The following is a 139,016-nucleotide window of genomic DNA, read 5'->3' as shown; positions in this document are numbered from 1 at the left end:
CATTTAACATCTGTACGTGGCATTAGAAAGTTAGGACACCCCACCCACATCTTTAGTGGGTAATTAGGTGGGTGAACTTTTTACTTTTCAGCAAGCAGGAAACAAATTCCTAAAAAAAGATCCTCCTGACAGCTCATTAATGTTTCTGAATCTCTGAAACAACTGTAAATGCAGAAAGACAATGCTGCATTTGGAATTGATAAGATTCACTGATAAGACGGAGGAACAAGAGAAGTTATACGTCTTTGCTGAGTCCTAAAACATCAGTGACATGAGGAACCTATCATGTTGTCACTCACTAACTGTCAGCAGTCTTTATTGCACTTGCAGCTCGAGGAACATCGTCGGTGATGTGACAGGGGAACAATCTCAATTAAACTTTCTACAATCCAAACAAAACTGTGGGAATTTGAAAGCAACAGTCGAGTACAGGGTGAGAATGTAGAGCAGTGAAAAGTGATTATTGTCGCAGTGTTTTCCTCGTTGTGTCGGCAACAAACAGCAGATGGAGAGAGCGCACACAACAGGGAATAATGCATATGCATGAGTTGTGTTTGTGTTGTCTTCTTACATTGCTCTTACTTTGCTGAAATAGACAAAGCAATACAATAATGTTTGCTCACTAATGTTGTGTTTTTGTAAAGCGCCTATCAAAATACTTGTGTTCCTACAGGAGCAGTTGAGGTTATTTATAAAGAGCCAGACTCATGTGTATTTTTGGGGGCTGATGCTGATAATGATATTAGGCTGTAAAGAATTATTATATTGACATATATATATATATATATATATGGTCGAATTCTGGTTATATATAATAATATAGTGGTATTCTCTACCACTACATTTTTAGACGCTCAAAGACACTTTACATAGAATAAAGAAAAAACAGAAAGCAGATAAAAGCACATAACTATAAATGCACTTCATATTCACACACTGAAATATATATTGTACACTACCAATAGTATCACAGACCAAAGGAAATGCTTTGTCGGCCGTACCTCTGACCTTCCACCATAACCTCCCCATCCTCTCGTTCTCAGTAAGGTGAAGCCTTTACAGTCTGGGTGTGGAAAAGACTATAAATAAAACTGCTTTAAAACCGAAACACACAACCAAAAGAACAACTAAAAACATTTTCCCTGTGCCAACACAATATTCCAGCGAGCTGCAGTGCAGACTGTTAACATGGATCCATGACTTCTCACCTGCAGGTTGCTGCTTCTTAAAACTGGAGTAATGCGTTTTATACATCGGCTTTAAAAGACACGCTTCAGATCCTGTGAAGTTTGCAGATTTCTTTAGGAAGCCCGAGAACACATCACAATAAAAATCTGCTCGAATTTAAAGCATGTAAAAGTTTTGGGGTTTCTTCCTTCAGGTAGGTTTGAATGAGGACAATAATTCTGGGGAGGTAAAATACTTTCTAAATGGTATTTTTTACTACACTATACTTGAAGGGAGGTTAAGGAGACTAGGACTTGGGTTAAGGAGGCAGCTGACGGTGGAGAGGAGTGTGTGGGTTGTTCCTGTGATCAGTAATCAATGTAGAGAAGTGCAGCTCTCATTGTTAAGTTTGTCTAATTGTTCTCTGAGAATGGCTCGATGCTATTCTGATTTTCTCCAGCCTCTCCCTACAGGCTCGTTTTCAGCTGACAGATCTCTGCCTCTTTTCCAAAGAGCTTTTTACTTTGAAGGGATCTATATGATTTAAGTGGTATGAAAAGGTCTAATGAGTCCCTTGATGTAATGTTAGAGTCGGTCATCAGGTCCTGGAGGTCGAAATAGGACTAATAGAAAATGTAGTTACATTCGTCTCAAATTTAATAGAGACTTAAACGTTGAGATACAGGACAGAGGAGAATCCAGAAATGGTCTGAGAAATTGTAATATCTGCAAATGGGGTTTTAGCATCGTCTAGTGCATGTGTGAAGATAAGGTCCGGTATATTACCACGGTTATGAGTTGGTGCCTGGACAAGCTGAGTAAAGTCCAGTGTATTAAAGCTGGTCAAGAATTCCGTTGCATTAGAGTCAGCAGCGTCATCAATGTGGAGGTTAGTCTCCAGGTTGGGATCATGGTTAAAGTTGACCATTGAAAACAGTTTAGAGATCCAGAGGTCCGTAGATAATAATGATCAGGATAAGGAAATAAATAAAGATCCATTTAAACTTTAATTAACAGCAAAAATCCAACTATTTCCAAAACGCATTGTTCGCTCTTAGCAAAGGTCACAGTCAAATCATTGGAGTCGGTTCATTTGTCTGCAGTTCAGGTCTTGAATTACAAAAGAGATTAAAATACATTGGAAAATAGTTCAGCCTATTTTTTTATACCTGGCCTGTGTTAGTGGAATTTCAATGAAATTTGCAAAAAATCTTTTTTATCTAAAATTCAGTTTTCATTTGTCATTAAGGGGAAGTGTAGAATGATGAGGGAGAAATAATTTAAACTGTTTTAGCGTCAAGTTGTAACATAACAAAATGTGAATGTTTTTTTAATGCATAATTCTTTGAAGCGTTTCGGTATAAGTTCCCTGAGCAGTGTTACTCTGAAGAGATTCAATGAACAAAACATGAACCTTATTAACTCTTTTACATGTAAAGATGTGGAGGCCGGTCAACAGGGAATAAGATACGTGATTTATCAGAGGAAAAAGATGAAAAAGAGCATTATGAATACTGAATGATGCAGAGTGAGTATAGATTGTGAGAGTGGCTGTGTTGTTGTGTTCGGTTTTGTTAATGATCTATTTTCTTCTAGATTCCAGTTGGATACCTTTAGCTTTAATCGATATATATGAATGAATTTTAAATACTTGTCATAAATAATTCACAGCCCCAAAACACACACAAATTTTAATTAACGGCACAATAGTGATGGTATAACGCGTTAAATCATTTGTACACATTTTAAATGTTCATTTTATTCAATTTTCTCTCCGGTTTTTACTTAACAGACACAGACTGTAACTCAATATTTTGAATTTTTCTTTCTGTTTCTATAGATTCCTTTGGGGCCCTTTACAGACTGATAGCACTTTTATCGATGCAGCTCTCGGACGTAGCCGATGTCTGTGGGATTCCAGTTCCTCCAGCTTCTACATTGTCTCTCTGCCTCTGTTATTTCTCCTGCTTCTAACACTCAATCCCGGTCAGTGCTCGTCCATCTGATTGGATGTGGAGGAACTATTGGCCAGTTTCAGCCTCTAATGTTTTGCACTGCTGATTACATTTTAACCTATTAAAATCAAGTTTCCTTTGGTGCTGCTCAAGTAAATTACTATCTCCAGTTTCTGTGGAAAATTAACAGAACATAAGGTTTATATTTAATGCATATGTTTTCCACAGCATCAAAGTTATTCAATGACAGTTCATCCATTGTTATATGACTAATTCTGCACACATATAATGATGCCAAGTACTAAGTACAACAACATGACTCAAGTACTTCAGAGAATGAATTCATCTGCAGTTGTTCACATCATTGTAAAATGTCGCTATAGTCTAATTTAATTTTCTTTCATGTACAGATGAAAATGAAGGTCGATGGGAATCATCTTATTGTTCGGTAGCAGATGTCTTAACGTCGCATCAAATGAAGACGTACTATGCAATTCATCATTTATCATTATTTAACTACGGTGAAAATTGAACGAGGAAACAGAGAGAAGGAAACAGAGATCATTCGCCGTGAAATGAAAAATGAGTTTTGGTGAAGTGATTAAAGCTGCAGGCAGCAGGATGGAATATCGCGTTTCTGTTGTCTGTATCACAAGATTGTGGATGTTTTGGGCTCAGTTTAAGAATTATTATTTATACTATATACAAATTTGCTGTAGGGCTGCTACACACCAGAGGATTTTCAACTCTTTACCACATACATAAGTTTTGTAAAAACGCACAAACTAGATGATTTGGCCAGAACGCCAGACCACACACTTTCCATTTGTAGGAAATTATTTCACAGTGGTGATTCCAGAGTCTTGAAATCTCACAGAAACTCTTATTTTTCTCTCGCTATTTTCTGTCCGAGCCGATTATCGGAAATATCCAACATGTTTACGAGATCAGGGAGGCTCCGAATAAATCGGTAGCATTAAGATTATTTTGTAAACTCCTCACACTTCAGGATTATTTGGGCAGACAATCGGCACAGAGTGACCTCCAGTCCGGGATTGTCGGAAGGGGTGAATCAGGTCTAAAATCAGCCCGATTATCCTCTAGCGTGCAGCAGCCTTTATGCCCCTAAAGAGTTTGAGGAATTTCCTGTTTCAACATGACAGGTCCCCTGTAAATAAAGCCAAATCCATCCTTTAGAAGAGCTTGCCTGCACAGAGGCCTTATACTCAAACACCTGGGAGGAAGTGAAACGCATCCCTCATGCTCTCGTGGCTTACTGGGAACAAATCCCCACAGCCAGGTCCAAAGATCCTCAGAAAAGTGCAGACTGTTGTGGCTCCATATTCATGCGCATGTTTTTGGAACAAGGTGTTCCAGCAACCAGGTGTCCACATACTTTAGGCCAGGTTGTGCATAATAATCTCACTTTCTTCTCAAGCTGTGGCTCAACGTCTCACAAGGTTCCCTCTCGTCATTGTCATTCATTTATTGTTCCCCTGTTGATACGAAAGGGTTCGGCTCACACTTGGTGCAGATGTTCCCGTCCTACCAAATTGCGTGTGTTCGGTGAACGCTGCTCCACCCAATGCACAGAAGTGTTATTCCTTGTGTGCTGCATAGAGCTGAATAATGCAGAGATACCAGTTCAAAGTCTGTACACCAGCCTGAGAGAGGCGGTCAGGGACTTGGGCAATGCACCATCCAAACCGAAACAATTTGCAGTTTGAGGACATCGTAAGTTTGCGTATATCATTTCAGATAAAAGAACATAAACGCCGTCTACATATCCAAAGGTAGATTATGCATCGATATTTGTGGCCGAGTGGATTTAATTCAGCTGAGATTTCGTTTCCATTCTGCCAAGATCTGATAAACATATTCATCGGTGAATGAATACGAATAGTATGGCCCCGTTGGAAGGTCTGCCCTTAACGCCTTCGACAAGGCCTCTGGATAAGTTCACAAAAGATCACAGTGGATTTTAACCACGACTTGACTTTTGTGTGAGTGTTTCAACTCTGCAGACTTTGCTCAAAAGAATAACTAACAAAGCAAAGAGTTGTGACAACAGCACACAACATAGTAAGGCTGCAACTAATGATGTTTTTCTTTCTCTAATTAATTGTTTTGTCTATAAAATACCAAACAGGAAAATCGTCCATTCGTAAGCTGAACCAGACATTTATCATTTGAGGGTTGCAGGAGGCAGGAGGTATTTTCAGCAGACAAGCGGCCGGGCCCACGAGTCTATCACAGGGCTGACATACAGTACAGAGGTAAACAGCAATTCAAACCGCACCAATTTTGAGTTGCAGACTAAACTAAAGTGCATTTGGCCTGGCTGTGAGGAAACCAGAGTACCAGAGAAGAAACCCACGCACTATTGCACCAGAACCCAAAGATATTACATTTATGATAGTGATTGATAAAGAAAACCATGAAATCACATCTGAGGAGGTTTAGACACCAAATGCTTTATTTGATTGCAAAGAAAATGTCAGTTTTGCTTCTTTGGTTGTCAAAGTTGCCAATTTTTTTTGTCTGTAAACTACATTGAATTATCAACTCGTACTTACAGCTCGAAAAACACAAAACACACACGACATCTGCAAAACACTGTACTTTGAAGTATAAAGCTTAGTTTAGTGTGTCAGCATTATAACATTTTCAAAGTAGCAAACAACAGAGGCAATGGGAAGGTCATTCATTTTGCAGTTATTTGATAATATAGCAAAGTACTCTGCAAAATCTGCACACACACACACACACACACACATTGACCTTGTCATGCCACCAACCATGACCTTTCCCTTTCAATGCCTCCAGTTGCATAGAGAGAAAGATGGTTCAGTATAATCTCCAATCACCTCATTGTATGGAGCCACATATCATCCAGCTGCAGGTTACAGCTTTCAATAAGAATTAATGAAGCTGATCAAGCAATCGTGAAAACATCTCGAGTAAGGACTATGGTGTTGGTGCCGGTCAGGGAATGTGTGACGACTACATCTTTTAATACCGATAATACTGTAACATGTATTGATCAAAGTTATGTGTTTCTAATGTTTGACTTGAGGGGTCTGGAGGCTGATTTCATGTGTTGGGTTGGGAGTCACCATCATGTCCCTGATCACGTTCACAGAGTTTTTCATTTGACTGTTTGCCTGCTAGTTTCTGTCGACATGTCACTTTATATTAGAAATTCGAGCATTCATTCGTCAGAAGTGGTTCACCTCGTGATCCAGCAGAGGGCACCTATCCCACCCTAATCCTTTCCGACAAAAAACAGGAAGCTAGCAAGCAAAGCCCTTCCGAGCAGAGAATGTTTACACCAATGCATCCGAGAAGAGCCGTGTTCTAAATCCTAGTCGAACAAAGGTGAGGCTGTTTGTCGACTTTGTACCGTGCGGCTGTCGCACTCTTTTTGGGAAAAGTGACAGGTAAGTGTAAACTCTTCGTCAAGTAAGGACTAGTAAAGCTTTTATTTTTTTCAACACTGTGAACACCAGAAGTTCAGCCATCAAATATTAGTTTTTTCTTCATCAGTGCCAAAGTCCTTGCACATTTCTCTTTTGGTTCACATTAACTTTCACCAAGTGTCAATGTATTAGAACAGGTTTCTTGGGATAAACATGGTCTGAAGAGATATAAGATATGACTCGTTGTTCTCGACTCTTTTAAACTGGCAGTAAACTGGGTAAACTGGTGCAGCTTTAGCTTGATTCCAGTCCCCCGGTTGCCAGGAAGCATTTTCATCGTGTAGATGTTAAACGATCGTGATGGGGCAGCACAAATACAACTAACAGCCATTATGTGTATTCAAGGTGATTACATTTACCATTTCAAATTTCATTAAATGCACCATGGCATATCATTAGGTTTTCATTTACGTTGGCTATGATGACTTAACTTTGGATTAGCTTCTGCCGTGAACCATGTCAAATGTTAATGAGGTAATATATATGTTACACACATCATGTCCAATGGCTTCTGCTTCTTCCTGCCAATAATTTCAGATAATTGTTATGATGACCCAACAGGCAGTGTTGTAGTTTAATATAACGTTAAACTCAATGACACCGTGGAAAAATAATTTCATGCAAACTGAATACATGTTCCTAATAATTTGATCATTTTATTTTTATTATTGATTCATGTCTAATTTATATTTTCAATTATTTGTTTCAGCTCTAATGCGATCTATGTTGGCAACCAATGACTTTTCCCTTCCCCATCACTATTTTCAAAAGTATTTTCTCTAAATATTTTGGCTAAAAAGTCCAAATGTTTGACTTGCTTATTATTAAAATAAAAGTATTTAATACAATTATTTATTTATTCAAAATTCCAGGAATTATAAAAAAAATTATATAATTAATTATTAATTATAATATAATTAATAGTCCAAAACTTGTTGGAGATAACTCAATACATTCAATTTACAATCAAATATTTTAAAAGACTAAATCTGTGGGACAGTTTAGTGATTGTGCTTGAAAAGTTGCTTAAGTTATTCTAAAAAATATTTGCCAATTTCCTTTTCTGTAGATCAAGAAATAAAGAAATCTCTGAGTAATCAATCAACTGTTTGTTTGAGTACATTTAGTTTTCTGTCAGTTTGCATCTGGATGACATTTGCAGATGAAGACATTTTTCACAACTGTGAGTTTTATTTCTACCGCTGCATCTAATCTGGTGCCAGAGGTAATTTAAGGCCTGTATGGATACATTATTCTGAGCTTCGCCATAGTAACAGATAAGAAAACTTTTGTCCCTTATTTGACAGCACTCTCCGATACGCACAAGCCGGGCGGCTGTGGCATTAATGATGAAAATGAATGAAAAATGGAGGAGAGTGGACGGCTAATCAGGGGAATGGATAGGCTGTCTGCAGCATTCTGCTCTGCTGCTCGCCAGTTAACTCAATCAGCTTTTAAAAAGAGAAAAAAGAAAAGCACACACAACCTTTACAGAGAAACTAGGAAATTCCACATGATTTTTAACGTGTGGACACATGTCACCACAATGTGGAAAATCATGGTAGAACATGTGGAACCATGTAGGGCACATGGGTTTCACATATATACAGGTGCTTTAACCATTTTACCCCCAAAACCACGTTTCCTTATGTTATTGCTCATATGAAGTTTGTGTGTTTTTTCGTTAAGGGAAGCTCTGTGTTGAGTACAAATCATCGCCATGGCAACACTCAGTCTTCTTCCCCACATTTTCTCTTTATTTCTCTTCATCTTTCAATTTTCATATTTCATAATCAAAAATGATTCTGGTGAACAATCTCATTAACATGGTTTCGTAATCATTGTCTAATTGCAGCTTCAAATAAGTCCCCTGGTTTCCTGATTCGTTGTCTTCTCTGTGCTTTTATTTGTTTTTATTCCATTAAATCAAACCCACAGTAACTCCAGCAGAGCCGAGTACATCACGGTCGATAAAACCCTCCTAGTTAAAGTTTTTTAAAAAGGTTTGCAGACTCAAAACCACAAAGAAAAGCTGACAAGAACTATGTAGGGAAGATGATGTGTATATACCTGAAATAAACAAGATCCTTAGTTACAAATTTGAGGTAGATAGTGGAAAATATTAATACATAAAGGATTTTAAATGAAGGTCATATCCGGCTTTAAGGGTTATTTCTCACATTGGAATATAATGGATAGGATACATGTGAGGACACAGAGCAGCAGAATATAGAAAGTATTATTTTCTCACTCAGGAGTCTCATAAGCCGTAAAGATTGCTTACGGGTTTTGATGATTAAAAGCTGTGTTGTTCTTTTAGTTTTTTAATGCGGCTGACTGATGAGTGCAGGAAGTCAGATCCGAAAGAGCCGAGACAAAATGTTCTTTCGAGAATAGACACAAACAAAGAGTTTAGTTTCGACAATTGACAGAGCATGAGAGGAAAAAGATAGCGGCGGCTGGTGATAGCACGGTATAATGCATCCCTCAAGTTTCTCATTATCACCTAATAGATAGGGTTTACTCAGGAATCGAGCTTCATTTGTCTGTATAATGAACTAGAAGCAATACTGCTGAATTAACACATACTTTCTATTGATTAGCGATGCACATTAGGCCCCGAACACGGAAACAAATGTCCCGAATTGCATTTGTTACAACGTCAAAGATATTGAAAATTTCACAGCGGTATTAAAAGTCACGTTGGTGAGTGAAGCGCTTACGCCTCAGGTGAACATCCACCATCTCAGGTCGGTGCAGATGCTCCAAAAAAAGACATAATTTTGGTCAGCTGCATATATATAGTTATGTGGAAATGTTTGGGTAAATTTGATATTTTATCAATTTTTGAAAGTGAAAGGAAGTAAAGGCTCATTTACTTCTCCTTCTCCTGCCTGATGAACCCTCGCCTGAACGCTCCAGAGACTCATGTGTTGTTTCGAACGCATCTGACCTGACAATCTCCTGTTCTGTTGTTCACGTGCAAAAGGGAAACTTTGGAGAAAGTTCGGACTCAATCGCGTGGACGTTCTCCGGAGTTCATGTCGTCCGTTTGCTTCTTGGATTCAACTTCAATGTAATTTGCTCAGGTGTGAATGAACCTTTGACGTACTGAATTTATCAAGACGACACATGAACATGTTTAGTTTGCACCGACAGCAAGTTAGATTGGATAAGAATCAATTAATCTGTTACATAAAACAAGATCAGGTAAAGGAAGTGAGGTGAATAATCTGAGGATCTATGGTGGAGTCTTGTGTCTGTAAAGGACATGATGTGCTTTGGACTAATATTAAAACGCCGGTTGAAAATAGCTTTTGAAAATTGCCCATCTAAAAGCTTTAATGGCTGATGAAAGAGCTGATGGATTAGATACCTGAGCCGTTGTTTGAGGCGTCAGGTTCACAGTCTTTCCTCTGGACAAACATACTGTACACAGGCGTCTCTGAAGCCTTTCCAGGTAACACTCAGCTGCACTGCACCTCCCCGGCCTCGGAAATGGCAGCAGATTAAAGAAACCTGTTTGTCCGGCGGTTTACAAGTTCCACCTCGGATGTGCAGTATATATATATATATATATATATACTGCACATCCGAATATCTATATATATATAAAGTAGCTGCAGCATTAAACCAATGTTTTCTATGCAATACCAGTGAAGTCTTCCACCAATTCGCATTTAGAGAAGCGTCAGGCAGTGAGTGCCCAGAGGGGATGTGTCCTATTTGCGGCAGATTCAATTAGATGAGCACATAGTGACGTCTCTTTAGAATGAAGGGTTGGATTGCACACAGCACTGTCAGTAAGATAAAGGACTGGCTCATGTACATGTTTAGGATTTCTGATCGTCACGGCCCTATAGGGGAATGGATATTCTCTGCCGCTGCAAAAAAGCAAAAGGACCCTCTATACCCACTATAGACATGAAGCGCACTCTCTGTGACATGCAGCAGGAATACAAGTGGTGGTGAGTGGAGGCAGGCAAATAGAAGGAAATTACAGGGTTTATTCATCAGCATCTATCACACCGGTGCCTGGAATATTACATACACAGGGTTCAGTGATGTGACAGTAGTTATTTAGTCTTTAATGAGGCAAAACTTGCACAAATTACTGACATTTTCTGATATGTAGCAATTATCTAAAGAAAAGAGGTTTATTGGTTTGTGTGTCTGGATTAAACTAAGTGGAACCGCATATGTCAGTTTAAAATATTATTCAACATGATTCACATCAAGATTGAGGCAGAATATGAAGTAGTTGTTGTTCAGACATCACTTTGCAATGAGAGTGTCACGTAAAACAATATCATGCTTTAGGATTTACTTTAACACTAATGAATATGCAAGAGATGAATAATTGTCATGAATACTTCATCTAAAAGTCTTAAGTATTTCACGCGTTATAAAGCAGTAAAGACGCCTCCTTGGTTCCATTATTCACATGGATATCAAATGAAACAACTGGCACAGATAATGAAAGATAAATCTGAGGAGACGATCAGCTCTGGTACGACCTTGTGCAATTAAGAAATAAAACATGGTACCATGTCAGAGTTTGGAAAACCAGTTCTTTTCATTTGTTGCCGAGTCACTTGAAAAGGTACAGCCCCGTCACATCTACATGTATATTTCCATTTGAATGTAGCTGACATGATTATTTTAAGGCCTTGTTCCCGCTAATGCAGATATTGTTTTGAAAATAATTTTTCCTTCCATTTTTCTAAAAATCTGTTCACACAACCTTTATGTTACAAGGTTTCTCCATCCAAACGAGTACACACTCAAACAAGCATGCCGGGCCAGTGGGTGGCGATAAAGTCTGTATCAACAACCCGTCAAATGCCAGAGAAGAACGCTGTGGTCCAACTAATATTGGGTGGGGGGGGGGGGCAGATGCCTGTGGATGCCGGTAACATGGTGCAGCAATGCTAACTTTAGCTGAAAACTTGTGATTTGAGCACCGAGGCCCAAAAGCTTAGCTGATGACCTTTTAATTATGAAGACTTCTCTGCCTGAGCCTGTGCTTTGACCCCTTTTAGCCAGTGAATGATATTAATGGACTTTGTATTATATCCTCTCAATTCAAATTCTAATGGTGTTCACTCCTGCTGGACATAATTTAGTTTTTAGCTCAGTTCGCTTCACCGACCTGCATTTGGATTATGTGTCTTTAAGTGATTTTCATGAACGGATAAACAAATGAATGTTACTGCGTTTAATAAACCTCTTGCAGGCCGAGTCTCTGGCTCCCAGGAGCTTAGTGGTGGAGCTGGCAACACTCCAGTAAGGCTGGGCGATTAATTGTATTTCAATTATGATTTGGCTTCCAACGATTATGAAAACAAAGTTATCGATTTAAAACGATTTTCATCCCGTGTTTCATTTTGCAATGAGTCAAGTTTTGTCTTATGCCGGCCGGTGCACACTGCCTGCGTGAGTGGTGCGTTCCTGCGCCGCAATTCAGCTGCGTGAGGTTTCTGGTATGATGACTGTATGAACTCAACTAAATGCCAGGACACTACTGTGGCCCATCGCTGCAAAATGATTTCTTCAGGATTGAGTCAGACACACATTATAGGCCCGGTATCCTTGTACCGTATCACCCTGCCGCATGTCCTTCCTCCTCAATCCCCCGCTGATCTGCGTTCACTTTACACTTTAACAATTAACACCAACACTAATCAGAAGTTATTAGGACCTGAACAGTACTGAAGTTTACTTTGTGTTTGTTTGATTTGCTCTAGAGCTTTATTAGACATGTATTTAAACACAAAAAAAATGTGATCGTCAGTTTGTGTGTGAGGAGCGAGCAGACACACACACACACACACACACACACTCCTACAGACAGGAGAGAAGTTCTTCCCTGCTCACTCAGGCAGTGTAGACACTCAAATCTGTTGACAAGGCGCCGTATTGATTTATTTTTCTTTAAAGTTCAATAAATGCGTGATGTTTCCAAAGTCAATGAGTAACTGTGTTAAATAATTATGATTATGATTTTTGCCAAAATCAAGCAGCCCTACTCTGCAGCCTCTTCACTCAACGATGAAGACAATAATGCAGAAATGTGGACTGGAGAACTGGGTCTGTCCTCAGCTCTGTGCCTGCAGTCCCCTGGCTGCAGTCCGTGGGCCTGAGTCAGAACAAGTGAATGTTTGTGCCGAATGCAATGCAATTCCCCCCAGACATCCCTGATATATTGCCTTCACAAGACAGACCTTAACCTTTGACTTTTGACCGATAGAATCCAATCACTTCATCCTGGAGTTCAGGTCAATATTTCTATCAAATTTAAAGAAAGTCCCTCAAGGCATTACCAAGATATTGCATTCACGAGAGTGGGACGGACGGACAGACGTACGGACACCGAGACAACATGGTACCTCCGGCTGTGGTTGTCGCAAGAAGAAGAGGCACATAGTGGAATTAAACAGTTATTATTCATGCCACATTTGTAATGTTTGTGCCGCTATGATGTAACATTTATGTTGTTTAAAAATTGGTAAGGTAATGTGAGAACAGTCAGTGTTAGTTCATTAAAAACATAAAACTCCTGCAGGCTTCGTAGAGAACCTCAACTTTTCTGCATGAACCTTTGATTATGGAACAGGGAGCACATGGGACAACTAAATATCGTGACTCTTTTAGTTTTGAGCTCCAGAAAATGTCCGGAAAATTTGGTTTGGACATTTGACGACTGTGGACATCATGTGTTTTCGTTTACAGTTCGTTGACACCCGTATCGTGAAATGCTTTTGAATTTCATTGTCTTTCCAAGTTGACATTGTCTTCAGCGCCCTCTACAGGTACGGCTGCTGTTTTATCACTGCAAATCGATGTGATGTTTCCGATAATTCTTTTTTGTCTATAAAAGTTATAAATAAAGGAGCATAATTGTGAAGCCTCAATCAATTAGTGTCCACATCATCTCATGTCTATTAAAAAACGTTGGTTCTATTTGTGTGATTCTATAAACATTACTGTTAATGGGAATTGTGTTGCATTTTGCACCATGGCAACTGAAATCTTGGCAAGCAAGCAGTTTGCTCAGTGTAAGTCGATAGCCAAGATGGGTGTTCTCAGAAAAGTCTCAGCGTAAAAACTTTTAAAGTCCATCACCCAACACTAACCCGTAAATACCACAAGTCACTTCATTCTCTTACAGTTCACTGCTGTTTAGCCGTATTGCCTCAGAATTGCATCCTCTCCACTTTACCTGACCTGACTGAAACTTTTTTACTGGTCTGTGTGTGTGTGTGTTCCTGTGCTTACAGAGTGAGGACATTTTGGCCGGTCCTCACTTTTTTAATGGGCTGTTTGAGGGTTAAGACTTGGTTTTAGTGTTAGGGTTAGAATTAGGTTTAGGTTAGGTTAAGGGTTAGGCATTTAGTTTGGATGGTTAAGGTTCGGGTAAAGGGCTCAGGAATGTATTATTTCAGTGTCCTCACTAAGATAGAAGTACAAACGTGTGTTTGTGATCTGTCCACTTTTTCAGGTTCGCTACAGAGGAGATTTTTCTTCACATAAAGAATATTTGCCCTCTTTCATTTAACAATCTTGTCCTGAATTCTTCCACATTGTAACTTCATCATTGTTATTTCTGTCCTCTCTGTAAAATCCACTGCTTGTTTCCTCCTCATGTTATTTGGGATTTTAGGGGAATTAAAACTGAATAATAATATTAACAATAATAACAATAACAATATGTCTATGAAAGGCTCATATTGATTTTATTGGCCAAACAATACATCGGTCTAACTCCACACTAACCTAAATTCCGTCTTAATAATGGCTGATAATGTGAAAAATAAAAAAATAAGTGGCTGAATTCTATTTGACAGTGACAGATATTTACCTCCAACGAGGAAGTCATGTTTGTCTTTTAGCAGGACTACGCAAAAAACTACACAAACACTTTTATTGAGACTTGGTGGAGGAGTGGGATATGGGCCAAAGAAGAGTCCACTAACTTTTGGAGTGGAACAATTAAGTGAGCGGAATCAGGATATTTTTTTCCCCTACTTCAGTCTACATTGCAAGAAAGAGCATTAGCCTTAGAGCTAACAGACTATAGGAGGAAGTTCACTTAAGGATAGTTTTGAGCATCACCCAGAAGAAGTCCTGTGTAAAAAAAAAAAAACTGCTGAAAGATGTTTAAAAACTCCAAACTCCCAGAACAGCCGCAGGAAATGCGGTTTCTCCTCAGCGACTGTGCAACCACACTCTCAACACGGATACCTGCATTCCTTCAGGTCAAAGAAACACTCTGACTTGGCCGACCAAGAAGGCAGACGCTGTCTTCTTACCAGCAAGTGGTAGAAACCAGAAGCTCTCACAGAGCAGCTCCTGCCTTTCAGAGCGCAAACAAAACACATCTAAAAAAACACAATAGTCATAAGCCTGTGTTTTCCATGGTTCTGTTTTTTTCACCTCACAAGCCTCCTGTCAGATTTCTGTGGGGATGTGTCAGGGGTCACGCCAGCTTCTGAACACAGAACAGGATTTCTCTCCTCTCACAGCCGCAGCACGTTTCCTTCCTCCAACCGAGGCAGTGAAAAACGCATGCTAATAAAGACGTATCCGAAAAGTGCCGAGCAGTAACCTGATTGTAAGCACCTCAATGAGACAATCTAAGAATCAGACAGACCGATACACAGCCACTATTTAAATGTCAGTAGCATTAACAGAAATTACTGAGCAGAAGAGCTGAATACGTCCCTAATAATTATTTCATATTGAATAAATGAACTCTGCATACAAATTGCTGTCTGGGGACGTTTAACAGTCAGTAAAGTTCAGGTTTGCAAACTTTGATCCACGTTTGTGAGCCAATGAAAAGTGACACCTGAGGAGCAGGGAAAACACGCCCCGCAGTTCCCGCACCACACAGAACATATGTCATTTACAAAGGATTAAAAGATTATTAGTAATATCTAGAAACAATCGGTCGCTGGTTTCAAGGACAGAAGCAAAAAATAGCAGCTTATTTCCAGATGTTGATTTTGTCGTCTAAAATGATCGCTCTGCTAGATTTAATCAGCTGTAGCCAACCAGGTTATTAATATTTACAGCTGAAGTCTTTTAAAGACGTATGTTGTGAATAGCTACATACATGATATTGTGCAAAAAGACAGATCATTAACTCCTAACTCTTTAACTCTGACTGTATATAAAAAAATGGATGACATGACAGCTCCTCAAAAGTGAAGCCTAATCATCGTGATGGCCCCCTGGTGGCTGGCTCATTAATCCCTTCTCCTCCATGTAAGTGGATGCGACAAGGACCAAAAAAAAAAGGAAAAAGGAATTACACAGTAAATACTGTATAGTAAAGTGCGTAGCAGGTTCAGCAACATCATAAAAGTGTAGTATAAATACAGAACATGTACAACTGTATGGGCGGGATCACCACTGTGGTGACTGTGGCTTCAAATGACGACAAAAGCACAAGATGGCGGTACCCGTGTCCAGGATATTTTTGCTATATTTTTGTACAACAGGAGGACATAGAGACTAAACATCCATCAGTCTATGATCTGCACACAGAGGGTGAATTAAGAATTTACGTACCTGAGGCAGGGAGCGCGTGTTTCACTTACAACAGGGAGAAAATAATCAACCAAAAAGAGAAAAATCAGCAACATTTAATCTTTCGCAATGCTCGTTTTTACAGCCAGCAGGATACAGGACTTCTGGGATTTAACACTATTGCTAATTCTTAACTTATCTCTTACAACCATTTGGAAACCACAGTGCGTGAAGCTCTGCACTGAAGCTATACCAGCTCGAATTTTGCAAGTCCCACACATTTCACTTGGCATTCACAGAATCACTTTGACGGCCAAAGCACTTTTTCCCTACAACCATCTCATTACCTCGCTGGTAATTTAAAAGCAATAGTTCCGTTATAATTATCCAGCACTGTTGCAAGGCACATTATCTGAGCCAGGAGTCGCCGCCTGGCCCCAAGTTAAACTCCCAAGGTTGAGCGATGTTGCAACAACAGCACATTATTTCCGGGGTTATGCAGCAAAACTGTCTGTTCTTCATATCAATAATTTGTCAGGAAGCTGGGTTCTATTTTACAGTGACTCCCCAATTATTCTTTTGAAGAGGATGGCGAAGCTGTTGCTTTTCTGTCTCCTCTGACACTGCACCCCTCTCCGTCTCCAACTTTGAATCACAGCTCATGAGCGCTCTGCCCCATATCTGTCCCTCTGCTTAAGTTTGCATTCCCCCGCAGATGAAGCTGAGCTGCAGCAAGTCCAGCAAAAGGGGGTAAAATTACCAATGTTATTTTACCTCCTTTTCTGCAGTTTGGAGCCAGAGTCGATAAAAACCTGTGACTTTTGCAGTCGTTTGACCCTTTCAGAATGAAATCCAGAGGAAGATGTTGGTGAGTTTGTTTGTCCAGTGAGAACAAGGTTTTATCATATTATATTAAATAGTATTATATGTATTTGATTGGAACCTTTTCCCATAATTTATCCACTTGTTTACAACTTTATGTTATGACACAGCTGCATTTATTCCATAGACTGAAATATGTTAACATGAGTTACAAGTGAGCTGTAAACACTCTTTATGTTCCCTATTCATAATCTAAATCCATTTGGCAAGTATTATAGGCATGTTTTATTATTCTACATATGAGTGATTTAATTATAATGTATTGTAAGAGTAATAAGTTGCTTTGAACTTTAGTCAACATCACGCCAACGCCAAATAGTGTGTTTCTGCATTTCATGAATTTTTTTTCCCACCATTTATAGTCAAAACAGTTAATTGAGAAAGTCATCAGATAAAATCAAATAAATTCATTACTGAAATCGTCATAGTTGCAGCCAAAGTAGATTAACAGGAAAATGACTCTTTGACGATGATCAGTTAATCATTTCATATATTTTTCCAGCCAAATTTTCTCTGATTCTGGCTCCAAAGAAATTAAGAGTTTTCTACTTTTCCTTGAGTCTGAAAATCAAAATGAATATCTCACAACTGTTGGTTGGAAGGAACAAGGGAATGATTGAAATGACCTCTGATGTGATTAACTGCCTTAAAATAACCATAACCATTCTTCATCTGAAACTTCAAGAGAAGGAGAGAATCAGTTTTCTAGTCTGGATGTGGATGCAGACGTCTGGTAGTTAGGAGCATGAAGCACAAATGTATTGTGTATTGTACAATATGCAGCATATTTGGACTCATTCAGCGCAGTTAGAGGAAAACCAACTCTGAATTGCTTCTTCGTGAGACAGATGCTCCGCAGAGGTGAGAGGAGACGGTTTGTGCAGAGTTCGACCAATCAGAGCCTTTTACTTCAAATGAAGCACATTATTTGCTCACATTACCGTTGAGCTGTTCCGCCGCCGAAGTTAAGCGGAGCTGATACGCTCCTCTCACCGAACATTTAAACGCGCCATCTCTCGTTTTAGTAGCACTTTCTCTGTCCAGACAAATAAGAGAAAAAACCTTCAAGACAACAGAGCGAGGAGTCGCTGGATCGGAAGACATCATTTAATGCACATGCGGCCGCTACATTGCCCCTTTGCCCTTTGCGGGAGAGGATGAGTGTGAAAGTTTGGGAGATGTCGTTCCCAGGCCTGCGCTGATAAATATTTCAGGGAGTGAACTTCGCCTCGTCTCTCTGCATCAGTTCACAGTTGCCCCTGTTCCCCTCACACACTCGCCCAGAACAGAACAGACATAAGCAGGCAAACACTATCATGAGGACAAGCTGTATTAAAGAGCTGCGGTCGACAGGTAACCTTTCACTGCTGCCCACCGCTGTTACAACAGCTGCAGCAACTTCTCGCTGCTGCACCCGAGCCAGAGTTAGAGTCAGAGGACAGATGGTGGAAAAGGAAAAGTGGAAACACAATGAATTCATCAAAACTTTTAATGAGGAGACTATGAGATGCAGTTAAAGTCTCAGTAAGGGAAGAGAAAATAGAATTGACCCTGATAAAAACAGCGACAAGTAGAGTTCATAGCTAAAAACTTTTTTAGGCTAATTCTTATGAAAAAGATTTCTACAAATAACAAATATTGTTATTGTCAATCAATTTCATTATTTGTATCAATTGCTAATCTATAAAATAGCAAAACATAGGATGCTTTGTTGAGCAAACAGCCTAAGATCTTATGATACTCAAACTACAAGGGCAATAACTAAGGGTTAGGGTTAATTTATTGATTTATTGACTTATTGATCTGCTGTTATTTTCTCCTTTCAGCAACCGTTTTGGTTCAAAATATGAAAAAATATCAGTGAAAACACACAATGTCTTTGTGTAACTATACTTACTTCACAGATTCCAGCTTCACAACTATGAATATTTTGTGGCTTTCTTAGTAATTGGTTAAAATAAAAATTACTGATAAAAAAAAAAGGGATTTCTCTAAATGTTGTCAAAACATCTCTACAAATTACAATGATATCAAAACAGAGCAGCGCAGCAAATTTATACAATGAAGAAGCCGCAGCACTTCTCGCATGTTTTCGGAGTAAAGACAGTTAGAAATTATGAAATTTGTTGACGATCATGATTCTATCTTGGTCCCATCAGTCAATCCTGTTCATAAAGTTTCTAAATTACATTCAATGATGCATGAAATAATAATTAAAAGCAACACAAACAATAATTTGCCCTGCAACCCTTTAATTTTTCTGCTATGCTATCAAATTAATTAGAAAATGAGACACTGAGGTAAACAGTCTGCATGCACAGGCTTTAATAAAACCACCTCACAAACAAGAAAGTAAAATTAAACACTAATATACACAAGCACCAAAACAAAACCACCAGAATGAGGACAGTAGTCAAATGTGCGGTTAATATCATTTACAACAATTAACCAGATTTATTGCCTTCATGATCATGAACATTTAGCCCGTAGACATGAATAGATACAAAGTTATGTCCACTTCCTCCCTTTGTACAAAAATGAAGCCAAAATATCCCAGACATCTTGTGCTTTTAACGTAATTAGAACCAGAATCTGCACAGTCGTGATCGTGGTGTGGAGCCGTGGTATCGAGGTGCAGGATACACCTGCTATACTGCAAGCTACTAGCCACAAGTCAATCAATGTTGTTATGGAATTCAATGTTAACACAATCAGTTACAGTTCTACTGGTTATATGCCGACATGTTCGAGGGGCACCAGCTTAGTGTTAAGTGTCACAGTAGTATTCTGAAAAACCTGGTTATTAGCAAAGAAAGTGAGAGTCCGCATTGAGCTTAATGCTAACACATTTTATATAAGGGTGTTAGCATGCTAACAATTGCCCATATACAATAAGCATGTAAAACAGCAAAGGCAGCAAGTCTTCATATTGAATATAGAAACACAATAGGTAGAATAAAGGGGAGCAAGGAAAAATGAATTGATTCTAAAATTAGATAATCTACTGATCGAGTAACTGATTTTTCTAATAATCATTTCAATTCAGCAGACAGAGAGAGAGAGAGAGAGAGAGAGAGACAGGTGCTGAGTCATTTTGACTTGTACAGCAGAGGTCGTCTCAACAAGTCACTGTGAGCCGAGTCCTCTGTCGCTCCACATGCAGACGAGGAGGAAGTTGAGATCTCTTGAACGGACCTGAAAGGGATTTCCTCCGCTGCCTGATGGAGTTGACACCCTTCTACCCGTGTGTCATTTCTGTGAGGACACTGAACGTCAAGCGTCGGTCTACATCAGCGGATCCCGCTTTTTGCCAGAAAGGGCCCCACCTCAACCTTTCCAATGTGTCCCACACCATTGCTGGGTAACTGACAAAAATATGGTGGGTCAAGGCCAACGAGCAAACTATGACAGTTTGCCTCAAACTCTAAGAAGGTTGTCTGAGGTGATAATGAGAGCAGAGACGACTGAATATTATAAATTACAGCTATTTTCCCTTGGAACAAGTTTCATCTTTTTGGACCCTGAGATGAATTCAGAATTTCGCTTTGATTGAAAATTCCAATACTTCATGGACTCTTATTCAGAGACTACATGTTTCTGTCTGGACATCTCGCTGTCCTCATGAGCGCAGCCTTCAAACCAAGAGCCAGAGTTCAGGATAATCGATATCTGGATGTGATGTATGAATTTTCCTTCTAATCCACGAGAAAAGGCTCTTCCACTGGAGTACAAAGCAGGAAGAAATATGTCACCACCTCCCGCCTTGGGCCGTGGCGGCTCGGGAGAACTGTCATTTGTATCCTGTAACCCAGAAAACAAGATTGTTGTTGTTGCTGCCTTCAATTGAAAGTTAACATCAGAAAAAAACCTTAATTCAAAGTATCTCTGTCTGTCTGGCCTGAAAAGCTTCAAAGCATGTAATTCACAATCTTCACAAACAGCCTTTCATTGATTTCAGTACGGGATGTTTAACTCAATGAATATAATTCCTTCAGAATGCCGGTCTAAGCTTTGCAGAAGCATTAAGTCTCCTAATGCGAGGCTCATTGCCACGCTGTTATGCAATTGCTACGAATATAAATGAGCAGTAGGAGACTGTTAAAGCACTCATCTCTGTGGACAAAGGCCAGTCAAGGTTCCTCCTCCTTTAAAAAAGACAGTTTCATACACACTCTGCCTGCCTGAGGACGGGCATTCAAAAAGTTTGTGTTCAAGGATGTGCAAACTCTTAGAATCGCAGTGCTCCACTTATTTGGACAGTTGAAGCGAGAGTTATTTTCTCTGCTGGAGTCATTTTTCTCCCTTTCCTTCTCCCAGTGTTATGTGTGTTATGGCCTCCAGGGAAGCAAAATTTCATTACAGCCAAAGCCCAGTTTAGCATGTTTGGAATGACTCCCATCGATCGGCTTGGCCCTGCTGGATCGCTGTCCGATCCTTGATCCTCGCTGGAGTTGGGAGCCAAGCGCTTGCACCTGCCAGGTAATGAGCGCAGCTTTGACGAAGCTTAACCTCTTCATTTTTCAGCAGCGCTTTGAGGCAAAACCTTCTGATCTCAGAACCTTTTCATTTTGGGCTGTTTTTTGCAATTCGTCTCGCAGCGTCTCCTCCCACATGTCTGCAAACTCATTCTACAAGAGAGTTCTTATGTCTCAGATGTAAACATATACACACTTAAAGCCAGAGGTGGCAAAAGTACACGCGTTCTTTACTCAAGTAGAAGTACAGATACTAGTTCAACTTCTTTATTCAAGTGTAAAAGTACAGCCTCTGAAATGTAATCCAAGTATTATAGTAAAAACATAATAAAACCACTCTTACTTCAAATAAAATAAAAATGTATATCAATCAGTGATATGCACTGATTGATATACAAGAAGGAATCATCTTTTCTGTGTTATTGTCCATTTAGGGTGGAATCTGTCACTCAAAAGCATGAAAAGCAAAGCAACGAACCTGTTTTGAAAACATAAGGAGTAGAAATTACAGATATTAGTGTTTAAATGTAGCAAGTAAAAATACTCATATGTACAAAGTAAGTACATTGACAAAGTATTTGTACTCCGTTACCTCCCAATCTCTGCTTGGAATGATCATGAAAGTATCTATGAGGTATTTAGAGCATCAGATACTTGATGTCAATAAAACCGAACCATAATAGAGTTTCCCAGTAAAGCTGTTCTTCAAACCAATACCCTGAGAATCTGTATCACGTCTCCTGTCAAACAGCGAACTGATGCACCAGAGAAACGAGAAGGTGCTCGACAGATGTGTACGGGCAAGAAAACTGTCTGTAATTGTGTCTGTCCATCACACGACACCTTGTTTCCTGGTCTCACTCCGGAGAATATGGGAGAGCTGTCGGCGTTGAAGTGTTTTAGTGTGTGACAGGACTTTGTCTCTAAATATAGGACAAGTCAATGTGTTCTGAGACAGAAGTGGACCGTGCCATGATATTTATTGCCCGGCAGACAGGGAGGGGAGGGGGTACAACACACTTTGTGCATGAAACACATAGAAAAGGTCCCAATTTCTAGACCTCTGTTTCATTCAGCTCCATTTTGAGCAGATCCTCCTGAGGTCGGAGGTAAAGCACCGTCACTCACCGCTCATTGTGGAAACTGTTGGTTTTCCCTATAAATTTGAGGTCTTGACCTTATTATGTTATGATTTGGCTCTTAAAATTGAACTGAATTGAATACCTTTTATTATAATTCATTCTTATTTTTGCCCTGGATTTTTTTGTGAAGCACTTTGTTTCCTTGTTTAGATAAGTGCTATAGAAATAAAGTTATTATGATTAGTATTATTAAGCTACAAGCCAAAGTCTCCGCAGAGCTTCAAGTGCAGAGCTGCAACGAGGGTCCCACAGGCAGCTGACGTGTTTCCAGACCCCACTTAGCCAGACACATGGAGCTGATCAATGCAGGGGAGGAGAGGCACCAGCCGAGGTGATGGAGATACCTGCCACCGCCGCAGCTCCTGCTGATCTGTTACTGACAAATACTCTTCCAGGGACATGGATCTTCTCCCGTTCCCTCCAACTGAGCCGGGGCAGACGAAAGAGAGAAAGGCAGAGGGGGGGCATGCAAAAAAAAGAAAAAGTGTTTGAAGACATGTCTGCATCCAAAGTTTCAAGGTCGGCTTCATTTTAAAAATGTAATGTGGAAGAAAAGACTCCAGGGCCCGATAAACTCTAATAAAAAGCTTTTCTCCTGTGAGAGGCGCATTAACGACTCGTTACATGAGCGCAACTCACAAACTCGACGTGAACGAGCTGCTCTCTTCTCATTTACTGACAGATACAACACACAGGATGTGGCCACACGTGGTTGTCGTTCTCCTCTTTTGAATCACAAGACGCGTTCAAGGACATTTTGAAACGCAGCCGCAATATAATCCTCCGGTTTGTTTGTATCATTCTGTTTGGATAAGATGTTTCTTTGAATCAGACCGGCTCTTTCATGTGGTTTGAAAATGGTTGATTTTTTTTTAATGCTCTCTCCTATTGTCTTGTTTGCTGATCGTCCTCGTGTCGTTTTCAGTTGAGTGGATGACTTGCTGTATACTTTTGCGAAGTTTGAAGAGGTCTAACTTTTTGTTGTGTTTTTGCTCAACACCGAAAAGCCAAAGATTCCAAGTAATGCAAGACCCTGCGTGTGCCAAACACTGACCATTGGCATAAATACAGAAGACACGACAGTCCCTTACAAGTGAAACTGAAGTACCTTGTTCGCCCCCTGGTGGCTGGTTACAGTAAAGGTCATTAACCCCACCTCTTCCATGTTAGTGAATGGGACATGAGTGGTTGTAGTAGTAGTTAAAAAAGTAGTTATTGACGGCTGAAACTGACAAAGACTCTGGCTCCAAATAGCCAAGTAGCATTAGCATCCAGGATAATTTGGCTTCATTTACGGACCACGGACTGTATTTAAAGAAGGACGACATGATTGCTCCCCAGAAGTGAATCCAAAGCAGCTCAATTTTTTAGTTAGCTTAGTTTAATTAGTTACTTGATGCTCTAAAACAAGGTGAAACGTCCTTATTGACAGCAGAGACATTGGTCGAGTTCGTATATCGACGTTACCTCGTCGTCTGTCCCCTGATTGAGTCTCTGATCAAGATTAATTGTCATTTTTGACCAATGAGACAGCGAGCTGAATTTTTTTTTTCTTTCCCCATCCCAGCTATTATTGCAAGAGTGGCGGCCTTTACTGTTTCCACAGCTGAGGGACTGGCCTGTGACCCCTTCATGGACATACATAATGCATCCTTCACCTCGTTCCACAGGGGTTAAATGTATCTGCCAGCCTGTATCAGCAGTGTGGGAAGACTAACAACAGAAAAATAGACTTGACTGCTCCTGAAGGTGAGGATATATATATATACGTTATTGTTTTTCAGCTCGTTACTAGCCAATAATTTCCCACATGCTCTGCCACTGGTGACATGTGCTTCCTGTGAATAATCAGACTGGATGGGGCCACGTCAAATTAGAAGCCAAAGCAAAAATGGCTCCTGCGTGAGGAGGGAATGTTCCTTTGAGTTAAAGCTGAATGAATCAATCCAGCAAAGTGCAGGATTTTAAATCCACTTCTCAGGGAGGATGTACTTTTTTTCAAAAGGTGCCAACAGATAGAGGAGGAATACTCTTTACCTTTGACAGCGACACCTAATCTCTGTCAGTGATGCAGCAGGCGGCTGACATCCCCCATCAAGGTTGACGTATGGTATATTGAGAAAAATCGATAGTGGAGGCTTCCCAACTGTAGATCTGTTTTTATCTCACGTTACTGATGGTCACGGGTTTCATCCAAAATGTTACTTTGATCGCAAATAAATGAATTAAAGAGAACTCGCTGCAAATTCCTCCTCCTCACCTGCTGGACAGTGAAATGTGCTCAGTGACAGTTTTAAAATGCAATGAATGATTCAAATGCCTCAAGTTTTAATAATGTCGCGGGCAAATAACTTCACAGTTTATTCCTCTAACAATTAGTCATTTAATCAATTAGTTGGTTGACAGTCGAGACAGACGATCGTTGAGGTGACTCCAGAGGGTCGAAGCTCGAACGGTCATGGCTTCCAGCTGCTGTTGAGGTTTTTTCAGCATTTAGCATTTTTCTATTTTCTTTAACAGATTACTTTTGGGTTTTTGGCCGTCGATTGGGAAAAAGTCACCTCAGGCTCTGGAAGCTTCGTAAAGGGGGATTTTTTTCAAACATAAGCAACATTCGATAGACTAAATAATGAATCAAAAATAATTGGTAGAGGAACTAGTTGGATTAATCAATAATGGAAATGTCTAGTCGCTGCCATAACTGACATCTTTTCTACATATTTTAAACTGAGACAGTATTCAGACTACAAAATGAAAAACAGACATTTCTTTAGGGTCGACATTAGAGCTCGACTGATATGGATTTTTGGAATTCAAAGCTGATACTGTTTTTAGCGAGTAAAACTTTTGTGATACTTATATATCCACAGATCCATATAATAATTGCGGCTTGATGTTTTTACAGTTTAACCATTACCTTTATTATCAATATCTATAAATATAAAGAAAACATATGCACCCAAATATATAGAACTAGAAAATATAGGAAAATCTTCTTTACATTAAATGGAAAGATCTTTTCGGCATTGTTTTAAATAAAAGCTCGGCTAACTTTGATCGGCCGACCGATAGATCTGCTGGACTCTAGTCTACATTTCACAGGAAGTAACTTGTCTAGTTTGTGATTGACAACAAGACTCTAGGACGACAACAGAATGAACGCACCAATAAATCTAACAATCTACAAACGTCACGGTAATGCAGGGCATCGTTTGATTAATCAAATACATGCATCAATAAATCGACAGCATAAATTGCAGCCTTACATCATGGGTGACTCTAAAAGGAATGGGCTCTTTCAAGCCAATACATTTTAAAAAAAGAGAAATGCACTCTCTCCTTTTTTTTTTTTTCTCAATTATTCACAGCTCCAGGCATTTACGATGAGAAAGCGGCTCGACGGCACGCTGCATTGAAACTAGACTGAAGATCTGTGTTGCTCTGAATATCCAAAATGAATTTATGTCATTCAGACAAACAATGTTATGCTGCATTAATGTATGCAATGGACCAATGACTCATTTAATTACTTTTTTCCCCTCAGTGCATTAATACGCTCAAGTCTGGTACAGTGGTGTGTTCACGTCAGCTGGTTCTTTGGAGTATTTCTGCTCACCAAGCCTTTAGCTAGAGGCTTTTTCAGATGTACTTTACATATACACGTATACTGTGTGTGTTTTCTCTGCATGTCTGTAATCTGAGCCTGTGTGGGAGAGTTTATATTATCCTCATAATAAAGAAGATGAGATTTAGGTTCATTAAAGCAAGCTTAAAATTAGTATGCAACACAATTAGAGGCAAGAATTGAAACAACAAATTGAAGACATGGTCACTTTCCATACAGGAAACAAATAGAGGAGATCATTTCAACCAATAATTACTTTAAATTGATAAATAGTTTTAATCATTTCAATCAAGCAATATCGCCAAATATTCCCTGGTTTCAGTTTCTCAAAAAATAAGCTTTACTTAATCCTTTGTAACATTAAACTGGATATTTTGGGATTAGAGGCTGTCACACAACACGAGCAAAGAAAATCAAGCAGCAACAGATTTGATAATTAACATAATCTTAATGTGCCAGAAAACGTCAAACATTTCCATGTTGCTCTTTGTTGATTGAGGAAGATTTTCTCTGTTTCCCAACAATGGGAATTGATTATTTGGGATTTTGTCGCCATCAACCAGTTAATCAAGAATTAAATAATTATGATTGCTGATTAAATGCCCTCATTTGTTTGCAATCATCTAACCAACCATAGGCCTATTCATTAATCACTTTCATTTAACGTCCAGTAAATCTAAAGCTCAAGGTAACCTGAAGAGGAGCCGTCACACTTCCAATTGTCACTAATCAGCGATAATTAATAATAATGAATCCCTTGTAATGAAAATCATTTAATGCGGTAACTGTATATTTAACCGGTCTTGTGTGTACATGCGGTGGAAGCTGCTGAGGAAAGAGATGAATGTCTGTCAGAGGTCGATGATAGATGAGCAATAAACACGTCCACGGAGACGATCCGTCTGATGTGATTGAAACCAGTGCACCTGCAGAGGAGGAGATCTGTGTTGTGACGTGGAGGCTCCCTCACTCTGCTCTGGAGAAATGCAAGAACAAAGTGGCGTCTTCGGGAAGGTGTCGTGGTGTTTTAACCTCCGACGTCAACATTCATCTCAGATCCACTCACACTCACTATGTGTTTGTTTATTGCTGCTTCCCCTTCTTTACAACTTAAAGCAGCAGCGTCTGGGATATGATTCAGCAGCTCTCTGTGTTTTCTTACTCGTATCCTCTCTCTCTCTTTCTGTTCTTTTTCTTTACCTGCTGGTTTTTTTCAGTCTAATGCTGTAATTGTGTTTAATTGACTTTTAAAAAAGCACTTTATTTATGCACAGATGATCAAGTGTCTGCATAAAGCAATGCAACCAACTGTCTTTGAGGACGTCATCTCACGGTGTTGACAGGTCATGGAGGTCAATTTGTTTCGTAATGTCGAATTTCCCTGAAGACTGTAGCACTCTCCTTAAACCCGAGCAGAGATAAAGCCTCTGATAAGCTCTTTGTAGCCACAGCGTCTGGAGCTCCAGGTTAAAAACAGGTGAGCTCAGTAGTTTCATGGACGATCTATTCATTTGTCTAAATGGTCCATAAAGTGCTTCACACAAACACACACTGATGGCACAACATCTGGAGCAGCTCGGGGTTCAGTGTTTCGCTCAAGGACACGCGCTCGCTCCCCGGAGAAAGTGAATCGAACCTCTGACCACAAGAGGTCTGCTCTGCAGCCTGAGCCACGTTCAGCCCAGTTCTCTCTCATGACGTATGTAAAATAGAAATTTGAATAATATTAGGAGCAGTGCTGATACGCATGAGCTGTGTGTGAGATCCATTTTCCACGGTCACATCAAAGAAAAGTACTTTCAATGTTAAAGCAGCCACAATCGTCATTTTCAAAATAGCAGATCTCAGGAAAACTCTTGTGTTAAAGCAGCACTATGTAACTTGGGGCAACAGCGCCCTCTGCAGCCACACACGGTGATTAATTCTGTTCTTGCTTTAAGGTCACATGGTTGTGCCGAGTCAATGGGGAGTTATCACTCAACTTCTCTCAGCTCTATGGAGCATCAGTGTCTTTCAGCTCATTGTTTCGGTTCTCCCGTCCTGCAGGAAGACACAAGCTGTCCAGCAGGAAAGAGGAAGAAAGGTAACGACTTCCTGGTGAACATATAGAGGAGTATTAAGAAACTTGAGCAACACACACACACACACACACACACACACACAGGATGGTAGACAACAGAGAGGAGAGTGAATATTGGACTTATTTCCTCTCGTTACTTCAGCCTTCGACTAGATGTTGCACTTGCCCGCTCTCCTGTGCTTTTATAATTTGTATCACTTTCTTTCTTTTCTGTATTCATCCATTTTTATTAAATTTATATTTTCTTCTATTTCTGTCGAATGTCGAATGGGTTCGGAAACTATTTGCTAACAAGCAGGTGAAATAAAATTGAAGGTTGTGATGTCATTGTCTTGCCAATGGCCCACAATCCATTGTTATCACAGGTTTACTGTGAGTTCACCAATCACACATTCAAACTTGTTCACTAACATGAGTTTGAAGGTCAATTAGCAGCGTTTGTCACCTACTCAATAAAAGAGCAAGTTCTCAAGATGGCAGGAGACAATTAACAGAGCTCAGCAGAGGCTGAATCATCTGAGGCCTCTTACAGAAGCATCAGACGAGAGCAATTAACAAAATAATTATTTTTTTTAAATCACACACACTCACACACAGACACACAAAAAACAACCTGCACCGATAAGAGGAGAGCAGACTCAAGGTACATTAACAGCTTCCCTCCTGAAAAATCAACCATTTGAATCAGCCCTCCGTCGACTACAATTCTTCCACACACACATTTTTTTATTATGTATATTCATTTTCGTCACTTACTGTTTATCTCAGGAGACATTTCCTCAGTCCACTAACTGGGGCTGTCCCGTCAGCTTGGTGAGGATGTCTGGTGACGTGCTCAGGCAGCTGCAGACCCCGAACCCAGAGTGAGTGACGAGCTGCAGCTCACAACGTCACATTATGATCGGCTCCCTCTGCTTGGAAGTGGTGAATTTACAGCTCACGACTTCTTGTTAGCGTAGCTGAGATATGCTCATTTATTGTACTGTACTGCAGTGCCTGCTCTGAGTCATCGAAAACGAAACCACGCAAGTAAAGTTGATGTTCTTCGTTAGATCCCACCTCTGCTAAAATGTCTGGTAGAATTATCGATCTTTGTATTTGTTGGTGATTTTCATTCCTACATTAGATAATATGTTGATGCATATACTGCATGTCCATCTCCACTGGTCAGTAAATGCATTGTAGTTTCAGGTCTTACTTCAGAAACAGGGACAGATTTAAGGTGATATGACTCAGCTAAATATTCTATGCACACATGGACACTATTCTTTCCCACGTTTTTTATTTATCTGCCATCGTGCACAGCCGACCGTCGCCCCTGACAGCAGGCGCTCTGCCCCGGTAGATGGATGGTGTGTGGGGTCATTAAAGGTAATCACTACTGTACAGCTCCAACTGATCAGGACGGATATAATGAGCATCTGTGTGTGAATAAAGGCACGAGAGTGAGAGGGTCCCGTCCTCGAGAAGTCAAACAGCTGCCAGGGGACGAGTTTTTCTTCCATCCCACAGTGCACACTCACATGCTGTAAGCCCACCCCCCCACCCCCCATGAAAAAATAAATATAAAACCTACATCTACATTCACGCTGAGGCGTCTTGCCTGCAGCATTTGTTAATATTTAAAAGTATCGCCGTAGGAGGGGAACCAGGCCCGGCGTTTCTCCTTTCAAGAGATGTACCTCGAGAGCCTGCATGGAAACATAACAAAAGTCGAGTACAGAGAAGTCCCGTCTGCGGCTCTGTCACTTCCAAACTGTTAACCACCCCCCCCCTGCACCTCCTCGCAGCAGGTCCCGGGTTTAAGTGACAGTGACAGAGAGGTGGGTGAAGTGAAACTACAAACAAGTTCTTAATTAAAAGATCAGCTGGGACGCACATCTGGTGAATTTGATCCGTCTCTTTAGGACAAAGCACATTAATCAACAGTGACGACTCGGTGAAGTCGATTTCAAAAACTCCAGTCTCAAATGTCATGGGATTTTTTACTACTACGTGTTCAGAGAAGATAGAGGCAGGTCTGAAAATAAAGAGTTAATGTGAATATATGGAATATAGTGCAGAGCATACTAAAAGCTGCAGTGCGTCCCACACACCGATGATCACAGCGATCCAACAAGGAGAGTTAATGAGGAGCACAGGAGCCCTTGACATAGACAGACAATGTGTTATATTACTGCAGTACCCCTGTAAAAACTGACTGAGATGCAAAGCACCAGCTGTCAGCTCTGGCCTCAGCACAGACACTCTGCAAACACAATGAAACGAGCCCCTGCATTAACCCTGCTACAACACACCAGGGATTAAAGTCAGATACTGTACAATTACCATGCACAGTGTCCTGTTTACCTTTTATGCTCCACTCGCCCCCCCTTGGCAAACTCTGCACGGTCACACGAACAAAGGCCCGAAAGCGTTTGATGCAACCACTTCAAAATACAGTCGACAGTCAAGTTTCTCCTGCAGAGTCAAAGTCAGTTTATCGACAGGTGCAAATTTCACTCATCCAAATGCTATCTGCGTAATGAATGTGGCTGATCGTGTGACAATTTGCATCGGGCAGACCCAATCTGAATATTTAAGATATCATTTGAATGATTTGACAGGATTCCACAAATTAGCAGCAACTTTCAATAACTTAAATTCAAACTACGTATTTACATGTAAAGTTAAGTGCATTTAAAATTACATAATTTGGAACCAAGGCCCAACAGCCCGGTAAAAATATATCAAGCTGCACAAAACACCCATAGATATAAATATTAAAAAAAATCAAGAGCCATGAATTATTCCCTTGGAAATCAGTTAAAAGCTAAAAAAAACACCCTATTTTACAATGTTTCTTCCTTCACCCATTCCTCATCCTTCCACCAGGTTGTGTGGTTTATGTGTAATCCTGCTTCTTTATTTTATCATCAAACTAAACTGAACGTGAGAAAAGGTGCTTCAGGATCTAAGAGGCTTTAAGATGAAGAATGTTAGTGTTTTGACAAGATTCCTCAAGTTTAGCAACTACTCTTAAATATTTAAACACAAATTAAAAAACATGTAGTAGCTAGAGATTTACGCACTGGACGATCAAGAGATATGTTTAAAAGTATTTCTACTCAAGAGCGTTTGATTTCAGTAGGAAAATAGGGGACGATTTGTTTTTCCACTCAAAAAGAACTGTTCACATAAAATGTGTTGAATATGGGAGAAAATGACTAGTCCATGTCTTTATAAGCTCCCTGTGGCCTTTGTGAGCAGGTCAGTTCGGTTATGTTGGGTTGAGTTAGTGCCCGTCATTTTTTAGCTCTTTTCTAGTTTCTTATGTTACACAGAATGTATTTACTTTTGTAACTTGATAACAATTTTTGAACACCTTGTCCTTGTGCCTTTTTGAATGGTCCCTCCAACAGAAGAAGTGTTATTATGACATAAAGAACAGCAGAGAAAAGGAAGCTCAGTCATTTCAGTAGAAATATGTTGTGTGGATAAAATATTTATGTGCCCACTCATCTTACGCATGACAAAAGCCACGTTTAGTTAAGTTTGCCACGAGGCCAATAAAACAGGGAAATAATCCTGTCAGTGAGCTTTGTGCAGGAAAAACAACAATATTTACTATATCTCCGCAGCCAATTTACATAATTATCTTCCACCAACGTTTGCAGCGAGCCAGTGGGAGATTTCCCCCCCGAAACACAAACAAGAGAAATCCAAGCGAGGGGGCAAATATGCCTTCAAACCATTTCAGCCCGCGTAACACACTTAATACTCAAATCACAAGTAAGCATTTCCCCACTTAGTGAATTAACAACATGAAAGCATTAAAAACACACACACTTGCTGGAACAAGCCTGAAGAAAAACGCAGCGGGCAGAAGAAGTTAATTCACAAGTCAGAGCAGCACAAGCACTGCATATGAAGTGAATCCAGCAGGAGAGAGGCAGCAAGAGATCATCAACGAGCTGAGCAGCGTGCGCGCGCACACACACACACACACACACACACACACACACACACACACACACACACACACACACACACACACACACACACACACACACACACACACACACACACACACACACACACACACACACACACACACACACACACACACACACACACACACACACACACACAGAGCTCTGCTGCCGGCCCACGCTGCCATGATCCGACTCTGATCAGCTAACTTCTCAATTTCAGCACTTTTCTGAAACAGGCTGGTGGTCGAGCTCCTTTCCATCCACGTAAAAATCCACGTAAAGGTAAAGAAGAGTAACTTATCAAACCAGGAGCAAGTAAACAAGGTGAGAAGAGAAGTTTAATGTTAGAAAAACATCCTCCCACCTTATTGGTTAATTGATTAATCACTTTAATGGTGCGTTCATGTGCTGCTGGGAATGTCCCATTTCCCTAGTTGCGAATAAGAAGATACGTACAGATCGTACAGTGACAAACTGCCCAGGATTAAGGAAAAGTTTAATTTGACTGCACTTTTGTTGCATGTATATGTTTAAACCATACTTTGACACTTCTTTGCAATATTTACAGAATAAGGAGGAGCAAAGAAAATGTGTCAAGAGTGACAAGCACATAAATCATTTAAAATATACTTGTTTAATCATAAAAACATCTGTATTGGCTTAAAAGTCTGACATTAGACACGTGTGAGAGATGGACATGCAGTTTTATTGTGTATAAGTTAATAATTAGAGCTGACTGTATTTAAAATAAACATATACAGAGAAATCAGGTATAACGTTGACAGCACATGTAAAACATAGTAAGTGTAACATGGAGCAGTGACATACAGAACAGTAATGTATTTTTAACGATTGTAAAATGATTTGAATTGGTTTATAAGTGATGACATCAGCAGCTCAGCAACTCCTGTACCAAACTTTGTCCCGAGAAGTCAGGAAATCAATTTTGCGAATATTCTGATACCATTCGAACGCACAATAATTAACTTTTTTCCCCAGATCTCATTTATATTTTTAATCTAGAAATTGTTGATATTGAGTTATTTTATTTTCTCTCTGATCTCCGGTCCCCCAGGACCCTTGAAGGATAAACTGTGTAGCTAATAGATGTGCGGTTGGATGGATGATTGTAAAATCTTTAAAAAAGGAGCACCAGTTGTACAATTATATTAAAAAAAAATTGTCATTTCACACAAGCATGGGCCCAATCCTCAGTATCATCCATAAAATGACTCTCCTGAACCCGTTTCCTCTGAGGAGCATCACTTTAAAATTACAACAGTGGAAATTTTCAACACATATTTGACGCTTTATGATAAAAGAGCTTGGCTTCCTTTCAAGAGAAAACCTTTCGCACTCCATCTCCCCCGTTACCAAATTAATGACGGTGTCATGCTAATCCTGGCGCTTGGCAGGCTGTTACCCACCCATCATCTCAGAACGTGTAACCTCATTAGATAGCGGACTATATACAAGGCGTACAGAGGCTGTATGCTTTGTAATGAAAAGAGATAAGTGATGCCACTCAGTTTAATTTATTTGACAAGAAGTGAAATGCCTCTGCTTCCTGTCAACGATGATACAATAAAGTCATATGTGAGTCCGAGTCTGTCCACCACTCATATTTTTCAAACTTCAGAGTCTGTCGTTCCTCAAAATCAAAGTTTCCATGTTCATCGTAGACACATCCAACCTCCAGATTACTATTACGTCAAATTAGCTTCTGATGGGCTTGAAGAGGGATTTCACTTGTGTCCTCACGTGTGTTATAGCCGATATATGTTGGTATTATTTATTTAACTGGTCTTATTTTCTTAACGCATCGTATGTCAGCTATTTCAGAGGAATCTTAAGCATCGCCACAATCTTCAGACCCAAAGTCACAACTTTTCATTAAAGAAACTCTGTAATTCAGTCCAATATAAAGCGTTGCAGTAACAAAGTGAACACTGGGCTTTTAATTTGTAGACAAACTGCTAAAGAGGAAGTGATTCTATGAATGTTGCGGCCATGATGAGGATCAGTGCCTACAACACCCGTTAAAGGTTCAGTGTGTAGAATTTAGTGACACCTAGTGGTGAAGTTGCATGTTGCAGCTGAATACCCCTCATCTCACCCTCCCCTATCCAAACAGGAAAGACAACCTACAGTTGACATAACAACTCAAAAGGAGTTTAGTTTGTCCAGTCTGGGCTACTGTAAAAAACATGGTGGCCTCTGTAGAGAGGAACCCCCCTGATGTAAATATAAACTATTTAAATATAAAGGGCCCATTCTACAGTAAACAAAACAACAATTCGTACAATTTAGATGAAACACACTCGTGAAAAATTCTACATAAAAAAAGATACAAATTCATCCTGAAAATAAAAAAATAAACATCAGACAAATTTGTGTTAGTTTCACAATCATACTTTATTTCAACAGAAATACGGCCACAGTGAAAACCAGGAAAACAAACAGAGAACGATGTCCCTGTCTCGTGTTAGACTGAGATCAGCAGCTTTATGTTTGTGTTTAAGTGTCTGTGACCCGTGAGCAGCACTGAGAACTGTGAAAGTTGTACCTGTCACTGCAGCAGCGTCCTAATCTCTGACGTTTGACGTGTCCACTCTGACCCACAGTGAAACATGTGGGGCGACACAAGCCTGGAGGTCATTGGTCAAACGTACAAACATGATGGAAACAACCTGTTAAAGAAAGACAGTGAAAGGTTCCCTCTTCCTGCAGAGCTGTGATTTCCACTGCAGAGACACGAGAACCAGTAAGAGAAATCAAAGCAGGTGACTGTAAAACCAAATAAAGTATAAGTAGTTTCTAAATCGAGAATCAAATATATTTTGCCTTCATAACTAATATCATTTAAAGTGCTTCAGATGTGAAGATTTTGAAAAAAGCTTTATTTGCTTTTTTTCATTTGCATATTAGGTCACTAAAATATAGAGTAGTGCTCCCTCGTCTTTTTGCTTCAAACAATATTGCACATTATTGTGGAGACAGTGGATAACATCTGGAAACAGCTGATACTGGAGATGATGTAGTGATAAATAGATGAAGATATGAACAGCTTCACTTAAATATGAGCTTCATCTGCAAACACTTTAAACGTCACGGTGGAATTTCAGCCGCGATGACAATGTGAAGTGATGCAGCTGGACGATAAATAGGCAGAACAACAAGTACAAGAGAAGAGTTAGTCCAGAAATGAACAGAGGCAAATCTGCAGTTTCAAGCGTTTACTTTGAAATGTAACCATCATCAGGAGCAGGGGGAGGCAGCTCAGAAACAACATGCTGCCGCTGATGCTGATGCTGCTATGCTTTTAAAGATCAGCTTACGAAGTTGATATTCAGTCATGTTAGAAACAGGAGCTAACATCAGTTAAAGGGCAGAAAAAAATGCTGATTCATTGTTTGTACGTCTCTGTTTCAACTACTTTACGCAAAAACTACTGTCTGTAAACTTGGTTAAAGGGTGAGGACAGATATTTATATATTTTCACTTTCTTTAACATTTTTCTAACCGTTTTTTCCACATTTTGTAAACTTATAATCCAGAATCAGGTATATCTAGAGAACTGATATCTATGAGTATGCACAATTTGGTGCAGCTTGATTGAATTTCAATGAACTGTTGGGTCTTGGCAAAAGTGAGAAATCCCTTCATAGCACTTCTGTCTTGCGCCTTAAACCAAATCACTTGAATGTAAACAGTAAGAGAACATGTAGCTTTAAGCTCTAGAAGTGTTTCTCATTCTCTGATCAAACTATTTTACATTTACTTATTCAACCAAAGAAAATACAGAAGCATCCTCCGCTCCCACTCATCTGGTCCTGAATCCAAAAGGAGGCTCAGGGAGAAATTAGGGAAATGAGTCGAGTGCTCATATCAGTGAACAGGTGCAGTTCTGTGTGGATTTGGATGATGATGCACATGTATCTGGTCTCAATACATGTACATGCAACATGATGATGAAGTGGCCAATCAGCCTTGGCGGAAGGTATGTGCTCTCCCAATGTTGTTCTAGTTCTATCAGTGGGTTTTTCATTTCAAGCCACAAACAGTCTTTTGATTCAGTGTTAGCCTGAAAATTGCAAATAGCAGCTGAACATTTTTAAACCAAAGGCTCAAAACTGCAAACATGCAACTGTGTTTTACCTTTATTCTGCAGTAACTCTTATATTTGTTCTACTTATCGCTGCATTTCCTTCTCTCAATTCAAGTACTGTATCGTTGCATTGCAAGAAAAACGTCTTCTTGTATAGAAAATGTTTCGGAAGTGTCGGAACGCAGCTCTGCGCCATTCAGGAGTAACATGGAACAACATGGGCCCTTTTGGTTGCATGTTTTTCCTGATGTGTGATGCAGCTGAATAATCAGTGAGTCTCAATGGGAATCAGAGACCAGTGTTCGAATTGATCCGAGTTGGTTGGGAGAGTTTTCAGCTCAGTTGCGGTTGTTTTGTTACAGCGTCAGCACGACTGATTGTCTCGACTGCTAAACTGAGCAGGGACATTGATTTGGAGACGGGGCGGGGGGGGGGATACAGCGCTGGGGTAGAAAGATGGCACTGCACCGCTTTCCCTGGCATGGGCCTGCCTTTGGCCTGTGGGCATCCACATCTCTCTCTCTCTCGCTCTCTCACACACACACATCCAAGAATTAAACACTGGCAGCCAGAGGTGTCTGGAGACGCACATACAGACACACACATGCACACACACACAGACAGATAAACACACACAGCAGGCAACATTGATTTCCTGTTTGGCATTACTAAGCAGTGAGTGACACAGCTGAGGCGATTGGGCTGCTCTCTGGACAACAGTGCACACAAACAAACTATGCTATGTATTCCACCGACCCCCCCCTCTCTTATACACACATTCACAAGATTTTATAGACAAACAGTCACAACTATTGCCAGAACCTGTTTATCTTGATCATAGCCGCCCTCACCACTTTATCACGGCATCTCTTAATCTCGTCTCTCTCCTGCCGCTCTGTCTTATTGTCTCTCGCTGTGCATCTTCTTCCTCATCCTCTGAACGTATCTTTCTGTCTCCGTATCCGTTTCATTAAAATAAATTAAGGGGGTTGTGTTTTTTTTTAATTCTTTCTATTGGCTTCCCGGAGCCGTGCAGACTGCCTGAATGCTTTGGCACAATGTTGAGCCACACAAACAGGTAAACATGTTTTTTATCAGCCGCATGGATCCACAGTCGGAAACAAACAAGCACATTCAACAAACACTCTCACACAAAAGCCTCTACCTATTTCCAGGGTAATCTAGAGACAGACTTTTTTTTGGGGGGGGGGCACAGCAGAGAAATGGATCAATGTGGACTCGCAAAAAGCTCATTTTGTGAGAGCTACCAAAACAACACTTACACACTTTCATGCCCTTTGGTGCAGCATTCAAAGTGTGTGTGTGTGTGTGTGTGTGTGTGTGTGTGTGTGGGAAGTGTGACCTGATGTGTGTGCTCGCACCGAGTTTGTGTCTCTTTGAGTTTTGCCAGACTTCCTGTACGTGTGCGTGTCCGGATGCGTGTGTGTCCCTCTCTCTCTCCCTCTCTCTCTCTCTCTGTCTCTCTCTGTCTATGTAGGGTGCATTATCGGACGCAGTAGACCGGACAGTGCCAGAGGCGTACACCAAGCGGTCACGCGGCGTGACAGAGAAGAGAGCAGAGTTGCTGTCAGAAGGCCTTTTTAACACACTGCTGCTCTCCGATAGGGGACATCTCGGGAGCGTTTGACTGCGAAAAGGGCTCCGCGAAGGAGAGATAAACTCGATTCTACAAAACTCCCAGAGAAACACCTGTAAAGCCCCGAAGGCTCCCTACCTAAAAATAACCCACTAATACGTTTGATGTTCCCAAAGAGATGTGCAGGAGAGCGAGAGGAGGAGAGAGACAGGGGGAGGGGGGGGAAACGACATCAGCTCACACACACACACACACACACACATATGCACACACCAGGCAGCAGCTTCACACATCTAATGAATTCCCGTTAGCCGATGTTTCCGTGTGTAAGTCATTAAAGGAGATAGTTCAAAGATCAGTTATTTAATTGACTCAAAAATGACTTTTCTCGTAAAACATCAATTAGGTCGACTTTTCTAAATTTTGTTCCATCAAATCGTGACGTCCTAAAACGAGGAAGCGGATGTAACCAACTTTAAAAGTTCTCTGCACTTTCAGAAGAAATTTATTTTGACTGGAAACAAGTGGAAGTTTCCTCACATCGCAGGCAGATTTGTTTTCCTGTTGCGATTGTCCACTAAAGCACTTAAACACCCGGGAAGATATACAAGCTTGTTTGCACGCTGCCTGCTCTTTCATCAAGCTTCCTGCTACTCCTCACTGTGTTCCATCTAAAAATGCACAAAGTAAAATAACACGCGCTTTGGAGTGTGAGCACATCGTGTGTGAGTGAGTGAGCCTATTTGTACCTGAGCTCACTGTAAGTGTGTGAGTGTTTCATTACCTGCTCTTTTCTGCATTATGAAAGCCAGCTCCTCACTTGTGTACTGTCGGTCCTAAATATATCTCGGCCACCAGTGTGATATAGATTTTTACCAGGACCATGTTTCCCTCTGAGTTGCATTTACACAGAAGGTTCTTCAACCCCTTTGCTCATATGTGGAGGTGAAGTTCAGCTGAATAGAAAAATACATGCACCTGCAGTGTGGATCCTCTCTCCACTTTGTGCCCCCTCCTCTCTTTCTCATCTCTCACACACATATTCGCACAAACACATTTCCATTTTTGTAGTGCCGGCTTGAGGGAGCTTTGACAAATTTTCTTTTCAGTCTCTGGCACCTTATTTCACTTCCACTGTTATTGTACTTTTGTCCTTTCTCTTCTTTCTTTCTTTCTCGCTTCTTGTTTTTTTCGCCTCCATCTTCCCCTGGGCCTTCCATTACACGGCAAAGGTCACGTCCATGTCACCTCGGTGCTTGGAAACCGAACGCTCCTGTGTGTCAGAGGCCACAGCTGTGTGTGGACAAGTGAACTTAGACTTTAAAATGTGGTAATAGCCAGCAGGGTTTTACAAAACAAAACAAAACAAAAAAAAAGGCTGACTCCCTCTGAATGATAATACTCTTTTTTCTTTTTTGCATAAGCAGCATTCATGAGCATGTGCAAAACTAGTAAACTGGACATTTCTTCTTCCTGAAAACTGCCATTTAGGACTGAGGATTGTCGTGGAGATACAATCCTGCCTACAAACTGCATTTCTATCGATCAGGCTGGAGATGTGAAAGCTCATTTAGAAATGGTACTGTGCAGCAGTCATGGTACCAATGTCACCGGCACACGCAGTCCACGAACGGCCCATATGGGTTCATCGGCTCGGTCAGTGTATGTTCCTTTGACACTCAAAAGGTAAAACAATCTCACTGTTACCAGGGCGAGGGGAAGAAGGGCATGAATACCGATGTCAGATTGATTCCAGTTTTAGCTTTTGATGGGTGGATTTAGCTCCTCAGGGAATCTTTGGCTTGGGTAGGCATGATCGGCTCAAAGAGATCAGGATCTTTTCTGACCCTGGGTCTTTGAGCGTCCCCTGGTCAGGCTCCTCCAGGGGGGAGTCGCTGATCCGCGGATCCCTGCAAGGGTCCGAGACTCTGCGAGGCTGAAGCAGTGAAGTGCGACGGAGACTTGGAGCCGGCACCTGGGGTCCAGCGCTAAAGCAGGGAAGGCCTCTAGACGGAGGGGGCAGCTGCTTGGTTCGGTTAGCCAGGGGCCCTAAGGATGACCCTGGCTTCGGAGAGGCAAAGCCACCGGCGCCCCCTGGCTTGAGTGCAGGGAGAGACACGCGCTTGTGAAGACGAGGAGGCTGCAGCAGGCGAGGGTAAGCAGGACCAGCGGATCTAGGAGCGACGGAGTTCTGCAGCATCACAGCGGGGGCTCTTCCTTCATGCTGCCCAGAAGACGGAGCTGCTGATGTTGGACTGTCTCTAGCAGTTCCCCCCCCCAGAGCCCGGAAAGTGCCCGGAAAGTGTAGGTGGTTGCTGAGGAGCTCGTCGGGGAATGCAGGGCCAGTCACATCTGCCATAAGGCCTTCAAGGCGACGATCAGCATCCATACGGGTTCCTTCCACTGATCTACTCCTTGTGAGATCACTGTGGCCCTCGGTGGGGGGAGTTTTTACTATTCTTCCCTGGTGGAGGTGCTCGTTGAGGCAGCGGTTGAAAGGCTGTAGTATTTGAGGCTGCAGAAGAGAAGAAAGAAATATCAATAGGAATTTTTGAAAAAAACTGGTATAAAAGAGTCATGGAGCAGTCGGTGGATAATGAGTGAGGATTCAGTTGTTTTTATCTTGTTCAAGAAATGGATGGTTTTAAAAATTCCCCCCCCTTTGGCTCTTTGATCCCAATGGAAGCCACGCGTTTGAATATTTCACAGCTCTGAAGGAAATTCTAAATCAAAAAGGCAAACTAAAAATTCGGCCTTTCTTTGGCTTGTTTATTTACTCTGTAATATCACAGCCCGTTTCCACAGCCAGGCGCGGAACTAGTCCTAGACTGGGAGACGGAAATTCACAGAAGATTCACTAACTGTTCGAAGAAAACAAAAACAAGCAGAGGAGAATAACCTTGTGATGTGAATGGCTGGAAACTGTGAAGTCTTTGAGTCATTTTGTGATCACTGCTGCAGAGGAGCTAAGAAAAACATCCTGAGAACACGCTGAGCAGTTAACCGTGGTGTTGTCCCCCCCCCCCCTCTGGGACTCACACTGTACACACAAACTCATGGACACCTGCAGAGTACAAATCCTTTAGTAACTTTGCACCCAAACCTCTGTGACAAAGACTCAACAATTATTAAGACTTATAAGAGCTAACATTTGTTTCAATACTACTACATTAATAGTATAGTTCAGTATGGTATAGATATGTCCTTATCAGCTTTTGTTTCAATATTGGTATTAGATTTTTCTTACTCCCTAATATTGGTATTGGCATCGGGCTCCAAAAATCAATATCGGTCTGGCTCTATATATAGTATAGTATAGTATAGAATATAGTATAGTGCCAGAATATAACTTTTCACAATAACCATTTTCAACCGTATTTCCAGAAAAACTGCAAATATTAAGCAAAAAGCACGTATTATTATTAGTTCACCCAACCACCAGTAGAGCCACTCAGATCAGGAAAGAGTTAATAATGACCTTCAATTTTCTGAAAACTTTATGAGCTCTTGACTATATAAAAATACTTTTAGTACTACTAAAAATGCTGCTACTTTCTATGTGAGCCAACAGATACTCAGACTGCAGCACAACGATTGTATCCCTGTCTGTTTTCACTCATCACAAATCACAGGAAGGGCCGTTTTCTCTCAATGTCCTTTGAGCAGAACCTAAAGGATCTAAATCCTCCCGGAACCATCTGAAGCTACTGAAAAGCATGAACTTAGTTTCATCAGAAACAGGCCCACTGTGAGCGTAGAAGGATCTCAGAGGATGTGAGATAAATAAGCTGTGCAGGTCAGGCGGTTCAGCCCGTTTCCTCCATCAGTCATTTGTATTGCGGGTGGGAGTAAATGTCCGAGGCCACAGCTCCATCTCCTGGTCCCCTGCCACAGTGCGTCCACTGTCCTGTTAAAAAATAACCTCGTCCACCTCTCACTGCTTGTTGTTGCTGTTGACTGTTTTTCAGGCAGGAATATAATGTTTTCACATTTCAAAGTTTATAATTTGACAAAACTCCTGAATAAAGAATGCTTTTGTTGCTTCTTACAAAAGCTCTGATTAGTCCGTCAATCCAACCACGTGTGTGTTATTAAGTATTTTTTTCTTTCAGCTTTAAAATACAGCATCTCTCAATTGTTTCGTGATTCAGTCTGAGAGAGAGAGAACACTCCCGACTGATTCCCACCGCTTGGGAACAAAAACACAAAAATTACACTTCATGTCACTGAAGTAAATCATCAGAATTATTAAGAATACGATATTATTTCCTGTTTTCTTCCCGTCTTTTTCAGACTTTGCCAAACATGGTAGAAATATGGAGTGAAATGTAAAATAGTAACTATGAAAACTAAACTAAAATATGTGAAATTTTCAATTAATTGCCACGTTTGCAATGAGTGCAAACTCGTAGGAGGCTCAGCTCTGACAGAGACAGAGTCGTGCAATATCTGTACGGCCACACTCTGTAATTATTTCCATCTACAACTGTCTTCTGCAGACACTAATAACTAGCAACAATCATTTTCAGCCCCTTCAATGTGCTGCCAAGAAGTAAATATCTCAACTCTCTGATGAAAGCTATCACTTTCACCGAGGGACGTGCCAAACACAGACACCTGGGAGACGTCAGGAGCCGTGTAAAAGAAATGGTGTGCGATTAGAAAAGCAACATGCGCCATATGAATACGTTTATGCTGATAACATGTACATGATCCCCTTAATGTCTGCCAGACGATAAAAGGACTGTTGCACATGTGATGCACAACGAGAGAGGCAATGTGGTTGCACTCCATTTGGAAGCTATGGATTTGACTTCAATCATTTAATATGGTGGTTGTGGAAGTGGTAATTCAGTGTGCGTCTCAGCTGAGGAAGTGAGATTACTTCGATTTGTCTTGTGCTTTGTTTTTAACTGCCTTCAATAGTCGAGTTGAAATGAAGGCAATTGTCGAAGGCAGCAGCGATATGCATCCACATCCCACATCACAAGGTTATTCTTAAACATTATTCCTTTGGATATACTTAAACTATATCTTTCAAGGTGAAGACTGAAAGATATAAAGCACCTGTTCAATGCATAGAAAACAAGTCCACATGAGAGAGATTTGCCAAAGCATGCATAATGACTCTTTTGTACATAATGTGAGAGAATGGAGCAAATGAAAAAGATTTAAAACAGTAAAAAAATGCACAAACACAACATGAAAAAAAATGAAATTCAGCAAACTCTAATTCATCACAATCGAACCAAAGAACCAAGAAGGAAAACACAAACGTGAAAAACTGAAAACCCAACGCAGAGCATGCAGATGTTGTCCAGATGTGCATGCTTCTCTCGTGCCACACGCATGTTGACTTCATGTGAAAGAAAGGATTACTGTACCACGCTGTGTCAGTGAAGTACTGCACTAGGCGCTCCACTCCTTGCCACAGGCATTTTGTGTGGGGAGGCAAAGGTGGAAGAAGGAGAACATGGGAGATTGATTTTTTTTTTTTCCAGTGTGCATTGAGACGAGATGAAGAGAAGAGAAGGGTTAGAGGACAGAGAGAGGGTGGAGAGGGGTGGAGAGAGAGAGAGAGAGAGAGAGAGAGAGAGAGAGAGAGAGAGAGAGAGAGAGAGAGAGAGAGAGAGAGAGTGTCGGGGGGGGGCTGCAGACATGTAAGACAGACACTTGTCTGGGTTAAGAAACTTGAAATCCTGAATTAACACGCAGCCCGCGCTTGCAGGAAAAGACGACATATCCCCTCGGCAAACAAACACACACATTTTAATGCAAAATATAATTTCCGCTACCTCCATTCAGTGAGATCTGTGTGAAGAGTCCAATTTAAAGTCCAATTCCAGAACTGGCAATTCCTATTTTCTATTCTAAAGAGCCTTATTACTGGCAAGAACTTGCTGCTGGTTTGTTTACAGACGGAGCTCCCAGTGGGAGGTCAGAGCATTAGTGGTTTATCCAGTGAAACTAAAATACACTTGTTTCCCTCCCATGTGTTGTTTCTCGCCTTGTATCTAAATATGACTGCAACTATGTTTTAGTGTCATTACCTCTTTGCTCATACTTTTTTTTACCTCCCACTGTAAAGACCTTTGTTTCTTGCTCTGTGTTTTGTTTAATTGGATAATGCTATCTACTGGCAGGACTCAATGCTGGGATTGTTTTCACATATATTTGTCTTTAAACACTTTCCACTTGATATTGAAATAATCGGATACTTTTGCTTTTCCACCTTCCTCCTTGATACAAAGCCGCACCCCCACCGGGGATGATCAAAGAAGCACAGCATGGGGTTCCACTTTTTGTTTGTTTCTTTCCCTTTTTATTTTTGCTCTTCACTCTCTCAGACACATATACACTTTGTGAGGTCTGTTTACTGAGTGTCGTTCCCTTTACGTGCCCCCCCTACTTGCTCCCTGATCAGCGCGGCAAAACACACAGGGTTTGTTGTGGGATTGGCTGAGATTAGGTGAGGTTGTTGTGACTGCGCTGCCGCTGTTCCTGCAGTCCAACAGTCCAAGTCAAACTGGTTTAGTCGACTTAAAAATGTGTTTTTGTATCCAGAGCAAAGATCGTGCTGTGGTCTCGTGTTCTATTAGTTCAAGAGAAGAAGATACAGCCTCTGATGGAGAGAATATTATATTTCTTACTTTCAATATATGCCGTAAAAGTGACAGTTATAACTAAAAAATATCTGCAGGTTTGACAACATCTGCAAAGTTATCTTGCAACTGAACTGAGTTTTCTGTCTGCAGCATAGGAAAATAAGTAAGACTGAAGTTTTTAATAGAACAAAGGAGTAAACTTATCTTTTTCCAAATTAATCTAAAAGTTTACAGTACATTCAGCACAAATGGTCCTGTAATTGCACAGTGGGAAGAAAAAAAAGAAGAACAGTAACCGGGACAAAGATACCTCAGTGGTTTTGAGGGTTTTAATTGGAGAAAAGAGAGATTTTTGGTTGTTAAAGTTTTCTCAGGCTATTTACAGACCCCCAGATAGTTCATGTTATGAAAAGATGGCGAAGAGGCTGCGAAAGATGTTAGTGACTCACTCTGTCTGCGCTGGGGCATGCTGGTACGGGTCAAACCCTGGTGCTGTGCGTGCCACGTGGACAGCAAGGGGGTGGGCAGCACACCCTACGCAGAGAGAAAAACACAGAGGACAAAAGGCATGACGCACCAGAACACACACACACACAGACACACACACAGACAGACACAAGCTCACATAGGAAAACACACACTCATAAGTACTGTACATTGTTGTATGGAAACACTGAGTATGGAAAACCCAGTTACAGCACACAAATACCAACACAGGCAGACAGATGTGTATACTGCCTGACACACACACACACACACACACACACACACACACACACACACACACACACACACACACACACACACACACACACACACACACACACACACACACACACACACACACCTTTAGGTTTGTTGCAAAGTTCTCCGACTACAAATAGACAGAAGACGTTAAAATAGGATGAAAGTGAGAAACACACACGCACACACCTACGTCTACACAAGTTGTCCAACACACCACTATATGAGTCTGTTGCTGACAGGAAACTGTTAAGTATCCAAGGACAAGCATGAAGTTATTGATTTTCACACCTTCTGTTAAAAAATGTTAATTAAGCTTCTAAAATCCAGGAGATTATTTTCTCACTTTGTTTAAAACAATATGACGATATAGTCATTACCCTACGAAACGTCTGCTTCCAATTATCGTCACGGGCTTTCTCCCTGGGTCACAGTGGAAACCACTAGCATCCACTCCCTCCATCTCTTATAATACCTGAATCCATTTTAGACCACTTCACCTTAGACACGGCAAAAAAAAAAAAAAAAAGTATTTCTCAGGTGAGCGAACCAAGTTAACACCACTGCCACAGAACTTTTACACCAATCAACTTGGAAGCTGACAGGACCAGTTCTATAAGCTGTGAGAGGGAAGTGGAAGGATTTTTCATTAAGCTGTGACACCGCTGTGAATCTAATGCATACAGACTGAATATTGTGTTTCTCTGAGTAATTTTAGATAAACTTTACATTTGTCTTAGGTTACAGAAAGAGACAAGATGATAGCTTGGCACTTACAGCATAATTAATTACAGAATGTGATAAATCCATAGGCGTTTATTCGCTCTGCACACAACGTGACAGCTGGGATCACTTGCTTGTGTGGCTCACTGCGACGGGTACATTGTATTTCAGCCACACTTTCTGCTTTCTACATGCTCTACTTTCTGTTGTGTGCAAATTTTTGTTGGACCAGCATCTATGATTCTGCACACAAACACAGATAAAAAAATTAAGGGTACACGTCAATTACATTTTTCTCAACCACTAAGAGGCAGGATGTATGACCTATACTGCAGCCGGGGGAGCTGTCAGGTTGTCTATCATTAGTCTATGGAAAGTTTTTGTACGGATAAAACCGAACTCGAATGCCACCAGGGGGAGATCAAGACACTTTGGCTTCACTTGTCAAGTCATCCATCTTTATATACAGTCCATGGAGAGAACACAAGTCTTGGAAGAGCATCTTTGTTGAGGTTAAGCCATGTAAAGGTTCCTGGCCCCCAGTTGGAGAGTCAGAGTTTAGGGTCGGCAGGGTCATCACATTAAACAGACAGATACCTTGTGAAATTCTACTCTACTCCCTTATCTGTGGAGAGAGCTGCCTCTCAAACTCAACTGTATTATATAAGAAAGCAGCACTGAATCTGTCAGAGGGCAGAGGAAGGGAGCTACTTCCCAGTTGGTCCAGCCCAGACTATTTTAAATCCCTCCTAGTGAGACTGCTGGAGGGGGGAGGAATGAGTTCCCCTGATCTGCTCTCTTCCGTGTCCTTCCTTCAACATCAACAACTGTTCCGGCGGGAGGTCTCGGCAGAGGCCTCCCGTCGAGGCTTCATTTGCGGCGAGGAAAACTTTCAGCGATGAGAACAAGAGGGGATGTTGGAAGGCTCTCAAATGATCCTGACAGAGTTTGGCAGCTTTATTAGACCTCCACAGCAGCTTGGCCTGTCAATGTTTCACAGTTTTCCATCGCTGTAAAGACTCTCCAATGAGTGGCCCCCAGAGCTTCACAAGGGCAGGGGAGACACAAATTGGGAAAATATACAAGGCTTTTTTTTCAGATTCTATAAATTTCATCAGAACTTCTTTCATTTCTCAACCACCGCACGCAGACCCTGGGTTCAAAGGCTGTTATCAGTTCTTCCTGCTTGAAGTTGTGAGTGCAGCGACGGTTCTCTGCCTCGTTGCTGCACTCACAGCTCCTGGTGAGTCGGGCCTGCAGTTGGGCCAAACACACCCACACAGCACATCCTCCTGGTAAAACCCAAGACTTACTGGAGGTGCAGTTGTGTGTACTGTCACAGTTAGCGGTGAGAAAAACTGCAGTGGAAACTGACATTGAAGGAAACAGGTGCAAAAATCCTTGTGAATAAATACAATATATTATTTATATATTGTATGTATAACATGGAGGAGGCGGGGTTTATGACCTGTACTCCATCTAGCCACTTTGGTGTCACTTTTGGGGGACTGTCATGTCATCCATCTTCGTTTAATGTCTGTATGTCACAAAAAGGGTTCAATTAAAAGACGCTTCACTTTTAAGAGCTTAAAAGAAACTTAAATTTAGCTCCAAATCTAAAAAGAAATGAACCTCACACATAATAAACAGAATAATGCAGTTGTGTTTCAGATATAATTCTCCTTAAAGGAATTATCTACCATATCAAAAGCGGCATGCTCACTCGAGGCCCTAATTATAGTCAAATGCACTCTCAGGGTGAGTTAAACTATCGCGTCTGTGCAGACTCGGTCCCAAAAGCAGATGGCAAAACTTGCCGAAGCAGGACAACGCTTTAAAAAGTCATGTAAAAGTTATTCTTTGTGATCCCACAACGTTTTCAGCAGTGTTTAGAGGAAGGCACGATGCTGTGCTGCTAAAACGGCCTCGCTCCGCTTGAATCCCCCCTAATCCACTACGAGGAGCTTCTCCGGGTTGCCAGCAGCTAATACCTCAGGTCTGGCCTGGACGTCTTACTTCACTGAGTTTGGCAAATTAAATCCTCACCTGTCCACGATGACTCTGCAGTGTGACGGAGCATTAATGAGCGCGCATGTGCACATGTGTGTGCGTGAGGGATGTTGTATCTGTGATGCAACAGAGGGCAGACGCGAGGTTGAGATGTGGGTGGAGAGGTAATGTCAGGATCTGAGAGAAAGAAAACCTGCAGCTTAACACTGATCACTAACCGCACTCGATCCTCCCTGTCTCTCTCTCTCACTGCGACAGAAAATGGGTCTAATTGCAACTTAGGTATGAAGGAGCGAGGTAACGTCAAAGAAAGAATGACAGGGGAAAAAAATGACTGGGAAACAAAGGTATCGCTGGAGCAAGACTGAAAAGAAAGTAGAGTGAGAGAGCAGGAGCGATAAAAAGACATAAAGGGAGGTGTGAGAGGAGAAGAAGAGATTAAAAAGAGGATGTTTAAAAGGCATGGAGGGAGTGGGAGTGTAGCTGTAATTACCCTCTCTGTCTGCCACTGATGAAACACTGCCTATTGTGTTGCCATTGTTTCACCGCTGCTGCTCATCTGCGTGTTTGTTTATCTGGGTTATTAACAAGGTCGCCTCCTCAGTCCTCAGTCTGCTGCACTCAATGATCATTCTCACTGTGTGGGCCCCGCACGGATACATGTGACACACACACAAACACACACGCGCGCATGCAAACACATGCAGATAATCACTCCTCCTCGAACACACGTTTGCACAGTTTTCTATTGCTACATCTTAGGGAAATTACCCAAATCGTCCTCACGCTCATGTTTTATTCGTTTGCAAAATGAAGAGGAGGCACAGAAAACATTTCCACTGCTGTGTCTGCTCTGATGGGAAATTTTCAGGGTAACTTTTACTTTTCTACAAGCGACATCTAGGTCGTTTCTTTTGTCACACATCTCATCTTGCTGCTTGCTGCAACAAGTGCAGTGCTTCCCATTATTAATCTCCTGCATATTCTAATTTGCCCTGTCACAGTGTCATATTGAACCAAAACAATTTCACACTTCTCACAATAACATACCATTTATCTAACTTGGGATTTTGACCCGTTTCTGCATTGTATAGTCATGTGCCGTGCTATTTACGGCACTATTTGCCGCATGCTCGCTCACATCCATAAAGTTGTTACAGTCCACGCAGACAGTCAGACCTCATGGCTTCAGCTGCAGCTGTGCATGTACCCACAAGTGGGCCGCCGTAGATTTTTCATTTTGTGGGAAACGCTACATGATACTTATCTGCACCTCGACAGTCGTAGACCTTTCATTTTAGCACTAATTTGGACTCAAAGTTGGATCGTGCGCAGAATAAAAAGGGGAGTGGGAGGAACTGGTGCCCAAAGCAGTTGGTTATAGGAAATGTTGCCAAAGCCTTTCTACAAACTGAGAGAAGTTTGGAGATGAGCACGTCTCCACAAATAGTCAAGTTGGATAAGAAAGCAGCCTACAAAGCAAAAGCCCACATTTGGTTCCTATGAGAAAAAATATAGGAATAGATGAAAACATCAACTGGTTAAAGATGTTTGCATGTAAAATTGACTGCACGCTGGAAAAGTAAATGTCTTCAAATACCCATATCCGAAGGTCAGTTTTGTTATACTCTTAATCTGAGTTCAAAGCCCAATTTTTCTGATGTCTGTGTTCAGACGTTGGTCAGACTCAGCTCTCGATCTCCCAAGACCGTGGTGAACACTTCACCCTGCAGGCTGCTGATAAGCCAACTTGATATCGGCTCTAAAAAGCTATGAAAAGATTAGAACTTCTGACCTGTGACATGAAAATTACTCTTCGCCGATGATCGCAGCTTAGCGCTCAGAAGTGCTATCAGAGAGCGAGCTGCTCCGGGACTCTGATACAGCAGAGCTCTAATTGTCAGGGGACAATCTGACAATTAAATCAAAAGAAAAGGCGATTTTCAGAGAGCAATGGTGAAAAAAATCTGAGAGGATAACATCACATCATGTATGTGTGTGTGTGTGTGTGTGTGTGTGTGTGTTGGAGGGAGAGAACTGACAGACAATGCATTTCTGAGTGGAGAAAAAGAAATGAAATGAAAAGGGTTAGACAAAGAATACTGAAGCCACTGAGGCAAACTAAAAAAAGGACATTGGAAGATTGTGTGGGAAAATACGACAGGTAAAAGCAAAGCCTTGTGTGAGGAGCACTGTGAACTGAGGCTTGCTCAAGGTGCAAAACCTGTCAGCGAGAGGGAACGAGCTTTGATACCATCTAAAAAAGTAAGAGAGACACAGAGAGAAACATCCCTTTCTCTCGGCTATTTGTTTACTCTGAGCGCTCTTTTTCGTGTTGCCTTGTCAAAAAACACGACGCAAATCTCACAGCTAACCTTTCAGAGGAGCAGCGCGCTCTGAAAAGTTAAATGTCACTAACATAATGCGATTCCCCACCACCACCACCACCACCACCACGCTGCAAAACACAGAGCAACAAATGGTGTTCGGCGGTGGTGATGACATTGTAATGTAGATTAAAGGGAGAGAGACGGGGGGGGGAAATCAGTGACATCTAAAAGCCGTTTTCGGAAGAACTGAGGGGAAAACACAAACTCTCACTTGCTGTGTTTTAGTGTTTTAGTGTGTTATTATACACCAGCTACTCCAGGTCACAGATAGACGTTCCCACCATGGAGATGATTCCCACCGAGTACAGCCAGCGCTGCTTTCATAGTTTCCATGGCAACTGTTAAGCCACATGCTCCTGTGGTAAGCAGGCCCACTTGTTACCGAGTTCGCTTGTTTTGTCCTTTATATCCCCCCCCCCCCACAATACTTTTGTGTTCGCCACCCTAGAGCTGCACCTCATTTCTTTTATTTATTATCCCAAATAAATAGATAAGCAATAAAACAGGAAAGCCCTTTGGTATAATGTTCTTATTATTGTCTTTTAATAATCTTCTTAGACCGCTTATGTCTGCCTCTCTCTGTGTGTGTGTGTCACTCTTTGGAGCTGAAAGCGGGTCAATTAGGTGAGTGTTTACTAGGCACCTTGCCTGTGGCACTACAGCTATCGAATCAATACTTGGCTTCCACACAGCACGCTCTTGTGGCACGATACTGAACCCACTGAACACCTATCATTTGTTCACCTTTCTCTCTCTCTCTGTCTGATTTCTTACCCCCAGTGAATCTTCCTCTCTTGTCCTCCCCTACATCCTCTCTCTCTCCATCACTCAAACGTGAGGAGACGGAACCTCACATCTCTCCTCTCATGTGAGATCTGGGTTTGGAGAGAGTGAGGCGGAGTGACAAGCCCACTAACAACCTATTAAACTGCGCTACAGAGAGGCCAGCGTGCGGTCGTCTGACACTTCACACATGCTTGCCAGACAGAGAGGCAGATAATAAATGGTATACCGACTGACTGGATTACAGTAAGTGGAGTGACTCTGCAGAATGCTGCGCATGCCCACCAGTTTGTCCTGGTGTGAATGTTGAACTCTGATCAGGTCAGTGGCAACAGGGAAGACAAAGCAGGTCATTGACTGGAGCCGTGAGCTGAAACTGGGGCCCTGAGCAATGACAATTTTTTGAGAACCTCTTAAATGTTATGATCGGCTACGGTCAGAAACCCCATAATAAGGCCTGATGTCGCTATCTTTCTGCCAACCGCTTCATAATTTTAGAAGTTTAATCAAGACCTAAAACGTCTAAATGCCTATGTATGATGTGCCTGGAATGGCGCTGAGAGTTTGCACTTAGATTTTACAACTTTCATTTTATTCACTGCATGTATACGCATACTAAGCACTGTGTTTATCATTTTGAAGAGGGTGTTTGTTTTGGTTCACTGCAGGGCCCCCCCAGGTCCCTTTTGCCCGTGGCTCCGAAAAATCCCTAGAGACGCCCCTGACTGTGATGTGCACTATTGCACCAGGCAAGTTCGTATGTATAAGATCTTAGTAAATGCTGAAATCACATGAAACACACACATTTTGCGCTACTTTGCAATTATCAGGTTCAGACTCACAGTGTGGCTGGGGGGTCTCCAGTAGGTCTGGGTGGCCTTGTCGTAGTGATGCTGCGTCCGTTTGTCCGTCTGCCTGTCGCTTTGTCGTACTGAAGCGGGAGCCCTCTGGTGGTGGCACTGACACCTGGCCTGATGTCCTTGAGCAGCCTGCAGAGGCAAGAGGGAATGAGCCAATGAAAGAAAACTGCCTCAAGACCCTTATTTTCCCCTACTTCCACTACGCTGATGGTAAAAAGATTGTCCCTGTGAAGCACATTCAAATCCAACCAAACACGGAAAAGGGAAACATAAAAAGGCAAAACCAAAAGGTGGTGAATTCATGCCTCTTACAATAACAAACCACCCACGGTGCAATTAGACCAAACTCAATTTAACTTTTGAATTATAAATCACTTGAAAGAAGCACTTACAAAACAATAGGAGCTTTTCTTTTCTTTACAGCATAAATGAAAAAAAGAAAACGTGTTTGTTTTTCCAACTACGATCGGTGAGGATTCTTTTTTGTTTTTAATATCAGCAGTTGTCTGAGTGCACAAAAGGAAACAAAGCAGGGAAACCACTCACGTAATTGTCCCAGCTAATAAAAGCAAATATCACCTATAATTACTTGAACAAAAAAAAAGGAACAATATCTTCTGCAATTGGCTGGTTTTGAATTCAGAACCTTATCTGGTTATATTTCAAACAGTAATTAATATATCCACACAGCAGAATATCTGCTTTTCTTTCTCTCCACTTTTTTTTTAGATACAACTCAAATGTGGAATAAAACCGAGGAGGCAGCAAAAAAATGTTTAATTATCACAGTTTTGATTGGAAGTGACAGGCATGATGACCAAATTAGGGAAACTCAAGCCCGGGTAGCAAATGGATAGAATTAAATTCTTTTACATGGTAATTTAGATCCAGAATTAGATTTAACCAACTGACATTTACTTCAAAGCTCAATATTACCTTTATAGTGCTTTTTTTTTAGCACTTAAAATGTTTCCTGACAAGCCATTACCTGATGTAATACCTTATTAGTCTTTTTAAAAAACTCAAACTCAATCAAATATAAAAGACACATAGAATATCAGAGCAACTAATTATTTGCATCAAAACATTTTAAGTTGTCAGATCGTGTCTCTTATATACTCGAATAAACAGCAGCTCGACTTTTCACTGCTACAAAGAATCAAACAGAAACTGATAGTTCTTTCCGGTCTTGGTGAAAAGCTGTTTAAACAAGAAGAGAGTATAAACGTGAGCAGTCGGCCTCCGCAGCATCCAACACTTCTTTCTGTCAAGGGGGACGGACAAATCAGCTTTCTATCTCAGATAGCTCCACTTTCTCTCTCTCTCTCTCTCCCATTATTTCCTTTTCTCTCCCATTCTCTCCTCACACACACACACCCACACACCCCCACACACTATAATGCGTCCACTCCCAGCTCTTCTATTGTTTTTTCATTACTCCATTATGTTCAATTCAGGCAGTTCCCTCTTTCTGTCTCTCAGCCGTTTCTCTGCATTACTTTGGATTTCCTTGTTTACCGGAACCCAAAAGTAAAAATATATTTAAATCATTGTCAGGCACAAACAGCAGCTCCAGAAGTCTTTGCCTTATAATATAAATCACACGACCCAGATAACTGGAGTCTTCACAGACTCTGAACCTGTTTTTACCTTGAATTCACCCGTCTCTTTGCTTATTTGTGTTTGTTTTTTGTTAATTCTTTACATGGATTTCCACGAAACTTGGTGGAAGCATGGGACGTGGCCAAAGAAACATTGCGAAATATGGCAAACATTTAACCTGAATTCCCCCAGAATAATTCATAGATCATAAAGAAACTAGAATGGCATTCAGCAGAGCTGATACCTCCGCCAAGGCCCAACAGACTCCTTAAATTTAATCAAGCTGCACCAAAACTGCACACACCCACAGATATCAGTTCCCTGAAAGTGTCATCACAATCCATGGATTATTCCGAGGGAAACAGGCGAAAAGACACACGATATCTTGCAATATAGAAGAAAGTAATTTAAATGGGTTCTTCCCTTCATTCTTCCAGTTTTATTTCCGTTACCTTGCTTCCAAGCAAACGGACGGACAGGGGTGAAAACATAACCTACTGGATGGAGGTGAAAATCAGGCATATTTAGGGGACTGAGTGTGACTGTGTGCGATTTGGTGCAGCTTGATTGAATTTAAAGAGACTGTTGTGATTTAAAAGGAGGTATGTGCTCTACTCAGTGTTTGTTTGTCTCTCCATTGACTGGATTACTCACAAACTACTGATCTGTTTCCATGACCCAAGAACAGACACATTAGACTTTTTTCCCACTTCTTTTTATCATTACGAGACTCAAGCCTGCACTGCAGGGACAACTGAGAGCACAGGCAGAATCCCATTTTCAGCTTTACTCATGATCTAACTCTAGGTGCCCACATAGGGCTTCAGCAGAGCAAATGTCTCGTTTCCCTCTTATCTTCTCTCTACTTCCTCCGGCGTCTTTTCTCTCATTAATGTCAGGCACAGATCTGAAAATAAGCCCTCGCTTCTTCACACTCTCTCCGCTTGATGAGGGTAAGGGTGCCACAGTGTAGCACCGGGCTGAAGAACACGCCGTGGGTGGGTGCTAATTCTAATTGGACGGAGTGTTTGCAGCGGGAAAAACATGGTGGACAGGCCTCCTATTGACATTTTGGTATTTCTCCATACGGCAAGGGATTTGAATAATGTCAGCCAGGCATACGGTTGTTTGGCTAACAAGGGAGCTTGGTCAAGACATTAATGAATGTTCAAGCCAGCTAAAAGCGAACAGAACGGTTTTTGGTAGGCAGTCAGGACTATGACAGTACACGCACTGGATTATATGTAGAAGCCCAGCAACTCCCCCCTACCGCACCGTGGGCCTTTTATCAGTCACTCTCTTTCTCCTGGGTGCTAAAGACCACAGGGTGATTACGTTTCATTTCTCCCGTCCTTCCTTTCTTTTCACCCGTTCTCTCCGTAAGATCTGATAAACCGGGAATTGGTGTAAACAAAAGATAATGGAAGGCACAAGTTGTGCCCAGACACGTTCAACTATCTCTGTGAGATCTGTGAGGACAATTGGTGCCAAGGAGGTGAGTGACCAGACGAGGGGGTCTTTTGCTCGCAACGCCTGAAAAGCTACATGAAAGCAATCAGCAAACATGAGCACTGAGGCTTTTATGTCCCTGTTTGTGAATGCTTAAAGAAAACCTAGATCCTGTCATACTCGACTAAAGATCAGCCTGTATTGATATTCTACATGTTGCACTGACATTCACAGTGTTTGAGCCTCGATCCTTTACTTTCTGTCAACGACGAGCATCGCCATTGGTACAGCTATTTTTAGAGATAGGCTGCATCCTGTGCAAAGTTTCTCAAAGTTTATTCTGCGATTTCCACCCTGTGCAAAAACAAAGATTGGGCCATAGAACAGTGATGTTAAGTCAGTAAACCTCTATGGCTGAGTGCTGGAAGGTTGGTGCAGTAAGACACGAACAAAGGAAATGGCTTCCAGAAAAGCTGCTAAAGGAAGTTCTGCAAAATCTACCGGCCAAATACAACATCCAACGAGGACCTGTACGAGAAGACAAGCTACAAGAACATGTCCCTGGAGATCAAGATGAGAAGGATCAGATGGCTCGGTCACGTCTTGAGGATGTCTGGTGATAGCATCCCTAAAGCTGGAGAAAGAGGGGCAGGCCAAAGACAATCTGGAGAAGTGAGGTGATGGCTGAACTAGAGGAGATGGGTTGATCAAGCATCAAACAAGGCATAAGACCGTGACGTGTGGAAGAAGCTTACTGCAGCCATATGTCCCACAGGGGCCAATGTGGATAAGTGCGTAGCTAAAAGTCCAATATGTGCACAATATAATACGGAGGATGTCGCTTTTTGCTCTACACTTATTGGTAATAAAATATAAGAGCAAAAATGCGATAAACATAAATAAATAAAGTGCTGCAACGAAAACCTAAAAATGATGAACTGTCACATAAGGCTGGGGTGCGATGCATTTCTCCAAATGAATGCTTACACTGCGAGAAATGTACATTTCCCCCGGTGTGGTATACAATCACCACCTTTTCCGATATTTGACTCGTATTAGTCCTGTTCACACCTACTCACCATTTGTTCCCGCAGTTGTTGCTGTTGCAGCTGTTGACACTGCAACGTGAGCTGAACGATGGTCTTGTCTCGGCTCCTCAGCTCCTCTCTGAGCACCTGCACTTCCTTTATCAGCTCCACCAACTGAAAACACACACATATACAGTCTGCAGTAGCAGGCGAACTCAGTGGGAAACAGGAGGCAAATAATATATATATATATATACACAGCACATACAATCAATCACAGCTGTAAAGCAAAGGCATAGTTATTTACCTGTGATGGAGTGGTATTGTCTTCAATCTCCTCAGGTGCATCTGCTGGAGAATCTGTATCCTCAAGCTGGAAATAAACAACACACACACACACACACACACACACACACACACACACACACACACACACACACACACACACACACACACACACACACACACACACACACACACACACACACACACACACACACACACACAGATGCACAGTGAGTACAACCGTGAGCTGGATCAATGACAATTACCTCAGGCATGCCTCACCTGCAATATTTCACTACGGCAGAATAATTTCACTCTTTAGCACGTATACTTTTCCAACACTGAACTGTCGACCGCCAATGCTCGACACCTGAGGCAGAGCTGCGAGTATGTTCTTGAACATTCAATACCTTCATTTAATCTAGTGCAGAAATGGCCTCACTTGAAAGGCTCCTTAAGTAAGTGCTGCACTTGTACATTTTCTCCCCAAAAGCAGGTCGTCCTGTGCACGGAGAATATTCAGAGCAATAGCTGATAAATATGCATTATTTATCTTCACAATAACAGTCTCATAAATTACTTATTGAATAAAATGTCAAAAATTATACAACAATATGATTTTACCAGGTAATGTCTTGATATCGTAAAGTGTATTCCTCACTTCCGAGCAGCTTTTTCTAGGGTTATATTTATTTAGTTTTATTAATTCATTAAATTCACCTGTTCTCGAAAAAGATTTAATTGTTGTTGATAAATATTTGTCTCGGTCAGCTATCTGAAACTCGTTTGGTTAAAACAGGCCAATTTTATAGTTTCTGAGTTCCAGATCATAATAATAAAAAAGAAACAATTAAAGAGTTGCTAATGTGCCAACAGAAATATTTTACCTCTTGAGGGTACACACTGAAAGTGTTGCAGTTACAGTAATTGCGGTGAGAACAATGAACAAATTTGAAGGAGACTGATTCAAATTAAAAACATAATATCACTTAAGTTGTCCAGGGTAGATTGAGTCAAGGCATAAAGATAATCTCTCATTGTGCGTGTACTTTTGTGCATTTGTGTGATTGCCCAGATGGGGCTGTGTGGGTTGTGTGTGTTCATCTTTTATATAACTTCACATTGTACGACTAGCCCAACCTCACTGTCCATTAAAACCACTAGAAGGAATACTGAGATTTAATGAACATCTGTCTTGATGTGCTTCTTTGTTTACGTATCTATGGACAGTGCAGCAGTGCTGATTGAAACCAAGGATTTAACATTCAAAGCTTATAATAACTCAAACTAACCCTCTGGAAAACATATACAAAGCTGTCAGAGACACAAACAGCAGCTAAACACCAAATAATGGTCCAACCTGTAACATCGTTTTGAGCCTGAGCAGCTGGTTCTTCAGCGAGCTGCAATCTTGAGTCATGTGATCGACTGTGACTTCATCCAGCATCGCCATGTAGCCATGCTGCCTGCCTTCGGAGTGGGGGGGCCGTGAACAGATCCTGGAGGACTTGAGTCCATCATAGTGCTGGAAGACGTGGGCCCTGAGGAAACCACAAATAATCAAAGGGAGAAAATGTGAGTACAGAATGATGCTGGATTTATAGTGTGATTATTTTTCCTTTTTTTTTTTATTCTTTCAAGCCCAGCAAACCTGCTGTCACTGTGGAAGTGATCTGGTCCACTCCAGCGGTGGTGTTTACGCCGCTGCCCCTGCCGACCGGCCCTGTCTGAGCGCTCCATGTGAGACATCCTGCCGACGTCTGGGTTGGAAAAGTTCAGAGCAGAAAAGAGCCAGATTAAAGACACGTAGGTGCATGTGTCAAACAGAGGGGAATAGAAGTGAGAGATGAAAATAAGCATCAAACTTGTGCTACCTGACAGGAAATGTTTAAATCCAGTGTTTGTGATTACTTTAGATGCAGTAAAGCACCTTTGTTGAAGTGAAACTACCACATTTTGTATGGTTTAAGGTGAGCAGCATTTTGCAGAGATGAGAAATCATTTTCCTCTTTCTCTCTCTGCCTGTTTCTGTGCAAACACCCAAACAAAATGCACGACTTTGAGCCAATTTTTTTTATACCTTGTGGTAATGAATACTGCTGTGTATGTCTAAAACGGTCTATTCGAGAATATCTGCATATAAATCACAATCTGATCCACCTCATTCTCTATTTCTCTGAGCTATCTCAACCATCAAATGCAAACAAGCTCGCACCCACACGGTGACAGGCTATTTCATTTTCAAGGAGGCGAGAGGACACAGTCTTTGGCAACACTCAGTAGCACATAGCTATGAAATGAACCACGGCAGCAACAAAATTGACAACTAACAGAGCGCGACCCCCCAGGAAATCATAAGGACCCTTGACTTGACTTTCTATATGCCAAGAGTCTTTGGATGGAGAGAACTGAAAGGAAGAAAAAGAGATATAAAGAAATATTATTGGATTGAAAGGTCCAACTCAAGGAATTCAGCAGCAGTGGTTAAAATTCTTTACCCTGAGTGTCAGCACATAGCACAGGAGCAGACAGCCAGCTTCATACTGAACTGTTACATTCCACAAAAAACAGCTCCCATTCAGCTCAGTAAAAAAAAAAAAAGACAATCCACTCAAAAGTAATTCACTGGGAATATATTCCAACTGGGAGAGAAAAATCCATAACGACAGAGAAACTCGGACGGAGAGGGAAGAGAAATAAGTCCTTGTCCGGTCAGCTGGTGAGCAGTTAAAGGGCCAGAGAGGGGGAAAGTCAACCCAGCTCCCACCACTGTCTGGCTCTGTGTTTGTTGACAGCCTTGTTTTTCTGGGAACTCCCTAGGAACTGGAGCTGGGGAGAGAAAACTGTGGTGGTGGGAAAGCGGCTGAGTTGACTGGTTTATGTCCAAAGCTAGGAAGTCACCAGCTGAGGCAGAGAAGAGGAGAAAAAAGCCGGGGTCTCTCTCCTGTCGAGGGACGTGACAGCTGAATGAAAACACTACACAAGGCCCCTTCTACCCTCTTCTCTTCTTCTCCCCTTCACTTCTTCCTGCTTTGTGGCAGAGTCAGGGTCTCTCTAGGAGGAAGGAAACACCCTTCCATAGCTCCACGTCTCAAGGCCTGCCCCGTGGGCCGGGTCTGACTGGACTCATCCGCCTCTCTCTCTTTCCAGCTACCTCTGGTGACACTAGCTCCACAGCCATGACAGAGGGAGCTATAAATATGTTGAGTTCCCAAAAAGGAGGAGGCAGAGATGACACGTTCACATTCCCCTGGAGGGAACATTCCTGTCCCTCTCTCTTGCTCTCTGTTTCCCCCTCTCAAACTCTACTGTTTACAAACTTGAAGAATGATATCACGGGAATAAAGTTCATCAAGTAACTAATACGGGCCTAAAATAAAGCGTCTCCATGGACATTGCATTGCCTTTAGAGATGTGTTGATTCAACTTTACGGCCATTTTGGAGGCAGAAGGTTGTGATGCGGACGAACTGTACTCTCTTACACTCAGAGAGGTGTTTCTAATATTAAGTCTACCCTCACTGTTATAAACTAAAGCCTCCAGAATGACCATAAAGTTGAACTAACAGCCCTCTAACACAGTTTCAACCAAAGCTCAACATTACGGCCTTTATAGAAGTAGAATTTACTGCAGGACTGTTGCAGGTCAACAGGACTTCTACTAATATGCAGCTAATAAACTGGGAACTGTGTGTAAACTGAATGGTGTTAAAAATTCCTAAGATGTCATTATCAAACCCTAATGCAAAAGAAATGTAATAGAGGCTTGAAGTTTTCACTGTCGAACAATAAACTTTATAATAAATAAATAAAATACTGTAAATATAAAGAAAACACAAATATAACCAATTATACAGAACTTGAAGCAGGCTATTTTCCTGAAATACACCTCTTTTCTGCATTGTTTATTATGCAATAGGTTTTTATGTCAGCAAACATAAATGCACAAAATGGAAAAGTCTTTGAAAGGCTCACGATTTTTATCATCCAACAAATAGGCTCTAATCCCTAGATTATGTGCACATGCATGTATGGTCGACTCCCTTCCTTGAGGTGCAGTGGGAGGCCTTGTTTAGACATCCTGAGCCCGTCCCTCCTCCTAAAACTATAGTGCATTAAACACATTATGAACTTACAAGTGAAGACTCACTTCCCAGAATTCATTATATTCCATAACACGTGAGGTCATTCTTCCTCAGCCCCTCTTTTCCTCCTATCTACTGTATGTGATACACACGATACCTGATGAATCCATAATAACGTTATCAACCACTTTCATGTGGTAATGATGTGACCTGATCTACAAAGACACTATTTTATTCCATTTTAATGAGATACTCAGTACTTGATTAGATTAGAAGTGATAGCGGGCGACTTCAATAGATTCTGTGTGATATCAGAACGGGAGTGGTGGTGTAATGTGTGAATGGTAATTGAGGTATTAAGGCTAATAAAGTAATCATGGTAACGACATGACAATCAAAACTCTGCTCCTGCGAAGCCTGTGTGTGCCGTGCCGTTGTTATAAACAGAGGCAGACAGTCCGTGCTTTCTCCCTAGTGCTGTAGAGCTGTCATTCAGAGCCAGTTGAGTGGCAGTAGTTGAGTCGTAATTTAATAACTCTCCAGCGATCATATTCTAGCAAACCCCCGACATAATAGACAACAAGGTGTCCATTAAAAGATTTAAATGGATATTGCAGAGGTAGGGCTCCACCTGAGGCAAGGCATGATTAATTTTATTCAGGCCTTTATATGCCACAGAAGAATACTGCTGGAAATAGAAAGCTCAAACTTCGGTAACACATTAATTTACAATTACGGCCACAGCGCTTTTTTTGCTGGAGGTGTCCGCTCATCTCGGAAATAATGGAAACCCCTCCAGCCAATGGAACTGAAACATTTGTCATGGTTGTAGTAGAATAAATCCTGTGGAGGATAACTGCAGGTACATAAAATGTCCGTGTGTGTGTGTCTGTGTGCTCACCATGTAAGCCATCCTCTGGCAGGTCCACATCAAGCATGAGGTCGTCATCATCCAGCTCTCCAGTTCCCCGAGGGTCCAGGTTGTTCAGGACATCCTAAAAACCAGAAAATGAGAGGTAGCATGCACGTTGCATTAGATAACATCAGAGGCACATTACCAGTGCATTAGAGCCATTATATGATTTTGTGACTGGGAAAATTGAGAAATATCTAGACATCAGGGGCCATGTACAAAAATAGACAATGCACAAATAAACAAATGTGGTGTTTTCCTGCTAGAAACAAAGCCTTGATGGCAATTTTCATGTGAAATATGATTTTGAAATTCTAATACGTCCAATTTGTCAGAAATGGATGTTCAAGTGCTCCGGGAACATCAGGATCCTTCAGTCCGTCTTTTAGCATAATATGATATGAAAACCTATAAATTGTAGCACACCAAGGTTTAATTTCAAGCTGGGACAAATATACACAGTATATAGTAATAATATTTCTTCTTTTGGCCACATATATGAAGAGGAAAAGGACACCACACCAGGAAGGACTCCACAATGTAATGGAATGGAATCCTTCCATGATAAATGAGGGACATGTAATATTCCTGCAGTCATTGTAGATGGGGATTTTAATTGAAATGTGATATTTGTACGCTCATTTTTCTGTTACGTGATAGTTATTTTCACTCTCTGCTCTTTACAATTTTTCATCATTAAAAAACAATTTCAGAACCACTGTTAATGACTTTTTTCCAACGACACTGTTCCACACTTTTCTCCCACACCAACAGCACAACAGCAGGAAGACGACACTTATTCCGGACACCACGCCACAGATAACAAATCAGGCTTCTGGAAAGAATATCATTTGGTTGTGAATGATAATACAGGGCGCTTTGAAAAAGCCCCAACAAAAACACTTCTCATAACAGCCTCGGAATATGCAGCTAGTCTGACTGCTGCGCTGCCGTCTGCGGAATAATTCAAAGCATACCCAAAAGCAAAAGAATGAATCAATAGTTCAAAGCTTTATTTTTTTCCAAGGCAATTTTGTGCTTCACGAAACCAAATTGACAGGGCTTTGACTACAAGACACAAGCATAAAATTACTCATTACTGAAAATCTCATGTGTTGCGTGATAGCTGACTGGCGCTCAGTGTTTCAGGCTTAATGAAGAAGGAATAATGAAGGAAATAGAATAAACAAAAACACACTTCTGCAGTATTTCCGAATACTATCAACCGAGACGTGGGTGGAATCTCTGTCGCTTGAAGAGTCCACGTACAAATCAACCACACTCATCTGTTTTATTGTCTCTCACTTCTCGCCTCAGATTCCTGTCTCCATGTTCTCTTCCATCCACCCTGGTGCTCTCTCGTCTCTTGTCTGTAACCTCCCACTCTCTGAATACAACAGTTTGAATGTTCGGGGTGAAACAAAGATTAGATACTTTTCTCTACTGGAAGTGAAGCCCTCTTATTCAGGAACAGCCTGTTCTACACGCACACTTTCTCTGCTGGAGTGTTTGAAATATGCTTGCATCAAAAACAGGGGTGTAAGTGCATCCTTCCACGCTTCCACACATTTCAATTGAACAACTTTTCATGTGAATTATAAACATGAGCAGCTGCAAGTCCACCATCAGTGACATAACTCGCAGCTCGGTACAAAATCCCACACTGAGGTGTGTAGGTGACAACGTCTCTAAAAGAAGAATCTAGATGAATCTGTAGATCAATCCCAGAGTCAGAAGCAGTTACGCTGCCTGTGTTAAAATAAAGTGCCATCATTTCTGTCAGTAAAACAGCACTGACACAGCAGACCTCTTGTTACAATATATGTGCATTGTGTTATTACTAAATTTATTGGATGGCCGATAAAAATTAGATGAGCCTTTCAGAGATATCTGTAATAGCATTTACGTTTCCCAATATGCACAGGTCAGAAAACTTTTATTCTACACAATAAACAATGCAGAGGAGAGGAGCATTTATGTTTACCTTTTAACAATTAAGATAATCAGTCAAGTTGTATTTATTTGGTCGTATTTGTGTTCTCTTCTTATTCATAGATACTTATAATGAAGTTTATGGTTCAATTATAAGATTTTAAGCCTCCTTTACATTTCTTTGTCGTGGGAATCATTGCCAAAAATGTTTTACTCCCTACTGTGGGTATGGGCCACAGCCCTCAAAACTCCATATTGTCAGGGTCTATAATAATTATCTCATTACAGCTGTCTGTGCGAAAGAAGAAAATCACACTCAGGAGAAGACATGGGTTTATAGGTTAATTACTGAAATGACATAACAACAATGTTCTGTAGAAGTATTATATGTGTTCCGTTTATTTACACAATACTTTGCTGTTTTCATACATCAACTCAAAAATATCCGGAAAATTGGGTCCAGACATTTTCCAGTCGTTTGCTTTTCACATGTAAGGAACACAGCAGCGGGTCAAACATGTTTATAGCAGCAGAAAATTCAGGAGGCAGAACATGAAGTATATATTCCACTGCAGAAAGCCCAGTGTTTTTAATTACAGCACATGGGTACCAGCGTCAGACATGTGTGTTCTGAAATACAGCCCTGCTACAAAATTTCTGGAAGATGTCAACGCACATCTAAAAGCAGCTTTTGTGTTGCTGAGCAAAGTGTTGAACCAGGACCTGCTACAATGATCTGTGATCCCACTGAGGCACAAAGACTAATCCAACTACTGTATCATAATGTTATTATTAATATTAAGTTGAGTATAAGAGTTAACTGAAAATGTATATGTATCACGAGGAGTCGAGTTGTGGACCCTCACATTAGACTTTGGGATCAGCAGCTGTTTAGAACTATTATCGAAATGCATCTGAAAAGCAGCTTTGATCCAATTAAGTTGTAGCCGTTGTACTTGTACTCACTGAGGGAATAAAGATTTTACTTGTAGAAGTATATGAATCTGATGGATGAGGACATGCATATTTTTGATGCAGACACCCAGAGGCGCTCCATCAATCCACACCCTGCGGCATGAGCACCGTTCGGAATGCGAGTGTTTCATGGTACACTCTGTTCCCACCAACAAACACGGCCGGATCAAACACTGATTAAAACTTCAAAAATCGTCGGGAGAGGTCTGAGGCAGAACTTCTCTCACTTTGACAGTTTACCCTGGAATGACCTGCGGGGGCGTCTGCACGACACACACGCACAGCTAAAGAAAAGCTCATTACAGATACCTTAATTCTACCCATTCTGCTTTCTCCCACAGAATCTTTTTTGGGGATCTCTGCTAGAGTTTGGGTTTTTTTCCGTGGTGTGAATGCAAAGTAGCACCACGGCACTCAATCAGGCAAAAAAACAGGCAGAGCAGGCGGCTCGTTTTTCGGTTCAATCAAACAACTTCAAACATCCACAAACTTCAACTTTAGATAAGAGAGTAAAAAAATCAATAAGTGCCAGGGAGATGTTTTTAGACCGACTGTACTCGTTCCTCTCCGACATCTGCGTTGTTCTCTTCTCCATTTCACAGGAAGTATACGCCGCTCCTCTCAACCCCCTACACCTCTGTGTTAGTTTCTAATAAAACCACAGTGGAGCTGCTCTATCAGAGGAGGGTGGAGAAATCCACATGGAACATACATTTGACAAAGATCATTAGTTTTCTGAAGGTCAAACACTTTCCAAAAATAATGCTCTAAGAATTACTCATATATGACATAATCACTGAAGCGCTGCCTATATGTTGAAATGGCTCTGGTTCCACGGTAATGTGTGTGTGTGTGTGTGTGTGTGTGTGTGTGTGTGTGTATATATCATAGATTATGACATTTCTGTGTGACATTACTAAACAGATTAGTTCTTTATACTCGGTATCTTGGGATTTTCCAGTGATTTTGATGGAGGTTGTGTTTTTCAGCTCTTGAACTAAAGCAGTTTGTCTTTTTTTAGAGCTTGTTTTACTGAGTATAATATTTGTGACATGTACATCCACTATAAAAGCCTTATTGGTCTCATGTAGCATACGTAGCTAACAACTATCATAAGGTCTAAATAAAACTCCTTTTTTATATTGATTCATCATTTATTCTCTTCTTTTCATTCTTTCAGCTGTGGCTTTAACAGGCACTCTGTCAGTTTCCAGTCAGGTAGCTTAAGGCAGGGCTGAGACAACGGTGAAACGGTGTTTTGCAAACTGTCGAATAAAACCGTTTTTTAAATACTAGCAAGGTCTCATAAACTGAAGCGAACACAGACAAATGTTTAACTGCCCTTCTGTGTAACAGCTCACATGGCGGTAACACTTCATTGAAAGCGCTCTTTCAAGCATTTATAAGCAGGTTATATTTCATACTATATTTTATATAATTAGAGCTGTGTTTGACTCTAGACTTCTGGTTGTGGGCAAACACATCACAACACTACACAGAGTGTTAAAAAACATTTAATGCTATAACTAAAAAAAGAATAACTGATTAACTCCCTTTCAATTCTACTTTGCTGTTCGTTCTCAATGTTCGGTTATGGATAATGAAATTCAACTCCCGCAGACGTTTCACAGTGAAAGCCTTCCAGGAAAAGGAGTGTTTTATGCCCCCTGAACTGCTGGAAGGCTTTTACTGTGAAACTAATTGGGGATTGTTGAGCGGGGGAAATATTCTCTAATTATAACCCCGTGTCGAATACACCCCATCTCTTCCCAGTCCCAGCTGTGGAATTCACAGTAGAAAAGGGGTCATAATTGCTCAACTTATTCTAAATTATAATATTGTTACGCTCAAATTCAAACCATCGATTGCTTTCTCCCCCACATTTGGCACTGAAATCCACCAATGGAAATATTATTTTTCTACACGACATATGCTTTGTTTCTGAGATGCAGAGACAGAAACAGGCGGTGTGGAGGAGGCTGGCTGAGCGATAGTTTAATTAATTGTTTAAGGAGTGATGGCAGCTGCAGGAGAGAGCAAAGAGAGGAGCCTCAAATCAGCAGTACGTTCCTCCCAGGTTTATCTTTCTCATTTCACTCAGTGCTCAAGATGTTTGTGTTGTTATCGAAATAACCACAATGTGTACGTCTGTGCAGTAGTGTGCTATATATATATATATATATATACACTGACATGATTGCCTTAGTCATGAGACTGACCTTGGTAATAGAAACAGACTGTGCCAATAAAGGTGTCTTGTGGCACAAACTGTAAGATAATTCAGGTCTGTGTGTTTAAACATCGAGCTGTTTACTAAGACCATGATTGTTTGAGAAGGGGTTGTTTCCCCAAGTTTAATTTAGTAATTACACTGTTAATATACCACTAGTGTCAACTAGCTAAAAGGTGATAATTACTTTGAAAGAATATGTTATTTATATTTTTGTACTTTCTACAGTGGATAGACTACAATTGACCCGAAATATTAATAAAATTTAGATTATATTATAAGATTATATTTTTAGAGAGTGAGGTAGAGGGATTTTTGTGCTATATGCTTTTATTCATATTTACCACTCATTTACTTTTTTGTTCCTTTATGTAAGATAAAAGAGGAAGGAGGTGATATAAATTGTAAAAAAGACAAAGAGTCATCAGAAGATGGAAGGACATAATGATCACTATCCCCCTGTGCATTACACAGGGATAATAAAGGACATGAAATGTAAATGAGACTATAGAAAGTTGAATTAGAGATGAAGGTTCACAAATGAGACATCTGAAAGTGCTTCAAATATCTGACTAGATGAGCAATGCACGTATCTGCAGCATTTAATAGTATCTTCTGTAAACTTACTTACTAGAAATACAATTTAATGAAAAGCAAACCTTTGCTTAGAAATTGAATTTCCGTGCTATCAGTATTTACACAGTGGCACATTATCTCCTCTGCTGGATCTGCAGTGCACCTCGACACATCTGAAGCAAAACAATGACTCGGAGATAGAGCTATACAGCATTTATAAAAGAGCTCATATTATGCATTAGAAAGCTGCATTGAAAGGTTTTTTGACATAGTTCAAAATGAGATATGACAAGTAGATAAACCTTGATTCTTCTTTCTCTTTTACTCAGATAGTAGACCACTCCATAAGACTAATTTCAAAAGGAAACTATAGTCTGAAACAAACCATAGAAATCAAGCTATAATTTTCTAACTTAATTGTGTTCTAACTGACGCACTGTGCGGAAAGTGAGTATTATGTCCAATCATGGTGCTGCCAGTAAAATCCATAGTCAGATGTATGTAAAGATGGACCAAGCGTCTTTCCAAAAATGAAGCCAAAATATCCCAAATACAAACACTGCCATCTTGCACATTTGGAGCCAGAGAGCGCAGTGACAATCAGGGGATGGAGCCACGGCAGCAGGGTCTCGCACAGGCACAACCAATCGTGAGTCAGACTCAGCTGTCAATCATGATGTTTTTATAGCATTAAATAGGTAATAAAAAAACAAACTTACCAGAAACTACCAGGCAGCGATCTATAGACGCTTTGGCTTCGCTTGTGGGAAACTTCTCATATCGTCCATCTTAACATACAGTCTATGGCCAAATCTCTACGCTCATTCAGGAGCAAACCAATCTTGTCAGGGTAAGTTGTTTTGCTTTCATTCTGCCACTCTCCTGATATGTTATTGCCTTGTTCGATCTCAAGAGCAGCCAGTTTAAAATGTTCAATATGTGAGAGCCAGTTGAGAGACAAAGTGGTTATAAAAAGCCGCCTGGTAATGAGCAATAATAATATAACAGGTCGTGACTGTGATTTTAAAACTCTCAAGCATAGGCTGTAATTTTCGGGAATGACTCAGAAGGCTGTTGTTACAAGAAAAATATTAGTGTCGGTAAGTGTAAATTAACGTGTTAGTGTGTGTGTGTGTGTTGGTCTTTAAAGAAAGCAGTGCAAGCACAAATACGCACAAAACCATTGTTTTCCTTGAAGGGCTGCTGCTGTCAATTTAAAAATCAAGACAAACAAAAGCAGGTAAGCTACAAGCCTCATTAATGCAGCAGTAGAGCCGGTTCACTGGCACTATGTTCCATAAATGGCTGAGCACTCTGAAGACAAAGGGCTTAAGCGCCCCACTCATTCAAACACTAATGAATTGACCTGTCTCAGCCCGGCTCCACAAAAGCCTAAAATTAGAGGCAAAATAAATAAATCAGGGATAAGAGGTGCAAACGGAAGCCCGGTGACAAACCAAAGGATTATGGAGCTGCCAGTAGTTTGTTTGGAACACAGAACCAGGAGAGAAAAGGGGGCATAATAACTGTTAACAGAATTATACGAGGGAAAAAGGGAAAAGGTTTCATGCTGTGAGGTGGGACACTGGGCTGTGATGTCGAGGGAAATCGATTTCTTCCAGTTAAAACTCCCAAACAAACACAAGGTTAATGAAATTATCAGAATCTCTGTTAAGGGAAAAGGCTCCAAACCAAAACGCAGCTTTAGTTTGGCTGAATTGATTCTCAAAGTTTCTTATTCTTTTAAATGTGAACAAAAAGTTCATGTGAAGATGAAACTTGGGAGACAATAAGCTGTGATGTAACATATACATGCATGTGATATTGTAATTCATTTTATTACTTCCGATTACCTACTGCATAAAAGGGCAAATTATCTAGTTTTCCCCCTGGTGGCTGGCTGTAGTATAGGACATAAACCCATCCTCCTCCATGTTGGTGGGTGGGACGTGGAGCAAACTAAAAAAGTCAAAGTACACGTCAAATAAATGAGAAGAAGGTTTCTGTCTTTTTAGTTAGCTCTTATAACACAGATGGATGTTGAAGTGTTCGTGCTGCTTGAGGAAGTTTGAATTTGTTATTTGATGCGATGAAAACGGGGTCGTCATGATTGACAGCTGAGATTGACTCATTATTACTCTAGCTTGTAAATCAGCCGGACGTCAATACCACAGCTCCACACCATGATCACCCCCTGGGCACACTGGGGCTCCAAATGATGTCAAAAGTGCAAGATAGCAGCAACCGTATATATCTGGAATATTCTAGCTTCATTTTTGCACATTCAGAGGAAGTGAAAACACACCATATATCCTCATATACAGTCTACGCACTTAACAGTATAATATAATCCGATCACACAATAAAATACTCAACGCCATGATTTTCATCCGTCTGGCACAGTTCAACCGAAAGGTGAAATACAGTGCAGAGGAACTATATTGAACAGGTGCAGCTATTATTGTCTCCACCCCCACATATCAGCAGCAGAAGCATCAGTGTGTTGAACTCCTACTCTCATTCGCATCCCTTTCTGTTCCTATGCATTTGACTGACAAAATAAAAGAAGCAAGCTCACGCACTTGTACATAAGAAATACTTAAACCTTTTAAAAAATAAATTGTGCTGTTACACACTAAAGCTGCCGAGACGTGGCCCTCCATCTCACAATGCCAATTCTGTAAAGCCGGTACTGTACCACACTGCATGGTGCATCATGGGAATGTTATTATAAGCTCAGGTAACCCACTCCTTGATTTTGGCATATGAATGCAGATGGAGCCATGTATAGCCAGAAAATGCTGGCACTCACAAACAAGGAACAGCAAGCACACGGAGCGCTGTTGTTTTAAGGATGCACAGTGCCCCCAAGTGGACTGAGCATGCCACTGCAGTGTGTCAGTGTGACTTGCCGCATGGGACCAGGTCTTATTCATTCTCTCATGCAGCAAAAAAAAAAAAAAAATAGCAAGTTTCAGTTACATATATGCAATGAACACCAATTGCAGAGTGTTTTTTTTCCCCCTTTATTCAAAGCTATGATTAAATGCTTTAACTTTTTATATAATTAGATTAGGCTGGCATTTATTTTCCTCTAGAATTTAATTGAAAGCAGAACCAAGAAAGGAACAATCTCCTGCAGGAAAAAAAGGGCACTTCATTCAACGACTAACAAAAACAAAGATACAGTGTTATACACAACATAGATTAAGCAGGATAAATCCGCAAGATTTGCTAATCATCATGGACACAGACACTGCTTTGTGGCAGGATTATATTCATGGTTCTCTTCTCCTCAGTGCGAGGAAGTATTTACTGAGCGAACAAGGAATGAATGAGACAAACAGATGGAAATTAAAAAGGAGAAAGGGGTGGAACAGAGAGAGCTCGGTGCATCCAATTACTGTAAGTGGGCCCATTTTCGCTAATCATACAGCTATGTAAAGTATCGCAAAGGCAGATTCCCCATAGAGCTGATCTTCACACATCAGCAATCAGTCACTAAGTCTCTCTCTCTATCGCTCTCTCTCTCTCTCTGGTTCTATCCTTTACCTCTCTGTGCCCTTTTTTTCCTTCTAGCTCCTACTCAGTCAACAGCCACCATCAGATCTTAGCAGACACTAGTACCATACCCTTTCCTCTCTGACTGGATGTCTGTACCCCAATAAAGCGGCTTTCAAACATGCACTGAAGTCTGAACATTTTTCTGAAACGTTCAGGAGAGGCTGTAAGAATCAGTTGCTCTCATCGTATTGAAATGTCTGTAAAATATCCAAGTGAGCCCGTGTGAGAACAGGAACATTTCTGGAAAACTCACAGCGAGTGGGCGTGTCAAAGACATTTCTCACATGTGACGAACGCGAAACTGGAAGAATACAATCACCTCAGGATGAAAAAACAGGAGTCATACACATAGAAGACGCAGATGAAGATGTCAGCTTGGTAAGAAAACTCGATTCCAGAGCTTTGAGTGATGACGGTTGACACCCGTGTCGATGTGCTGTAAACAAAAACATTGCTACCTTATGCCCCGCCTCCTGCGTGCTCTTCCCAAGCACCACCCATCACCTGAATGTTCCTGACATTTACCTAACGAATCCGCTCTTCATATGTGAAAGGAAAACTCTATCATTGTACACACAGCATATGTTCAGAAAGAGTAGAGCTTTATACTGAGAGGAGTGTCAAGACAACATTCAAGATTACTTTGGTTGCCGTTCAAAATAAAGTCAAGAGTAGATTTTCTTTCAGGTTACACATGCTGCAAACATGCATTCAGTCATTTCTCCACAGTGGTGTTGGGTGTCGCTGCATTAGCCAAGGGTGGGAGTAATGAAATAACAGTCTTCAGTCACACTCACAGGGGAAACACACCCTAGAAGCCCTGTGGCTTTTTTGATTCACGTAGAAGTGAACTGAAGTGAAATGTTCAGATCTCTTATAATCCATCCAGCATTGTTATGTGGAAAATGTTACATGTGAAAAGAACAGCACAGTATGTAAACTTAAGGGGGGGCCACAAGATGGCGAAATCTACAAGCTGTGGTTTGAGCCATTGTGGAATGTCGATAAAACTTTCAAAAGTCAAACAAGTCTAGCACATGATGACAGTTTAACTAATCTACTATACAGACACACACACACACACACACACACACACACACACACACACACACACACACACACACACACACACACACACACACACACACACACACACACACACACACACACACACACACACACACACACACACACATATCTTAAGACATGGTGAATGACTCTTAATCACATACACATGGCTAAAGCACGTGTGCTCAAACTGACAGCAGCAGTGAAGTACAGATAGAACATCCAGACACATTTGTTAGCACATTGTTTACAATTTGTGGTGATTAATGTTTCAACATCACATGGTGAAAGTAGTAGAGACAAAAAGTGTTTTATATAATTTATAATCCAGCTCATTTTAAGCTCTTTATGGCATTCCTGAGATCAGGTGCCTTGGTACGGGAACACACAGGACCCGCAGCGAGGCCAGCGATGCTATTAACTCACAGTTGGTGGCCAGATCAAAATTCCTCTGAGAAAGCCAGAGAGACGCTGGCATGAAATGGCTGGTGAGAGCTGGCAGTAAGTGCTAGTCAATTTTGTTTTCCTTCTCAGCCTTTGTTCCGCTCATTTAATCCCAAATTATAAAGAGAGGATGAAGGAATCATATAAAAGTGACACTGATTAAAGAGCAAAGACAATTACAGTGTGTCAAACCCCCCAAAAAAGGCCCCAGTCTGTAACCAGGAGACCAGACTTAAGCCTTGTGGAGCATTTGTGCTTGACAATGAATTCACGGTACATTAGAAGAGTAGGGTCAACTCCATATTAAGGAAAAATTATCTTCACAACACAAAAAGTGATGCTAAGACCTGTGCTACACAAAGCTTGACGTGTTCTATGTCATTCTGATGCATTTACTTTCAAAACGTAACAATTCTTTGACACACTGTCAGTGTTACTGTGCACAGCGTGTCCAACTCTGGATAAAAGTTTCGATTTTCTAAATAACTTATCATTGTCACTTATCTGGAATGAACTGAAAAACTAATTACTGATATTTCAACACCTTTTAATCTTACTCAGATAAAAAATACCATAAATCACAATGTGGTAATAATACTATGGGGCAAAGAAACATCCATGACATCTATACAATGCATGTATGCCTACATTTAATGTTATCCCTGCAAATATTAGGATGATGTACTGTATATAATGTTTTTAAAGTGTATATTCTAGACTTGGTAGTAAAGTATTTTGATCGGGTGTTTGATTCTTTTTCTCTCTGTAACGCCCATGTTATTTTTAAAATACTTCCATTTGAATAATCTACATCAGGTCCCCCCTTTAAGGCCTCACAACTTTTAGATTTCGTCCTAACCTCTCTCCCTAACCTCTCTCTCCAGTGTTCTTGGATGAACCCGCTACTCAGTCACACAAGTCCTTTCTTTGCCAACTTTCAATCAGTTGAAACTGCAACAGCTTCAAATATTCTCTCAAGTTTTTAAGCCTAAGTGGCTGAAAAGGGCAAAAGGGTTTTGGCATCTCTCCATTTCTTTCCTTCTTCTGAAATATGCTACAGATCAATCCGCCACTGGTGTGAAGGTAGGAGGAGTGGAGGGACGAGGGCTTGTTGGCAGAGGCTATAGCAAGAGTTCTGAGTTCATTATCAGTTTATCAGAAACTTTTGTGAAATTATATTAGAGTTGAAACAATTTAGTGTATTACGTTTAATATTTATCTGTGTTTTCCTTATTCTGAAATCGCAAACATGGTGAAAATGGTACCAGTTGCTAAATTGTTTTGAAAAAGACAAAATGTTGGGACTGACAAACTAACAAACTTTGTTTTGCATTGAACACATTTATGTCACATGCTGAAAACTTGCACTCACCATGCTGTTGAGCTCTGAATTATCAAAGCTGTCTAATGGATGATTTCCGGGTCCCCCAAGAGGCTCAAGACCCTCCTCGTCCCACATGTAAGTTCCACCAGAGCTGTTGGACGGTGACAGCTCAACAGATGAAGCCTGTGGGACATCACCTTGCTCTGGAGACAACACTAGTGGTCCCTGGGAGTCCTCCATAGGGCTTTCTTCTTTATGTCCTGTAGAAAATAAAAACTCAGGGCTGAAAAACTGACACAAATGTTACATATACATTTAGTTGAACCTCATTTTATTTTCCTTTATTTACCTTCCAGATCTATGCTGTCCCAGTCGATGGTCTCATTGAGAAAGCTGTGTAGACGGGTTTGGGTAGTGGTGTCAGCTGTCCTGTTGTCAGGCATGTCCCCATCACTGAGCAAATCTCCCATACTCTCAAAGTCATCTAGAAAGTCTTCACTGGTGTCCCCTCTGTCTAGAGATGAGGCGGAAGATAAGGACATGTCCTCCAGAGTCTCCCCTGCAGCCAGGCACAAGCTTTGCATGACCACACCATTTCCTGCTCCGTTGGCCCCTCCATCTCCAGAGCTTCCATCACTGTCACTGTGAGAGTCTGCTCTTTCAGCCTCACCATGGGGCTGTATGCCCAATGACTCTTCACACTCAGGGGCAGCTGAAGTTCTGACTTTACCTTGAAAAAGAGGCTTCTGCTGCTTGGCCTGCCCAGATCGAGCCAGCTTGTAGCCCAGAGCCCCCATGCTGCTGCCCAGTGACTTGGTCAGCACACAACTGGGGAACAGAGGCTTCTTCAGAGCACTGGGAGTATTGGGTGCTGATGGGATAGACAAGGTAGGCAGAGAGGAGGCAGCAGGAGGAGTTCTGCTGTACTGAAGTCCTCCATCTAGACTCCCTGAAACTCCCAGGCTACCATTCAGGCCTCCAAGTCCTAAACCAACTCTTCCATTGCTCAGCTGAGGGGGTTTGAGGAAAGTACTGCGAGGAGGCCGGAGCTGAGTGTTGGCCAGAGGCTTGGCTAGCTCCACAGCTCGGTTAAAGGAGAAGGACCGTGTCATTGATTGGGTTGTAGGAGAGGGAATCTGCTTGAAGTGAGTGAAGCTATTTGAACGCACCATGTTGTCCAGTGCCAAGGTCTTAAGGCTTTCACTGGACTGGGACAGGCTGTCTTGAGAGCTGCTTCTGGGAGTGCTAGAGCCTAACCTAGGCCGCACAAGGCGAGAATCTGACCCTGGAATGCTGGAGCCAGTGTGACCATTTTTAAGACCTCCGTTTATTGGGCTTTGGCCTAGCTTGGTTCCTACTTTCGGACTCATCTTAGAGGATTGCTGGGGAATTGCCTTGGGGCTAGACACAGCAACCACCAAAGTACCTGACCTTCGAATCTTGGGTGTCCCCGGAGTCCCACTCTTTACATCTTTTGCTAACGAGGGACGCTGCATCGGAGTCTTGTCTTCATCTCCGTCCCCAGAGCTGGTGGAGCTGTGGATGGACAGCGCATCGTCTCTCTTCCATTTCAAGGAAAAAGGAGAGGCACGGATCAGACTGTTTGGCTGTGTTGCTGGGGGAGTGCTCTTTCCATACTGGGTAGGGGTTGTTGGCTGGGTAGAACCATTGGACAAGGGATTAGCACCGTTAGTCGATGAGCGTCCACCAAACTTGGGCAGTCTAGATACCATGGTGGACTTGATCGATGCTTTTTCTTCCATTAGATGCCAACAAAGGCATTAAGGAGCATGGAATCACATACAACTGGAGAAAGAATAAACAGAGACAGATGAAGAGATGATTAGATTTATAATGTAAATGATTTAACTTAGAACAATAATAACCATTCATTGATTTCATTAAAACTCCACATTATTCCACCAGCTACCACATTGCGTATCTTTTCTACATCTCCCTAAAGCTGGGTCAAATAAAATGACTAAAAACCAATATTGTGACTTACCATCATCAAACTCTGTCACTTCACGTTTGAATAAAAAAATAGTACACTACAAACTCACTCTATAAAATATGAATGTACTGTGTCCATCATTTCCATCTAGACTAACAGTCGTCCTCTCCACCTGCTGCAGTTGTTGCATGTCTGTCTCCTTTACAACGATTGCTGACTGTGAGGAGCATTAGGGATTAATCTGGCGAGCTTAGAGGGTGACTTGAGACTTTGTCACGACAAGTCTGTCTTGAAGCATTCACGTGATCACATGAGAGACATAAAGGTCGACTTACTCTTTCTCTATGCATTAGGGATACACCTCAGAGTAGCAATAAAGCAGTAGTTAGTGATGCTGGACTCTGAATCTGAATGGCCAGTAGCTCGCTATCTAGATAACTGCATCTTCAGTCATTGTGATGATATTACACTGACCAGTATTTTGATGAGGCAGCAGTGGTTGGGTAATGTAGGGGTGGTACTCTTGTCTAGGGCACCAAAACAATTAGAGCTGTACATGCTTGTGCACATGATATACATATAAGCTCCCAATATTGAATTGTAAATTAAAGGAACATTCGTAATGAGACGTTAATAGAGTGATGAGCTATTCCGTTTTCAAAGGGTTTCTCACATGACATGACCTGTAGCTGGCACTGACTTTTCTAGGTTGTGGCGCCAACATGCCCGGCCAACAAAAGAATGGGCAAACAGATAGACAACGCCTGGGGGGCAAGGCACCAGTGCTGGGAAGGTAGCCAGCATACAGTGAGCACTGAATGCAGGGTGTACAGCATGTAAAGCCAACAGAGGGGGGGAACACAGGGCCGTTTCCTTTCACTCATTGTTGATTCATTCATTTCCAGTCAGCCATGTGACAAGTGTTCATGTGTTGATGGTGCCACCTGCATGTTGCATCCATCTGGTTAGTGCTGGATGATTATGAATTGAGAAGTTGCTAAGAGCCAGAATGCTGATGCCGTTAACTCAAAGTAAACCCATTTGCATGATGAACAAAAGCAGTCACTAGACACAAACCTACTGTTGCATCAAATACTGTTAACGTTCATTGCTACCAATTAGCTTAAAGGAAAAAGCCACACAGTAGATTAAGAAGTTACAACCATGTGAGTGGATCCCTTGACAAACTGGCACAAAGACACAAAGGCAGACACTGGAGAAGTAATCCACTCAACTTTTACAGGGTTGGGGGAGGGGTTATGTTGTGTTACAATGTGAGTCTCCTATTTTGGAAAACAAAATACCCGTACTGCACTGCCCCACATTCCCATGCGAAGACACACGTGTCTACAATCATAAAGACACACTTACCCCTCTCCACAGAAGTGTCTGGCCATGCCACCATCCTAATCTGCTTCATGAACACGCATGGGCGCACACACAAAAACACACAATTACGCACACAAAATCAGGTCAGCATGTGCATGCAGGGCAACCAAAGCCTCTTTGCCCCGGGGAGGGGGAGGTAACTGTGTGTATCTGTCTGTTCAATGGGTAGCAATAAGATTAGAGGCTTTCACTGTCGGTGGCCCCAGACCTCTCAACTTTCATTCATATCCAGAGAGACACATCGCTGCTACAAAGCTTTAAAGCCACACACTGCTGTGGCAAATGTTTGTTCATCTGGGTCATCTCACTCATCACCCAGACACTGGAAGATTTCTGTCCACACAGCAGATGTTGGTATTTGGTTCATTTTGTATTTTATGTAAGTTATCTTTGAGAAATCCCTCATGCTCTATACTCATAAAGTAATACAGTTAATACAATCATGAGGATTAGGATTTAATAATGAATAAACGCTGTACAAGAGAAACGCCAAAGGATCATAAACTGTTCAATTGATATCTTACAATGACTTTCTAAAAGCAGCTCACCTTATTGCCTTAAGGTAAACTGAGAACTATCGTATTCCACCACCAACAGGGCATTTTGCCCATGGAAAAATCAATAGCCCACTGATGTCACATCAACACAAGTTGGGTCCACAGATTTTGTACCAATGCCAGAAACAATGCTGTTTAAATGACATTGCATTGCTAAGTACAAACAAATTCTCCAACGAAAATTAATTTTAAATTATAACAAAATACGCAAAATGTGCCATGTCCATCAATGTATAATTCATCCTAACACAACAACCATATGCACTTTAGATAAATAAACAAATAATGCATTTTTGGGGACAAAATGATTATTAAAATCAGTAAATAATATGTCAACGAATTAGAAAATGACAAACTAATCTTCAGTAAATTTCTATGAATATCTACAGACACAACTACAGACACAATACGGTTGGTATTCAGCCTTATTCCAGATACTAGTTGAAAGACAGAAGGTCAGCTGAAGAGGATCACACATAAACAAGAGCCCGGCTGACTGACACATATTCAGAGGTAGGGCAGGAAACCGTGCAGCCCATCTGTCAAACGCTCATATCTGAAGGCCTGACCCTCCCCCTCAGAGTAAAGCAGTGTAAATAAACAGCTTCACTAACATCAAGGCCTGGAATAAACCCATCGTTAACCAAGACACACAGCACGGGGAAAAATACCTATGAAGCCTTGATAGTGTAGATTACTCAAAAAACTACTGAACCTATTTCCATGAAATTCTGTGGAGAGGTGGGACATGACCCAAGAAAGAATCTATTAATTTAGGAGCGGGTCCAGCAGATTTTACATGGTTCCACAGAGGGATCTAAGGAGAGAGTTTAAATAATTTGTTATCCCCTTTCTGGTCTGAATTCTTCACTGCACTGAGAATTGGTCGAAAGAAAAAAAAGTTGTATCTTAATGCTCAAAACCTCTATTGTTAAGATTTTTCTGTGATATGAAACAACCCAGATTTACATGTTTTATCATCCAGTGCATGTATGGTCACAATGACAGAGAAAACAGTGAGAGGGAGAAGAAGTGGAAAGGATCCAAAGAGCAGTGGACACAGATACAGACGGCTGTTGTTAAATAGAGATAGAAAGTGAGAGACTCGAGAGGTATCACTCCACAGACTCCCCCCCAGAGATCTTCTCTTACTCTGTCGAACAGGGAATGGGAGCTTTCTGTCTCCCTGCCAGTGAGGCTATTTGGCCTTATTTGATTTCCAGCCCAGAGGAGCTCCAGACAGAGAGCACCTTACAGGGAGGCAGGAGGGCTGAAGAATCAGAACTGCAAGAGTAAGGTCGTTCATTACTCTACTGGCAAAGCTTTCACTTTTTGGACCGCACACACGACAGAGACACATTCTTCAGGAGCAACAGGATGGATGCAGATAGGATGTGACAGCCTTGGGGCGATGATCTATTGGGTCACCGGGGCTACGCATGAAAGGAGGTCTGTCCCCATCTCCCCGTGCTCATAGTTCCCCATCATTACAAAGCTGCAGCACTATGTCTCAGCACAGCAGCATGTCAGGCTACATTCATCTTTCCTCTCTTTCCTTTCCTTCACTTCTGAAAGATTAAGGAGGGGCGTTTTTTTATTTGACTTTATTCAGGCTGTGGACACCCCAGAGAAGGATATGGCACAAGGGACGCCCAAGGAGAAAATGACTCTCCTGGGATTCATATCATACAGTGGCCTTAAAAGCAGATTTTATGTTTTTTTTCTATAGAATACCCATAATGTCCCAAAATATAAAAAGAAAAATAAGTAAGCATCATGAGTCCATCATTCATAGTATTTCATCCAAGCTGTTCATTTCTTCTTCTTCTTATTAATTATATTATTAGTATATATTTAAGCAAATAATTTCCCGAAGCTTTTAATGCAATGTCCCCAGTTATTAATTCACATTAAACTCAGTTCAGTGTGAAAATCTACTTTGAGAAAATGATTATACAAAGTTATTGTGTGTTATCTACTGTTATAGGACTAATTTAATTCAAAGTAATGGTTATATCCCAAATGTCTGACATTTTATTTCAGAAAAGGCCAAGATTGGCAAAATCATTACAAAAGGAACAAATCTATGAAAATCATAAAATAATCAAATCTCAACTCAGTTGTATTTGTAGATACCAACATAGATTATCTCAAACCAAATGTAAGGTCGAGAGCTAACAATATCAAAGAGAAACCCAACAGTTCCCACAATGAGCAAACACTTGACTCACTGGGAAGAGCAACCGCCAAAATAAAAGGAGTGTGGGCTGCCATCTGCCACGACTGGTCATGGTGAGAGGATATGGGGGAGTTATGGGGGGACAGAGGAGAGGTTGGTGGAAAGGGGGGAGAAAAGACTAGAAGTGCAAAGAAAAACTAGCTCGAGCTTGATCCAACAAATAAGGATCAATTAATTTCTAATGAGAATGTTTGGAAATCTTTATGTCTGATCACTTCAAGTCTATGATGATTGTAGTTATGGTGCATAACTGATAACTGAAAAGGGGAAGTTTAAAAAGGGGAAAACACGGCAGGAGGGAGAGAAGAGTTTGATGGACTGAGCGGGAAAATATGGAATCGCTCTTCTGGCAGTTGTTCATTCTTGGCATGATTTCGAAGGAACTCCTCAGTGACGCCTTCTTTCTTCTAAATCTCTCTGTCTATCTTGGTATATATTTCTTTCATAGGGCAGAAAGAATCAATTACATGGATCAATAGTAATATAACCCCTGTATGAAGAGCCTAGTAAGTCATCCAACGGGCTCTTCTCCAGGACATGTGTTGTAAAAGCAATGGACCACTCAAAACACACACATAACCACTATCTGAGAGCAGTTTCACTCTGGTGCCGGTGACTGAAGACTCTTGTTTCAACCAAGATCCATTCTTGAAAACAACAGATGTGGGCCTGAGGCTATTTCATATCTGATCTGGGGATGAATGACGAATTAAACGCGGAAAATGACTTTTCTGACCTGCTACTGAATCCCAAACCAAAAGTGCAGCCTCATTTACATATATCGACGGAGTCCAGTGTCTCAGTAGAGTAATAACTAGGCCAGTCATCTGGACAGGGAGGTGGTGGCCCATAGCTCTCTCCCTGAAGAGATTAACTGAGAGCCATTAGAGCAGGCTAATAGAATGAGACGTGGATGAAAGCAACACTGACGCTGGGCTAATGTGTATCGAGTGAAAGCAATACTGGGCCAAGCTACACCGATGCTATGGGGCTAATCCAATGAGACAGCATGGAGACTTTGGTAATGCTGTATACTAACTGTGGCAGATCAAATGACAGACGCCAACAGAGGAGAGGAGGAAAAGAAACAAGGTGTGGCAACCCAAGAGCTGCGTATTCACCACATGTTGTATTGGACTGGAACCACAACAAGCACACACAGCACCACATAATTCCATCCTTTTAAAAGTGCATCATGGAAACGTTACCTTAACTCTTAAGATCTAAAGTTGACTTTTTTTCCGATCATCGTCATCACGTCACCCTGCCCTTTGCTTCCTCCATCCTCTAAACTGAAAAGTAAGGTAGCAGCAAAAATCAAAACAAAACAGGAAGACACACTCTTCAGAGGTCGATCTGTCCTCCGCCCGTCTCTCTATCTCTCTCTCTCCCTCTCTCTCCTTGCACGTGTGCCTGTGTGTAAGTGAAACGCGCTGTGTGTGGTGTGCGTGGCGATGGGCGTGCGGGTGAGGAGAACAGAAGCTTTATGGGTGTGTTTAATATTTGATAGGGCATCTTTCAGGAGCCCCACCCAGCCTACTGCAAGAGGAGAGGAGAATTTAGGCTTTTGGGAAAATACACACAAAAAAAGACAGAAACATTAGAAAGATGCATTTCTAGTACCATAAAAAAAACCCTGATCATTTACAACAATGGTACAAAGTCTAAAGACTAAAGCCACATAATCCTCCCCACACAAGAAAATTAATCTACAAGCTTAGGTAGCAGTTTACAGTACAGCCCTATAATATCATGTGATCAACCAGAGGGGATAAGAAAGGCACCGCATGTGAAACCTGACTCCAGCAGGAATATGTTGTGGCTCTCGTAAAAGAATCCGTGGGAATTCAATTTCCCCTTCTCATTTCATGCTTAACAGCATACTGGTTCCAGTCAGTCAACCATTCCCTGCTAAGTGCCAGCAGTAAAAAACCATACGAGCGCTGCCAGTTCCTCAGTTCCTCCTGTTTTACGAGTCTGTGATGTCACAGGCCTTGATAAGTCACAGCATGGGGTCTGGGCCGACCCACATCACATTAGCAACGGAATTAAAAGCGAGAACGCAGTGTTTCTGAAGAGGAATTAAGCTTTTCTGTCTTTTCACATCATGCTTCTATATAGTGCCTCAATCAAAATCAGCTACGTTACATTAAAGGGGACATAGCATGCAAATTCCACTTTGTTAGTGCTTCTACAGGTTAATGTGGGTATCTGGCATGTCTACCAACCCAAAAACTCTGGGGAAAAAACACTCGCGCGTTTTGTTATAGTTCCTCTAAGTCAGAAACGTCATGCTTGAGCGACTCGATTGCGCTTCCTGGGTATTGTGTCGTAACAAGGAACTGGAAGTCCCTACATGGTCTTGGCCCCCGTCCCCCACACTCGTTTCTTCGGGTTTACACCGGAGGCAGCGCAGCGCCGTTCCCAAGCAGCAGCGGGGCGGCATCCTGGGACGAGCATTTCTCCGCTGGTCAGCCCGCGATGCACTCACATGTGGCATTTGTCTGGATCGTTGGGACTGGGAGGCTGCAGCAGCTGCTCGGGAGCGACCGCTCTCTCCCGTGCGTGAGCTGGAATTTGTGTCAGCGCCACACAGCCAGCAGTGTGGAAGACTTCCGCAGTGTTCAGCGCTACTGTAACCCCCGAACCCCGACATTCAACGGGTACAACAACAAGCGGAGAAAGCAGAATCGCGGGCTGACCTTATATATACAGTCTATGGGGCTGACCAGCGCGGAGAAATGCTCGTCCCGTGTGAACAGCCAGGCTGCGCTGGCGAAGCAGCGCTGCGCTGCCTCGCGCGGTCTTCCACACTGCCAGCTGTGTGGAAGACTTCCGCAGTGTTCAGCTCTACTGTATGCCGGGTTACAGTAGTTACGCGGGTTACAGTAGTTACGCCGGTTACAGTAGTTACGCGGGTACACCGGGCGCGAGCGCAGCTGCGAGGCAGCGCAGCGCCGTTGTCCAGCACGCAGCCGCCTGGCTGTTCACCGGGACGAGCATTTCTCGCGCTGGTCAGCCCCATAGACTGTATATATAAGGTCAGCCCGCGATTCTGCTTTCTCCGCTTGTTGTTGTACCCGTTGAATGTCGGGGTTCGGGGTAAATGATGGTCTTCATAGCCCCCTCTCTTTCTCTCTCTGTCTGTCTGCTTGTGTGCTTGTAGTGGGGGCAGAGGGGACATTTAATTATGTGATTGGGAAAATTAAAACTCCAGGACAACAAGGGAATACAAAGTATGGGATGCATATTTGATAATTTATATCATATAAAATATGTAATTTATATCGTTTAAAATCATGGGGGAGAGGGAGCTGGCTCATTAGCATTTAAAGGAACAGGCACTCAAAACAGGTCACTCTGTGGAGGGCTGTTTTATACAGGGTAAAAAGGGTGCTGTTTTATATGATCCTTGTGGTATTTTGACCAAAGTATGTTACAGACATTTCATTAAGACCCCAAGGAACCATATCAACTTGTGGTAAAATGGGCATGCTATGTCCCCTTTAATGTTCTTTTTGAAGTCACGGTAATAACAGGACCAAGACAATGACCAAAAAAAGATGTGGCCAAAAATGAGTCACACTACCGACGAGTCACGACACAGAAATACCGCTTTAAAAAGTTTTCATAAACTACCCTGACTCATCCATTAGAATAATCCTGCTGCTTTTTCCGAGGAGTCATGCTGAGCTGCAGTCGTCTTGGTGGAACTTATATAAATCTACTTATCTTCATTTCTGTAGCAGCCCAGATGTCTGCACCCCCGTCGCCACAATCACATTTCACCTAACACCATGCTGCATCTACAGGGTTTAGTGTATATGTGTGTGTATGTGTGCGACATGCTTAGACAGTTGTGTCACCGTCTGCTCCCTCATATACACTATGACCTTCACTTGAACCGCACCACGTGAAAACTGTTAAATCTTACTATGTTCAACTTTTAAGTCGTATAGAAATGTGAATAGCATTATTATTACAATATAAGAGCTGTGGTTTATTTGTGTTCTCTGCTCTTATCTACATGAGTTTTCTATGTGGACAAAAACACAAAAGATGAATTAAACTATGGACTTCCTATTGACATCCTGTTCCATATGAACAAGGCTTAAAGATATAACAGAACCACAGACGTTCAAAGGTCAAAGCATTTCATAAAGACTAAAATCTTTATCTGCAGCACATAATTCATAGACAGGTAAACATGCAGCACACAGGAAGAAGTTGTAAAAGCATATTTTGGTAGCTGTTATTAAGATCGCATAGTTTCTGTATGATGTTTGAAATAGTTGAAATATTTGCTTCATGAGAACATGAAAGCTAACTGAACCAAGCATGTTTTTCTTATGAAGCATAATATTACATTTAACACACTGATATTATATCGACCATGTCAGTGAAAGATAAATCTTTTATGAGCAGGTTTTCTCACGTGACTCAAACACAACCACATAAACATTTACACAGAAACTCGGACTCAGGGTCACATGTTGGCTAATGTCTGCTTCCAGCCGGCTTTTTCCATGGCGCCAAAACAATGACATCACCTTCTCCGCTGTCTGTTTCACTTTCTATCTCTCAGATGACATTAGAAACATCTCGAGCTTATCCGCCGTGCTGTTTGTTTTGGTGTAACCCGCTAACTCATTCCTTATCACCTCGTTTCAATGACCGGCCTGTCGACAGAGGTGATATATGTGGATTACAGTTCATGACCTTGATATGAAATGACCCAGTTATAGAAAGATTTTTATCACGTGCCAGATGGATTTATCCTGTGTGAATGGACAATACACTGCTATTAGGTCAACATCCTCTCTGCCCAACTCCCCTCTTTTCCTGTGGCTCCTTCCTTTCCACTGCCTCTATCGTTCTGTCTCTCACAACAAACACTTCCCCCGATCTCTACTATTTCCTTAGGCAGCACATTTTTTCCCAATAGCTTTCAAACTCTGGAGGCATTTGATTCAAAATGGTCACAAATGTGTAATTACTACATTAGTACATTATCTGAAAAAGGACACTTTGGGTATTCGCAAATGTGTGTTCCAATTCCAAACACAAATACCAAGCAATTTGAAAACATGTAAAACAATTTTACAAATGGATACATCAAAACCTGAGTAGTACAAAAAAAAACTATTTAAAAATACCTCAGTTGGAAACAAAGTTTTTTCCCTTAAAGTTAATTGAATTTAAGTCAGTCCAACAACTTTCTTTTTTTAGAGTAATAATATATATTCTACAGAATTTTAACTTCAACTTCACAGATCTGATAAACTGTTGAAAAGCTTCCTGCTTTTTATCCAAATGTTTTAAAGTATCTGTGACATTTATTTACAGATTGTTAAATGTGAGTGCACAGAAAATCGTCTGATTGGTTTACGAATGCGTGTGGAGTTTTCAGACTCTTGTCTCCAGCTCCATACAAAGCAGACACTGGTGTTGTGTCAAAGTCTGTTCCCCCGTCAAAATCCCAAATCCCCCCCCGTCGGTGATGAGGTTCAGCCGACGCCTGCTTTCATCTTTCCCCACTTTAAATCTACACTTGAATTCACCAAAATACCAGATGCCCCAGTTTTTCCAACACCACTTTAAAACTGCATGCATTCGTGGATGTGTGAGAGAGTGAAAGGATTCTCAAAGCTCAGATGAAGCCTGATCCTTGCACACACACATTTCTCAATCTGTAAACAAATACAACAGAATGATATCCGTAAACAGCTTTTCAAAACTAAAAACGATTGAACGTAAAACATCAATATTTGGGTTCAAATTGCTTGGTATTTGTGTGTGGATTGAAAGATGCATTATTTTGAGAACCAACATTATTGTAAGCACTTGTATCGTCTGTCAGAAAAATAGAAAACTGTCTCACATCAGGCCAAGATGAATGAGGCTTCCTTACATCAGGCCTTTGTTTCCCACAGTCTAGAGCCGTTAGGTCAGTTGAAGAAAAAGCTGGCACGATTCCATAGCCTCTGTACTGACCTCAGCAGAACTTCTGAGACAAACCGAGCAGTGGCGGTTGCTGGAGATACACTTACTGTCCAAATTGCTTTGAGCACAGAGAGCCATCACAACACAATGAAAGCCATTATGTGGGGATGTTAAGACGATGCTGCCGTCCAGCCTGCCATGCAAACACAGGATTTGAATATCACCCTCATGTCTGTGCAGGCGACTTCATAGACTGACACTGAGGACGGTCATTTGTTTATTAAATGTGCGTAACAATTCAAATGTTTCTGGTCTCACAGCAGCTGAACCATCAGCTCCAGAGCTTTGACTTGAAATTGTCGTTCGGTATGAAAAGGCATTACACTTCTTTACTATGAATAAACAGGTGAAATAAATAAATAAATGGACAAAGAGTAGAGGAAGTACAAAACTATTACAAAATAAATCTAAATCATTAATCCATTTTTTAAAAGTTCAAATCAAAAAAAGAAACTTTTATTTTCTTAATTACTTTACTTGAGTTTCTGACTTATTTTGATAAATTTGACCTATTTGTGAATTATCTTATTTTTCATACTTTTTAATGCCCATTAAAAACTTAAATAATGAATAACTTTGCAATTTAATTAACTTCTTTAGAAATAAATTAATTTGTTAACCAATTTATTAATACTTATTTTAAATGTAAAAATAGATATTAAATATTTAAATTAAATAAAGGATTTACTACTATTTCCGTGACACTTGTGGTCCACCATGAGTCTCCAGCACGAGTCGTCCAGTGTCTGCATAAAGGCTGTAATATCACATGACTCAAAGCCCTGAAGGATTATTGAATGAGACTTAAAGGTTTTAAGGAGAGTGACCCTGCGACCTGGTGTGAGTGCAAGGTCGATGCAGTAACATTACCTGCAGCTTAAGACACACAGAGATAAAACTGAGGCGTATCCTGTGCACTGTATATATCTGTCACTTAAATAGATATGAGCCACAATGACAGCTGACATGCTGGCAAGTAGAGACACCTGATGAGGCAAATACTGAGCACAGGAGCAATGACACTGAGACCATGATGCAAACCCCCACAATCCTCTGCGATGATAACCCAACCCAACCCCACTGCCACTGCTGCAGGTGCAGTCTGTTGAGCTCTCATTACTTTACTTAAAGCTAGAATGGCACTGGAGCCCAAAGCTCCACCAAGGCCCAACGGTTCAAGTCTAACAAGCTGCACCAAACTTCACACATTCAGAGAGAGCAATCTGGAGTATGCCTGATTTTTTCCATCAAGATCCATGAACTATTCCCTGGGAAAACACCCTATATTGCAATGTAAAACAAACTGAAAAAAAATTTCTGGATGTGCGCCCTGATCTGGATCCACACCAGAATGTAATGGGTTCTTCCCCTGACTCATACCATATCCTTTCTCCATGTTCCCTGGAAATCTGTCCTGTAGTTTCTGTGTAATCTTGTAAACAATCAAACAAATGGACAGGGGTGAAAACATAACCTCCTGGGCAATCAACCCTATAACACATGTCAATCACAAATGTTTATTTTAGTTGAAGATGGGGCAGGCCGAATATTATGTAAATAAATATTTTTTTGTATACAGTATTTGTAGAGTACTACACTTCAGGTACAGTACTACACTCTCAGCAGTACAGGGATGTTTTGGTTACATAGAAAAAATACAAGGTATGATCTCTGTGGAATCATGTATCGTGACTGAGAATTTGGAGAATTGTTACAGCCTTACATTGTATGTGCTGTACTTCTGCTCTTAATATAGCAAAACCGCGTTTTTCAAACATCATATATACTGTATACCGTCAATGGAAAAATAACAGAAATGATAGGAAATGTGGACAAACAGATGTATGAGTCTTCACCTGCTTTTGCAAATGAATACAAATCTTTTCTCTCCTAGTTTGTACTTGCAGATCTTTCACACTCTCAGGTGTTTGGTTAATTAGGATTCTCCTTGGGTAGATGTGTGGCGGCGCTGCGAGATGGAAGATGTCACTCAAACACAGTCTGTGTACACACAGCTCAGGAGAGAGGGCTAATCAGGGAAGGAGACAGCACCTACAGTACGTGGGTGTAGAAACTTTTAAATAGGAACATTGTTATTCTTCAACTAAGCAGATGAATGTCATACACCGTGATGTACTTTGTGGGTTGTACATTATACAACACAAACTTCCCGTTTATCAAAGCTATTTAAAGATAAATCAACGGTAGACCTTTCTCCCTGTTTCTGCTGGAACCGAGCCATCTGTGCTTTTCCCAGTATGGAAAGGCAGAGGGTCTGTGGTGAGACAGCAACTGCTCGTTCTCTCCTGACAGTAAACACCATCATCGAGCCAATAATGCAGCACATCTGCCGCTAGCACCCTGCATTGCCTTCATAATGGCACCTGTGTAAACACAATATAAAGCGGTTACGATGACGAAACCTCTCCCAGGCACACAAGTAACTCATCATTTATAGCTTTCTGAAAGTACAAGCTGATATAATAGAGGAGTCACCATTGCACCACAAACAGGGTGATCGCATGTGCGTCACTGCTGATAAATATTTTAAAACACAAATTTTAATGTTTAAAGTCAGAGCACTTTCTGTGGCACATCGCCGTCCACGTGTCGGAGCAGAAATTAGTATTGTTTTCCCCCCATCAACTGTCCACTTTCAGTTTTTATCCTGTTAATTGTGAAAATGCAAAGGTCAACATATGTCCATGCTGCTTTTAAGTTTCTTCAGTCTTCATCTTTCCCTCCCCCACTGAAGTTGTGTTTTCTCCTCTGTCCTTTCATTTCTAGGTTTGTTAATTTTTCAGCAGGATTACACAAAAAGTGCAGAACAGATTGGTAGAAGGATGGAATGCGATGGGAGGTAATGGGAAGCGATGGTTTGCGCTCTACTCACTCCCACTCTAGTTTGCTGACCTATTTTCCCTCACTCAAATGCACCATTATCAATCAACATCAAAAACGGTGCAATCATCCCCACAGGCCACAGTATCATCGGTGTTCTATTTTATCCCAAGGGCATTTTCCTGATATGTGAAGGACATTGTTGCCCCAATACCTGTCAATATCTGACCCCGTCTGAGATCCCGTGTCCACACTCTACTACACACTGAGTTATTAAAAGCCTTTTAAACATCTGTGGTCTCACCCATGGAAACGACAGAACTGATAAGCGGGGCTAAGTATAGCTCTAATGATAGACCTCATACAGAGAGAGGAGAGCACAGAGGATCACAGCAAAGTCAAAGTCGAATCAAGTCACCAGCCTCTGAGCACAAGACTACAACACACGTGGAGCCATGCAGGAAAAAAAGGATAACCACAGTGTATTATCCTGAATGACCTCATCTCTGCGGTAATAGATCCCTCACGAAAAAGTCTTTAGGGTCAGAAATTATACAGGAAAGAACAAAAGGGATTTAACCCTTTAGTCACGAAGACCTGAAAGAATGACAACACTGCCCACAGAGGGAAAGGATGACTGCAGTAGAACCGTTTTAAGATATGAACTGGCAGGAGATTCTCTTCTGGCGCCTGGGTGAGAGCATGCAGACGGCAGGACGGGTCATATAAATTCTGCTGCAGTAATCACATAGTTTACAGGACATCAACACCGAAGTCAGTCCTGATTGCCTAAAGCTTTCAAGTCAACACATTTCTCAGCGTCTTCCACGTGTATGACGCCTCTTTTACATCCAGGAAAAGTTGCGGAAAATGACCTGAGCAACTGACTCGGACATTTGCATACTCGCCCCTATACGCCCCCCCCTAAAATTTCAGGAAGATGTCCGGACTTCGGTGCCTGTGTGAAAGCAGCATCTGGAGAGCCACACATCCCCCGCATTGCTCGACAGTGACTCCCTCTTTCTGGCACAGTCTCACAAATGACTCAACACTTCTTTGTGCTTGTGCTGCAAACACAAGGACACTTATCAGATGGCCTTGAGGCAGCCCTTCATCTTCACGCATTGCTAGATTACTGCGAGGCTGAGGGTGAGGGTCACACACAGTCTGTTAAGGAAACAAAAACTTCCCACTGCATACGACTGCAGTTTGGGGGGTCTTTAGCAGGCAAGTGCACAGTGGAGACACTCAGCTGTTGTTGGGAAGGGGGGGTCAGATTGTAAACACACCCTCAGCCAAGGTGGCGCTCCAGGACCCTTGCCAACAGGTGCCGGAGGAACACACACAGAGATTTGCATGTGTGTGTGTGTGTGTGTGTGTGTAAACGCGACCCCACCCAAACACTGGGACACCATAAGAGTGTCCGTCTCACTTACACTGAGGGCAATCAGTCATGCCTTATCCTAATGTGTGCTGGCGTGTTGATGCAGTGGCGCTTTGCACTGTCTGGGCTGTAATGGATCATAGCCTAAAACGGTACACACTCACTCTCTCGCTCTCTCGCTCTCTCTCTCTCTCTCACTCACACACTCACACACACACACACACACACACACACGCTTATGAGCATTGACTGACAGCAGCTTCAGTGGTGGTATAAGAATATGAATATGTGAGGCAGCACTGCATGGTATATAAAAACCCAGGTTAAATTTGAACTCCCCGTCTGCTGCAGACAACTTTATGACACCAGTGAAGGCGCCTTGAGTCATCTTGAGCTTCACTTTAATCCAGTGAGGAACACACATGTCAGTGGTGCATCTCAAACGAGGTCGATTCCCTTCAAAAACCCATCCAGAGACACAAACTGCAACACTAAACTGGATCGTTCCAATTCATCATGAGATCAGCGTGCACCATTCCTGTTATATAATTAGTAACCTTGCATATGTGTTGTTACATAAAAGGCCTGGCCGTCATCATTCATGGTACACTGGCTGTTTCTGGGAGGGTTTTATTATCGTGACAGTGGGGGGTTGATGTTGTGGCTCCTTCCGCCTGAATGGGCAGCACAGAGGAAAACCACTCACAACATCATCTAAAGCTCTTGTAGCGCTGATTATCTTCAATATACTGGATTACACTCCCAGTATACACAGCAAACACATATATGTAAGGTTGGAGTTGTGATACGGCCCAAAATTATATATATATATGATCATGATAAATGTCCCATTAGTATTTCTTTAAAGTTTAAGGCTTCATTTTTGCTTTCTGAGTGAAGGTTGGGATTTTAAAATCAAGTTTATTTCAATCAATCAAATTTTATTTGTACAGCCCATATTCACAAATCAGAATTTGTCTCATAGATCTTAACAAGGTGCAACATCCTCTGTCCTTTAACCCTGAACTAAGGAAAAACTACCATAAAAAACTATTAACATGTGGAAAAAACATAGAAACCTCAGAGAGTGAGGGGTGCAATAGATACTGTGTGTAAACTGAACACATTAACAAAAATTACAATATTTACAACATCGATTAGTTTGTAACTTAATGCAAAGGTGTGTTTAAAGTATTTATACAAAAGAAAATGGCTGATAGAGGTGAAGGGAGCAGCAATGACTATTACAATGGAGGAATGGTAGAATATATGAGTTGGCATATTGTATATCAAGTGGTTTTGTTGTAGTTATAGAGACAAATAGAGACAAATACTATAACTGTGTGTTATTGTATCTCCTCACTATGTTGAACACAATGCAGAAGCAATAAATACATATATACTGAACTTTTGGTGTATTGCAATTGATGAAAATTATATATACAAGCCAGAATTATCCCCATGCATGGCTTCAGCCACATGTAGCCTGTCATTAGGAGATGTATACATGTGCTAACCCGTCATTTCACCAGTAAAGACAGGATCTGACAGTGATAACAACGTGTGAGCTGCTTCATGTTCAGTCTGATCCCACTCACCTGTATCAGGCTGTCAGGAGAAAGTCCCTGTGATGACTCCAGTGGTTTAACGATGGCAGCATGTTGTCATTCACTTTACTCAACAGTCCACGGAGGCAACAGCACAGCCGAGCTAACGGGAAACCAGCGACCGGGGAATAAACGTGGGAGAGTTTTACGTCTTTTCGTGACGTGTGAGAGTTTGACGTTAGAACTAAATGTCGCTAACCGGAGCTACCGTGTCCCCGCCGAGCTTTTTACCTCCCATGTCCACAGCGACGCTCCCGAGTCTGTCCGGAAACACGCGAGTAGTTCGACTCGTCAAGTCTCGGTGAGTTCACGAGCGAGAGACAGACGTGAGGTCCTCCCGTGGAACAACGACGTGTGGTCGGTGAACACACACACGCACGGTAACACACACCGTGGACACACACTGTTTCCTCCTCTGCAGCTCCTCATCACACACACACACACACACACACAGCTCCTCTCGCCTCCAGGGGGCGGAGCGCGCACACGTCAGCTGGGTCTCAAAGGGCGAGTCTGGATCATCATAAAGTTCAAACTCCTGTTGTTGGTTTATTGGTTTGTCTGAGTGATTGGTTTCATTTCATTAGATTTTTTTTATACGGAACTTATCTCGTATACGCAGGCCTGAATATATAAAAACATATAGTCAGAATCAGAATCAGAAATACTTTATTGATCCCAGGGGGAATTGTGTTTGTTCCAATAGCTCCATGCAAGATTAGAAATATAAGCTTATAAGATTTACAACATATATAAAATAAGTAGCCTATATTGGCTATATACACACATACATATATATATATATATATATATATATATATATTAGGGGTGTAACAATTTCTTAGTTTTATCAAATAAGGGGTGTAGCAACCCCACTCCAAATCCAATTCAGTTAAAGGTCCAGTGTGTAAGATTTAGGTGAAATGGATCTAATGGCAGAAATTGAATAATAAATAATCCTAGTGATGTTTTAACTAGTGTGTTTCATCTAAATTGTACAAATTGTTGTTTTCTTTACCCTAAAATGGACCTTTATATTTAAATATTTTTTACATCAGGAGCGACTCCTCTCTACGGAGGCCACCATGTTTTTTACAGTAGCCCAGACTGGACAAACTAAACACTTTTTGAGTTTTTACCACAGGTTCTCTTTCATGTTTGGAAATGGAGGGTGAGATGAGGGGTATTCAGCTGCAATATGCAACGTCACCACTAGATGTCACTATATCCTACACACTGAACCTTTAAGACCTCAGTTTTTGAGATAAGGTTTGGTTCATACCTCGTTTTTGGGGGTATATTTCCTTTTTGGGGGGGCTGTAGTCGGCACGTTAGAAAAAGGAAAATGGGGGTATTAAATCACCAACATTTGGAACAGTAGAACAGTGGAACAGTACATGTTGTTGATGAAGTCTGATACCTGATGTTTTCTTTTTTCAAAATACACGTTCAATCTACGTAATTAATAGGAGCTTGCAGGTTTTGAAAAATCTTCCTTGGACCAAACTCCCTTTATAAAACTGCCTCTTTTAAAGCCACGTCTCATTCTACTGAGCCCCTTTTTTTTTTCATGCTACAACCTAAATGCATTACACGGCTTATGAGCAAGGTAGTCAAGGCACGTTGTAAAGCAGGAGTTGCCTCAAGGCTGCTTTCGTTTCAGGCTGATACGATGCTCTCTTTTGTAAATTTACATTCAATCAAATTTCTAAAGGCCACGTGATTTAGCCCTGAGGGTTTAGAGCCCTGAGGCAGCTGCTCGCCCCAAACTCCTACACTTTACCAAACAGATCATTAACAAACAACCGGCAGATTACATGTATGACTTAGAATGCATTCAGTGGTTTCAGTGGTTTGTCGCACCGATGCAAACTGTTACTCACCACCGCAACCACCAGAGTGCAGCATTTTCTTTATTATTGCCTTTGACAGTTCTTCTACAACTCAGTTGTCCAACCTTAACACACATGTATTCTCTTAACGTGTGTGTGTGTGTGTGTGTGTGTGTGGCTGTGTCTGGCTGTGTGTGTGCGTGTGTGAAATACAAAGGGACTTTCAAAGTGAGAAAGACAGAGACAGATATGAGTGACCACATGTTCTCTCTGGCTCTGTGGACCTATGCCAACTTCAAAATGACCTATAACAAAATCAGCCTCTCTCTCCCTCTTTTACTCTCTCTCTCTCTGTCTCTCTCTCTCTCTCCCTCTCAGTAGGCACAGCTTTGTGCCCCCGCCTCATCTTCCATCTCACCAACTTTCAGCGGCACAATGTCTTGAACCTGCACCGAGCTCAGATACCTGTGCTCTCAGGGAGCTGATGTGAAGGTAATGAACGTCAGACAGACGGTGGAAAAGCAGAGAGGAGGGGTTAGATAAGGCAAGAATGCAAAACTAGATGGATCAAACAAAAAGAAAACGCACAGACTGGTGAGGAGGGCTGTTAAAATAACACACTCACAGAGGAGCCAGAGAGAAAAGTGGGATTCTGCAGAACAAGGGATTAACAAAAGCAGAAAGGAGTGACACAGGCCCTGGTAAGATGTTTTTTTATTTTTTTCCCTTGAGCAGTCAGGGGGATGGAAAATGACTTGTTTGACTGTAATAACTTCCTCAACTGAAAGCTGAATGCTCTCTCCATGTAATTCAACCCTCTGTTTCCTCTCTAATGGAAAATGATTGTTTTCCTGAGGCTCAATGAGGTGCATTGTTTCCTGCCACATTATGGGAAACGCCTGGAAATAGAGTTACAGACGGTAAATGACACAGCGGAAGAAAGAGGAAAGAAAATGAGGAGAAAGAAATGTGCATCTATTGACTCAAATGGATTGAATCCTTTAGGGTTGTTTATTTTTCACATTTTAGCTCAAGTGTTATTGACATTGAGAAAAAATGATAATGCTGAAAATAAACAAGAAAATGCTTTATACAGAGAAAGAAACCACAGATCTGATTCAAAAATAAGAATGATATAGTCCAGTATTTTCTTCCTGCAGGAAAATCTGTCAAATTCCGTCGTCGTCGCCCGCTGGATGTGTCCACCATGACCCCGAGTTTGATATTACTGCTCCTCAGTCTTCAAGCTTTTGCAGCCATGGTGAGTAACTTTGTGGCTTCAGGCTAAATTTGACATATATGCTCTTATATTTAGATGTAAATGTCTGAACACTAATGCTGAATATGCATTAAAACTACAATTTTTTTTTTAATAAAGCATCGTCGTATGATTGTTTCAGGACCTGAGGATGTTTGATAACAGATTTACAACTTTCAACAAATGTATAATGTGGGTATTTTGTGCACACAATCTCTGCTCCTTTGTTTTCTGCTGCAGTGATGAGGCGTGCTTTGTGATCGGAGGGTTAAAGGGGGATTTGAAAAGTGTGGCTGCAGTATTTTGAGTCAGCTGTGCACCTGTTTCCCATCTGATGTGGGAGGGCTCAGGGGCAGATGTGGTCCAGGGGCAGATGTGGTCCTGGCGCAGACTACAAAGTTTCTGAATATAGAAGTTTGGGGTGAATGAGTGTAGATGGATGGGATTTTCAACCCAAACCATTTTCACTGTGGAATAATTCATTTACAGCACATCGGCATGTTTTAATGATTTAGAGAAGAGGTAAGTCTCTTCACTTGTGATGCATCAAATTATTGTTACGTGTGGGATACGTCTGTTTGGTTCATGATCCAGGGTTTAAGAAGTTAAGTTCACAATAAAATAGTTTTATTTGAGTTTAGTGCATGCCAGTGGAATGACGTGGAAACATAACAAATCAATGTATGAACATTTTATCGTCTTCCTGGAGCACGATAAGGAACTTTTTTAAAGTATAGTTTTTGTCAATTTTTAAACTTTATTTAGTTGGACACAGTGACGCAGAGAGAAGCTAAAGTGCCTCCAACTTTTCCTTTAAACAGCACTGAAAAGAAAGGAGTCAAAATCTCGAAGAAAATATCAAACAGTCCTTCACTATACAACTCAACATGTTGGAGGACTGGAAGTTATGACATAAATTTTTTTATGAGCCTTTGAGAATTTTGAAGTCCAACACTCAAAGAGTCTAATTACATGAGGAGGAGGTCCAGTGTTTGACAGATAGTCACCAGCCGGGGCTGTAAGTCCCCAGCTGACACACAACGAAAGTCCCAAAAGCAGTTATATTATGATACAAGAGCTTCTACAAGAATGTTATATTTCTTGCCCACATTTGGTTGGTGTTGTCCAACGATGCACTAAAAGTATTTGTGTGTGTTTGTGTGTATCAGGGAGGCAGAGCCCAGCGCCGACAGAGACAAGCTGAGGAGAGCCTGAGACCATATATCGGCAGAGTGGAGCCAGGTAAGACTTGAATGTACGAGACAGTGGAGCATTTATCTGACTGTGTGGCTGTTATTAATCTCTCTGTATGCAATTCTTTCTATTTTGAGTCAACATGTGCACAACCTGGCATTTTGGACCAAATTGATTCATCCAGTGCACTGTTGATCAGTTCTTACAGCTGAACAAGTGGACTGCAAACACAGATGTAAGATGTAAAATTTTGCATCAAGGTTTCTTTGTGTTACAGAAAAGCTTTGTGAGTTGCTGAAATGCCACAGTCCAGTTGGATCTTGGTGCCAAGTGGTTGAGGAGGACGGAGTCCTGGTCCCCAAGTGTGTTTGTCCTCAGTCCTGTCCCCGGTAAAAACACCTCATGGAATTTAAACCGACCACACGTTTATTTGTGACACTGATTGTTTTTGACCAGCAGATAAACTTGACTGGATTTGTAACATGTGTAAAAGATGCAGATTCTGTGAGCAAATCATAAACTACAGTAGTTTACTAAATCCAGCTGTGCACACACCATGATTCATTCTCATATGCTTTTGCATGTTGGGCACTGCCTCCTGACACCAGGCAGAGGGCACCAGTGTGCAGTGTTCTGGGAAAAACCTACAAGAATGAGTGTGTGCTGCACAAAGCCGCCTGCAGGAAGAGACGCCGCACTGGACTGGCTCACACAGGCCCCTGTCTGGGTAAAAGCACAGCATCAGATGTTACACACAAGTGTCCACATGTGCACTGCAGGTGTCCAAACTGTTAAAGCTCTGTTATCTCTCTTCATCAGTCCCCAAGGATAAATGCACTGAGGACGAGTTGGGCCAGTTTCCATATCGTCTGCTGGACTGGTTTCTGCTCCTGAGTCGAATGGGAGAGTCCTACACACCTGCTGCCCCCCCTCAGACCTGCCTCAGCCACGCCCAGAGGACGCAACTGGCACAGGTAGCTGGAGTGAGCCTCCATCCAAGTGGAGAGGATGCTTGTAGAGCAGTAAACAGGATTTATTGTCTGTGATGACCTCAGCTATACAGATGATGCCAATAAAATCAATACCCATAACAAAGTGTGACCATCCAGAGGAAAAACATACCGAGGGATCACTTTTTTATTCCTCATGTAACTTGGGACTGAACATAAAGTTGTTTTTGACACCAGACACCTTGTTACATATAAACCGGGCCTGTGTCTGGAGAGAAATCGATGTTAACAACTTACTGTAAGTGGCAGGTTCTTGTGTTTCTTGTGGTGGAGTCATTCACATAATGAGACACGCAGCAGTTCTCAACAACATCATGTATAAATAGGATTTGGTCAATAATCACTAAATTATTCAATGGAGGTCTAACTTATTATCTTCCCTCCGGCCACCTTCACCACCTGACCTGAAATAAATACAAATTTAAAGCTTGGCTTTATTTTGGATGTTGTGAAAAATAATCTGCAGATCCAGATTATTTTGAAAACACAACACTATGTTATTTGCCACATATTCTCAGTGGTGATACTCGCATGTTGATGTTTGAAGTTATGTTTACTTTGTTCACATTGGAATATTTTAACCTCATGGTGGCGCTAAAAGAAAACTCCACCAACGCTATGGTCCTCAGACCATGAATCAGACCTAAACTGTAAAGATCCGCCCCCATGTTAGCAGATGGGACATGGGTGAAACTAAAAAGTCAAAAAACACATCATATAAATGTTTCCTCGTGCCATTTCCTTCCTTATCACACTGAAATATGTTTGTTCTAGTGTTCATGTTTCAGATTGGTTTGGTTTTGAATAAATATTTGATGTTGTAAAATGGGTTGAAATGTCAGAACAGATTTTGCTGCCTCGACTCCATCCCCCGACAGCTACTGTGCAAACTCTGGCTCCTAATGATGTCTACAGAGTATTTTGGTTTCTCGAGACGCAGTGTTGAAGTTTGTGTTCAGTCTGTGGTAGAAATCCATCCAGTTGTCTAATTATTGAGAGTGTGGGTCGAAGGGACTAATATATTTCGTCTGGATTTTCATTTCATTCATTGCAATAATAGAAAAGTGCAAACATTGATAAGTTTAACTGGCATTAACACAGATACTTTCTTTTTCTCTGTAGAAAAGATTTGCTCTTCTGGACAAGAACAAAGACGGCAAGTTGAGCCGCAGGGACCTGAGGAAGCTGCGTTACAAGAGGATGCCGCTGGAGCACTGTGCCACGCCATTCTTTCAGTCAGTCCCACCACCCCCAGCTATAATGCTACAGCTAGGAGATGTTACCTGTTTGACCCCAGGAGGAAATTATACAATGATTTACTCAGATATTGTCAGGATGCACATACAATCATAGCGTTCTCGTACATGAACGAATGACTCCTGATTAATTTTTGGTGTTGCACGTATAAGCCTGTAGCACATATTAACTTTATGATTTGACAAGAGGAAAGATCCTTACCTGTAGGTCAGTAGCCTAAGGTAAGAACAGTCTAATTACCGAAACACAAAAATGTCACACAAATGCCTTTCGCCTCCGATCTGTGACCACGTTGCACCTCCCACCATGCTGTTCTCTCTGCATGCCATCATCCATCCATCCGCCACGCCAGTCCCCGCTCCCCGTGTCCTCCTCCCCTCCCCTCTCATGACCCACACCATCCCTCCATCTTCATACTCCTCCTCCACACTTCTACCACTTTCCTTAACCCCTCTTGCGCTTCCTACTTTACTTTCATCTTTCCCGCAAATAGACTATATCCTCCGCCTCGTTCTCTGTCAATCCCTCTTTCGTTTCCGCTCTTCTCTCATTCTTTCATCCCTCCATCTCTCCCCCCCCTTTCTCGACCATCCCTATACTCCCATCCAGCCTCCCGTTTCTCAGTCAGTCTGCAATGACAGGTTTTGTGGGAGTCGGGGCTGGTGGTGTCAATGTCAAACCATTCCCAGCAATGATAATGTTTATTACCCACTGTGTGTCCCGCTGCCCATGGATTAACACAAATTGAAGGAATACCCTTCAGAGATAATGCCGCAGGGCAAAGTGAAAGACGATGGCTGTTGAAGAAGAACCTCGATGGCAGTTGTCTCTGCACGTGAATATATCCTGTCTCTGTCATTTCGTGCTCGCAAGGTTGCCGGCTCATGCAACGCCTGCATGGGTTCATGAGAGAACGTGTGAATGCATCTGTTTGTGCCGTCGCTCTGTCGTCTGCCAGTGTCATGTTGTGAGGTCACCGTATGTTGTTCTGTGCCGTGTTCACAGGTCATGTGACCAGAACAAGAACAGGAAGGTGACCCTGCAGGAGTGGACGGCCTGTCTGGTGGATCGCTCCGAGGCCTGGTTCTTCAATTTCATGGGTTAGTTACAACTTTTGAACAAAATGTGGGAACTCGCAGATAAATGATAAAACATTATATACTTATTAAATTATTAATTTATATACAAGGATATACTTGTAAATTGTGGGGCAATAGAAAAGAATTAATTAAATTAAATCTTTAAATTCCAAAGAAAGAAAGTGGAGAAACCAGACTACATCATTTTAGATAGATAGTTTTCAATGTAAAATATTTCAGTAAATTAAAATTTCAGCATTAACTATTAAGTAGTGATTTGGTTTATTTATTACATCCGAGTCTTTGAGGCTATTAATTCCCTCTATATGGCGTCCTCTTGATGTTATTGAGATTTCTTTGCAATCCAAACCCATAAGACATAAGTATTTAAGAGGCTTTTTCTTTATGTGTCTCACTTATATTACAAGTCTTGCAAACTGAACTTGACTCATTTTTGTCTGTTTCTCCCACAGCAGTGAGAATGGGTTCCCGCAAACTGTGTCCAACGATGAAAGAGCACAACTTCTGACCTGAGAAAATCAATCCCTGCATCTCTATCGTGCCTGAACATCATCACCCTTACCTGATTAAAAAGGACGTGTCTGCACACGAGGGTCACTCATCTGTGTCACTCTGCATTTGTAATACAGTCATTTATCACGTCTCACAGTCTGCTGCTTGTGTGCACATTCATGTGTGAGCTCAAATAAATGTCTGGACACACTGACCTCCAGTATTGTCAATTACATCAGCTGACATTTGTGTTGTAAAGTAGCAGCAAGCAATAGGCAAGTCCCAATTTGAAGGGCATGCTTTGAATAACCAATTAAAGGAGGAGAGTGACAGCGGTGCAGACGGACAGCGTGATGCGCGGAGGATGACAAACGAGAGGGAGATAAAGATAAGATGGGAAAGAATCGCTTAGTGTGAGATGACGTGACCGGAGAGGAGACAAGGAGATAATAAAGGGGGTGAAGGGGAGAAGTAGAGGAAAGTGGCGAGGGATCGGTAAGGGACTGAAGGAGGGAGGGAAGGAGGGAGAAGTACAAAGTGTGTTTGTGAGAGATGGGAGGAGGTAATGCACTGTAAATGGGAGTAGAGAGTAATGGAGTAATGCATAAAAAATGGATCAGAAATGAGGGAAAGACTGAGAACGGAGAGAGTGAGGGGGGGAAGGGACAGTGGAGAAAGCAGGAGTAACTGAGGAGAGGAGGAAATGCAAGAAGGGAAAAAGAGAGACAAGTTTTGATGCTGCAAAACATCTTCTCTACAGCCGGGTCTCTGTAAATAGCATCTCGGAGCATGATGCAGAATATGTGAGACGCTTGACCCCCGTCAAGGTCAGAAAAACATGACTTTTTGTATGTGTGCACGATGTGTAATGTATGATGCTCTAACTCTTGTTATTTGTTTCCCTCTGTTTTATGCGTGTGAAATTGTGCGTGTTTGTGTTCATAGATCAATAGGATGGTGGGTGTGTGTGTCCTGGGGTGGATTCTTTGGTATGTGACTGGTTTCTCTGAACTAATTAGCCTTCAAATCTACCACGCCTGAAGGATGAGGAGGAAGAAACCAGAAGATGGAAGAAGTGTGTGGGGGGGGGGGCAGATTTTCAGGACTCAACGTGAGATGCAGATTCGGTGCAGATGCAAAGGCAAACGAGAACCGGGGACTCGCTTCCTCAACATGTTGTGCGAGGAGAAAGCGCATCATCACAAATATCAAAACAAGATGTTTTCATTCCATCTGATTTTCACTCAAAAACTTAAAACTTATCAAGAGGAGTGGACCAGAGCTGCAGCACAGTCTAAACTGGAGACGGGGGGAGGGAAAACAGATATGAACAAAGAACGAAAGCTGACAGATTAACTGTGCTGGACTGAAATGATGAGTGACCTGAGGCTGACTGTTGGTCCTGGCTCTCCCAACCTATGGGTTTTATTTTTCCTATCTTTATTCAAGAGTGTTTTCTTTCAGTTTCAGGGCAGGACTCACTGATTTCACGTTGAGATCTTGTAACGCTTTCACTCGAAACCCTGCGCTCACACTCAAATAACCCCCGCTTGTGCTTAGGTTTGCTCTGCTTGTTCTCAAACTTTGGTGTTCCAGTGTGATGTTCGAGTGCGAGAAGAAGAGCGAAAGCTGTGCCAGCAAAATATCTCGAGTGCAAGCGCACAGATTGAGCACAAGCAGAGCATAGCAGGCAGGGGCTATTTGAGTCCGAGCGCAGGTTTTGAGTGAAAACGTTACAAAAACTGAACGTGAAATGAACAAGTCCTGCTCTCGGGGAAAAAAACATACCACGCCCCCAAAATACATCTCCCCTGAATCGCCCCCTTCTGCCCTTAATCTTGGGGGGGTGTTGAAGCCACTCCTGGAGGTCTAGTATTGCCTACACACCTCCTCCTCCTCCTCTTCCTCACCGTTGTTCTGTGATTGTGTTTCTTCATTTCTTCATTTCCCCCCCCTCCTCTGAGTTAATAGATTCCCTCTCACAACCTCTGGACAACTGTCTCTCCACCGCCTTCCATCCCCCCATCCAAATACAGAGAGGGCCGCTGTCGACTGATCCACCTAATACCGCTTTACCTTCCTGTCACACACACACTCTCACACGCACACTCTCGTTCACCTCCCCGCCTACTGTCCTCACCCCTGCTGTCACACCCCATTTGGATATTAGAGGAGGGAGGTATCTCTGTGCCACCCACCTCTCTAACCTTGTCCTCCTCCTCCTCCTCTTCCTCGGGGTTCTGATCAGTGATCTGATCTGTGATGGCTCGCTCGCATCTCTCCCTCTTTCTCCCTCGCTCACACATTTACACACACTCCCGAGGGACGCTGACAGCTCCAGAGCAGATGGGCGGCTGGTGATGACATGCTGTTAAAAATAAAGATTCCTGTTAACCCGTTGTCAGCTATAGCACACCCTCCATCATTCCCCCCCCCATTTCATCTCATCTCTCTCTGTCAATCTCTCTCTGTCGCTGTCTCTTAGAGCGACCGAGCCCTCGTTCTCTCTCTTTGCTCCTCGCAGGCTATTTCTGATAAAGAAAATCCGACAAACTGTGGCACTTATAGCGCGCAGACAAAGACCCCCCGACCCCAGTACATGATATTTAATACATGGTTGTCATAAAGACGGGCCGCTTGTATAATGCATGGCTTGTAAGCACACATCAATAATAGATGAAAAGGCCAGTTTTGCAGCTTCTTTTCATGCAGTTACGCCAAATGAAATTTTTACTCTCACTTTCTGTCGCTTTCTCCGCGGATGGAGTTTGTCCGGTGACTGTATGCCGATAAATTATTAAACGGAGGGAGGGTGGGTGGGTGGAGTGCAGGGATCAAAAGACATATTCAGGCCAGGCATGGTGGTAGAGATATGTGTGTGTGTGTGTGTGTGTGTGTGTGTGTGTGTGTGTGTGTGTGTGTGTGTGTGTGTGTGTGTGTGTGTGTGTGTGTGTGTGTGTGGTTGTGTGCGCACATGTCTATCTATAGTTATAAGGGCCAATTTTGGTTCAATACCATCGTTGTGAGGACATTTTGACATTGTGAGGACATTTTGACCGGTCCGCACAAATTTAATGGCTGCTTGAAAGTTAAGACTTGGTTTTAGGGTTAGGGTTAGGGTTAGGTTTAGGTTAGAATTAGGGATTTAGTTGTGATGGTTAAGGTTAGGGTAAGGGGCTAGGGAATGCAATATGTCAATGAGTGTCCTTACAACTATAGAGAGACGTGCATGTGTGTGTGTGTGTGTGTGTGTGACAGAGAGACAGAGCACATGTGAGCGTGTGTCACCCAAATCCAGGCCTGACAGATGTCCGACAGATGTCCACAGTATTAAAACAACAGACTACGACACGATTTTCAAATCAATTTCTCCCCCCAACCCAAGCCACCTAAAAAGCACACTGCATAAAAGTTGCCAGGATGCGGCTCATACACTAAGTTGTATGTGCGCAGTAATCTCTCGAAGGTTAATCACCATCCAATCTTCAAAAGGAGCCGCCGTATCGTGCTCTGCCAGATTGGCGACTTTCAGCACTTCTTAGGGACTGCAAAGTGGGCCAGCGGATGGAGAGAGGGGTAGATACAGGGAGGAGGAACGGTGGCTTTGAAACAGAGTCCAGCCGCAGCACAGGGTCCTCACTTAAAAAAAAGAAAAAAAAAAAAGACCAGTTGTGGCCACAAAAGTGATGCATTTATTAATAGCCCTCATGCAGCACATTTTTTTATTCTTCTTTGAAGTGATGTCGCAGCCACAGAGGAAGGAGAGAAAGGCAGGGGGTGTCTCGGATTTTACCCTCTGGTCAGACAATATTCCCTCTGGGTGGAGTGGGTCCCATTCACAGCGACCTCAATAGCCCCATACGCTGAAGTACCTGGTGAATGAGTGGGTAAAGGCCCCAATCACTGAGTGGAACAGGGAGGGAGCTGTGGGCGCACAATGTGGCGGGCCTCCGTCTCTTCTCCTGATGATATTGATTAAAGAGACGAGAGGGGAGCACGGAACATGAGGCCCCCGCCATTGTGTGGAGATGGGAGTGCTGGGTGGGGTTGGAGAGCCACTGATGTGAATGCACCCCCCCCGCCACCAGTCCTCAAAGACCTACACTTGACCCATAGGTAGAGGACGTAAAGGTTTCACTGTGGCTCTCCTGTTCACAGACTGTATATGGAAAGTCTCTGTCTGATACATTTCCAGGTCCGTTGCATTGTGCCCTGATGCACTGTAACATGCAGGTTTTTCATTTCAGCTCCATGAGGTGGAGGATTTGCTCTGGATCAAGTTCTTAAACTTCCACACACACACACACACACACACACACACACACACACACACACACACACACACACACACACACACACACACACACACACACACACACACACACACGAAGTCCGAAAAACTGTACAATGAGTGCTGTGCTCTGCATTTTTGTTCTTATGTGTTGTTGTATCATTAGAGCCATTCCATCTGTACTCAGATTAATTCTGCCAGCCCTGGGAATAAAATTAACTTTTAACTTTTTATTAGCTACTGAGAAAATCAGCCGTAAATACAACAAGTTCCTCTAACTTGAGACAAATCTGAACTCATGTATTCAAATACTCAGATGCAGAGACCGTGGAGATTTAATGTTCAAGTAAAAAGGGGGGAAAAGATCTTCCACTGATCTTTCATGTAAACCTTGGGAAGAGAGTGAATAAGCATATTTTCAAAAATATCAAATTATTCCTTTTTTAAATGTAAACATATTTTCGATGAATTTACAAATCACATATTTAGATATTTGCAATCTGAAGGAATGGAGTTGAACTACTGCCTTAGGTGGGATGAAAGTAACCCTGTAAGTATTTCAGAAAGGAAATATGTTTGCTGGTTTAAATTATGTATTTGTAAGTATATGATGAAATACCGAACAAATTAAATGCTCTTTCACTGGAGTGTGATCTGTCCAGTTACTGAGAAGTTAATCACCATTTAAAAGACATTTATCCACTTTTTATTGCATTTATTATGTTCTTCATTTATTTTTTCTGCGAAGACCTGAGCCCCAAAGACGGAGTGAACCTCACATTATGGATTTAATTCCAACTTTTTGAATTAAATAAAATCTGTTATATTCTATACATTTGACAAATTGTGATTTTAAAGCTCTGATCTTGATGCGATGTATAAAGGAGATAATAAAGGATATTTGGTAACATTTCTGAAAGATGAATAAACAAGTGGTATAATGTGCATCCTCTTTTTTCCTTGTTTTGAATTGTATATCTTTATTATATAAAACAAACAGTCAAAATAATGTAATGTGAAATGAAGGTCAAATCTAATCTAATGGTTTACTACACATAAATATTGCACAAATATTTCCTTTGCACTATCTGAATCATCAACAGTCCTGTTTGATATGGCGCAGTTGTTAATTTGTTTGAAAGCACACTAAACATTTGCATAAATCCATTATGTGGCCAAGAGGTCATCCTTCCATTTAAACACGTTCATTTAGAGGGAGGTGATTGAACAAGTGATAAGGAAACAAAGACGGCCGAACCTCCTCCTCCTCCTCCTGATACAGATGTTATCAGAGCAGCAGCTGGAGAACGGTTAATGTGTTTAACTTTTACATCACCCTCCTCTTAACGCTGTCCTCAACGACACATTCTCTCTCTCTCTCTCTCTCTCTCTCTCTCTCTCTCTCTCTCTCTCTCTCTCTCTCTCTCTCTCTCTCTCTACTCTGTCTCATCACCACCCCCATTCACCATCAGCCCCCTCACTCTCACCCACTTGCTCCCTCACTCTCAGATTGCACATACAATCACACATGAGCCCATTTGAATTGCAAGTGAGCTCTGTGCTGTGAAGCCGGATCAGTTAAACAGGGGGAGCAGGAGGAGAGAAGAGGCCGCACAGGAAGAGAGGAGGGGATACGAGTCTTCACTTGACCTGGATGACATTCGAGGAGTGTTTAACAGGACAAGCCTCCAGGTGTGAAGGACTGAGAGACGGAGAGAGTAAGGAGGAAGAGGAGAGAGCCTGAGGCAGCTTTGAACCACAGCAGGGGCACACACAGGAGCTGGGACAGCCCTGAAGGGACACCTGAACCCTGAAGAGACACCTCGTGGAAGCAGCAGCACCCCACGGGAGACGGAGTCAGTGGAACACCCGACAGCAACCTGCTGTCGCCCCTCCTCTCTTCGCAACCGGCTCTCATCCCCCTCTCCTCCTCCTCCTCCTCCTCCTCCATCCTCACTCCCTCTCTCATTTGATCCCGTCCCTCACTCCCTGCGCCGGAGAGGGAGAGCGTGCACTAAGAGAAGGTAAGGGGGGATGCATGCATGCCTGTTGTTGTCCTTGCACAGCATGTGTTTCTGTGGATCAGTTGTTTTAGGTAGTGTGTGTGTGTGTGTGTGTGTGTGTGTGTGTGTGTGTGTGTGTGTGTGTGTGTGTGTGTGTGTGTGTCCCTGGGGCTTAAAAGCTGAGACTGATGCAGGGCACTTTTCATTTGTTGCAGGAAGGTTTTCATCTTGACAGTGTCACACTTTTGCATGTTTCAAGCCCGTGTCTATCTGCGTCTGCACTGAACTTTGTTATTTCTCTCTAACGGCCTTTAATTCTCTTGTCATTTGAAAGGAAAAGTAGAACTGAGGAGTCGTGCGTTGATCACAGAGAAAAGGTTTAGACAGGGAAGAGTATGTACGAGATTCAGCCACAAAGGGACAACAAACGTATGGACAGGAGAAGGGTTAATATATTGGAATTTACACTCAGCCGTTAAATCCTATCAAGTTCCATGGTCATTGCATATTACCCCTCCATCATCTCATCAACCCCCACCATGAACCACAGACCAGTTCTTTTGGTAGTTTTTTTTGGTGAGGGGGGCAACGGATCCTGCAGGGACCACCCCAGGCCATTTAATCTGTCCCTGCCCACAGATAACAGAAGGCAGATGGTCCTGCCAGTGCACAGAGATGGACGATGACGATGATGAGCGAAGATCACATTCAACCTGTCCCTCTGAACCTGAGCCTGCTACAACTTCTAAATAAGGGGAGAGAGAGGGTTGTATCTGTAATTAAGACTCAGAGCAGCATCCAGTATGAATGCAGACAGTCGAGCGTCTGGGAAACACCACAGACATGAGACACTCATCGAAAAGCAAAAAAAAAAAAAAGCTGAGTATTGAAGTGAGCGGGACCATGAAAGTCATGAGCTCCTCAGTTTGAATGGGGGAGTTGTATATATTTATTGAGGGCGGTAGTTAGCTTCACTAAGCTCCTCTCTCTAAGACCCTGCCTTTTTCGGCCTTATGAAAATTCAATTGGCCATAATTTGCTGAAGAGCCGTATGCATATTTCATCAGCAGGCGCGTTTTGAAGAAACAAGCCCGCCAAGCTGGGTTTTTTTTCTTATCAAGTTTGAATGAGGGAGGGGGGGGCTGCCGTCTGGTAATATGTGACACATTAACCCATTCGCCATGGAGGCTAAAGTAAACACCAATCAGATCCGTGCGTCTGGCTGGAGCTCAGAAACCACCTCCTCGCACAGCAATATTTTCTTTTCTCTCCGTCTCTTTCCCAGTTGCACTTTCTCCTCTTTTTCCGCGCTCTGTCTCTTTCCCCTCTAATTACTCCAGGATCCGGCATCCTCCTCTTCCTGCTCTCCATTTCCACAGCCCTCCCTCCCTCCCTCCCTCCCTCCTCGCTCAGCCTCCCTTTCCTCCCTCCCTCCCTCCCTCCCTCCCATTTCAATCTGCCTCTCTCCCACTGCATGTGTCTCAGTTAAAGCTTTATGGGTCGTTCACTCCCCTCTCTTTTCTGTGCAGGGATAACGAGCAGGCACCTCTGTGCGACTTTGTAGCTGCGCGACGGTTTGTGAGTTTGGATCTCGGAGCGTCCCGGGGCCCAGAAAGGCTCTGATGTGCCTTCTGTAGCCGCCTCCACGGTTTACTGTGATTGTCATCTGATCTACAGGGCACAGCACTGACATAATACACCTTGTTAGAGGGAAAAGCGGGACGTGTGTTTGTGAACATGGTGTGACTTTGAACAAATGCGTTTTCTCTGGGGAGAAAGAGGAACACTGAGGCCTGTAATCATTCTATCGACTATTATTAAATCACAACCACACACAGAGGATGTCACACCCATACATGAATATGCTCTTGGGAAAAAAGACAGGAAACTCTGATAAAGTGTGAAAGAAATAAAACACAGGAAGGGAAGAGAGATGCACAGAAATCTGATCCAGGTTCCTCTTGTCAAGGCGTTTGCATTTATGCACATGCTGATCGGATGTGACTGCGTCCGAGCAGCTCCAGGTGTTGTGTATGAACCTCTCTCCACATCAGCGTGGCTTCCCTCTCTCCTCATAAAGTAAAGCTAATACCCGCCATGATGGATCATTTCGGAGAACAGGCCCATTTGAACTCGCCGGCTAAAAATAGGCATGTAGATGTAAAGACGTCGACTTCAGAGTGATATTAGCAATCCGCTTCACACTTTGGGACGTGTGTGTGTGTGTGCAGCACAGCTTGACACTCACTGTGGAAAAAAAATCACCCATCGCACCACTTCTCAGAGTAATATAGCTTGGCATGAATAATTCTGTCTGAATAGGAAAGGATGTTTCCTCATATCAGTGAATCATCAGCCGCTGCAGCTCCTCAGTGTCTGTGTGGATGTAGGAATTTAACTAAGTGTTTGAGTTCAGTACTGTGTCTGCATGCGTGTGTGTGTGTGTGTGTGTGTGTGTGTGTGTGTGTGTGTGTGTGTGTGTGTGTGTGTGTGTGTGTGTGTGTGTGTGTGTGTGTGTGTGTGTGTGTGTGTGTGTGTGTGTGTGTGTGTGTGTGTGCGCGCTCTGATTGATGTTCTTGACCTTTTCGTTCACAGAGCCTTGGAGACGTCCAACACCTGGCGATTAAAGGGAAAGTCAAAGCGTGAAAGAGACAGAAATCAAGAAGAAGCCGTGATGGGACTAATGTCCGTGTCCTGGTGTCTCGGTGCAGCGTTGGCTCTGCTCTGTGGCTCGTCGTGGCCCCAGGTGCACGCAGCTCTGGCCCCTGAGAACGAGGTACCACTTCGCCCCACCACATGGTTACCAGAGGGAAAGCTCACCTCCATAACTCTCCCCAAGGGACGAACTCGCAGGTATTTACAGACGCGATGAAGCAGTTACACAGACATTTGCACTTAAAGAACAAATAGCATCAACAAATACAAAACAATACATGTACAGAGAGTAAAGTTCATTTTGCAAGTTGATCCACTTCACAATAACATATCGTTTTGATGCATTCATGTGTTAATCACCTTAATGTTGCTGCTGGTTAAGGTGGATCATTACAAATTACTTTATATACTTGATATATTAATTTGAATGGTAATAGTTTATATTTTTCTTATATTAACCTATAATAATACCTGAATTGTTGTTGGTTATAATCTATGTTAATGATCTGAATATTCAAAGTAACTAAGATATTTGCTTCTTAAATGTACTTGAGTAGAATGAAAATGTAAAAATCTGAAAATGGAAATATTCCCATGACATTATATTTTAGTACAGCCCCTTCGTAAATGTACTTAGTTACTTTATGCCACTAGCTGTGATTGATTAAAAAATAATTTGACAAACTTGCAGAGATGGCAAAATAATTAATAAGAAGTAATGGATAAATGGTTAAAATGTCCAACTTCTAACAATTCCGGTGGTAGTTAAATAAAAATACTAAAACCAAGAAAAGACAGAGTCAAACTGTATCTGGCATGAGAACAATATCATAACAGTATGCACTTGTATCTAATTACCGGTTTATAATACCATCCAGATTAAATTCCATCGAAATACACACATTAGGAATGACATGGGACTTGAGCTCATATTTCAGACATGTGGGAGAAAGACTGTCACAACTGGCCCCATAACAGGATCTTGAAATCAATTGCTCTGTACAATCACTGGCCCCAAATTCAACTGTGTGTAACCAGCAGTGATGTAAAACCAGGGAAAATCTGAAAATCATCCCAGAAAGCAGATGATTCATGAACCGGTTTGTTTTGCTTTTGAAACAAACTGAATTCTTGTGCCAAAGAAGTTTTTTAACTCTACAATGAAGCGCAGTAAAAAAAGCAAAGATGTTTCCACATTTGTTCATTAAAGACCTCTGAATAAATCCTGAGATCTGCTCTTGCTCCCACTTCGATAACAAGTCACCATCCATCACCCCCCCACAACAATCAGCTTTTCAGAGACACTGGCTGACTGCAGCACCACTGTAGGGCGAGTGACAGGAAGTGGAGCCCATTTGGCCTGAGCCCTCCACACCAGTGCCAGCGCCTGCTCTCCGAAACTGGGGGCTGAAAATTGCGAAATGCATCTCCCTGTGTGCTGCAGGCTGTCCACCAGTGCAGTCATGCAGAACCACACGGCAAATAATGGAGGGAAGACACTGAATCAGAAATTAATCACTCTATTAAATAAACCACAAAGGCGCCCTTGAGAATGACAGTGTCGCACATCTGTTTGGAAACAAACGCCATCTGCACACGATCATGAATAATGGTGTTTGTGTGGAAGGAGAACAAATATTTATTAACAAATAACCATGGACCATGTTCATTTTCATGAAGGGTAATTAACTGTGGGCAAAAAGAAAAGACTTCTATCTTCTATTCTGGCATCTCTGTGGTTGCAAATGTCTTCATATTGATTTTAAAGAACAGTGATTAGTTGAATCCAATCAATAGTTAATATGCCAAGCACGATCCCAGATAGGCAGACAAACAGGCAGATATCCATCTGAAACAGTCAATGCAGCCTTATCCTCTAACTCCCATGATCTGCTATCACACGACTAATCAGCATGCAGGCAAATGGAAAGACGGCATTTGCCAAATGTTTGAAACAGCTGCAAACGTTGAAATTGCCAAGCGCGAGGGAGGAAAATTACCACCGTCCCACCGTATCTGCAGAATCGTCCCCACAAAAAGAAAGGATGTTGCACAGTGTGCACTGGAAGATATCTTCTCATCCATCAGCTCGCAGCTGAATGGAGACAGGATGTTATCTCTTTGACATTCCCCCGTGCTGAATCGAATGACTTCTCGCCGTTATCTCGTGGTGTTTCTCCGCAGGCTGTACTTCACGCTGAAGAAGAAGGCCCCGGCGATGGCGGTGACCGTCAGCCCCTGCGACCGCCCCATCGAGTGGAGCCTGGCCGCCCGCACCCTGAAGGACAAGCCGCTCAAGAGCCTGCAGTGTGAGTGGACGACAGCTTCGGACGCACACTTCACCCTGAAGATCATCACCTGACTGAGCTGAGACAATCAATTAGATATTATCATCACTAAATCACAGACAGGGATTGAAAGGAGGGAAAAAACGCTAATCTGACTTAACTGTGAAACACTAAAGTTTTATGGAAAAACTTTATTGTAGCACAATTCTGTCACAAAGGTCATGTCAGACCATAGACTGTATATAAAGTGAAGCTAACACGACTCAATTGCCTCCTGGTGGCTGGCTGCAGTATAGGCCATAAATCCTGCCTCCTCCGTGTTAGCAGATTGGACATGAGCCAAACTAAACGGTAAAAGTTCACGTTAAATACGTTTTTCTCCAAGTTGGTTTCTGTCATTTTAGGTCGATCTTAGATGTTTGATTGTTTCCAGGAAGAGGAAGTTTGATTTTAATCAGTTGTTTGATGCTAGAAAGGTTATGATTGACAGCTGAGACTGACTCGTGGTTGGTCGAGTGTGTGTACTGGCAAGACCTTGATACCGCAACTCCACCCCCAATTGCTACTGAGCAGACTCCGGCAGTAAATAAATGATGAGGGTCAAACTATGAGCAGACAAAAAACAGTTCTGATAGTTTTAAAACTATTTGTTTGTCTTTAATTGTTTTTTGATGGACACCACTGCTGCTTTATCACATTTATACACTGAGTAACTCACCCTAATGATCAAACTCAGGCCTGTGTATTTTCAGAAGAAACTGTTTCTAAATTTCTTTATCACATTTATTATTTAGCTTTAGTCTTTCTTATCATCTTCACGTTGTACCCATTTATTTAAATTCAATGCAGGGAGAGAAGTTATATATTTTTTAAATACCACCCACTATCTTATCATATCTGGTTGTCACGTTGTCATAAATGTTCCATGAGGATTTGGATTTTAAAATCTCTTAAAACACACACACACACACATAAAACTAAGATGTCCGTCGACTCTCCGGGGGAATAGAGTAAATCACATCTCTAAAGTAAAAGGTGCAGATTTCAGGGTAAGAAAAAATAGATCTCAGAGTTTTTAACTAGGTCTTTTCCAGGTTAACTAAACAAGCTCCTCTATATAGTGAAATAACATGAAGATATAAAATGAGACATGAATCATTCAGACCCTGAGCTCGTGAGTCCCCATCACCAGCCTGAATTATTCACTTTGATTCTGTAACGTTTGGTCTCATTTGAGGAGCGATTCCTCATCTGGAGGAGAGAGGAGCGGTGGAGACGAGGGGCGACGGGTCAGCGCGTGTTTGTTTGTTTGCCATTGCGTCATTCAGGTGAAGAGTGTGCACTTCAAAATGAAAACACTTTGGGTTTGAATGAAAATACTGGAAACAAGTGGCTGTTGACATTTTATGTATTTAAGGTTTGGTGTGCTTGGTAGTTTGTACTTTGTTTAAGTACTTGTTCCGTGTGTGTCGTGCAACCGGTGTGTGCATGCACGATGCTTCTTTACATTCGTCCATCATTGCTGTGATCATGTTGTTCAAATATTTTTGGGCAGTAACCTTCTACTGATGAAGCTTAAATCATCGTAGTTATACTCGAGGATTATAACTTGTTCATCCCACCATTCAAAACATAGGAAATATGATCTCTTGTGCACGTCAGGATTCCCAAAGTCTATTCAGACACAAGGGAAGAATGTTTATTTTGTTCTTTTGCAAAAGTGACAAAGTTACCAAACCCTCTCGTGTGTGAATAAATGCAAAGCTTGGGTCAGTGGGCAATCAGTGTTGTTGACCAACATACATAGACCGAAAGCTTGGGGGGGGAACCACGCGCATGGCTCAGGCCAAAGTGAAAAAAACGTTATTTGCCGTTAACATAATGAGGATAGCTTTTAGTGCAGGTGGCAAATATACAGAATAAGAACACTTGTAATGAGCACAGGGTCTACCAGGGGCGTCCACTGTTTACCCGCATGGTAAAGGCCCCACTACATTATAATGTTGATGCAAAGACAAACAAATCGCTTCCTGGCTGCATCTTCACATTTAGCACAGAGACAGAAGTGTGTTGTCAAACTTCTCTACTGTAACTCTCAGCAAGAAAGGTTTTATGTCAAACTGATCCTCCAAGACCAGCAATTAAGAGTCTGGTGTTCCTTTGTTATATTATTAAAGATCATCTTTAGATATATTTTAAGAAATATGAAAGTATTCTGTTATGAATAGTAATTTGTGTCCGGTTTTGAGAAATTTCCACAAAAGTAAAATATTAATTAACTTGTTACAAATCTTTCAAATCAACGTGCAATCATTCCTTCTGAATAAAATCATCCTTCTAGAATTTTATCTTCGAACTTACATCATTCAACACTGTGAAGGTCAAACATCCAAGTTTCGTAACTCTGAGATCAACATGTTTTTAAGTTGTGGGATTTTGATCAATACATTGTTCTGCACTCACAGGGAGCAGCAAAAAGAGCACGCCCGAGGTGTGGTGGCGAGGTCCTGGCACTGAGGAGAAGCTCCACAGCTTCACTGGCAATGCGGTGGACACCTACAGAGGACCTTCCAATGCCCACGCTTCCATCTACATCCTGAGGCTGCGCTCCAAACAGCACAACACCAGAGCCACAGTTTCCCTCCACGAAGGCCTGGGGCCCTCAGGGACCTTCCCTCTGATCCCAGCCGACCCTCAAGTCCTCACGTTGGGTGTCGGCATGACCAGCGTCACCCTCAGCTGGGCGCCCAGTGCCTCCATAACCGGCCTCCCCCAAACACAGAAGAGTTATGATTACTGTGTCCTCGTCAACTCTGAGCAGAACTACCCCAGCCTGTGTGCGGCCCGGGAGAGCAGGAGGAAGGAGAAAGACCAGAAACAGGACAAGAAGGAGAGGAGGACAGTGACAGCGTGGCCGATTCTGAAAGAGTGGTGGTGGCAGCAGTGGGATCCCGAACCCCAGAGTCCAACTTCTGACGAGTTCACTGATCTCCAGTGTGTGTGTCAGGGCACAGAGAGTGTGTGCACCGTCTCAGAGCTCCTGCCTGAAACCCAGTACTTCTTTGACGTCTTTGTGATGGACAGGCTGAACGGCACCAGCATGGCGTACAAGGGGACATTGGCTCGGACACACGAGGAGGCTCGGCCAACCATCACCGCGCTGAGAGAGGGGGAGCTGAGGTGGGTGACCTTCCCCAACCGGGGCTCTAACTCAGAGCAGTTCTTCAGCTTCCGTCCTCGGGGTTGGCAGCAGAGCGGTCTCCTGACGTTGCAGAGCTGCGGTGTTGGTGAGAAGGTCAAGGTCACCGTGTCCAGTAAAGGTCAGGTTTTGACCTCCCAGGGTGTGGGGGGAGAGTTAGTGCACATTTGGCTGCAGGGAAGTCCCTCGTACCTCATCCACTTAAAGAGAGAAGGAACCACGAGCAGTTCTTCTTCTACAGATCTAGCTCTACCAGGAGGTCTGATGGCTTCGGTGAAAATGCAGACCTCCTCAGCGTACCACCGCAAAGGGGTCCCATCTCTACCGTCCACCCTGCAGATCAAATCCTTCAACCGGTTGCGTAGTTGCAACAGTGTCACGCTGGCCTGGATGGGCACTGAGGAAAGAAGCCTGTACTGTGTGTACCGCCGTAAGCTGGGAAGCAGTGAGGCTGAGGCCGGGGGGGGAGCATCAGCTTTAACTGCTCCCTGTCTGGGGCCAGAGTCCCGCTCTGACACCGAGAGGGTTCTCTGCAAGTATTTCCAGGAGCTGAATCCTCGGCGGGCCGTGACTACGGCTGTGATCGGGGGCCTGGAGCCAGGGATGGCCTATGTGTTTGATGTCTATCTAATGAGACGCTGGGGGATCCCTATCAAGTACGCCAGCAAGATGGTGAAGACCAGGAAGGAGTGCTGAGCTGCCGCCCCCTGCAGGAGGTTTTTAGACTGTCCCAGTGTTGGGGGGGGAAATGCCATGGACATGTTGACCATGATACCGAAGCCATTTGACTGTTGTGGAGAGACTGTTACCATAACAAGGAAATCTTCCCTGGAGGAGCAATGGTCGTATTGAAACGTCACTCTCCATGTGAGTGGATGGAACGCATACGAGGAGGATCTGCACACCAGCAAAAAGTTCATAACATTTACAATACGACTCTCGTGCATTTTGTCAATTTGTTTTTCATTGTTGATGACGATGATGATGTGCCAGTCGTCCAAGTGCTTATTCTGTGTCGGGAGTACAAAGGACAGATGAGGTTTGTGATGACAGGAAGTCGATAAAAAAAACAACAGCGGCCGTGCCAAATATGCAACAGAAACAGATGGGGCAATAATTGGATAACATCTGAGACGGGGGGTGGGGGTGGGGGGTGGGTGGGTTGCAGTGTATATCTCCAGTGCTGCATAATGTACAGGCTTATAAACACAGATGGGTGCAATCTACAGATGCTTAGTTCAAAGTCAGTGTGTATCGTTGTGTTCTGCTTTCGCATGAAGCAGTGAAAAAATACTTAGTGACTTGCCTCATTGTCTTTGATGTATTCTTGTGCTGCTTCAAACGCACCAATAAATACTACGGTATCTGTACGTTCCTGACTGTGATGCACGTATTTAAACTGTCTGGACTGTCACTTTGGATTTTCTTGCAACAAAGCTGTTTCCAGATTTCTTATGCAGTTCTAGTTAGCGACAGTTTACTTGGAGGTGGTCTCAACATTTTTGGTAAGTTGGCCGGAGCTGTATTGGAAAGATTAACTTGAATTGCAGTATAGGAGAATCATGGTTGTATTATTAGAAGTCTGTGGCTTTTATTAAATAATATTTAACACTGTTTAGTAAATAAATGAAAAATATAGAACTTTTCAAGAGAACAGTGAAGGAAATGTATATAACTTATATTATAATCACAATAAAAACTACATTAAATAATTATGAATAATGATAAATACACTATAAGATATATATTATATATCAGAAGTCTGTAGCTTTTTAAAACAAATATTCAACACTGCAACTTATTAATAATTATTATAATTATTATCAAAGGATGAATGAAAAACAACGTTAAACTAGGGCTACGTTGTAGCACTAACGGGCCCGAGCACAGGCATTTTGAAGCCTGTTGCGGTTAGTGGATCAATGATCATTAAATATGTGATACAAGTCCGCAGCAATAACGCCTTATTAGTCCGACAAATTTGACGGGAACCAATAGGAAGACGGTTTTCATTGTGACGTAAGCACGTCTGCGCACGTACGGAAGTGTGTGACAGGCCGACGCGCCAAATTAACAAAGACAGAAACAAAACAAGAGCAGCTCATCGCCGAAGGAGAAGAAGAAATAGAAGCAGAAGAAGAAGAACTAGAAGCAGGAGAAGAAGAAATAGAAGCAGAAGAAGAAGAAATAGAAGCAGAAGAAGAAGTTGACAGAATCCAGCAGTGAACCCTCGTGTGGCAGCTCGAGAACAAACCGTTCACCCACCGGGAGAATCTTCCGGTTAACGTGCTCCGTGCGGTTCCAGGATGGGTTTACTCGAGCGGTGCCTGGAGCTGTTCAACACCTCCAGCCTGTACGAGGTGCTGGGCTCCGACAAGCAGGCGAGCGAGGCCGAGATCCGGAGGAGCTACTACAAAGTGTCGCTGCAGGTTCACCCGGACCGAGCCCCCGAAGACCCGCAGGCCACCGAGAAGTTCCAGGTGAGCCGCCGCCGCCGCGCCAGGTACACGCGTACTGGGTAGTGTGGAGTGTGTACCCAGTGTAACCAGGTTTTAAAGTACTACATTACAAGTACAGGTCCTGCAACACAAATCTTGAATATCTAAGTATTCTCTGTACCAAAGCTAATAGCTGCAACTAGTATTAATACTGCTTATGGTACTCACTAGTATTACACATATCCTAAGGGTCTGTGTGGTGATGGGATAATACAACAAGCAGCCATCTTTTATTCTTCTTTCCTTTTCTCTGTCTGTATTCGTGATAATGACATTTCTGGCCTTTTGATAGTAATTTCACTGAAACGTTTTTACAAGTTTAAGTATAAGTAGTATAAGGACTAAGTAACTATTCCTAGGGATGGATGTGTCATTGAAAAGTGCAGTACTTACCATTTGAAATATAGTGATATAAAGTAAGAAATACTCAGGTGCAGGTTCCTTAAACTTGTCCCTGAGCCCAGTACTTGAGTAAATGTACTTTTACTTACTCTCCACCCCACATAGTCTGCATTTGTGGAATTACATCGACCCTAAATGTGTCATCGCTGTTGCAGCAGATAATTACTTCAGTGTTTATTGTCCCATTAACCTACCATGTACTCTGTGGCTCTTTAACAGACGACAGTGACACATGCCCTCAGTTCATCAGTGTTGGCTGCAGATGTGTGTGGAACTGAGCCTCACCTGATTGTCTCCTCCCTCAGGTGCTGGGGAAGCTGTACGCTGTGCTGAGCGATAAGGAGCAGAGGGCTGTCTACGACGAGCAGGGGCTGGTGGACGAAGAGTCTGACGTCCTGAGTCAAGACCGCTGCTGGGAGGACTACTGGAGAGTGCTCTTCCCTAAGGTACTGCAGCCCAGCAGGGGGTTTCATTAATTAACATGACTCAACAGTGAGTCACGCACATCCCTTTGTCTCGTACGTGATGATGTGATGACGCCTGGAGCGAGTCACTCGTATTCCAGGAATTTTATGTTGCATGATATAGATTAAGTGGGGTTCAAGGTTAATGTGTCACTGCCATGTGAATTGTACTCTGGGATAATTGTGGATTAATGTAAACCTTGTGTTGCAGAGTCATGAAACAGCACATTGACATCATTTTATAGTGTTTTTAATTTCCCTTGACGACCAGCTCTTCCTCTGCGCCCGTTCCCCCAGATCACAGTGAATGACATCCTTGAATTCGAGAAGAAATATAAGGGCTCGGACGAGGAGCGGCAGGATTTGATCAAGCTGTACGTGCAGCACGAGGGAGAGATGAACGCCATCATGGCCTCGGCTCTGTGCTGCTCCCAGGAAGACGAGCCCAGGCTCTGCAGCATCATCCAGGCGGCCATCGAGAAGAAAGAGGTCACAGCGTTCCCAGCGTTTACTCAGGAGAGTGTCAAGAAGAAGAGGGCGCGTAGGAAGAGGGTGAGAAATATGTTGTGTGTGAATATCCACACAGCTCGGATATTTATTAGATCTTTTAATGTGACTGTTTTTACCCTTTTTCATTTGTATGATAGTATGATGTATTCAGAATATACGCATCTAGTATCTTGCTCAGTGATGTGACTGCATTTGTCCTTCCAGGCTGACAGAGAGCGAGAAGAAGCAGAGGAAGCGCAGAAAGAGTTGGGGCTCGGTGATGAGGAAGACAGTCTTGTGATGATGCTCAAGGTAACAACTGCACACGCGCATTTATGTAACTAATCTTTTTGGAGGCTTTTCCTCTCAGTAACCTTCTCCTTGTGTCTTATGTTTGCAGCAAAAACAGAAGTCCAGAGAACAGAATTTCAACAGTTTCCTGTCTGACCTGGAGACAAAGTACTCGAAAAAAAGTGGGAAATCTCCAAGAGGAGGGAGAGGGAAAAAGTGAAAAGCACACAAGCGCCGGTTTTAGCAGATTAATTCTCATAGAGTTCAGAAACACCTTTTGTGGATCAATTTGAGCATGTTGCCAATCTGCTTCCTCACTGCTCCCTCCTCTACACCTCATAACAATTTCCTGTGCAGCGTTTATTCAAATGTAAATCCTTTTTTTATTTCTCGTCATGTGTGTATTTTGTTGTCAATCTTCATAAACACAAATAAAGTTCATATTTATATAAATAACTTGTACAGAGCTTTTATTCTTTTGTACAAAATGGAGATAAACATACTGAAGAAAAACGTTTGTCACCTTTGTAGCATGGCTGTCGAATATATTATAATCCTAATAATGATGAAAACTACCATTTGTGCAGTAGCCCTGATGTTGTCTGACAAAACATCCCCACTTGGCTTTAATCAGGAGATAAGACACATTTACATCACACACAGTGTTTTGTACAGACATGATTACATTCTCTTAGTTATTTACAAACCGTTTGCTGTAACTTGTATTCCTACATTATCTTGAGGTGAAGCTGGGACGTTTCTCTCTGTGCTTTTCACTCCACCACATTCCTTCTGCTCTATGATTGGAGTTGAGCTGTAATTGAGAGAAAGGCAAACCGAAAAACTTTCAAGGTGGCTTCTTCTTTTGTTCTTTCCTGTGTGCAACCATATGCAATAAGAGGCTCTGGGTCCATATATATATTTTTTGTAATACAAGTTGAATGAAAATTATGTCCTTATAAAAGACACGGTACCAAACTCTCTGATGTTGCATCAGAGAGGGAAAAAGTGCTTTTTTTTTTTTTAATCCCCTCTGTCCCTGTTCTGATGGATGTGTTATTCCCTGCATAGTCACGTACCAGTACAACAACACACTGCAGAGGATAATATACAGTACATTCACATATATTTAGATGTATATACACAATCACATTGTACGAATGTCTGCACGTACAGCTCGTGTGCTGTAGGTGAAGATGGAGTTACTGTGGAGTCATTTGTGTTTGGCAGCCACATAAGCTGATTTGTGAAATACAAAAATAGGCCTCTGACAAAAACCTCACCAAAGCAGCATACTATGAAAAAAAAATATGCTACTTTAGTGAGACAAAAACATGTTTAGTGGGCACAGATGCTGTAAAGTGTGTCTCCGTGTTGTGCTGTATAAAGATGAATGGCTGAAGGTTCTGGAGGTCGGAGGCAAACTACAAGCCGGGTCTGCTGGCTCTGGATGAGATGCCTCCCCGGGTGTAAGACCGAGGTGGGACTGACAAAGGCACCAGTGGCGCTGTGGAGAAAAGGATAAAAGAAAGAAATCTCGAGTTAATTAACATCCTGAGCTCCAAATATTTTCCAGTAGGTAAATCTGACATGAAAAGCAGCAGCTGCAACCTCTCACATCCATAGTTTATCCAAGGCCCATCAGCAGCTTTTTATCTACTGACCTGGGACAGGGGCTTGTGGGTCTGGCTCCTCTTCGTCTTTGATGGGCGAGTGCCCCATGTGATGGTGGGAAAACGAGTCCAGGAAAGATGAGCTGCTGATGCCAAGACTGACGCCGGTCACGCCAATTCCAAGAGAATCTGTTGGAATGAAAAAATTAAATAAATTCATACGGGACGTACCACAAACTCTGTCTTACCCAGGTCGTACATATTGACAAGGCTGTGAACCTGCTGCAGTGAATCACATCCCTGTTCCAGCAGAATTTTTTATGAAAATATTTAACTGGAATTTATACCTGTGGCCACTGAGGCTCTGCCTGTCCGCCCCTGCCCGATGTTGTCCAACACTGTGAAGGAGCGACGGTACGGAGTGTCCGACTGTAAAGAATACCAAGGGTCGAACATACTGATTTTACAATTCATAACAGATTCATGCAGATTCTTTATATAACACAATTTTTACTCATTACTGCCTTCCTTGGGATGTTGTATCTAATGTTTATAGTTTGTTCATGTATTGGAGGATCTTACCCTGTATGTGTGAGTTGTGTTGGGGCGAGAGAACACGTCCAATAGGTGGTGACGATCCCTCGGCATTGAACTGCCAGCTTCATCATTTATAGCACTGTGTGCGCGGCTGGATGCGCCTTTCTGATGCTGGGCCGATGGAAACATTTGGAAAAATAGACAGATTTTATAAAGTTGGTCACAGGCGTTTTACTGCATTCATTTAGAAAGTAATGGGTCATTTATTGTCAGTACACTCATGTTTAAGTGGTATAATACCTGTGCAGGTTTGGACTGCAGCCCTGAGTGAGATGAATCTGGGTCTCCGGTGCTGATGGGGGGGAGGAGAGTGTTTCTGCTCAGAGGCAACAGTGGAGACGTCAGCCGGTCACTGGCTGTGGTTCTGTGGAAGAAGAGAAACTAAATTCAATATCATAAATTGATTTTCCTATTCCTAATCTATGGCGCTAACATTTATAATTATTTCTGAAAACGCGCATGAAAACCAAAGTTAGAATTTTACTTCTTGTGAGATACTTTTCAATAAAGAACAGATGTGACTGACAAGTTCATTACTCATTAATTACTTAGTTGTAAAAAAAAACTAATTCTTTTTAAGGATTTGTTTATCATGTGCTCATTCATTTTGCTGGTAAGAGTCAGATGTCATGATTATCACCAGTCTCATATCAGTCAGTGAAATAAGAAGAAAGATTCAGGATATGTTTATCTCAGCTTTGCAGCAAAAAGAAGCTACAAGTGGAAACAGCAAGAGGCTGAGGGTAAAAAATCCATCCACCAGCATCTTTAAAGCTTGTATTTATCATTATATATATCTTGTTTTTTAAAACTGCTGAGTAAAAATAAGAAGATGTAGTTTTATGTGGAATTTTGTGCTCGACTATTCCCTTGTGAAGTCGAGAGTTTTCCTATAATTGCCCGGAAACCTCAATAAAAAATAAAACCGCAAATGTTTTGACAGCCAAGTCTTTGATTTTCTCTTTTAACACATAAAAAACACATTTCCTAACTGTCTAACTGTATCTTACCATTAGAAGTTAAGATACAGTGGCCGCTGGATTTTTACAGATTTTACGTGATTATTTTTTCACCTGCAGTTCATGACAAGTTCATCTGTTGAGTTGGTATCACACAGGAAACTTCTGTCACCTCCCACCCCCACTAATATACCACACAGAGCCACGAGGCACTAGTTGAAAGGGAGTCTATTTTCAAAGTGATCTGTCTGCCTCTGCACGTCTTCAGAGAGTAAAAAGCGAGGCAGGAGTTTGGGTGGGGTTGGCAGGGTTCCTGTGGTGCTCAGACTCACAGACGTGTCCCACGGATGACCTCATCCATGGATCCCGCTGTGCAGGACTGACTCAGGCTGGGGACCAGCGGCAGGAGAGTTCGGGGGTGAGGGTTTCGGCGCCGAGCTGACTGCGCCGGGCGGGACAGCGAGGAAGAGCTCTGCTCCAGGTTTCGGCGAGGGCGAGGTTTGTTGGAGGGGATCACGCTGGAGCCTGGTCTGTGGGATGCCTGATCCTCTGCCTCCCTGTACAAGAAGGAGACAGTGGAACACAACTAATGAATGGTGCATTTCCTCCAGCTGCCAACTGGCCGCTTGCTCTGCCTAACAAGGTGCTCAGATCAGGGATGAAAACATGGCACGATGGAGCCTTTGTCCAAAATGCAATGTGTTCACCTGCACATGGAAACCAGTAACTGCAAGACAGCTATGCATGTTTTCCTTCCCATTCAAAGATTGAAGTCACATTTTAGGAATATACAATTATGTGGTGGCTGTGTCATTGTTTTTGCTTTTCTTGTTTGGTTTTGGCACCGGTGCTCGAAGAGTAAAATGTGTCCGTACTGGTTTCTATCCAGCGCACCCAGGTTCCTCTGCTGCAGGGGGATGCTGTGGATCACGATGAGGTCGTTCAGGTTGTGCTGGGTCGCCACTGCTCCAACTGGAACCCGTCCAGCCTGGGGAGTGGTGTGAGGTGAGGGGGAGAACACAATGACACAGAGGGAAGGGGGAATGCAAAAAGATGGAAATTACAGGAGATGTGGGACATAATAAAGGAGGAAAGACAGGTTGTATACATATAGTTTATCTTATGAAGGCCAGTGGCCGTGTGGTTAGTTTTTTCCATATGTGCAATATAGTAGTTTCCAAGAAATAGTTATTTATCATGCAACCAAAATACATTCACAACACTTAAAATGCAACAACTAATAAAAACAAAACATTCCCATTGTGACAGAAAAGGACGATCTGAAGAAAATCAAAGTAGTTCATGTTGAAGATAAGTTGCAGTTAATTCAAAGGATAAACGGTGGGGATGCTTTTGTGTTAATCAACAAGCACAAGCACATTTACTCTCGAGGTAAAAACAATGAGCCGCCATGGACGGCATGCACACAACACGCCACCATTTTGGCTCCAAGTGAGGTGGTTACATACAGCGGAAGGTCTTTTCTGCTTTTTGGTTTTCCGTCTGGACTTGTGCTTTGTGCCCCTTGACTTTGTGTTCTTTGAGGGGGGAAAAAAGGCATGACCAGAGAAAATGGATAAAGAAGAAGGGAAAGAAAGAAGGGAAAGATGGAGAAATAAAAACAAAGAGAAATAACAAAAATGAGTGAACAGAAAGGTAAATAGACACAGAACACATCGGCAAGGTGAAGAGAGTAAATATGGAAGGAAAGAAAACAGTGACAAGTTAATGAGCTGGATGCATTGAGCAGACGGAAAGAGCAACAGGCAGGAGAGAAAAACAGGCGAATATCAGGTGTGAACTGTGAAATATAAATATAAACTCCAAAGTCTGCAAAGTTCTCACTCACAGTTGGGGAAGCTGATGAAGTGCAGAGTGCACAAAACAGGTTTATAATCTGGATTAGACCTAAAGTCACTTTTGTACTCATCTGGACTGATGCTGCATTTAAAACTTTGTACCAACTTAGTTTTACGTTGTACCTGAGTTATTTTCTTTTCATGTAATATATTACAATATATTCATGTAATATATACAGTGAAGATACATTTTTAGAGTTAGCCCTTTACCCCAGTACCTGTCAGTCTCTCTCAGACCACTAACCTGGAACTGCAGTCCAGCTGTGAGTGGGGGCACCCTGCTCTGACCAAGCTTGGGCAGCATCGTGGGCAGCGTGGAGAGCAGCAGGAAGGGGTTCAGGGAGTCTTGCTGCACAGGGCTCAAGTTGCCGCAAATCTTCTCATCGTCTGCCAATCACACACGTACAGTCACGTATGAAACACTGTGCACAAGGACGGACATTTGTCGATGTCAAATGCAAGTAAAAGGGTAAAGAAAAGTTCTGTTCTACTTGAGGTGCAGCATTCCCAGTGGCGTTGAACGAGCTCTTTCATCCAGCCAACCAGCTGCCGCCACATGTCATCAAACAGCAGGTCGAGAACAGCTTGGTGGCGACACCGGTACGGCGAGACGGGGGGCAGAGAGTGATGCCTCCCCCCCGACTCTGAACTATCCTGCTCCCACTCGTCTTCCCTGTAAAAGACAGATATAAAAAAATCATTACAACTTAACTGGGCAACACATGGACCGCAGCTGAGGTTTAGAGTCAGATTCTGGAAAAAGACCAATGCTGTGCAGCGCGATGAAAGTGAGAAACTCACAAGTCCCTGCTATCAAAAGCCAGATATTCCTCCATCAGACCCTCCACTTCAATCACCCTCGGCTTGTACTGACTGCTGGAGCCACTGGGGGTGCCGGGAGCCACATCCAACTCGGCTGAGGAGGACGAGGTCAGCGGCGCTCTCCTGCCCTGCACGTTCAACCTTTCCACCAAGACAAGAGAACACATTAAGCACTTTAATAAAGACACAAGCCCCCACATGCTGCAATCAATACATAATGAAGAAGCGAGAATCCAACTTGAGTTCTCTGCAGGAGCCGCAGGTTCGGCCTGTTGCTGCACGTCTTCCCTGCGCTCTCTCCAGCTTTCACACCTAAATTCTGTCCAATCAATGAAGGCTTGATGCCCCAAGATATCTTACAAATCTCCGTTTCGAGTCATTACAAAGTGGTGCTGCCTTTTTACAACCATTAAAAGTGGCAGCCCTGGCATCTACATATCACAGCTGACTAACATTGACTTGGTCTCACAAACTGGACGAACAAGTCACAGAATCTAGGTCACAAAACCACAGAGTCGGCCAGGACTCCTTCATAATTGATGCACCAACACCAGTCATCTGGACAGCCAGCCAACAGCCACTCAAGATAGAGAAGCAGAATATTTCTTACTAATGTTTTTTTTTTAAATTAAAGCAGCAAACACTTGCTGAAACTGTTTCTAACACAAACTCTAGATGTTTGTTTTTTTATGTTGGCAGAGTTTTCCAATATCAATAGGTGACAGGAAATTAAATGTATTTAAGCGGTTCTCAGGCAATGAAATGCCAAATGTACTTGTTTCACATCAGTATCATGAATATAAATTAAAAATAATAATTGTGATAATGTATCTCCTTAAATCGAGGTTTGCACTCACAACCAAATTAGATTTTTAAACATAAACATAACTGTAGGTTTTGAAAATGAAGGGTAATGTTCTGTAGCTTGACTTTGTGACAGTGCAGACACAACTTACTCTGAACCACCCTTATCTTTCTCCTGTGACTTCACACTGCTCTCTTTGCCCGCTGATGGGCTGCTGCTGGAGGTGATGTCTTTCCCTGAAGTAGCGTACCACTGGAAGCCCTCATCACTGGGATACACCACCTGAGTCCCGAGGATCCTTAGTGACACAAATACAATGAATACATAAGTTAAATAATTATACTTTCATGCAAGAAAGGAATGTTAATTTTCAGGTTTGTCTCCACATTCAGCGTTGATCGCTCTATTGCCCTTTAGGGTTGGTAGGAAGCGGTGGATAATATACCGGAGATGTGGGAAACGTGTGGCCCACTGCTGGCATTCATCCTGCAGCCCCTGGAGTATCCCGCCGCCACTGCCTCTCCCCTCATACAGCTCTTTGTCGATCTCCTCAAACATTTGCAGCACTTGTCGTGACGCCGCCTTGTCGAACTCCTGTGGGACAGAAGAACAGAAAGACAGGAAGAGAAGCCAGTCATTCCTCTGTTCTCGTGTAGCAGCTCTACGACTGAGAGCTGCTGCTTTGCAGTCTGTTCATCAGTTACTGGCAACACGTCGCCATTCTTTTTTTACAATCCCATAGGAAGCCTTGATGTGCATAACAATTAGTTCCTGCAGCCCTGTGAGATGTGTGTGTGTGTGTGTGTGTGTGTGTGTGTGTGTGTGTGTGTGTGTGTGTGTGTGTGTGTGTGTGTGTGTGTGTGTGTGTGGTCAACCTGGATTGTTCATGTGCAACAGAAGAGAGACAGAGAGACAGAAGTGTGTTCGGAGTGAGTTAGAAGCTCGAGGACAACAAACTGAATAAATCATCGCGTCCTGGAAAAGTTTTTTTAAGACCAGCTGAGGTGAGAAAGCACAGCACGATAACAAACCATTACCCAGTGGAATCAGATCTCACATGTACAAAGAAGTGGCAGATGATGGGGAGACATGTGATTAAGTGACTGGTTGTATGCAGTTGAATGGTTTTCCACTGGTTTGCCAAAAGGTAGGTAAAGTAAATCAAATCTGACATTTCACTATGCATGTAAGTACATTTCTAGAATCTCTTTATCTTTTCTCTTCATGTTTCTTGTGTGACAGACAGACCCAGACTGACATCATTACTTCACATGAAGATCGTTTTCTCGGGAGCCGACTTACATCGTAGCCCCAGGAGAAGACAGAGCTCCTTTCTGTGGAAACACCAGTGCCTGTGGAGCTGTGGAAACCCGACCAGGACTGGTTTGAGTCTACGGAGAGGACGGTGGGACAGTCAGAGTGGCCTGAGGCAGCAGACGTCCCTGAGCTACACAGACAGACCAAGAAACCTGTGAGGTTCATGCACAGTTTGAGATTTAATGTTTTACCACTTTTCCTGAAGGGGACATAGATCACAACTTGTTTCCATCACTCCCACAACCACTTTAACAATTATATTCAAACATCTTGAATCTCTATGTCATGAAATAAACAAGGTTTCCTCTTGTTGTGTGGTTGAGGAAATCTCACTGTCGGTGGCTGCTGACATCATCACGTGCAAGGTTTCATTGTGGAAAAAAAGGTCAAATGTCAAAGTAACTGAGCCCATCTCATTATTTATTCTTTTAATTGCACATCTGAAGAAGGAAATGTGATATCAATTAATCCACTGCTTCTGAGTGTCTTATTTCACATATTGAGTTCCTTGAGAATCAGTTGTCCACACAACATGGTGTAACATGACAAAACATACAGGCACGAGAGAATGTGTGCGTAGCAGATAGACAGTTTGATTTGTGTCCCTGCACGACAGCCCGGAGGACAACCAGGACTCGGTTACCTGTTGTGAGTGGAAACTGCTTCCTGGAGGTCATGGAGGTAGCGCGGAGGGGTTTGGTTGTCGTCTGCTTCCTCTGGGAGAGGGTGGTGGTCGAGGCTGCTTCGAGACAACCCACGACTGCACAAGAGAGGGATCAGAAAAGTTAAATCAGAAAAGTGAAAGGGTGATAAAAGGGGACACCAGTTATGTATTTAATGTCAGGTCCTTGCTTATCATAATTTTGTATTGCTCTTTTTTTGCACATTATATCGTTTAAATACAAATAATGTATCAAAACAAGGAAATGTTCTTGACATCATCCTGTACTCTATGCCATAGAAGGTCTGTGTAAAACTCTCATGAACTAAATATTATCTTTGTACTGTCTTTCAACTGAGTGGGTTTCTGCAGGGTTAACACAGTTAAATTTAAGATGGTTTAATACATGTTCAAAACTGGATAATTCACAATTTTATAGCTTTTTCACAGCCATACTGTTAACAGGATGAGAGACATTAATGAAAACCAGTAAAGGTCTAGAATTATGTGCATGAATTTATGAACATTTATATCACATTTTCGCCAGTGCTTGCCAGCAGTACATAACAATAATTCTGATATATCATAAGACATTAAACATTACCTCAACAGGCAGTAGAAAGTGGACATATTCATTGACCAATTATAAAATAACTAATAAGGCCACAATAAACGACATAATGTGCAAATTGTGCTTCAAAAGGTCAGGTTTTCTTTTTTTCTTGTTTTAGTAGAGTCAAGAACAAAACTATGTAATGATCATCATTACTGTCTATGGCTGCTAAAAAACTATCTTTTGACCTTTGAAAATAAATGAAAATTCAAGGCCTTAGAGCCAAAATGTCTCATTATTTCTGTTTCTTCTGAGTGTAAGGACAGATTTTGGCTCCTGAGTGAAGGTTGTTGGTTTTAACTCTGCATTGTGACCAGACAATAACAAAAACACTTTACTAATCTGAGGCAGATCAGCTATGTGTTTACACTCCTCACTGCACTTGCACAATGCATCAGCATCGATTAAATCTTTGTCATGTTGTTATCGATGGAAATTGCGTTGTGATGATCATAGATATTGTTTTAGTGATGAACATGTCAGCCGCTGATCTTTGCTTCACCCGCCGCTCGTTAGCAAACGCAACTCGTTCATGTTTACTACTCACATCTCGAGTTTGTGCGACACGGGTCTTCTGTTGTATCGGGAAATCATCCTCCCTCCGTCGTCTCTGGTTCAAACTCTCACGCCCTCGTCTCTCCGCGTCGCCTCCGCTTCCAGGGAACACTTCGCAGGGCGGGTAGACATCTCGCTGCAGGGGGAAAGCTGGACGGGGGCTCGGGCTACTGATGCTAATGCTAACGCTGCTGCAGCTAATGTGAGCAGGAAGTTACGTTTTACAAATACGCGAGCTAACGTTTAACAGATAAAACGTCCAACAAGGCACGAACGCGACTCCTGGTAAATGTCGCTCCTCTGCATTAGCATCTCCTGTGCTCCGTAAATGTCATGTCGCCTTACATTCACGTAATGAGTGTGAGATGTAGCTAGCTACCGTCCCCGTTCCTTTGCTAACGGTTAGCACCACCAACAACAATAACCCGGCTGTCATGGATACGCAGCTTCACCCTCGCACGGACTCATGGGAAATAGAGTTTTTGGGGTGACCGCCGGCTACCGTTAGACGGATATTGAGTCACAGGCACTGTCACTACAACTCCCAGAAACCACTGCGACAACGTGATTACGTCCCTGAAAAGTGTCCGCTCCTCGTCGATGGACTACATATAAAAAGCCTGTTATTTGATAAATTGTTTATTTGTAATTAAATTCTAAGTATTTATTTTTTGCCGTAAACCTGTTATAATGGAGGTTATTTTACATTTGGTTAAAATAGTCTAGGAACTATTGTTTTCCTGGTTGATGGAGGGAGGTCGAGCAGAATTCGCAGACGGACCGAAACAGTGATAACAGGCGTGATAGAAACGTACGGAGCTAATAGAAAAGTTTCGCTCTTTTTCTCGCTTTGACATTTCACATCACATTTTAAAACAAGACAAGGTAAGCGGGGGTAACTATATAATATATTATGTTGATAATATACTTAATATAAATGGCTAAATATCGACTTCACTAATACTTAACTAAGTCTGGAGATATACAAACATATAGCACGATGCCGACTGTACTTATATAAAGGTGTTTGTGTGTTTTCCTTCTGCAGGTTTCTCTGTGCAATGGACGTCATGCAGAGGAGACGGATTCACGAGGACACGGTTCAGTACAAACTGTTCCTGATCCCAACAGACGCGTCATCGTCTCAGCAAACAGCGGAACGTCTCCCACATCTCCTGGACGAGATCCTGGCAAAGGTCGCCCCTCTCGTGATCCAGCACATCTGGCAGCATCAGCCCTTCAACCTCAAGTGTCACCCCGAGAAAGGTAACGTCCTGTCAACACCACAGAGATCCCAGTGATTTCAATGTTAGTGGTGCAGTTCTTGGTAAAGTTTCCCTCAGATAAGAGTGATGAATGTATTGTTTTCATTGACAGGTGATGAACCTGCTCACATCAGAGGCAGCACTCAGTTTGGGGACAATGTGGAGGACGAGTGGTTTATCGTTTACCTCCTGCAGCACATCACGGAGAACTTCCCACAGCTTGCAGCCAGGTGGGATAGAAAGTGCCATGAGTTTGTATATTTGTGAAAAAATGCTGCATTTCAGTGTTTAAACGTAGATCGTGTTCAGAGGTTTGACTGTCATGTGCTTCTCTCTCATCTCGTGATTGTGTGTTTGTGCAGAGTCGAGGACAACGATGGGGAGTTTCTTCTGATTGAAGCTGCAGATTATCTTCCCAAGTGGCTGAATCCTGACACCAGTGAACTCCGGGTGAGATGATCGGATGAGATGGTCTTAAACATATTTTATTTAAAGATAGATTTATCGGTTAATATGACCACACAAGAGAAATTGTGTTGTGTTAGCCCTTTAGGCTCGAATCACATATTACTGTTTACATCATATTTACTTCAGACTGTCTCTCAAAGTATAAAATAAATTAGGCTGGAATGTCCTTTAGTAAGTGTAAAACGTTTTTGCAGGTCTTCCTCTATAAGGGAGAATTGCACATCCTTCCCTGCCCGACCAAATCCAGTCCAGTGGGCATCTCGAGGGATGTGGTGCCCAGTGTGGAACAAGCTCTGACGTTGCTCTCCACGCACACAGGCGCCTGTCGAGCTAGTCCGAAGATTTGTTCAGCCCTGAGGAAACGACTAGAGGGGTTAGAGGATGTCTTTTCATGATAAAAATCGAATAGATCAAGTCAATGTCAGTGACACGTTTATATGCTTTCTGCTAGTGACGCTATTGAACAGTTCATATGGAATAGAATATTGAAAAGAATAAAAGTTACAGTCCTTGACACAGCTTCCTGTGATCACATTAGCTCTGTATTTTAAAAGCAAAATGTCAGATTTTTTGTCTTGTGAGTATTATATGTAAGAGGAACATTTGTATCTGACTGGTATCAGGAAATAACGTGAATGTAGGAAAGATAAAAATGCATATCTATCTTTACTTTCCACTTAGGTACCCAGAGAAGGTTAAGACAAGTCTCCACCGCGCCCACTGCTTCATACCCGCAGGTATTGCCGAGGTGCTGGCACAGCGGCCAGACCTAGTCGCCCCGGCAGTGTCAGCGTTCTACCTGCGGGATCCAGTAGATCTGCAGGCGTGTCGGAGCTTCAAGACCTTTCCTCCTGGTACAAGAGTCTTGGCATCGGTAAACACAACTAAAGATTCATGACTACTGTGGTGTAGGCAAAGACAAGAGGCTCGACTCCTTTAAAGAGACTATTTTTATTTCAAAAGTATTGTTTCTGTGATCTGTATGTTTCAGCTTTTGTGAAATGTCTTAAAAACCTTAGTGCGAACCAAAACCTTGTTCTTCTGTCTTTATCCTCAGGTGACATTCACCCGTTGCCTTTATGCTCAGCTGCAGCAGCAAGAGTTCACCCCAGACCGAAGGAGCAGCTTCACGCTGCCTCTTCGCTCTCATCCCCAGTACAAAGCGCATGTGCTTGGCATGAAACTGGTGAGCCACCACTAGTGTATACTGTTCATTCTGATCTGTCTTTTAGGCAAATACAATTAAGAGTTTTAAGTCTCGTTATTGATATTTAATCTCCGTCTCTATCTGTGTGTGACCCTGTCCCCAGGCACATGGCTTTGAGATCCTGTGCTCAAAGTGCAGGCTGCCGTCCTCAGAGCCTGATGCCCCCGTCAGTTGTAACCCTCAGTGGAAAAGCTTCATGGATAGTCTGAAGAGGAACGGCTACTTCCAGGTTGGTCTGTTTTGAATATAAGGTTTAACATAAAACAAATTGTTGAAGATGCTTTACTCTCAGAAATGTTCTACTGTAGAAAGTTGTAGAAGTTTTTAATGTCATTGTTGTCAAACACAGGGAGAACTGGAAGGCTCGAGCCATAGCAGAGAACTGACACGATCTGCAGAAAACTTCTTCAAACAGTCAGTCGCCTCAACATCGAAGTGAGGACAGCATGTGTGGATGCAGCTGTGAGCACTGTGTGATTGTTTATGCCTGTAACATCCAATTGTGTGTGTGACTGAATGCCGATATTGTGTGTGTTGCCAGTGCTTTGTCCCCGGGTGAGGAGGTTCTCCGTCTTCTGCAAAGCTGCAATTCCTTCGACTTGGAGGAGCTGAGGAAACAAGAGTCACAGCTCCCCCAAGAGGACAGTAAGTGAAAATGTACCTTTACTATGAAACTGCAGAAATAAAGCATCAACATGTCTGAAGTTATATATGATGTAATTATTCCTGTATCATACATTATAACTGATATTGTTTTTGTATTTTAGATATTGTACATACATCGGTTTGATATCTGGAAATTGCAGTTTGCCCTTGTAATGATTTTGGAGACAGTTTTATTTATACCTAGAGCGTCTCTGTGGAAATGTGAATTTTACATTCTATAAAGTATGTATTTCAAGGTTTATTTGACTTTGCTTGAATAGTAAACATTACCTTTTCTCTGTCGCTGCCACCTGGGAGTTTCTGCTTCCTGCCAATTCCTTCAGTTTCTGTCCTTCTCGAGCCTTATCTCTTTCAACCGTTTCCCATAATAATTTTTTCTTTGTGTCTATCTCCAGGTGACAGCTGGCTTGATATCACAGCTCAGGATTTGGAGCGTTTGTTGCAGGAGAGGAGCGGGGGGAGGGCTGATGTTGGCAGCCAGAACTCAAGCTCCGCCGAACAGACACAGCCCGTCACGGGTGCAAAGGAGAAGAGAAAAGAGACAGAGGACGACAAGGAGGAAGAGGAGGCCAATTACAGCCTGGTAGCTGTCAGTCAGGGGATGAAGAACTTCCTCAGCGCCATGTCATCGCATGAGGGAGCTGAACTTCCCTGGTGAGACAGACTGGCTCTCTGTCCATTAGACCTAATTGATTTTGATAATATCTAATTAAGATCATTGAAGGCTCATTGATTAAAATAGTTTAAGATCCAGCTCATTCATTTAGATTTACATTCCCTCTCTCAGTTCAGTTGTCATATTAGTTTTCTTTATATATTCCAGGAGCGGCTCAGCTCATCCTTTCAGTTTTGAGCCTGACTCGATGGCCAACGCTCTGGACAGACTGCTCGGTACGTGAATGTTATGAACAGTAAAAAAATAACTCGCAGACACTTAACACATCTTCACCTCTTTAACCAAATCTGTCATTTCAACTTTATAGGGAGTAAAGAAGAAGAGCTAGATTCAGACGATCTAGATGATGATGATGATGATGATGATGATGATGACGAAGAGGGAGAAGAAGAAAAAGAGGAGGGGTCATCTGGTCACAGTGAGAGAAATGGAACAGAAACGTTGGACAGTCTGAGAGGATACATGGACCAAATGGATACGGAGCTGATGAGCACTAATATTGGAAAAAGCTTCAATCCAAAAGTAAGATTTCAAACTTTGAATATCACGTTCCTCCCTCTGCTCTGCCTCAACATATTCGTTTTCAAAGAACATGCACTAAAAATACGTTAAATAAAGTATCGTATTGAATGTACTTAAAAAACTTTATGTTTAACTGTACTTGTCCTGCAGGATTACGCCAATGCAGACGTGGACAGTGGCTCGCCTCATCTCTCTGCCACAGGAGTGGAAGAGACAGAGGAGGAGATCCAGCCTCTTGACGTGGACTTAAACCTGATATCAAACCTGCTGGAGTCCCTCAGCTGCCAGGAGGGTCTGGCTGGACCAGCCGCCAACCTGCTGCAGAGCCTGGGCCTGCACCTACCACCCAACTCTGATTCCTCATAACAAAGAAGAATCTTATGGTTGAGGAAGTATAAGATTAAAAAGTATCCACCACCAGCCAGGGGCAGCGTCTCAAACTGTCAACAGAGTGACTTTTGTAACTTCTGTAGCATTCATCCATGTAAAAGTTGCCATGTAGAGTTTTCACTGTGTCCAAATGTGGTTTTGTTTACATTCATTCATCGTGTTCTTTAAGACGAGCGGAGACAAAGAAGACATTTATACATTCATCTATTCTAAATGTTTTGAAACCTGCATTGTTTGCCGTTTACAGGTAATAATAAATTGCACAAGTACAAAAAGGCAAGAAGCTCAGAAAATGTGCGGAAGATACATTTAATTTAATGGGAAAAAAATACATGTCACACATCAAAACATTTCATTAATGCACATTTCAGATTGATGACCCCATCAGTTTTCTGTGATGGGGTCCTATTTGTGGCAGTGTGTAAAGAAATGCGTTTATCTTCATTTTTGGTTGCACTGAACAAACAGATGTGTTGCCATGAATCTGTAGAACAAGTTGTTATTGTTATTTTTTTTCAGTGAGACAGTCTTGTGATCTAAAAGCTCAGTAAATCCATGTTTTTTGGATGGTAACTAAAGGTGAAATGATAATGTACAATTTTCTACAGTGGATATTCATGCTGCTAATGTTGAAATACATGTACTGATGGTGTTTTTAACTGCACTTACAAACTTAAGTTAGAAACGGAATAAATATTTTTGCAAGTAAATTTATTTTAGTTTTATTTCAGTTCTTTTATGTAAACAGATTCTGTTTCACCATCCCTCAACATTTAATATGATAAAATATTTACTTTTGTTTTTAAATATAATACATATACACTACACATTTGGAAAAAGCTGAATATTAATAGCTAATTGTTAAATGTAGTTTCTGATAATAACCTACAAACAGACATTTAACTCCCTCCTCATCGTGGCCACTTATCATCTGACAGATCTCAGCTGTCACATTCATTTAAGGTCAACCTCCTCTGGTTAAATATTCATTCAGTCAAGGATTTTAGCTTAAATAAAACCATCCAGTAAATGTTATGAACTGGGTTCAACTGTCCGTGTCCAGTACAAATAAACTGGAACTCACTGTTTTCCCTTCTCACCTGTCTTCCAAGGACAACTTCCACAAAGCTGCGGTTGAAAATTAATTTGGTGAAACAAAGGAACTTCAATCTCTCAGTTACTGTTCAGTATTCTGACAACAGCATCCGTCTGTGATAAAGAACTCCTTTTTCATTATTTATGTATCATCCACAATTATGGTCAGTTTTTCATAAATATACATTAGAAACCAAATGTTTTTTTTGTGATATTTTGGTGTCACCTTCTCTAAATTCTTTGTCACATTACATTCACAGTCTGTTAATCGTTCATGTGGTTTAGTCGTGGGATGATTCGGTACACGGTGTCCTGTCCTGTACAGAAATTACTTTTCCAGAATTAAGAAGAAGGCTAACTGGTCTCAACACTTTTAGACCCAAGGATAAATCAATAGCTTATTATGTGGTGTTTTCTCATGCTGGTTACAATTACTCATTCTGCATTTTATCTTAGCTGAAAATATGCACATGCCTGAGTAGCACAGGTCATGAGTGTAGTGGCCCTGAGGGTCCAAACACAGCAGCAGTACTGACATTGAACTGTCATTCAGACTTGGGTTCTGTCCAATAACAAACAAGACAAGTTGCCCCTCCCCTTGTGTTATCTGAATTGTCCTTCTGGGTTTAGTGGAATGTCCCCAGGGCCACTACATGGACGTATAAATGTATAAAGTTAAAAAAGCAACTTTTTTACTCCATAGATTAAAAAAATAAAAAAAACACTGTTGGCAGTGATGTGAATGTGTTTCACTGGTTCAGTCCTTTAAAGTGAAACTACAGAAGAAGGAACGGCTGCACCACCTGCCGTGCTGAGTGGAGCAGTGCAGCAGAAAGCGGCGAGACACATAGAGCCGAGATACTGACGAGGAAGTTCAGTACCATCCCCAGCAGGAGGATGGCGAGCAGGTATCCATGGAAGAGCAAACTGTGCCAGCTGCCCCGACTCAGAACCTGCCAGGGCCTGTCTGGGTGCAGCAGCCACAGGAGGCCCAGCACCCAGCTCTGGTTCACCAGCTGGGCGTAGTAGATGTCAAAAATGGACGCTTGGGCATCAGGGGAGTGGGGGTGCTCAGCTTCAGACACTTTGGCCAGCCAGGTCAGAGAGAGACCGTGGAGGATTAAAGCCAGAGGTGCATACATGTATTCCAGAGGATCAACAACTGAGAGACCTTTGGACACTGCAGAGAGAGAGAGAGAGAGAGAGAGAGAGAGAGAGAGAGAGAGAGAGAGAGAGAGAGAGAGAGAGAGTGGAGATTGATTAGAGGTTCATTTGTTCTGAGATTCATCGATTTCACCTCAAAACATCCTGTGAATATTTACCTGTGGCGACGAGAGAAGTCCCAGTCAGGATGGAGATCAGAACAGAGATGTGGAGAGAGGGCAGAGATGTCAGCTTCAGTGCAAAACTAAAGCCGACAGTTATCAGGGGCATCAGGGGCAGAGTGGTGGGGAAGAGGCCGGAATACGCACTGTTGGCTTGGGCCCACGTAGCCAGCACGGCGTGGATGCTGCTACAGATAGCTGGCACCAACACCCTCTCACCCAGAGACCTGGAGTAATGCTTCAGAGGCACCAGACCCAGGACGTGGAGGAGATTTAAGACTGACAAGGAGATCAGAACCTGGAGAGGATTTCATAATGTCATTATAAAGCATTACAGTGCACACACCACTGTATACAGATGCTCAAATAGAAAGTTCTGACGGTGTGCAGAGTCACAGATTTTAAATTCATGACATACTTGTAGATGATACAAACCAATAATTGCCTCTAAATCTAAACTGCAAATATGCAAAATATTCTATAGCTTCTCCTTCTCACCTTTTGCTTTTGTTGGACATAAAAAGCAATTTGAAAAATATTTATTTTCAATCTGAGAAACTGAAAAACCCGATTGATTCCTAATGGAAATAATGGTTGGCTGCAGCTTTCATCTTTGTCATTACACAGTTTTACTGTATGTAAAACCCTCAATTATCATTTTTAGACGCGACCTTGTGAAGCTAAATACAAATAAACATCTTCTCTATTATAATCAAGGCATGCTCTAAATTTAAAAAAGTAAAAAAAATTAAAAAATGAAGAAAAAAAAGAAAAACTGAAATTTGAAATTAAAAAAAAAGTCAAACCGCCATCTCACTCTATGCTGAGACAAGCTAGCGGGAGCAGCAACGATGGCGAGCTAGATGTGGTTTTTACCCCCCAAACTAAAGAAAACAAATTATATATATAAAGGTTTTTTTATTGTGAAATATTTGCAGGAGCGGAAAGATGCACGGCTTCATACTGTGTAGTACTGGTATTTATTTGAGTACAAGGGACTTCTTTCATACAAGGCAATAATCATATTTGTGGCCATATTCAAATCAAAGCCTATATGTAAAAACATTGTGCTGCAGTAGCAGCTCCTCTGCAGAACATGATGTGGAACTGAGAAGCTACATATTTTGCATTGTAAATATGAATTGATATTCATTTGAATATTATCATTGAATAGAAAAAGTTGCACAACTGCCTCTCTTTGTGTATATTTATTTCTTGTACATTCAGCCTTTAACAGAAATTGCAAAAAATAATAAATATGACCCTCCTAAGTGGGTATTTTGGAAGATATCAGGGTGGTAGCTGTCGGCTTACGTTTGGAATTAAAAAGTGATCTTGGGCTCGAAAAGGTTGGTGACCACTGTTCTAGACTCACACATTATTACTAATATTAACTGTTATCACCACTGTTTTTTATCAGTATCTTTACAAAAATGTGCCGACTGTATGGGTGACCTTTTTAAATATATTATATAAATATAATAATAATAATTTCCCATTTTGCCTGTTGTCAGAGATAATAAATTCAGTCCTTCAGTCAGATGTCAACAAAACAGCAGGTAAACCACAGTGTGCAATGTTGTCACACTTAGTAGAAAGTAAAGCATTTCATTTGTGATTGCTTTATTTTGATAAAAGATTTAGATTTATTGTCAATAGAGAGTCATCAGGGAGCAGCCGGTTACCAACCTGGCCAAAGCACAGAGCCACGGCGTAGGGGTAATGGTACTGAGGGATGAAGATGCCGGCCACAAAGTTTCGGAGTCTGTCAGCCAGGCCATATATCACCAGGACCACCAGGCAGAGGGCGGGAACCAGGGGCCTCAGTGCATGATTAGATGAGAGACTCCTCGCTGCTGAGGCACAACGTCCTCGCCTCCAACTCCTTGAACTGCACAGGGAACCGAGACGAATCGTACAATACATGAAATTCAAGTTTGTAAGTCTTTCCACCAGAATAACAGAAAAGGCCCATTTTTGCTGAGCTTAAAGCTCATTGGTTGCTGAATTGTTTGGTTGACAACCTCTTGAAAAGTTAATTATTTGCTGTGATGAATCTATTTGGTTTTATAAATATTTGTTTTTTCTCATTTCAGTGGTTCACAGAGCAACAAAGATTATATATAAAATATAAAAGCCAGTAAGTTTACCTTATATAAGACATGCTGTCATTCTGTGCAGATCTTCCTGTTGATCAATGTGGAAATCAACATGTCAAGAACAACAGAAATTCAACCAGCAGCTGAGACAACATCCTCACCACTGTTGCTTTGGCCTGTGTCATTTACCAGTTAAATATTAACCCTAACCTTTGCTTTATTTCATTCTGTTTTATTTATGATTGAGGCTGCAAAGCTTCGAGCCAAATTTCTTGTGCTGAATCAAACTAAGTGAACGAGTCGAATCTACATTCTTGAGATAATATCAGCAGAAAAGTCATATTACAGTACATATATCATTGGAGGTACAGCTGATATAACTGCATGCTTAAAAGGTTTAACGGTTAAAAATGGTTAATTTAGTTTTTTTGTTAACATTGAGAAATCACAAGAATTTAAACTCACCATCAGGATTTCCTCACAAAGTCATATTTCATCTTCATATTCCAGTCATCACTTCTGAGTGGCTGTGGCTGCCGTCCTGTCACCACCTACAAATAACAGCACAGTTGCTATATGAATTCATGCACCTTCTCCCTCTCACTCTGCTGAACTGGCTCCTGCTCTCTGCGTCGCGGGCATTCACCTCATGTGTTTCCACACTTCGCTCCCATGGACTTTGGTCCCGGTCTGTTTGTTTTCCCACAATCAGACAATTAGACAATCAGAAGACTCGTGAAAGTCATCTCCTCTGAACACACACAGAGATAGAGCAGACATCTGTGGAATCTATCAAGGTTTGCTGACACATTTTATTACACCAGACGAGTGAATCTGAGACTCTTTCAGCCTAATGAGAGGAATTCTATCCATCTATCTATCTATCCATCTATCTATCTATCTATCTATCTATCTATCTATCTATCTATCTATCTATCTATCTATCTATCTATCTATCTATCTATCTATCTATCTATCTATCTATCTATCTATCTATCTATCTATCTATCTATCTATCTATCTATCTATCTATCTATCTATCTATCCATCTATCTATCTATCTATCTATCTATCTATCTATCTATCTATCTATCTATCTATCTATCTATCTATCTATCTATCTATCTATCTTATATTGATTATAGATTTCTAACCCTATTGATGAAGCTTACCTCTTCCTGAGGAGTGAGTAAATCCT

At 42.0% G+C, this 139,016-nt stretch overlaps 7 protein-coding genes across 14 annotated transcripts; 4 read left to right on the top strand and 3 right to left on the bottom strand.

The window, feature by feature from the left end:
• Positions 1 to 34,709: 34,709 nt before the first annotated feature.
• Positions 34,710 to 92,024, bottom strand: ccser2a (coiled-coil serine-rich protein 2a). 7 transcript variants are annotated; one of them, XM_035173378.2, is made up of 12 exons: positions 91,573 to 92,024; positions 73,957 to 75,413; positions 73,656 to 73,867; positions 61,483 to 61,576; positions 58,149 to 58,257; positions 57,858 to 58,038; positions 56,520 to 56,585; positions 56,264 to 56,386; positions 52,116 to 52,262; positions 45,073 to 45,157; positions 43,403 to 43,442; positions 40,334 to 40,533 (listed from the first exon to the last, which is right to left on the bottom strand). In XM_035173378.2, the coding sequence occupies exons 2-12, from the start codon at positions 75,368 to 75,370 to the stop codon at positions 40,473 to 40,475; spliced, it is 2,532 nt and encodes an 843-aa protein (XP_035029269.1). In that variant the 5' UTR covers positions 75,371 to 75,413; positions 91,573 to 92,024; the 3' UTR covers positions 40,334 to 40,472. The 7 variants fall into 7 exon arrangements, 5 of the variants coding, with proteins under 5 accessions (XP_035029266.1, XP_035029267.1, XP_035029265.1 ...); XR_004698085.2 differs by lacking the exon at positions 43,403 to 43,442 and adding an exon at positions 49,896 to 50,012 and having other exon boundaries at positions 40,501 to 40,533; XM_035173375.2 differs by lacking the exons at positions 43,403 to 43,442; positions 45,073 to 45,157 and adding an exon at positions 76,933 to 76,972 and having other exon boundaries at positions 34,710 to 40,533.
• A 1,545-nt stretch (positions 92,025 to 93,569) lies between these two features.
• sparcl2 (SPARC-like 2) lies at positions 93,570 to 99,877 on the top strand. Its single transcript, XM_035173381.2, has 9 exons — positions 93,570 to 94,114; positions 94,574 to 94,674; positions 95,841 to 95,913; positions 96,143 to 96,254; positions 96,474 to 96,592; positions 96,685 to 96,839; positions 97,998 to 98,110; positions 99,138 to 99,232; positions 99,685 to 99,877. Exons 2-9 carry the CDS (start codon positions 94,621 to 94,623, stop codon positions 99,738 to 99,740), a joined length of 777 nt encoding a protein of 258 aa, XP_035029272.1. The 5' UTR covers positions 93,570 to 94,114; positions 94,574 to 94,620; the 3' UTR covers positions 99,741 to 99,877.
• Positions 99,878 to 105,461: 5,584 nt separating this feature from the next.
• On the top strand, positions 105,462 to 115,294 carry ndnfl (neuron-derived neurotrophic factor, like). The gene is made up of 4 exons (XM_035172831.2): positions 105,462 to 106,039; positions 108,614 to 108,871; positions 110,858 to 110,982; positions 113,427 to 115,294. Exons 2-4 carry the CDS (start codon positions 108,693 to 108,695, stop codon positions 114,854 to 114,856), a joined length of 1,734 nt encoding a protein of 577 aa, XP_035028722.2. The 5' UTR covers positions 105,462 to 106,039; positions 108,614 to 108,692; the 3' UTR covers positions 114,857 to 115,294.
• Positions 115,295 to 116,180: 886 nt separating this feature from the next.
• dnajc9 (DnaJ (Hsp40) homolog, subfamily C, member 9) lies at positions 116,181 to 118,757 on the top strand. The gene is made up of 5 exons (XM_035172908.2): positions 116,181 to 116,640; positions 117,366 to 117,506; positions 117,822 to 118,076; positions 118,239 to 118,325; positions 118,414 to 118,757. The coding sequence occupies exons 1-5, from the start codon at positions 116,467 to 116,469 to the stop codon at positions 118,522 to 118,524; spliced, it is 768 nt and encodes a 255-aa protein (XP_035028799.1). The 5' UTR covers positions 116,181 to 116,466; the 3' UTR covers positions 118,525 to 118,757.
• Positions 118,758 to 128,579, bottom strand: fam149b1 (family with sequence similarity 149 member B1). Of its 2 annotated transcripts, XM_035172901.2 has the most exons (16): positions 128,098 to 128,579; positions 126,920 to 127,036; positions 126,262 to 126,406; positions 125,405 to 125,553; positions 125,111 to 125,257; positions 124,134 to 124,295; positions 123,824 to 124,005; positions 123,577 to 123,719; positions 122,943 to 123,011; positions 122,349 to 122,461; positions 121,806 to 122,030; positions 120,755 to 120,878; positions 120,500 to 120,625; positions 120,265 to 120,346; positions 119,969 to 120,106; positions 118,758 to 119,811 (listed from the first exon to the last, which is right to left on the bottom strand). In XM_035172901.2, the coding sequence occupies exons 1-16, from the start codon at positions 128,142 to 128,144 to the stop codon at positions 119,729 to 119,731; spliced, it is 2,052 nt and encodes a 683-aa protein (XP_035028792.2). In that variant the 5' UTR covers positions 128,145 to 128,579; the 3' UTR covers positions 118,758 to 119,728. The 2 variants fall into 2 exon arrangements, with proteins under 2 accessions (XP_035028792.2, XP_035028793.2); XM_035172902.2 differs by lacking the exon at positions 122,943 to 123,011.
• Positions 128,580 to 128,706: 127 nt separating this feature from the next.
• On the top strand, positions 128,707 to 134,013 carry ecd (ecdysoneless homolog (Drosophila)). Its single transcript, XM_035172903.2, has 14 exons — positions 128,707 to 128,990; positions 129,154 to 129,371; positions 129,483 to 129,600; positions 129,733 to 129,820; positions 130,033 to 130,211; positions 130,520 to 130,712; positions 130,896 to 131,024; positions 131,149 to 131,274; positions 131,395 to 131,480; positions 131,587 to 131,690; positions 132,107 to 132,365; positions 132,535 to 132,602; positions 132,695 to 132,909; positions 133,060 to 134,013. The coding sequence occupies exons 2-14, from the start codon at positions 129,167 to 129,169 to the stop codon at positions 133,273 to 133,275; spliced, it is 1,986 nt and encodes a 661-aa protein (XP_035028794.2). The 5' UTR covers positions 128,707 to 128,990; positions 129,154 to 129,166; the 3' UTR covers positions 133,276 to 134,013.
• On the bottom strand, positions 133,590 to 138,411 carry si:ch211-248a14.8. The gene is made up of 5 exons (XM_035172904.2): positions 138,284 to 138,411; positions 137,870 to 137,906; positions 137,409 to 137,610; positions 135,717 to 136,017; positions 133,590 to 135,574 (listed from the first exon to the last, which is right to left on the bottom strand). Exons 2-5 carry the CDS (start codon positions 137,881 to 137,883, stop codon positions 135,171 to 135,173), a joined length of 921 nt encoding a protein of 306 aa, XP_035028795.1. The 5' UTR covers positions 137,884 to 137,906; positions 138,284 to 138,411; the 3' UTR covers positions 133,590 to 135,170.
• Between the last annotated feature and the right edge of the window lie 605 nt (positions 138,412 to 139,016).

The sequence above is a fragment of the Hippoglossus stenolepis genome, chromosome 12, assembly GCF_022539355.2.
Source record: "Hippoglossus stenolepis isolate QCI-W04-F060 chromosome 12, HSTE1.2, whole genome shotgun sequence".
Lineage (NCBI taxonomy): Eukaryota > Metazoa > Chordata > Actinopteri > Pleuronectiformes > Pleuronectidae > Hippoglossus > Hippoglossus stenolepis.
The sequence above is the reverse complement of the archived record's forward strand: the minus strand, read 5'-3'. Positions and strand labels throughout refer to the sequence as shown.

Bases quoted from the DNA above. Each gene is read 5' to 3' on its own strand.
- sparcl2 (XM_035173381.2), top strand. From the start codon at position 94,621: ATGACCCCGAGTTTGATATTACTGCTCCTCAGTCTTCAAGCTTTTGCA. The intron at 94,675-95,840 runs GTGAGTAACTTT...TGTGTGTATCAG, and splicing joins TTCAAGCTTTTGCAGCCATG to GGAGGCAGAGCCCAGCGCCG. The intron at 96,255-96,473 runs GTAAAAACACCT...TCCTGACACCAG, and splicing joins TGTCCTCAGTCCTGTCCCCG to GCAGAGGGCACCAGTGTGCA.
- fam149b1 (XM_035172901.2), bottom strand. From the start codon at position 128,144: ATGATTTCCCGATACAACAGAAGACCCGTGTCGCACAAACTCGAGAT. The intron at 123,720-123,823 runs GTAGAACAGAAC...TGTGATTGGCAG, and splicing joins CTGGGAATGCTGCACCTCAA to ACGATGAGAAGATTTGCGGC. The intron at 119,812-119,968 runs GTCAGTAGATAA...TTTTCTCCACAG, and splicing joins CCCACAAGCCCCTGTCCCAG to CGCCACTGGTGCCTTTGTCA.
- ecd (XM_035172903.2), top strand. From the start codon at position 129,167: ATGGACGTCATGCAGAGGAGACGGATTCACGAGGACACGGTTCAGTAC. The intron at 129,601-129,732 runs GTGGGATAGAAA...GTGTTTGTGCAG, and splicing joins TTCCCACAGCTTGCAGCCAG to AGTCGAGGACAACGATGGGG. The intron at 130,713-130,895 runs GTAAACACAACT...CTTTATCCTCAG, and splicing joins GTACAAGAGTCTTGGCATCG to GTGACATTCACCCGTTGCCT.
- ndnfl (XM_035172831.2), top strand. From the start codon at position 108,693: ATGGGACTAATGTCCGTGTCCTGGTGTCTCGGTGCAGCGTTGGCTCTG. The intron at 108,872-110,857 runs GTATTTACAGAC...GTTTCTCCGCAG, and splicing joins CCCAAGGGACGAACTCGCAG to GCTGTACTTCACGCTGAAGA. The intron at 110,983-113,426 runs GTGAGTGGACGA...CTGCACTCACAG, and splicing joins GCCGCTCAAGAGCCTGCAGT to GGAGCAGCAAAAAGAGCACG.
- ccser2a (XM_035173375.2), bottom strand. From the start codon at position 75,370: ATGGAAGAAAAAGCATCGATCAAGTCCACCATGGTATCTAGACTGCCC. The intron at 61,577-73,655 runs GTGAGTGCAAGT...TCTGGTTTTTAG, and splicing joins ATTCAGAGCTCAACAGCATG to GATGTCCTGAACAACCTGGA. The intron at 58,039-58,148 runs GTTTGCTGGGCT...TGGTTTCCTCAG, and splicing joins CACTTCCACAGTGACAGCAG to GGCCCACGTCTTCCAGCACT.
- si:ch211-248a14.8 (XM_035172904.2), bottom strand. The intron at 136,018-137,408 runs GTTGGTAACCGG...AATCCTCTCCAG, and splicing joins TGGCTCTGTGCTTTGGCCAG to GTTCTGATCTCCTTGTCAGT. The intron at 135,575-135,716 runs GTAAATATTCAC...CTCTCTCTGCAG, and splicing joins GACTTCTCTCGTCGCCACAG to TGTCCAAAGGTCTCTCAGTT.
- dnajc9 (XM_035172908.2), top strand. From the start codon at position 116,467: ATGGGTTTACTCGAGCGGTGCCTGGAGCTGTTCAACACCTCCAGCCTG. The intron at 116,641-117,365 runs GTGAGCCGCCGC...CTCCTCCCTCAG, and splicing joins AGGCCACCGAGAAGTTCCAG to GTGCTGGGGAAGCTGTACGC. The intron at 118,326-118,413 runs GTAACAACTGCA...TTATGTTTGCAG, and splicing joins GTCTTGTGATGATGCTCAAG to CAAAAACAGAAGTCCAGAGA.